Source organism: Doryrhamphus excisus, chromosome 2, assembly GCF_030265055.1.
Source record: "Doryrhamphus excisus isolate RoL2022-K1 chromosome 2, RoL_Dexc_1.0, whole genome shotgun sequence".
Lineage (NCBI taxonomy): Eukaryota > Metazoa > Chordata > Actinopteri > Syngnathiformes > Syngnathidae > Doryrhamphus > Doryrhamphus excisus.
This window is the reverse complement of record NC_080467.1, coordinates 21,020,410-21,142,305: the sequence shown is the minus strand read 5'-3', so window position 1 is coordinate 21,142,305 and position 121,896 is coordinate 21,020,410. Positions and strand designations below refer to the sequence as shown.

General features: G+C 49.9%; 17 non-coding genes across 17 annotated transcripts; 6 read left to right on the top strand and 11 right to left on the bottom strand.

Annotated features, from left to right (window-relative positions):
* Positions 1 to 345: 345 nt before the first annotated feature.
* trnad-guc (transfer RNA aspartic acid (anticodon GUC)) lies at positions 346 to 417 on the bottom strand. The gene has a single exon. It is a non-coding gene; the product is annotated as a tRNA-Asp (tRNA).
* A 6,485-nt stretch (positions 418 to 6,902) lies between these two features.
* Positions 6,903 to 6,974, bottom strand: trnad-guc (transfer RNA aspartic acid (anticodon GUC)). The gene has a single exon. It is a non-coding gene; the product is annotated as a tRNA-Asp (tRNA).
* A 6,484-nt stretch (positions 6,975 to 13,458) lies between these two features.
* Positions 13,459 to 13,530, bottom strand: trnad-guc (transfer RNA aspartic acid (anticodon GUC)). Its single transcript has one exon. It is a non-coding gene; the product is annotated as a tRNA-Asp (tRNA).
* A 6,486-nt stretch (positions 13,531 to 20,016) lies between these two features.
* On the bottom strand, positions 20,017 to 20,088 carry trnad-guc (transfer RNA aspartic acid (anticodon GUC)). The gene has a single exon. It is a non-coding gene; the product is annotated as a tRNA-Asp (tRNA).
* Positions 20,089 to 29,869: 9,781 nt separating this feature from the next.
* On the bottom strand, positions 29,870 to 29,941 carry trnad-guc (transfer RNA aspartic acid (anticodon GUC)). Its single transcript has one exon. It is a non-coding gene; the product is annotated as a tRNA-Asp (tRNA).
* Positions 29,942 to 33,162: 3,221 nt separating this feature from the next.
* trnad-guc (transfer RNA aspartic acid (anticodon GUC)) lies at positions 33,163 to 33,234 on the bottom strand. Its single transcript has one exon. It is a non-coding gene; the product is annotated as a tRNA-Asp (tRNA).
* A 3,212-nt stretch (positions 33,235 to 36,446) lies between these two features.
* Positions 36,447 to 36,518, bottom strand: trnad-guc (transfer RNA aspartic acid (anticodon GUC)). Its single transcript has one exon. It is a non-coding gene; the product is annotated as a tRNA-Asp (tRNA).
* Positions 36,519 to 42,994: 6,476 nt separating this feature from the next.
* trnad-guc (transfer RNA aspartic acid (anticodon GUC)) lies at positions 42,995 to 43,066 on the bottom strand. Its single transcript has one exon. It is a non-coding gene; the product is annotated as a tRNA-Asp (tRNA).
* Positions 43,067 to 52,812: 9,746 nt separating this feature from the next.
* On the bottom strand, positions 52,813 to 52,884 carry trnad-guc (transfer RNA aspartic acid (anticodon GUC)). The gene has a single exon. It is a non-coding gene; the product is annotated as a tRNA-Asp (tRNA).
* Positions 52,885 to 60,393: 7,509 nt separating this feature from the next.
* On the bottom strand, positions 60,394 to 60,465 carry trnac-gca (transfer RNA cysteine (anticodon GCA)). Its single transcript has one exon. It is a non-coding gene; the product is annotated as a tRNA-Cys (tRNA).
* Positions 60,466 to 63,312: 2,847 nt separating this feature from the next.
* Positions 63,313 to 63,384, top strand: trnaq-cug (transfer RNA glutamine (anticodon CUG)). The gene has a single exon. It is a non-coding gene; the product is annotated as a tRNA-Gln (tRNA).
* A 2,754-nt stretch (positions 63,385 to 66,138) lies between these two features.
* trnav-aac (transfer RNA valine (anticodon AAC)) lies at positions 66,139 to 66,211 on the top strand. The gene has a single exon. It is a non-coding gene; the product is annotated as a tRNA-Val (tRNA).
* A 25,512-nt stretch (positions 66,212 to 91,723) lies between these two features.
* Positions 91,724 to 91,797, top strand: trnat-agu (transfer RNA threonine (anticodon AGU)). Its single transcript has one exon. It is a non-coding gene; the product is annotated as a tRNA-Thr (tRNA).
* Positions 91,798 to 93,098: 1,301 nt separating this feature from the next.
* Positions 93,099 to 93,172, top strand: trnan-guu (transfer RNA asparagine (anticodon GUU)). Its single transcript has one exon. It is a non-coding gene; the product is annotated as a tRNA-Asn (tRNA).
* Positions 93,173 to 94,149: 977 nt separating this feature from the next.
* On the top strand, positions 94,150 to 94,231 carry trnas-cga (transfer RNA serine (anticodon CGA)). Its single transcript has one exon. It is a non-coding gene; the product is annotated as a tRNA-Ser (tRNA).
* A 1,362-nt stretch (positions 94,232 to 95,593) lies between these two features.
* Positions 95,594 to 95,664, top strand: trnag-gcc (transfer RNA glycine (anticodon GCC)). Its single transcript has one exon. It is a non-coding gene; the product is annotated as a tRNA-Gly (tRNA).
* A 1,648-nt stretch (positions 95,665 to 97,312) lies between these two features.
* Positions 97,313 to 97,394, bottom strand: trnas-gcu (transfer RNA serine (anticodon GCU)). Its single transcript has one exon. It is a non-coding gene; the product is annotated as a tRNA-Ser (tRNA).
* Positions 97,395 to 121,896: the final 24,502 nt, after the last annotated feature.

The following is a 121,896-nucleotide window of genomic DNA, read 5'->3' as shown; positions in this document are numbered from 1 at the left end:
ATCTGTACAAGTACCCAGCTTTGTGCGGCTCCTTTTGAGTGTCCTCTGTTGTCAGTGAACCTCACAAGGTCACAGTTTTTTTTCCTGATCAGGGCACCGTTTTAGGTTGGGTGGATGAGTGATCGAAAGCGCCAGATTAAGGTTCCTTACGCTCAGGAGGCACTGGTTGAAATCCCACAGCTGGCATTTTCCTGGTCAGCTCCATTATCCACGACTGGAATGATTTGGCAGCAAAAGACTGTCAGATTGTACAAGACACCTGAACACCTTGAGAAGAAGATTAAGAGAGGTTTTGTTCTAATGAGAAGGGTTTGTTTGTTGACATTGTGACATACAAAAGAGGTACTCCCCGTCGGGGAATCGAACCCCGGTCTTCCGCGTGACAGGCGGAGATACTGTCCACTATACTAACGAGGACTGCTGCGGCGATGATGTGGTGTCGATTGGCCAAAGGGGAATTCAGAACAGGCTCGTGGCCCATGACCGTTTTTATGGTAGCTGGAGACTTTAACCACTGAAATCCATCCCGCTTATCCTCATCAACGGACTGTATTCCCCACCCGTTACCAGCATGGGGACATTCCAACCCAAGATGAGAACACACTGGACCAGGGACACAGCAACATAGTAGGTGGCACAGACACAGCTTCACATTGCCCCCACTTTTAGACCCGACTGAAAAAAGACTCTCTTGCTTGGTGCTAACATGATGACCATTAGCATGTTAGCATTTAAGCTAATTTACTCATGTCTCAAGGCAAATAGACACATGGCATGATGTGGGGACACTATGGGACTGCCTTAACACTTTTGGATCTTGAGGCTGTCTTGCTAGTTTTTTTTTTTTTTTACCCCGGACACAGTCTCTTTGAGAGGAGGCTGCGGTCCATCAGGACCAAAACCTCACGCCACAAGAACAGTTTCTTCCCGTCTGCTGTCAGCCTCATCAACAAGTCCCGGAATCCCCCCCCCCCCCCCGACACTGTTCACACCCCACCTCTGCCTCATCCTGCCACTTTGACACTCTATATGCGTTAAATTAACGCTCAGTTTGGACTCTTAGGAAAAACAATCAGACTGCAGTTCCGGAACAACAAACAAAAAACAGACCGTGTACATATATTTATACTGTATACTGTATATTTTGTATTTTCATTTTTTAATAGATGTGTCTGCACCTACTTCACCAAAACAAATCCCCAGTCGAGGTCAGCAGGCCCCGTCTCCACTGTAAACAGTGTGGACTGGGCAATGCTTCCCTTTTCGGAGGGTCCGGACGGTTTGCCAGAACCCCTTCGAGGCCGACCAAAAGTCGCGCTCCATGGCCTCACCGAATTCCTCCCACACCCGAGTTTTTGCCTCCACAACCGCAGAAGCCGCAAACCGTTTGGCCTGACAGTACCTGTCAGCTGCTTCCGGAGTCCCACAAGCCATCAATGCTCGATAGGACTCCTTCTTCAGCTTGATGGCGGCCCTGACCTCTGGTGTCCACCATCGGGTTCGGGGCCTGCCGCCACGACTGGCACCGACCGCCTTGCGGCCGCAGCTCCGGTCAGCCGCCTCAGCAATGGAGGCACGGAATATGGCCCATTCGGACTCAATATCCCGGTCCTCCCCCGGGATGCAGGCGAAGCTCTGCCAGAGGTGAGAGTTGAAGACTCGACAAACGGGAGACTCTGTCAGACGTTCCCAGCACACCCTCACTACTCGTTTGGGTCTACCAGGTCTGTCCAGCATCCTCCCCCGCCATCTAATCCAACTCATCACCAGGTGGTGATCAGTTGACAGCTCAGCCCCTCTCTTCACCCGCCTGTCCAGAACATGCGGACGCAGGTCTGATGACACGACTGCAAAGTCGATCATAGACCTGCAGCCAAGGGTGTCCTGGTGCCAAGTGCACTTATGGACATCCCAGAATTTCTAGGCGCAGCCAAGGTGTTGAGGGAATCTGTTTCAGGGGCCTTAGAATCTCATCTCTGCTATTTGCAGATGATGTGGTTCTTATGGCCTCTACGGGCTGTGACCTTCAGCGCTTACTGGGACGGTTTGCATCTGAGTGCGAAGCCTCTGGGATGAGACTCGGTACCTCCAAATCAGAGGCCGTGGTTCTCAGTCGTAAAAGGGTGGAGTGCTCCCTCCGGGTTGGGAATGAGGTCCTACCCCAGGTGGAGGAGTTTAGGTATCTTAGGTATGGTCACGAGTGAGGGAAAGTGGGAGCGTGAGGTCGACAGACGGATCGGCGCAGCCTCGGCAGTAATGCGGTCGCTGTAACGGACCGTCGTGGTTAAAAAAGCTTTCAATTTATCGGTCGATCTCTGTTCCCATCCTCACCTATGGTCATGAGCTTTGGGTCATGACCGAAAGAATGACATCTCGGATACAGGCGGCTGAAATGAGTTTCCTCCGTAGGGTAGCTGGACTCACTCTAAGAGATAGGGTGAGGAGCTCAGTCATCCGGGAGGGCTCAGAGTAGAGCCGCTTCTCCTTCACATCGAGAGGAGTCAGTTGAGGTGGCTCGGGCATCTAGTCCGGATGCCTCCCGGACGCCTCCCTGGTGAGGTGTTCCGGGCATACCCAGCCGGGAAAAGGCCCCGGGGCAGACCTAGGACACGCTGGAGGGATTATGTCTCACAGCTGGCCTGGGAACACCTTGGTGTCCTCCCGGTGGAGATGGAGGAGGTGGCCGGGGACCGGGGACCGGGAAATCTGGGCTTCCCTACTAAGACTGCTGCCCCCCGCGACCTGGACCTGGATAAGCGGAGGAAAATGGATGGATGGATGGATGGACTTGTATACTAAAATGAGATGGAGATAATTGCAATATTTGTCGGAATAGTTCTGGAACAAATGGTGGAAGGAGTATCTGACCAACACTGCTCTGAGACAAAGATGGCATACGCCAAGAAGAAACATGCAAGTTGGAGATGTGGTGATCGTCAAAAAGGAGGAGGTTCCCCGAAACGAATGGAAACTGGCTGGGATTTTTCAAGTCCATAAGAGTGACAATGGACTAGTGAGGACAGTTACGGTGTTTCACGATGCTTCAATGTCCCGCAATGGCGTGTGAATGCACTCAAGAGCAATAAATGCATCGAGAACAGCAGTAAAGGAAGCGTGAACTCTTTACTGGACCAGGTCAGCTAAGTAACAAAGACCATCCATCTGCAAGCTCTTCAAAAGACACGTAAGGAGTACAGCCATAGCAGAGGATGGTTTCGATCCATCGACCTCTGGGTTATGGGCCCAGCACGCTACCGCTGCGCCACTCTGCTGCTGACATCTGTACAAGTACCCAGCTTTGTGCGGCTCCTTTTGAGTGTCCTCTGTTGTCAGTGAACCTCACAAGGTCACAGTTTTTTTTCCTGATCAGGGCACCGTTTTAGGTTGGGTGGATGAGTGATCGAAAGCGCCAGATTAAGGTTCCTTACGCTCAGGAGGCACTGGTTGAAATCCCACAGCTGGCATTTTCCTGGTCAGCTCCATTATCCACGACTGGAATGATTTGGCAGCAAAAGACTGTCAGATTGTACAAGACACCTGAACACCTTGAGAAGAAGATTAAGAGAGGTTTTGTTCTAATGAGAAGGGTTTGTTTGTTGACATTGTGACATACAAAAGAGGTACTCCCCGTCAGGGAATCGAACCCCAGTCTTCCGCGTGACAGGCGGAGATACTGTCCACTATACTAACGAGGACTGCTGCTGCGATGATGTGGTGTCGATTGGCCAAAGGGGAATTCAGAACAGGCTCGTGGCCCATGACCGTTTTTATGGTAGCTGGAGACTTTAACCACTGAAATCCATCCCGCTTATCCTCATCAACGGACTGTATTCCCCACCCGTTACCAGCATGGGGACATTCCAACCCAAGATGAGAACACACTGGACCAGGGACACAGCAACATAGTAGGTGGCACAGACACAGCTTCACATTGCCCCCACTTTTAGACCCGACTGAAAAAAGACTCTCTTGCTTGGTGCTAACATGATGACCATTAGCATGTTAGCATTTAAGCTAATTTACTCATGTCTCAAGGCAAATAGACACATGGCATGATGTGGGGACACTATGGGACTGCCTTAACACTTTTGGATCTTGAGGCTGTCTTGCTATTTTTTTTTTTTTTTTACCCCGGACACAGTCTCTTTGAGAGGAGGCTGCGGTCCATCAGGACCAAAACCCCACGCCACAAGAACAGTTTCTTCCCGTCTGCTGTCAGCCTCATCAACAAGTCCCGGAATCCCCCCCCCCCCCCCCGACACTGTTCACACCCCACCTCTGCCTCATCCTGCCACTTTGACACTCTATATGCGTTAAATTAACGCTCAGTTTGGACTCTTAGGAAAAACAATCAGACTGCAGTTCCGGAACAACAAACAAAAAACAGACCGTGTACATATATTTATACTGTATACTGTATATTTTGTATTTTCATTTTTTAATAGATGTGTCTGCACCTACTTCACCAAAACAAATCCCCAGTCGAGGTCAGCAGGCCCCGTCTCCACTGTAAACAGTGTGGACTGGGCAATGCTTCCCTTTTCGGAGGGTCCGGACGGTTTGCCAGAACCCCTTCGAGGCCGACCAAAAGTCGCGCTCCATGGCCTCACCGAATTCCTCCCACACCCGAGTTTTTGCCTCGACAACCGCAGAAGCCGCAAACCGTTTGGCCTGACAGTACCTGTCAGCTGCTTCCGGAGTCCCACAAGCCATCAATGCTCGATAGGACTCCTTCTTCAGCTTGATGGCGGCCCTGACCTCTGGTGTCCACCATCGGGTTCGGGGCCTGCCGCCACGACTGGCACCGACCGCCTTGCGGCCGCAGCTCCGGTCAGCCGCCTCACCAATGGAGGCACGGAATATGGCCCATTCGGACTCAATATCCCGGTCGTCCCCCGGGATGCAGGCGAAGCTCTGCCAGAGGTGAGAGTTGAAGACTCGACAAACGGGAGACTCTGCCAGACGTTCCCAGCACACCCTCACTACTCGTTTGGGTCTACCAGGTCTGTCCTGCATCCTCCCCCGCCATCTAATCCAACTCATCACCAGGTGGTGATCAGTTGACAGCTCAGCCCCTCTCTTCACCCGCCTGTCCAGAACATGCGGACGCAGGTCTGATGACACGACTGCAAAGTCTATCATAGACCTGCAGCCAAGAGTGTCCTGGTGCCAAGTGCACTTATGGACATCCCAGAATTTCTAGGCGCAGCCAAGGTGTTGAGGGAATCTGTTTCAGGGGCCTTAGAATCTCATCTCTGCTATTTGCAGATGATGTGGTTCTTATGGCCTCTACGGGCTGTGACCTTCAGCGCTTACTGGGACGGTTTGCATCTGAGTGCGAAGCCTCTGGGATGAGACTCAGTACCTCCAAATCAGAGGCCGTGGTTCTCAGTCGTAAAAGGGTGGAGTGCTCCCTCCGGGTTGGGAATGAGGTCCTACCCCAGGTGGAGGAGTTTAGGTATCTTAGGTATGGTCACGAGTGAGGGAAAGTGGGAGCGTGAGGTCGACAGACGGATCGGCGCAGCCTCGGCAGTAATGCGGTCGCTGTAACGGACCGTCGTGGTTAAAAAAGCTTTCAATTTACCGGTCGATCTCTGTTCCCATCCTCACCTATGGTCATGAGCTTTGGGTCATGACCGAAAGAATGACATCTCGGATACAGGCGGCTGAAATGAGTTTCCTCCGTAGGGTAGCTGGACTCACTCTAAGAGATAGGGTGAGGAGCTCAGTCATCCGGGAGGGCTCAGAGTAGAGCCGCTTCTCCTTCACATCGAGAGGAGTCAGTTGAGGTGGCTCGGGCATCTAGTCCGGATGCCTCCCGGACGCCTCCCTGGTGAGGTGTTCCGGGCATACCCAGCCGGGAAAAGGCCCCGGGGCAGACCTAGGACACGCTGGAGGGATTATGTCTCACAGCTGGCCTGGGAACACCTTGGTGTCCTCCCGGTGGAGATGGAGGAGGTGGCCGGGGACCGGGGACCGGGAAATCTGGGCTTCCCTACTAAGACTGCTGCCCCCCGCGACCTGGACCTGGATAAGCGGAGGAAAATGGATGGATGGATGGATGGACTTGTATACTAAAATGAGATGGAGATAATTGCAATATTTGTCGGAATAGTTCTGGAACAAATGGTGGAAGGAGTATCTGACCAACACTGCTCTGAGACAAAGATGGCATACGCCAAGAAGAAACATGCAAGTTGGAGATGTGGTGATCGTCAAAAAGGAGGAGGTTCCCCGAAACGAATGGAAACTGGCTGGGATTTTTCAAGTCCATAAGAGTGACAATGGACTAGTGAGGACAGTTACGGTGTTTCACGATGCTTCAATGTCCCGCAATGGCGTGTGAATGCACTCAAGAGCAATAAATGCATCGAGAACAGCAGTAAAGGAAGCGTGAACTCTTTACTGGACCAGGTCAGCTAAGTAACAAAGACCATCCATCTGCAAGCTCTTCAAAAGACACGTAAGGAGTACAGCCATAGCAGAGGATGGTTTCGATCCATCGACCTCTGGGTTATGGGCCCAGCACGCTACCGCTGCGCCACTCTGCTGCTGACATCTGTACAAGTACCCAGCTTTGTGCGGCTCCTTTTGAGTGTCCTCTGTTGTCAGTGAACCTCACAAGGTCACAGTTTTTTTTCCTGATCAGGGCACCGTTTTAGGTTGGGTGGATGAGTGATCGAAAGCGCCAGATTAAGGTTCCTTACGCTCAGGAGGCACTGGTTGAAATCCCACAGCTGGCATTTTCCTGGTCAGCTCCATTATCCACGACTGGAATGATTTGGCAGCAAAAGACTGTCAGATTGTACAAGACACCTGAACACCTTGAGATGAAGATTAAGAGAGGTTTTGTTCTAATGAGAAGGGTTTGTTTGTTGACATTGTGACATACAAAAGAGGTACTCCCCGTCGGGGAATCGAACCCCGGTCTTCCGCGTGACAGGCGGAGATACTGTCCACTATACTAACGAGGACTGCTGCTGCGATGATGTGGTGTCGATTGGCCAAAGGGGAATTCAGAACAGGCTCGTGGCCCATGACCGTTTTTATGGTAGCTGGAGACTTTAACCACTGAAATCCATCCCGCTTATCCTCATCAACGGACTGTATTCCCCACCCGTTACCAGCATGGGGACATTCCAACCCAAGATGAGAACACACTGGACCAGGGACACAGCAACATAGTAGGTGGCACAGACACAGCTTCACATTGCCCCCACTTTTAGACCCGACTGAAAAAAGACTCTCTTGCTTGGTGCTAACATGATGACCATTAGCATGTTAGCATTTAAGCTAATTTACTCATGTCTCAAGGCAAATAGACACATGGCATGATGTGGGGACACTATGGGACTGCCTTAACACTTTTGGATCTTGAGGCTGTCTTGCTAGTTTTTTTTTTTTTTTACCCCGGACACAGTCTCTTTGAGAGGAGGCTGCGGTCCATCAGGACCAAAACCTCACGCCACAAGAACAGTTTCTTCCCGTCTGCTGTCAGCCTCATCAACAAGTCCCGGAATCCCCCCCCCCCCCCGACACTGTTCACACCCCACCTCTGCCTCATCCTGCCACTTTGACACTCTATATGCGTTAAATTAACGCTCAGTTTGGACTCTTAGGAAAAACAATCAGACTGCAGTTCCGGAACAACAAACAAAAAACAGACCGTGTACATATATTTATACTGTATACTGTATATTTTGTATTTTCATTTTTTAATAGATGTGTCTGCACCTACTTCACCAAAACAAATCCCCAGTCGAGGTCAGCAGGCCCCGTCTCCACTGTAAACAGTGTGGACTGGGCAATGCTTCCCTTTTCGGAGGGTCCGGACGGTTTGCCAGAACCCCTTCGAGGCCGACCAAAAGTCGCGCTCCATGGCCTCACCGAATTCCTCCCACACCCGAGTTTTTGCCTCCACAACCGCAGAAGCCGCAAACCGTTTGGCCTGACAGTACCTGTCAGCTGCTTCCGGAGTCCCACAAGCCATCAATGCTCGATAGGACTCCTTCTTCAGCTTGATGGCGGCCCTGACCTCTGGTGTCCACCATCGGGTTCGGGGCCTGCCGCCACGACTGGCACCGACCGCCTTGCGGCCGCAGCTCCGGTCAGCCGCCTCAGCAATGGAGGCACGGAATATGGCCCATTCGGACTCAATATCCCGGTCCTCCCCCGGGATGCAGGCGAAGCTCTGCCAGAGGTGAGAGTTGAAGACTCGACAAACGGGAGACTCTGTCAGACGTTCCCAGCACACCCTCACTACTCGTTTGGGTCTACCAGGTCTGTCCAGCATCCTCCCCCGCCATCTAATCCAACTCATCACCAGGTGGTGATCAGTTGACAGCTCAGCCCCTCTCTTCACCCGCCTGTCCAGAACATGCGGACGCAGGTCTGATGACACGACTGCAAAGTCGATCATAGACCTGCAGCCAAGGGTGTCCTGGTGCCAAGTGCACTTATGGACATCCCAGAATTTCTAGGCGCAGCCAAGGTGTTGAGGGAATCTGTTTCAGGGGCCTTAGAATCTCATCTCTGCTATTTGCAGATGATGTGGTTCTTATGGCCTCTACGGGCTGTGACCTTCAGCGCTTACTGGGACGGTTTGCATCTGAGTGCGAAGCCTCTGGGATGAGACTCGGTACCTCCAAATCAGAGGCCGTGGTTCTCAGTCGTAAAAGGGTGGAGTGCTCCCTCCGGGTTGGGAATGAGGTCCTACCCCAGGTGGAGGAGTTTAGGTATCTTAGGTATGGTCACGAGTGAGGGAAAGTGGGAGCGTGAGGTCGACAGACGGATCGGCGCAGCCTCGGCAGTAATGCGGTCGCTGTAACGGACCGTCGTGGTTAAAAAAGCTTTCAATTTATCGGTCGATCTCTGTTCCCATCCTCACCTATGGTCATGAGCTTTGGGTCATGACCGAAAGAATGACATCTCGGATACAGGCGGCTGAAATGAGTTTCCTCCGTAGGGTAGCTGGACTCACTCTAAGAGATAGGGTGAGGAGCTCAGTCATCCGGGAGGGCTCAGAGTAGAGCCGCTTCTCCTTCACATCGAGAGGAGTCAGTTGAGGTGGCTCGGGCATCTAGTCCGGATGCCTCCCGGACGCCTCCCTGGTGAGGTGTTCCGGGCATACCCAGCCGGGAAAAGGCCCCGGGGCAGACCTAGGACACGCTGGAGGGATTATGTCTCACAGCTGGCCTGGGAACACCTTGGTGTCCTCCCGGTGGAGATGGAGGAGGTGGCCGGGGACCGGGGACCGGGAAATCTGGGCTTCCCTACTAAGACTGCTGCCCCCCGCGACCTGGACCTGGATAAGCGGAGGAAAATGGATGGATGGATGGATGGACTTGTATACTAAAATGAGATGGAGATAATTGCAATATTTGTCGGAATAGTTCTGGAACAAATGGTGGAAGGAGTATCTGACCAACACTGCTCTGAGACAAAGATGGCATACGCCAAGAAGAAACATGCAAGTTGGAGATGTGGTGATCGTCAAAAAGGAGGAGGTTCCCCGAAACGAATGGAAACTGGCTGGGATTTTTCAAGTCCATAAGAGTGACAATGGACTAGTGAGGACAGTTACGGTGTTTCACGATGCTTCAATGTCCCGCAATGGCGTGTGAATGCACTCAAGAGCAATAAATGCATCGAGAACAGCAGTAAAGGAAGCGTGAACTCTTTACTGGACCAGGTCAGCTAAGTAACAAAGACCATCCATCTGCAAGCTCTTCAAAAGACACGTAAGGAGTACAGCCATAGCAGAGGATGGTTTCGATCCATCGACCTCTGGGTTATGGGCCCAGCACGCTACCGCTGCGCCACTCTGCTGCTGACATCTGTACAAGTACCCAGCTTTGTGCGGCTCCTTTTGAGTGTCCTCTGTTGTCAGTGAACCTCACAAGGTCACAGTTTTTTTTCCTGATCAGGGCACCGTTTTAGGTTGGGTGGATGAGTGATCGAAAGCGCCAGATTAAGGTTCCTTACGCTCAGGAGGCACTGGTTGAAATCCCACAGCTGGCATTTTCCTGGTCAGCTCCATTATCCACGACTGGAATGATTTGGCAGCAAAAGACTGTCAGATTGTACAAGACACCTGAACACCTTGAGAAGAAGATTAAGAGAGGTTTTGTTCTAATGAGAAGGGTTTGTTTGTTGACATTGTGACATACAAAAGAGGTACTCCCCGTCAGGGAATCGAACCCCAGTCTTCCGCGTGACAGGCGGAGATACTGTCCACTATACTAACGAGGACTGCTGCTGCGATGATGTGGTGTCGATTGGCCAAAGGGGAATTCAGAACAGGCTCGTGGCCCATGACCGTTTTTATGGTAGCTGGAGACTTTAACCACTGAAATCCATCCCGCTTATCCTCATCAACGGACTGTATTCCCCACCCGTTACCAGCATGGGGACATTCCAACCCAAGATGAGAACACACTGGACCAGGGACACAGCAACATAGTAGGTGGCACAGACACAGCTTCACATTGCCCCCACTTTTAGACCCGACTGAAAAAAGACTCTCTTGCTTGGTGCTAACATGATGACCATTAGCATGTTAGCATTTAAGCTAATTTACTCATGTCTCAAGGCAAATAGACACATGGCATGATGTGGGGACACTATGGGACTGCCTTAACACTTTTGGATCTTGAGGCTGTCTTGCTATTTTTTTTTTTTTTTTACCCCGGACACAGTCTCTTTGAGAGGAGGCTGCGGTCCATCAGGACCAAAACCCCACGCCACAAGAACAGTTTCTTCCCGTCTGCTGTCAGCCTCATCAACAAGTCCCGGAATCCCCCCCCCCCCCCCCGACACTGTTCACACCCCACCTCTGCCTCATCCTGCCACTTTGACACTCTATATGCGTTAAATTAACGCTCAGTTTGGACTCTTAGGAAAAACAATCAGACTGCAGTTCCGGAACAACAAACAAAAAACAGACCGTGTACATATATTTATACTGTATACTGTATATTTTGTATTTTCATTTTTTAATAGATGTGTCTGCACCTACTTCACCAAAACAAATCCCCAGTCGAGGTCAGCAGGCCCCGTCTCCACTGTAAACAGTGTGGACTGGGCAATGCTTCCCTTTTCGGAGGGTCCGGACGGTTTGCCAGAACCCCTTCGAGGCCGACCAAAAGTCGCGCTCCATGGCCTCACCGAATTCCTCCCACACCCGAGTTTTTGCCTCGACAACCGCAGAAGCCGCAAACCGTTTGGCCTGACAGTACCTGTCAGCTGCTTCCGGAGTCCCACAAGCCATCAATGCTCGATAGGACTCCTTCTTCAGCTTGATGGCGGCCCTGACCTCTGGTGTCCACCATCGGGTTCGGGGCCTGCCGCCACGACTGGCACCGACCGCCTTGCGGCCGCAGCTCCGGTCAGCCGCCTCACCAATGGAGGCACGGAATATGGCCCATTCGGACTCAATATCCCGGTCGTCCCCCGGGATGCAGGCGAAGCTCTGCCAGAGGTGAGAGTTGAAGACTCGACAAACGGGAGACTCTGCCAGACGTTCCCAGCACACCCTCACTACTCGTTTGGGTCTACCAGGTCTGTCCTGCATCCTCCCCCGCCATCTAATCCAACTCATCACCAGGTGGTGATCAGTTGACAGCTCAGCCCCTCTCTTCACCCGCCTGTCCAGAACATGCGGACGCAGGTCTGATGACACGACTGCAAAGTCTATCATAGACCTGCAGCCAAGAGTGTCCTGGTGCCAAGTGCACTTATGGACATCCCAGAATTTCTAGGCGCAGCCAAGGTGTTGAGGGAATCTGTTTCAGGGGCCTTAGAATCTCATCTCTGCTATTTGCAGATGATGTGGTTCTTATGGCCTCTACGGGCTGTGACCTTCAGCGCTTACTGGGACGGTTTGCATCTGAGTGCGAAGCCTCTGGGATGAGACTCAGTACCTCCAAATCAGAGGCCGTGGTTCTCAGTCGTAAAAGGGTGGAGTGCTCCCTCCGGGTTGGGAATGAGGTCCTACCCCAGGTGGAGGAGTTTAGGTATCTTAGGTATGGTCACGAGTGAGGGAAAGTGGGAGCGTGAGGTCGACAGACGGATCGGCGCAGCCTCGGCAGTAATGCGGTCGCTGTAACGGACCGTCGTGGTTAAAAAAGCTTTCAATTTACCGGTCGATCTCTGTTCCCATCCTCACCTATGGTCATGAGCTTTGGGTCATGACCGAAAGAATGACATCTCGGATACAGGCGGCTGAAATGAGTTTCCTCCGTAGGGTAGCTGGACTCACTCTAAGAGATAGGGTGAGGAGCTCAGTCATCCGGGAGGGCTCAGAGTAGAGCCGCTTCTCCTTCACATCGAGAGGAGTCAGTTGAGGTGGCTCGGGCATCTAGTCCGGATGCCTCCCGGACGCCTCCCTGGTGAGGTGTTCCGGGCATACCCAGCCGGGAAAAGGCCCCGGGGCAGACCTAGGACACGCTGGAGGGATTATGTCTCACAGCTGGCCTGGGAACACCTTGGTGTCCTCCCGGTGGAGATGGAGGAGGTGGCCGGGGACCGGGGACCGGGAAATCTGGGCTTCCCTACTAAGACTGCTGCCCCCCGCGACCTGGACCTGGATAAGCGGAGGAAAATGGATGGATGGATGGATGGACTTGTATACTAAAATGAGATGGAGATAATTGCAATATTTGTCGGAATAGTTCTGGAACAAATGGTGGAAGGAGTATCTGACCAACACTGCTCTGAGACAAAGATGGCATACGCCAAGAAGAAACATGCAAGTTGGAGATGTGGTGATCGTCAAAAAGGAGGAGGTTCCCCGAAACGAATGGAAACTGGCTGGGATTTTTCAAGTCCATAAGAGTGACAATGGACTAGTGAGGACAGTTACGGTGTTTCACGATGCTTCAATGTCCCGCAATGGCGTGTGAATGCACTCAAGAGCAATAAATGCATCGAGAACAGCAGTAAAGGAAGCGTGAACTCTTTACTGGACCAGGTCAGCTAAGTAACAAAGACCATCCATCTGCAAGCTCTTCAAAAGACACGTAAGGAGTACAGCCATAGCAGAGGATGGTTTCGATCCATCGACCTCTGGGTTATGGGCCCAGCACGCTACCGCTGCGCCACTCTGCTGCTGACATCTGTACAAGTACCCAGCTTTGTGCGGCTCCTTTTGAGTGTCCTCTGTTGTCAGTGAACCTCACAAGGTCACAGTTTTTTTTCCTGATCAGGGCACCGTTTTAGGTTGGGTGGATGAGTGATCGAAAGCGCCAGATTAAGGTTCCTTACGCTCAGGAGGCACTGGTTGAAATCCCACAGCTGGCATTTTCCTGGTCAGCTCCATTATCCACGACTGGAATGATTTGGCAGCAAAAGACTGTCAGATTGTACAAGACACCTGAACACCTTGAGATGAAGATTAAGAGAGGTTTTGTTCTAATGAGAAGGGTTTGTTTGTTGACATTGTGACATACAAAAGAGGTACTCCCCGTCGGGGAATCGAACCCCGGTCTTCCGCGTGACAGGCGGAGATACTGTCCACTATACTAACGAGGACTGCTGCTGCGATGATGTGGTGTCGATTGGCCAAAGGGGAATTCAGAACAGGCTCGTGGCCCATGACCGTTTTTATGGTAGCTGGAGACTTTAACCACTGAAATCCATCCCGCTTATCCTCATCAACGGACTGTATTCCCCACCCGTTACCAGCATGGGGACATTCCAACCCAAGATGAGAACACACTGGACCAGGGACACAGCAACATAGTAGGTGGCACAGACACAGCTTCACATTGCCCCCACTTTTAGACCCGACTGAAAAAAGACTCTCTTGCTTGGTGCTAACATGATGACCATTAGCATGTTAGCATTTAAGCTAATTTACTCATGTCTCAAGGCAAATAGACACATGGCATGATGTGGGGACACTATGGGACTGCCTTAACACTTTTGGATCTTGAGGCTGTCTTGCTAGTTTTTTTTTTTTTTTACCCCGGACACAGTCTCTTTGAGAGGAGGCTGCGGTCCATCAGGACCAAAACCTCACGCCACAAGAACAGTTTCTTCCCGTCTGCTGTCAGCCTCATCAACAAGTCCCGGAATCCCCCCCCCCCCCCCCGACACTGTTCACACCCCACCTCTGCCTCATCCTGCCACTTTGACACTCTATATGCGTTAAATTAACGCTCAGTTTGGACTCTTAGGAAAAACAATCAGACTGCAGTTCCGGAACAACAAACAAAAAACAGACCGTGTACATATATTTATACTGTATACTGTATATTTTGTATTTTCATTTTTTAATAGATGTGTCTGCACCTACTTCACCAAAACAAATCCCCAGTCGAGGTCAGCAGGCCCCGTCTCCACTGTAAACAGTGTGGACTGGGCAATGCTTCCCTTTTCGGAGGGTCCGGACGGTTTGCCAGAACCCCTTCGAGGCCGACCAAAAGTCGCGCTCCATGGCCTCACCGAATTCCTCCCACACCCGAGTTTTTGCCTCCACAACCGCAGAAGCCGCAAACCGTTTGGCCTGACAGTACCTGTCAGCTGCTTCCGGAGTCCCACAAGCCATCAATGCTCGATAGGACTCCTTCTTCAGCTTGATGGCGGCCCTGACCTCTGGTGTCCACCATCGGGTTCGGGGCCTGCCGCCACGACTGGCACCGACCGCCTTGCGGCCGCAGCTCCGGTCAGCCGCCTCAGCAATGGAGGCACGGAATATGGCCCATTCGGACTCAATATCCCGGTCCTCCCCCGGGATGCAGGCGAAGCTCTGCCAGAGGTGAGAGTTGAAGACTCGACAAACGGGAGACTCTGTCAGACGTTCCCAGCACACCCTCACTACTCGTTTGGGTCTACCAGGTCTGTCCAGCATCCTCCCCCGCCATCTAATCCAACTCATCACCAGGTGGTGATCAGTTGACAGCTCAGCCCCTCTCTTCACCCGCCTGTCCAGAACATGCGGACGCAGGTCTGATGACACGACTGCAAAGTCGATCATAGACCTGCAGCCAAGGGTGTCCTGGTGCCAAGTGCACTTATGGACATCCCAGAATTTCTAGGCGCAGCCAAGGTGTTGAGGGAATCTGTTTCAGGGGCCTTAGAATCTCATCTCTGCTATTTGCAGATGATGTGGTTCTTATGGCCTCTACGGGCTGTGACCTTCAGCGCTTACTGGGACGGTTTGCATCTGAGTGCGAAGCCTCTGGGATGAGACTCGGTACCTCCAAATCAGAGGCCGTGGTTCTCAGTCGTAAAAGGGTGGAGTGCTCCCTCCGGGTTGGGAATGAGGTCCTACCCCAGGTGGAGGAGTTTAGGTATCTTAGGTATGGTCACGAGTGAGGGAAAGTGGGAGCGTGAGGTCGACAGACGGATCGGCGCAGCCTCGGCAGTAATGCGGTCGCTGTAACGGACCGTCGTGGTTAAAAAAGCTTTCAATTTATCGGTCGATCTCTGTTCCCATCCTCACCTATGGTCATGAGCTTTGGGTCATGACCGAAAGAATGACATCTCGGATACAGGCGGCTGAAATGAGTTTCCTCCGTAGGGTAGCTGGACTCACTCTAAGAGATAGGGTGAGGAGCTCAGTCATCCGGGAGGGCTCAGAGTAGAGCCGCTTCTCCTTCACATCGAGAGGAGTCAGTTGAGGTGGCTCGGGCATCTAGTCCGGATGCCTCCCGGACGCCTCCCTGGTGAGGTGTTCCGGGCATACCCAGCCGGGAAAAGGCCCCGGGGCAGACCTAGGACACGCTGGAGGGATTATGTCTCACAGCTGGCCTGGGAACACCTTGGTGTCCTCCCGGTGGAGATGGAGGAGGTGGCCGGGGACCGGGGACCGGGAAATCTGGGCTTCCCTACTAAGACTGCTGCCCCCCGCGACCTGGACCTGGATAAGCGGAGGAAAATGGATGGATGGATGGATGGACTTGTATACTAAAATGAGATGGAGATAATTGCAATATTTGTCGGAATAGTTCTGGAACAAATGGTGGAAGGAGTATCTGACCAACACTGCTCTGAGACAAAGATGGCATACGCCAAGAAGAAACATGCAAGTTGGAGATGTGGTGATCGTCAAAAAGGAGGAGGTTCCCCGAAACGAATGGAAACTGGCTGGGATTTTTCAAGTCCATAAGAGTGACAATGGACTAGTGAGGACAGTTACGGTGTTTCACGATGCTTCAATGTCCCGCAATGGCGTGTGAATGCACTCAAGAGCAATAAATGCATCGAGAACAGCAGTAAAGGAAGCGTGAACTCTTTACTGGACCAGGTCAGCTAAGTAACAAAGACCATCCATCTGCAAGCTCTTCAAAAGACACGTAAGGAGTACAGCCATAGCAGAGGATGGTTTCGATCCATCGACCTCTGGGTTATGGGCCCAGCACGCTACCGCTGCGCCACTCTGCTGCTGACATCTGTACAAGTACCCAGCTTTGTGCGGCTCCTTTTGAGTGTCCTCTGTTGTCAGTGAACCTCACAAGGTCACAGTTTTTTTTCCTGATCAGGGCACCGTTTTAGGTTGGGTGGATGAGTGATCGAAAGCGCCAGATTAAGGTTCCTTACGCTCAGGAGGCACTGGTTGAAATCCCACAGCTGGCATTTTCCTGGTCAGCTCCATTATCCACGACTGGAATGATTTGGCAGCAAAAGACTGTCAGATTGTACAAGACACCTGAACACCTTGAGAAGAAGATTAAGAGAGGTTTTGTTCTAATGAGAAGGGTTTGTTTGTTGACATTGTGACATACAAAAGAGGTACTCCCCGTCAGGGAATCGAACCCCAGTCTTCCGCGTGACAGGCGGAGATACTGTCCACTATACTAACGAGGACTGCTGCTGCGATGATGTGGTGTCGATTGGCCAAAGGGGAATTCAGAACAGGCTCGTGGCCCATGACCGTTTTTATGGTAGCTGGAGACTTTAACCACTGAAATCCATCCCGCTTATCCTCATCAACGGACTGTATTCCCCACCCGTTACCAGCATGGGGACATTCCAACCCAAGATGAGAACACACTGGACCAGGGACACAGCAACATAGTAGGTGGCACAGACACAGCTTCACATTGCCCCCACTTTTAGACCCGACTGAAAAAAGACTCTCTTGCTTGGTGCTAACATGATGACCATTAGCATGTTAGCATTTAAGCTAATTTACTCATGTCTCAAGGCAAATAGACACATGGCATGATGTGGGGACACTATGGGACTGCCTTAACACTTTTGGATCTTGAGGCTGTCTTGCTATTTTTTTTTTTTTTTTACCCCGGACACAGTCTCTTTGAGAGGAGGCTGCGGTCCATCAGGACCAAAACCCCACGCCACAAGAACAGTTTCTTCCCGTCTGCTGTCAGCCTCATCAACAAGTCCCGGAATCCCCCCCCCCCCCCCCGACACTGTTCACACCCCACCTCTGCCTCATCCTGCCACTTTGACACTCTATATGCGTTAAATTAACGCTCAGTTTGGACTCTTAGGAAAAACAATCAGACTGCAGTTCCGGAACAACAAACAAAAAACAGACCGTGTACATATATTTATACTGTATACTGTATATTTTGTATTTTCATTTTTTAATAGATGTGTCTGCACCTACTTCACCAAAACAAATCCCCAGTCGAGGTCAGCAGGCCCCGTCTCCACTGAAAACAGTGTGGACTGGGCAATGCTTCCCTTTTCGGAGGGTCCGGACGGTTTGCCAGAACCCCTTCGAGGCCGACCAAAAGTCGCGCTCCATGGCCTCACCGAATTCCTCCCACACCCGAGTTTTTGCCTCGACAACCGCAGAAGCCGCAAACCGTTTGGCCTGACAGTACCTGTCAGCTGCTTCCGGAGTCCCACAAGCCATCAATGCTCGATAGGACTCCTTCTTCAGCTTGATGGCGGCCCTGACCTCTGGTGTCCACCATCGGGTTCGGGGCCTGCCGCCACGACTGGCACCGACCGCCTTGCGGCCGCAGCTCCGGTCAGCCGCCTCACCAATGGAGGCACGGAATATGGCCCATTCGGACTCAATATCCCGGTCGTCCCCCGGGATGCAGGCGAAGCTCTGCCAGAGGTGAGAGTTGAAGACTCGACAAACGGGAGACTCTGCCAGACGTTCCCAGCACACCCTCACTACTCGTTTGGGTCTACCAGGTCTGTCCTGCATCCTCCCCCGCCATCTAATCCAACTCATCACCAGGTGGTGATCAGTTGACAGCTCAGCCCCTCTCTTCACCCGCCTGTCCAGAACATGCGGACGCAGGTCTGATGACACGACTGCAAAGTCTATCATAGACCTGCAGCCAAGAGTGTCCTGGTGCCAAGTGCACTTATGGACATCCCAGAATTTCTAGGCGCAGCCAAGGTGTTGAGGGAATCTGTTTCAGGGGCCTTAGAATCTCATCTCTGCTATTTGCAGATGATGTGGTTCTTATGGCCTCTACGGGCTGTGACCTTCAGCGCTTACTGGGACGGTTTGCATCTGAGTGCGAAGCCTCTGGGATGAGACTCAGTACCTCCAAATCAGAGGCCGTGGTTCTCAGTCGTAAAAGGGTGGAGTGCTCCCTCCGGGTTGGGAATGAGGTCCTACCCCAGGTGGAGGAGTTTAGGTATCTTAGGTATGGTCACGAGTGAGGGAAAGTGGGAGCGTGAGGTCGACAGACGGATCGGCGCAGCCTCGGCAGTAATGCGGTCGCTGTAACGGACCGTCGTGGTTAAAAAAGCTTTCAATTTACCGGTCGATCTCTGTTCCCATCCTCACCTATGGTCATGAGCTTTGGGTCATGACCGAAAGAATGACATCTCGGATACAGGCGGCTGAAATGAGTTTCCTCCGTAGGGTAGCTGGACTCACTCTAAGAGATAGGGTGAGGAGCTCAGTCATCCGGGAGGGCTCAGAGTAGAGCCGCTTCTCCTTCACATCGAGAGGAGTCAGTTGAGGTGGCTCGGGCATCTAGTCCGGATGCCTCCCGGACGCCTCCCTGGTGAGGTGTTCCGGGCATACCCAGCCGGGAAAAGGCCCCGGGGCAGACCTAGGACACGCTGGAGGGATTATGTCTCACAGCTGGCCTGGGAACACCTTGGTGTCCTCCCGGTGGAGATGGAGGAGGTGGCCGGGGACCGGGGACCGGGAAATCTGGGCTTCCCTACTAAGACTGCTGCCCCCCGCGACCTGGACCTGGATAAGCGGAGGAAAATGGATGGATGGATGGATGGACTTGTATACTAAAATGAGATGGAGATAATTGCAATATTTGTCGGAATAGTTCTGGAACAAATGGTGGAAGGAGTATCTGACCAACACTGCTCTGAGACAAAGATGGCATACGCCAAGAAGAAACATGCAAGTTGGAGATGTGGTGATCGTCAAAAAGGAGGAGGTTCCCCGAAACGAATGGAAACTGGCTGGGATTTTTCAAGTCCATAAGAGTGACAATGGACTAGTGAGGACAGTTACGGTGTTTCACGATGCTTCAATGTCCCGCAATGGCGTGTGAATGCACTCAAGAGCAATAAATGCATCGAGAACAGCAGTAAAGGAAGCGTGAACTCTTTACTGGACCAGGTCAGCTAAGTAACAAAGACCATCCATCTGCAAGCTCTTCAAAAGACACGTAAGGAGTACAGCCATAGCAGAGGATGGTTTCGATCCATCGACCTCTGGGTTATGGGCCCAGCACGCTACCGCTGCGCCACTCTGCTGCTGACATCTGTACAAGTACCCAGCTTTGTGCGGCTCCTTTTGAGTGTCCTCTGTTGTCAGTGAACCTCACAAGGTCACAGTTTTTTTTCCTGATCAGGGCACCGTTTTAGGTTGGGTGGATGAGTGATCGAAAGCGCCAGATTAAGGTTCCTTACGCTCAGGAGGCACTGGTTGAAATCCCACAGCTGGCATTTTCCTGGTCAGCTCCATTATCCACGACTGGAATGATTTGGCAGCAAAAGACTGTCAGATTGTACAAGACACCTGAACACCTTGAGAAGAAGATTAAGAGAGGTTTTGTTCTAATGAGAAGGGTTTGTTTGTTGACATTGTGACATACAAAAGAGGTACTCCCCGTCAGGGAATCGAACCCCGGTCTTCCGCGTGACAGGCGGAGATACTGTCCACTATACTAACGAGGACTGCTGCTGCGATGATGTGGTGTCGATTGGCCAAAGGGGAATTCAGAACAGGCTCGTGGCCCATGACCGTTTTTATGGTAGCTGGAGACTTTAACCACTGAAATCCATCCCGCTTATCCTCATCAACGGACTGTATTCCCCACCCGTTACCAGCATGGGGACATTCCAACCCAAGATGAGAACACACTGGACCAGGGACACAGCAACATAGTAGGTGGCACAGACACAGCTTCACATTGCCCCCACTTTTAGACCCGACTGAAAAAAGACTCTCTTGCTTGGTGCTAACATGATGACCATTAGCATGTTAGCATTTAAGCTAATTTACTCATGTCTCAAGGCAAATAGACACATGGCATGATGTGGGGACACTATGGGACTGCCTTAACACTTTTGGATCTTGAGGCTGTCTTGCTATTTTTTTTTTTTTTTTACCCCGGACACAGTCTCTTTGAGAGGAGGCTGCGGTCCATCAGGACCAAAACCCCACGCCACAAGAACAGTTTCTTCCCGTCTGCTGTCAGCCTCATCAACAAGTCCCGGAATCCCCCCCCCCCCCCCGACACTGTTCACACCCCACCTCTGCCTCATCCTGCCACTTTGACACTCTATATGCGTTAAATTAACGCTCAGTTTGGACTCTTAGGAAAAACAATCAGACTGCAGTTCCGGAACAACAAACAAAAAACAGACCGTGTACATATATTTATACTGTATACTGTATATTTTGTATTTTCATTTTTTAATAGATGTGTCTGCACCTACTTCACCAAAACAAATCCCCAGTCGAGGTCAGCAGGCCCCGTCTCCACTGTAAACAGTGTGGACTGGGCAATGCTTCCCTTTTCGGAGGGTCCGGACGGTTTGCCAGAACCCCTTCGAGGCCGACCAAAAGTCGCGCTCCATGGCCTCACCGAATTCCTCCCACACCCGAGTTTTTGCCTCGACAACCGCAGAAGCCGCAAACCGTTTGGCCTGACAGTACCTGTCAGCTGCTTCCGGAGTCCCACAAGCCATCAATGCTCGATAGGACTCCTTCTTCAGCTTGATGGCGGCCCTGACCTCTGGTGTCCACCATCGGGTTCGGGGCCTGCCGCCACGACTGGCACCGACCGCCTTGCGGCCGCAGCTCCGGTCAGCCACCTCACCAATGGAGGCACGGAATATGGCCCATTCGGACTCAATATCCCGGTCGTCCCCCGGGATGCAGGCGAAGCTCTGCCAGAGGTGAGAGTTGAAGACTCGACAAACGGGAGACTCTGCCAGACGTTCCCAGCACACCCTCACTACTCGTTTGGGTCTACCAGGTCTGTCCTGCATCCTCCCCCGCCATCTAATCCAACTCATCACCAGGTGGTGATCAGTTGACAGCTCAGCCCCTCTCTTCACCCGCCTGTCCAGAACATGCGGACGCAGGTCTGATGACACGACTGCAAAGTCTATCATAGACCTGCAGCCAAGAGTGTCCTGGTGCCAAGTGCACTTATGGACATCCCAGAATTTCTAGGCGCAGCCAAGGTGTTGAGGGAATCTGTTTCAGGGGCCTTAGAATCTCATCTCTGCTATTTGCAGATGATGTGGTTCTTATGGCCTCTACGGGCTGTGACCTTCAGCGCTTACTGGGACGGTTTGCATCTGAGTGCGAAGCCTCTGGGATGAGACTCAGTACCTCCAAATCAGAGGCCGTGGTTCTCAGTCGTAAAAGGGTGGAGTGCTCCCTCCGGGTTGGGAATGAGGTCCTACCCCAGGTGGAGGAGTTTAGGTATCTTAGGTATGGTCACGAGTGAGGGAAAGTGGGAGCGTGAGGTCGACAGACGGATCGGCGCAGCCTCGGCAGTAATGCGGTCGCTGTAACGGACCGTCGTGGTTAAAAAAGCTTTCAATTTACCGGTCGATCTCTGTTCCCATCCTCACCTATGGTCATGAGCTTTGGGTCATGACCGAAAGAATGACATCTCGGATACAGGCGGCTGAAATGAGTTTCCTCCGTAGGGTAGCTGGACTCACTCTAAGAGATAGGGTGAGGAGCTCAGTCATCCGGGAGGGCTCAGAGTAGAGCCGCTTCTCCTTCACATCGAGAGGAGTCAGTTGAGGTGGCTCGGGCATCTAGTCCGGATGCCTCCCGGACGCCTCCCTGGTGAGGTGTTCCGGGCATACCCAGCCGGGAAAAGGCCCCGGGGCAGACCTAGGACACGCTGGAGGGATTATGTCTCACAGCTGGCCTGGGAACACCTTGGTGTCCTCCCGGTGGAGATGGAGGAGGTGGCCGGGGACCGGGGACCGGGAAATCTGGGCTTCCCTACTAAGACTGCTGCCCCCCGCGACCTGGACCTGGATAAGCGGAGGAAAATGGATGGATGGATGGATGGACTTGTATACTAAAATGAGATGGAGATAATTGCAATATTTGTCGGAATAGTTCTGGAACAAATGGTGGAAGGAGTATCTGACCAACACTGCTCTGAGACAAAGATGGCATACGCCAAGAAGAAACATGCAAGTTGGAGATGTGGTGATCGTCAAAAAGGAGGAGGTTCCCCGAAACGAATGGAAACTGGCTGGGATTTTTCAAGTCCATAAGAGTGACAATGGACTAGTGAGGACAGTTACGGTGTTTCACGATGCTTCAATGTCCCGCAATGGCGTGTGAATGCACTCAAGAGCAATAAATGCATCGAGAACAGCAGTAAAGGAAGCGTGAACTCTTTACTGGACCAGGTCAGCTAAGTAACAAAGACCATCCATCTGCAAGCTCTTCAAAAGACACGTAAGGAGTACAGCCATAGCAGAGGATGGTTTCGATCCATCGACCTCTGGGTTATGGGCCCAGCACGCTACCGCTGCGCCACTCTGCTGCTGACATCTGTACAAGTACCCAGCTTTGTGCGGCTCCTTTTGAGTGTCCTCTGTTGTCAGTGAACCTCACAAGGTCACAGTTTTTTTTCCTGATCAGGGCACCGTTTTAGGTTGGGTGGATGAGTGATCGAAAGCGCCAGATTAAGGTTCCTTACGCTCAGGAGGCACTGGTTGAAATCCCACAGCTGGCATTTTCCTGGTCAGCTCCATTATCCACGACTGGAATGATTTGGCAGCAAAAGACTGTCAGATTGTACAAGACACCTGAACACCTTGAGAAGAAGATTAAGAGAGGTTTTGTTCTAATGAGAAGGGTTTGTTTGTTGACATTGTGACATACAAAAGAGGTACTCCCCGTCAGGGAATCGAACCCCAGTCTTCCGCGTGACAGGCGGAGATACTGTCCACTATACTAACGAGGACTGCTGCTGCGATGATGTGGTGTCGATTGGCCAAAGGGGAATTCAGAACAGGCTCGTGGCCCATGACCGTTTTTATGGTAGCTGGAGACTTTAACCACTGAAATCCATCCCGCTTATCCTCATCAACGGACTGTATTCCCCACCCGTTACCAGCATGGGGACATTCCAACCCAAGATGAGAACACACTGGACCAGGGACACAGCAACATAGTAGGTGGCACAGACACAGCTTCACATTGCCCCCACTTTTAGACCCGACTGAAAAAAGACTCTCTTGCTTGGTGCTAACATGATGACCATTAGCATGTTAGCATTTAAGCTAATTTACTCATGTCTCAAGGCAAATAGACACATGGCATGATGTGGGGACACTATGGGACTGCCTTAACACTTTTGGATCTTGAGGCTGTCTTGCTATTTTTTTTTTTTTTTTACCCCGGACACAGTCTCTTTGAGAGGAGGCTGCGGTCCATCAGGACCAAAACCCCACGCCACAAGAACAGTTTCTTCCCGTCTGCTGTCAGCCTCATCAACAAGTCCCGGAATCCCCCCCCCCCCCCCCCCGACACTGTTCACACCCCACCTCTGCCTCATCCTGCCACTTTGACACTCTATATGCGTTAAATTAACGCTCAGTTTGGACTCTTAGGAAAAACAATCAGACTGCAGTTCCGGAACAACAAACAAAAAACAGACCGTGTACATATATTTATACTGTATACTGTATATTTTGTATTTTCATTTTTTAATAGATGTGTCTGCACCTACTTCACCAAAACAAATCCCCAGTCGAGGTCAGCAGGCCCCGTCTCCACTGTAAACAGTGTGGACTGGGCAATGCTTCCCTTTTCGGAGGGTCCGGACGGTTTGCCAGAACCCCTTCGAGGCCGACCAAAAGTCGCGCTCCATGGCCTCACCGAATTCCTCCCACACCCGAGTTTTTGCCTCGACAACCGCAGAAGCCGCAAACCGTTTGGCCTGACAGTACCTGTCAGCTGCTTCCGGAGTCCCACAAGCCATCAATGCTCGATAGGACTCCTTCTTCAGCTTGATGGCGGCCCTGACCTCTGGTGTCCACCATCGGGTTCGGGGCCTGCCGCCACGACTGGCACCGACCGCCTTGCGGCCGCAGCTCCGGTCAGCCACCTCACCAATGGAGGCACGGAATATGGCCCATTCGGACTCAATATCCCGGTCGTCCCCCGGGATGCAGGCGAAGCTCTGCCAGAGGTGAGAGTTGAAGACTCGACAAACGGGAGACTCTGCCAGACGTTCCCAGCACACCCTCACTACTCGTTTGGGTCTACCAGGTCTGTCCTGCATCCTCCCCCGCCATCTAATCCAACTCATCACCAGGTGGTGATCAGTTGACAGCTCAGCCCCTCTCTTCACCCGCCTGTCCAGAACATGCGGACGCAGGTCTGATGACACGACTGCAAAGTCTATCATAGACCTGCAGCCAAGAGTGTCCTGGTGCCAAGTGCACTTATGGACATCCCAGAATTTCTAGGCGCAGCCAAGGTGTTGAGGGAATCTGTTTCAGGGGCCTTAGAATCTCATCTCTGCTATTTGCAGATGATGTGGTTCTTATGGCCTCTACGGGCTGTGACCTTCAGCGCTTACTGGGACGGTTTGCATCTGAGTGCGAAGCCTCTGGGATGAGACTCAGTACCTCCAAATCAGAGGCCGTGGTTCTCAGTCGTAAAAGGGTGGAGTGCTCCCTCCGGGTTGGGAATGAGGTCCTACCCCAGGTGGAGGAGTTTAGGTATCTTAGGTATGGTCACGAGTGAGGGAAAGTGGGAGCGTGAGGTCGACAGACGGATCGGCGCAGCCTCGGCAGTAATGCGGTCGCTGTAACGGACCGTCGTGGTTAAAAAAGCTTTCAATTTACCGGTCGATCTCTGTTCCCATCCTCACCTATGGTCATGAGCTTTGGGTCATGACCGAAAGAATGACATCTCGGATACAGGCGGCTGAAATGAGTTTCCTCCGTAGGGTAGCTGGACTCACTCTAAGAGATAGGGTGAGGAGCTCAGTCATCCGGGAGGGCTCAGAGTAGAGCCGCTTCTCCTTCACATCGAGAGGAGTCAGTTGAGGTGGCTCGGGCATCTAGTCCGGATGCCTCCCGGACGCCTCCCTGGTGAGGTGTTCCGGGCATACCCAGCCGGGAAAAGGCCCCGGGGCAGACCTAGGACACGCTGGAGGGATTATGTCTCACAGCTGGCCTGGGAACACCTTGGTGTCCTCCCGGTGGAGATGGAGGAGGTGGCCGGGGACCGGGGACCGGGAAATCTGGGCTTCCCTACTAAGACTGCTGCCCCCCGCGACCTGGACCTGGATAAGCGGAGGAAAATGGATGGATGGATGGATGGACTTGTATACTAAAATGAGATGGAGATAATTGCAATATTTGTCGGAATAGTTCTGGAACAAATGGTGGAAGGAGTATCTGACCAACACTGCTCTGAGACAAAGATGGCATACGCCAAGAAGAAACATGCAAGTTGGAGATGTGGTGATCGTCAAAAAGGAGGAGGTTCCCCGAAACGAATGGAAACTGGCTGGGATTTTTCAAGTCCATAAGAGTGACAATGGACTAGTGAGGACAGTTACGGTGTTTCACGATGCTTCAATGTCCCGCAATGGCGTGTGAATGCACTCAAGAGCAATAAATGCATCGAGAACAGCAGTAAAGGAAGCGTGAACTCTTTACTGGACCAGGTCAGCTAAGTAACAAAGACCATCCATCTGCAAGCTCTTCAAAAGACACGTAAGGAGTACAGCCATAGCAGAGGATGGTTTCGATCCATCGACCTCTGGGTTATGGGCCCAGCACGCTACCGCTGCGCCACTCTGCTGCTGACATCTGTACAAGTACCCAGCTTTGTGCGGCTCCTTTTGAGTGTCCTCTGTTGTCAGTGAACCTCACAAGGTCACAGTTTTTTTTCCTGATCAGGGCACCGTTTTAGGTTGGGTGGATGAGTGATCGAAAGCGCCAGATTAAGGTTCCTTACGCTCAGGAGGCACTGGTTGAAATCCCACAGCTGGCATTTTCCTGGTCAGCTCCATTATCCACGACTGGAATGATTTGGCAGCAAAAGACTGTCAGATTGTACAAGACACCTGAACACCTTGAGAAGAAGATTAAGAGAGGTTTTGTTCTAATGAGAAGGGTTTGTTTGTTGACATTGTGACATACAAAAGAGGTACTCCCCGTCAGGGAATCGAACCCCAGTCTTCCGCGTGACAGGCGGAGATACTGTCCACTATACTAACGAGGACTGCTGCTGCGATGATGTGGTGTCGATTGGCCAAAGGGGAATTCAGAACAGGCTCGTGGCCCATGACCGTTTTTATGGTAGCTGGAGACTTTAACCACTGAAATCCATCCCGCTTATCCTCATCAACGGACTGTATTCCCCACCCGTTACCAGCATGGGGACATTCCAACCCAAGATGAGAACACACTGGACCAGGGACACAGCAACATAGTAGGTGGCACAGACACAGCTTCACATTGCCCCCACTTTTAGACCCGACTGAAAAAAGACTCTCTTGCTTGGTGCTAACATGATGACCATTAGCATGTTAGCATTTAAGCTAATTTACTCATGTCTCAAGGCAAATAGACACATGGCATGATGTGGGGACACTATGGGACTGCCTTAACACTTTTGGATCTTGAGGCTGTCTTGCTATTTTTTTTTTTTTTTTACCCCGGACACAGTCTCTTTGAGAGGAGGCTGCGGTCCATCAGGACCAAAACCCCACGCCACAAGAACAGTTTCTTCCCGTCTGCTGTCAGCCTCATCAACAAGTCCCGGAATCCCCCCCCCCCCCCCCCGACACTGTTCACACCCCACCTCTGCCTCATCCTGCCACTTTGACACTCTATATGCGTTAAATTAACGCTCAGTTTGGACTCTTAGGAAAAACAATCAGACTGCAGTTCCGGAACAACAAACAAAAAACAGACCGTGTACATATATTTATACTGTATACTGTATATTTTGTATTTTCATTTTTTAATAGATGTGTCTGCACCTACTTCACCAAAACAAATCCCCAGTCGAGGTCAGCAGGCCCCGTCTCCACTGTAAACAGTGTGGACTGGGCAATGCTTCCCTTTTCGGAGGGTCCGGACGGTTTGCCAGAACCCCTTCGAGGCCGACCAAAAGTCGCGCTCCATGGCCTCACCGAATTCCTCCCACACCCGAGTTTTTGCCTCGACAACCGCAGAAGCCGCAAACCGTTTGGCCTGACAGTACCTGTCAGCTGCTTCCGGAGTCCCACAAGCCATCAATGCTCGATAGGACTCCTTCTTCAGCTTGATGGCGGCCCTGACCTCTGGTGTCCACCATCGGGTTCGGGGCCTGCCGCCACGACTGGCACCGACCGCCTTGCGGCCGCAGCTCCGGTCAGCCGCCTCAGCAATGGAGGCACGGAATATGGCCCATTCGGACTCAATATCCCGGTCCTCCCCCGGGATGCAGGCGAAGCTCTGCCAGAGGTGAGAGTTGAAGACTCGACAAACGGGAGACTCTGCCAGACGTTCCCAGCACACCCTCACTACTCGTTTGGGTCTACCAGGTCTGTCCTGCATCCTCCCCGGCCATCTAATCCAACTCATCACCAGGTGGTGATCAGTTGACAGCTCAGCCCCTCTCTTCACCCGCCTGTCCAGAACATGCGGACGCAGGTCTGATGACACGACTGCAAAGTCGATCATAGACCTGCAGCCAAGGGTGTCCTGGTGCCACGTGCACTTATGGACATCCCAGAATTTCTAGGCGCAGCCAAGGTGTTGAGGGAATCTGTTTCAGGGGCCTTAGAATCTCATCTCTGCTATTTGCAGATGATGTGGTTCTTATGGCCTCTACGGGCTGTGACCTTCAGCGCTTACTGGGACGGTTTGCATCTGAGTGCGAAGCCTCTGGGATGAGACTCGGTACCTCCAAATCAGAGGCCGTGGTTCTCAGTCGTAAAAGGGTGGAGTGCTCCCTCCGGGTTGGGAATGAGGTCCTACCCCAGGTGGAGGAGTTTAGGTATCTTAGGTATGGTCACGAGTGAGGGAAAGTGGGAGCGTGAGGTCGCCAGACGGATCGGCGCAGCCTCGGCAGTAATGCGGTCGCTGTAACGGACCGTCGTGGTTAAAAAAGCTTTCAATTTACCGGTCGATCTCTGTTCCCATCCTCACCTATGGTCATGAGCTTTGGGTCATGACCGAAAGAATGACATCTCGGATACAGGCGGCTGAAATGAGTTTCCTCCGTAGGGTAGCTGGACTCACTCTAAGAGATAGGGTGAGGAGCTCAGTCATCCGGGAGGGCTCAGAGTAGAGCCGCTTCTCCTTCACATCGAGAGGAGTCAATTGAGGTGGCTCGGGCATCTAGTCCGGATGCCTCCCGGACGCCTCCCTGGTGAGGTGTTCCGGGCATACCCAGCCGGGAAAAGGCCCCGGGGCAGACCTAGGACACGCTGGAGGGATTATGTCTCACAGCTGGCCTGGGAACACCTTGGTGTCCTCCCGGTGGAGATGGAGGAAATGGCCGGGGACCGGGGACCGGGAAATCTGGGCTTCCCTACTAAGACTGCTGCCCCCCGCGACCTGGACCTGGATAAGCGGAGGAAAATGGATGGATGGATGGATGGATGGATGGATGGATGGACTTGTATACTAAAATGAGATGGAGATAATTGCAATATTTGTCGGAATAGTTCTGGAACAAATGGTGGAAGGAGTATCTGACCAACACTGCTCTGAGACAAAGATGGCATACGCCAAGAAGAAACATGCAAGTTGGAGATGTGGTGATCGTCAAAAAGGAGGAGGTTCCCCGAAACGAATGGAAACTGGCTGGGATTTTTCAAGTCCATAAGAGTGACAATGGACTAGTGAGGACAGTTACGGTGTTTCACGATGCTTCAATGTCCCGCAATGGCGTGTGAATGCACTCAAGAGCAATAAATGCATCGAGAACAGCAGTAAAGGAAGCGTGAACTCTTTACTGGACCAGGTCAGCTAAGTAACAAAGACCATACATCTGCAAGCTCTTCAAAAGACACGTAAGGAGTACAGCCATAGCAGAGGATGGTTTCGATCCATCGACCTCTGGGTTATGGGCCCAGCACGCTACCGCTGCGCCACTCTGCTGCTGACATCTGTACAAGTACCCAGCTTTGTGCGGCTCCTTTTGAGTGTCCTCTGTTGTCAGTGAACCTCACAAGGTCAGTTTTTTTTCCTGATCAGGGCACCGTTTTAGGTTGGGTGGATGAGTGATCGAAAGCGCCAGATTAAGGTTCCTTACGCTCAGGAGGCACTGGTTGAAATCCCACAGCTGGCATTTTCCTGGTCAGCTCCATTATCCACGACTGGAATGATTTGGCAGCAAAAGACTGTCAGATTGTACAAGACACCTGAACACCTTGAGAAGAAGATTAAGAGAGGTTTTGTTGTAATGAGAAGGGTTTGTTTGTTGACATTGTGACATACAAAAGAGGTACTCCCCGTCGGGGAATCGAACCCCGGTCTTCCGCGTGACAGGCGGAGATACTGTCCACTATACTAACGAGGACTGCTGCTGCGATGATGTGGTGTTGATTGGCCAAAGGGGAATTCAGAACAGGCTCGTGGCCCATGACCGTTTTTATGGTAGCTGGAGACTTTAACCACTGAAATCCATCCCGCTTATCCTCATCAACGGACTGTATTCCCCACCCGTTACCAGCATGGGGACATTCCAACCCAAGATGAGAACACACTGGACCAGGGACACAGCAACATAGTAGGTGGCACAGACACAGCTTCACATTGCCCCCACTTTTAGACCCGACTGAAAAAAGACTCTCTTGCTTGGTGGTAACATGATGACCATTAGCATGTTAGCATTTAAGCTAATTTACTCATGTCTCAAGGCAAATAGACACATGGCATGATGTGGGGACACTATGGGACTGCCTTAACACTTTTGGATCTTGAGGCTGTCTTGCTAGTTTTTTTTTTTTTTTTTTACCCCGGACACAGTCTCTTTGAGAGGAGGCTGCGGTCCATCAGGACCAAAACCCCACGCCACAAGAACAGTTTCTTCCCGTCTGCTGTCAGCCTCATCAACAAGTCCCGGAATCCCCCCCCCCCCCCCGACACTGTTCACACCCCACCTCTGCCTCATCCTGCCACTTTGACACTCTATATGCGTTAAATTAACGCTCAGTTTGGACTCTTAGGAAAAACAATCAGACTGCAGTTCCGGAACAACAAACAAAAAACAGACCGTGTACATACGTATATTTATACTGTATACTGTATATTTTGTATTTTCATTTTTTAATAGATGTGTCTGCACCTACTTCACCAAAACAAATCCCCAGTCGAGGTCAGCAGGCCCCGTCTCCACTGTAAACAGTGTGGACTGGGCAATGCTTCCCTTTTCGGAGGGTCCGGACGGTTTGCCAGAACCCCTTCGAGGCCGACCAAAAGTCGCGCTCCATGGCCTCACCGAATTCCTCCCACACCCGAGTTTTTGCCTCGACAACCGCAGAAGCCGCAAACCGTTTGGCCTGACAGTACCTGTCAGCTGCTTCCGGAGTCCCACAAGCCATCAATGCTCGATAGGACTCCTTCTTCAGCTTGATGGCGGCCCTGACCTCTGGTGTCCACCATCGGGTTCGGGGCCTGCCGCCACGACTGGCACCGACCGCCTTGCGGCCGCAGCTCTGGTCAGCCGCCTCAGCAATGGAGGCACGGAATATGGCCCATTCGGACTCAATATCCCGGTCCTCCCCCGGGATGCAGGCGAAGCTCTGCCAGAGGTGAGAGTTGAAGACTCGACAAACGGGAGACTCTGCCAGACGTTCCCAGCACACCCTCACTACTTGTTTGGGTCTACCAGGTCTGTCCTGCATCCTCCCCCGCCATCTAATCCAACTCATCACCAGGTGGTGATCAGTTGACAGCTCAGCCCCTCTCTTCACCCGCCTGTCCAGAACATGCGGACGCAGGTCTGATGACACGACTGCAAAGTCGATCATAGACCTGCAGCCAAGGGTGTCCTGGTGCCACGTGCACTTATGGACATCCCAGAATTTCTAGGCGCAGCCAAGGTGTTGAGGCAATCTGTTTCAGGGGCCTTAGAATCTCATCTCTGCTATTTGCAGATGATGTGGTTCTTATGGCCTCTACGGGCTGTGACCTTCAGCGCTTACTGGGACGGTTTGCATCTGAGTGCGAAGCCTCTGGGATGAGACTCGGTACCTCCAAATCAGAGGCCGTGGTTCTCAGTCGTAAAAGGGTGGAGTGCTCCCTCCGGGTTGGGAATGAGGTCCTACCCCAGGTGGAGGAGTTTAGGTATCTTAGGTATGGTCACGAGTGAGGGAAAGTGGGAGCGTGAGGTCGACAGACGGATCGGCGCAGCCTCGGCAGTAATGCGGTCGCTGTAACGGACCGTCGTGGTTAAAAAAGCTTTCAATTTACCGGTCGATCTCTGTTCCCATCCTCACCTATGGTCATGAGCTTTGGGTCATGACCGAAAGAATGACATCTCGGATACAGGCGGCTGAAATGAGTTTCCTCCGTAGGGTAGCTGGACTCACTCTAAGAGATAGGGTGAGGAGCTCAGTCATCCGGGAGGGCTCAGAGTAGAGCCGCTTCTCCTTCACATCGAGAGGAGTCAGTTGAGGTGGCTCGGGCATCTAGTCCGGATGCCTCCCGGACGCCTCCCTGGTGAGGTGTTCCGGGCATACCCAGCCGGGAAAAGGCCCCGGGGCAGACCTAGGACACGCTGGAGGGATTATGTCTCACAGGTGGCCTGGGAACACCTTGGTGTCCTCCCGGTGGAGATGGAGGAGGTGGCCGGGGACCGGGGACCGGGAAATCTGGGCTTCCCTACTAAGACTGCTGCCCCCCGCGACCTGGACCTGGATAAGAGGAGGAAAATGGATGGATGGATGGATGGATGGATGGACTTGTATACTAAAATGAGATGGAGATAATTGCAATATTTGTCGGAATAGTTCTGGAACAAATGGTGGAAAAAGTATCTGACCAACACTGCTCTGAGACAAAGATGGCATACGCCAAGAAGAAACATGCAAGTTGGAGATGTGGTGATCGTCAAAAAGGAGGAGGTTCCCCGAAACGAATGGAAACTGGCTGGGATTTTTCAAGTCCATAAGAGTGACAATGGACTAGTGAGGACAGTTATGGTGTTTCACGATGCTTCAATGTCCCGCAATGGCGTGTGAATGCACTCAAGAGCAATAAATGCATCGAGAACAGCAGTAAAGGAAGCGTGAACTCTTTACTGGACCAGGTCAGCTAAGTAACAAAGACCATACATCTGCAAGCTCTTCAAAAGACACGTAAGGAGTACAGCCATAGCAGAGGATGGTTTCGATCCATCGACCTCTGGGTTATGGGCCCAGCACGCTACCGCTGCGCCACTCTGCTGCTGACATCTGTACAAGTACCCAGCTTTGTGCGGCTCCTTTTGAGTGTCCTCTGTTGTCAGTGAACCTCACAAGGTCACAGTTTTTTTTCCTGATCAGGGCACCGTTTTAGGTTGGGTGGATGAGTGATCGAAAGCGCCAGATTAAGGTTCCTTACGCTCAGGAGGCACTGGTTGAAATCCCACAGCTGGCATTTTCCTGGTCAGCTCCATTATCCACGACTGGAATGATTTGGCAGCAAAAGACTGTCAGATTGTACAAGACACCTGAACACCTTGAGAAGAATATTAAGAGAGGTTTTGTTCTAATGAGAAGGGTTTGTTTGTTGACATTGTGACATACAAAAGAGGTACTCCCCGTCGGGGAATCGAACCCCGGTCTTCCGCGTGACAGGCGGAGATACTGTCCACTATACTAACGAGGACTGCTGCTGCGATGATGTGGTGTTGATTGGCCAAAGGGGAATTCAGAACAGGCTCGTGGCCCATGACCGTTTTTATGGTAGCTGGAGACTTTAACCACTGAAATCCATCCCGCTTATCCTCATCAACGGACTGTATTCCCCACCTGTTACCAGCATGGGGACATTCCAACCCAAGATGAGAACACACTGGACCAGGGACACAGCAACATAGTAGGTGGCACAGACACAGCTTCACATTGCCCCCACTTTTAGACCCGACTGAAAAAAGACTCTCTTGCTTGGTGGTAACATGATGACCATTAGCATGTTAGCATTTAAGCTAATTTACTCATGTCTCAAGGCAAATAGACACATGGCATGATGTGGGGACACTATGGGACTGCCTTAACACTTTTGGATCTTGAGGCTGTCTTGCTATTTTTTTTTTTTTTTTACCCCGGACACAGTCTCTTTGAGAGGAGGCTGCGGTCCATCAGGACCAAAACCCCACGCCACAAGAACAGTTTCTTCCCGTCTGCTGTCAGCCTCATCAACAAGTCCCGGAATCCCCCCCCCCCCCGACACTGTTCACACCCCACCTCTGCCTCATCCTGCCACTTTGACACTCTATATGCGTTAAATTAACGCTCAGTTTGGACTCTTAGGAAAAACAATCAGACTGCAGTTCCGGAACAACAAACAAAAAACAGACCGTGTACATATATTTATACTGTATACTGTATATTTTGTATTTTCATTTTTTAATAGATGTGTCTGCACCTACTTCACCAAAACAAATCCCCAGTCGAGGTCAGCAGGCCCCGTCTCCACTGTAAACAGTGTGGACTGGGCAATGCTTCCCTTTTCGGAGGGTCCGGACGGTTTGCCAGAACCCCTTCGAGGCCGACCAAAAGTCGCGCTCCATGGCCTCACCGAATTCCTCCCACACCCGAGTTTTTGCCTCGACAACCGCAGAAGCCGCAAACCGTTTGGCCTGACAGTACCTGTCAGCTGCTTCCGGAGTCCCACAAGCCATCAATGCTCGATAGGACTCCTTCTTCAGCTTGATGGCGGCCCTGACCTCTGGTGTCCACCATCGGGTTCGGGGCCTGCCGCCACGACTGGCACCGACCGCCTTGCGGCCGCAGCTCCGGTCAGCCGCCTCAGCAATGGAGGCACGGAATATGGCCCATTCGGACTCAATATCCCGGTCCTCCCCCGGGATGCAGGCGAAGCTCTGCCAGAGGTGAGAGTTGAAGACTCGACAAACGGGAGACTCTGCCAGACGTTCCCAGCACACCCTCACTACTCGTTTGGGTCTACCAGGTCTGTCCTGCATCCTCCCCGGCCATCTAATCCAACTCATCACCAGGTGGTGATCAGTTGACAGCTCAGCCCCTCTCTTCACCCGCCTGTCCAGAACATGCGGACGCAGGTCTGATGACACGACTGCAAAGTCGATCATAGACCTGCAGCCAAGGGTGTCCTGGTGCCACGTGCACTTATGGACATCCCAGAATTTCTAGGCGCAGCCAAGGTGTTGAGGGAATCTGTTTCAGGGGCCTTAGAATCTCATCTCTGCTATTTGCAGATGATGTGGTTCTTATGGCCTCTACGGGCTGTGACCTTCAGCGCTTACTGGGACGGTTTGCATCTGAGTGCGAAGCCTCTGGGATGAGACTCGGTACCTCCAAATCAGAGGCCGTGGTTCTCAGTCGTAAAAGGGTGGAGTGCTCCCTCCGGGTTGGGAATGAGGTCCTACCCCAGGTGGAGGAGTTTAGGTATCTTAGGTATGGTCACGAGTGAGGGAAAGTGGGAGCGTGAGGTCGCCAGACGGATCGGCGCAGCCTCGGCAGTAATGCGGTCGCTGTAACGGACCGTCGTGGTTAAAAAAGCTTTCAATTTACCGGTCGATCTCTGTTCCCATCCTCACCTATGGTCATGAGCTTTGGGTCATGACCGAAAGAATGACATCTCGGATACAGGCGGCTGAAATGAGTTTCCTCCGTAGGGTAGCTGGACTCACTCTAAGAGATAGGGTGAGGAGCTCAGTCATCCGGGAGGGCTCAGAGTAGAGCCGCTTCTCCTTCACATCGAGAGGAGTCAGTTGAGGTGGCTCGGGCATCTAGTCCGGATGCCTCCCGGACGCCTCCCTGGTGAGGTGTTCCGGGCATACCCAGCCGGGAAAAGGCCCCGGGGCAGACCTAGGACACGCTGGAGGGATTATGTCTCACAGCTGGCCTGGGAACACCTTGGTGTCCTCCCGGTGGAGATGGAGGAAATGGCCGGGGACCGGGGACCGGGAAATCTGGGCTTCCCTACTAAGACTGCTGCCCCCCGCGACCTGGACCTGGATAAGCGGAGGAAAATGGATGGATGGATGGATGGATGGATGGACTTGTATACTAAAATGAGATGGAGATAATTGCAATATTTGTCGGAATAGTTCTGGAACAAATGGTGGAAGGAGTATCTGACCAACACTGCTCTGAGACAAAGATGGCATACGCCAAGAAGAAACATGCAAGTTGGAGATGTGGTGATCGTCAAAAAGGAGGAGGTTCCCCGAAACGAATGGAAACTGGCTGGGATTTTTCAAGTCCATAAGAGTGACAATGGACTAGTGAGGACAGTTACGGTGTTTCACGATGCTTCAATGTCCCGCAATGGCGTGTGAATGCACTCAAGAGCAATAAATGCATCGAGAACAGCAGTAAAGGAAGCGTGAACTCTTTACTGGACCAGGTCAGCTAAGTAACAAAGACCATACATCTGCAAGCTCTTCAAAAGACACGTAAGGAGTACAGCCATAGCAGAGGATGGTTTCGATCCATCGACCTCTGGGTTATGGGCCCAGCACGCTACCGCTGCGCCACTCTGCTGCTGACATCTGTACAAGTACCCAGCTTTGTGCGGCTCCTTTTGAGTGTCCTCTGTTGTCAGTGAACCTCACAAGGTCACAGTTTTTTTTCCTGATCAGGGCACCGTTTTAGGTTGGGTGGATGAGTGATCGAAAGCGCCAGATTAAGGTTCCTTACGCTCAGGAGGCACTGGTTGAAATCCCACAGCTGGCATTTTCCTGGTCAGCTCCATTATCCACGACTGGAATGATTTGGCAGCAAAAGACTGTCAGATTGTACAAGACACCTGAACACCTTGAGAAGAAGATTAAGAGAGGTTTTGTTCTAATGAGAAGGGTTTGTTTGTTGACATTGTGACATACAAAAGAGGGACTCCCCGTCGGGGAATCGAACCCCGGTCTTCCGCGTGACAGGCGGAGATACTGTCCACTATACTAACGAGGAATGCTGCTGCGATGATGTGGTGTCGATTGGCCAAAGGGGAATTCAGAACAGGCTCGTGGCCCATGACCGTTTTTATGGTAGCTGGAGACTTTAACCACTGAAATCCATCCCGCTTATCCTCATCAACGGACTGTATTCCCCACCCGTTACCAGCATGGGGACATTCCAACCCAAGATGAGAACACACTGGACCAGGGACACAGCAACATAGTAGGTGGCACAGACACAGCTTCACATTGCCCCCACTTTTAGACCCGACTGAAAAAAGACTCTCTTGCTTGGTGGTAACATGATGACCATTAGCATGTTAGCATTTAAGCTAATTTACTCATGTCTCAAGGCAAATAGACACATGGCATGATGTGGGGACACTATGGGACTGCCTTAACACTTTTGGATCTTGAGGCTGTCTTGCTATTTTTTTTTTTTTTTACCCCGGACACAGTCTCTTTGAGAGGAGGCTGCGGTCCATCAGGACCAAAACCCCACGCCACAAGAACAGTTTCTTCCCGTCTGCTGTCAGCCTCATCAACAAGTCCCGGAATCCCCCCCCCCCCCGACACTGTTCACACCCCACCTCTGCCTCATCCTGCCACTTTGACACTCTATATGCGTTAAATTAACGCTCAGTTTGGACTCTTAGGAAAAACAATCAGACTGCAGTTCCGGAACAACAAACAAAAAACAGACCGTGTACATATATTTATACTGTATACTGTATATTTTGTATTTTCATTTTTTAATAGATGTGTCTGCACCTACTTCACCAAAACAAATCCCCAGTCGAGGTCAGCAGGCCCCGTCTCCACTGTAAACAGTGTGGACTGGGCAATGCTTCCCTTTTCGGAGGGTCCGGACGGTTTGCCAGAACCCCTTCGAGGCCGACCAAAAGTCGCGCTCCATGGCCTCACCGAATTCCTCCCACACCCGAGTTTTTGCCTCGACAACCGCAGAAGCCGCAAACCGTTTGGCCTGACAGTACCTGTCAGCTGCTTCCGGAGTCCCACAAGCCATCAATGCTCGATAGGACTCCTTCTTCAGCTTGATGGCGGCCCTGACCTCTGGTGTCCACCATCGGGTTCGGGGCCTGCCGCCACGACTGGCACCGACCGCCTTGCGGCCGCAGCTCCGGTCAGCCGCCTCACCAATGGAGGCACGGAATATGGCCCATTCGGACTCAATATCCCGGTCGTCCCCCGGGATGCAGGCGAAGCTCTGCCAGAGGTGAGAGTTGAAGACTCGACAAACGGGAGACTCTGCCAGACGTTCCCAGCACACCCTCACTACTCGTTTGGGTCTACCAGGTCTGTCCTGCATCCTCCCCCGCCATCTAATCCAACTCATCACCAGGTGGTGATCAGTTGACAGCTCAGCCCCTCTCTTCACCCGCCTGTCCAGAACATGCGGACGCAGGTCTGATGACACGACTGCAAAGTCTATCATAGACCTGCAGCCAAGAGTGTCCTGGTGCCAAGTGCACTTATGGACATCCCAGAATTTCTAGGCGCAGCCAAGGTGTTGAGGGAATCTGTTTCAGGGGCCTTAGAATCTCATCTCTGCTATTTGCAGATGATGTGGTTCTTATGGCCTCTACGGGCTGTGACCTTCAGCGCTTACTGGGACGGTTTGCATCTGAGTGCGAAGCCTCTGGGATGAGACTCGGTACCTCCAAATCAGAGGCCGTGGTTCTCAGTCGTAAAAGGGTGGAGTGCTCCCTCCGGGTTGGGAATGAGGTCCTACCCCAGGTGGAGGAGTTTAGGTATCTTAGGTATGGTCACGAGTGAGGGAAAGTGGGAGCGTGAGGTCGACAGACGGATCGGCGCAGCCTCGGCAGTAATGCGGTCGCTGTAACGGACCGTCGTGGTTAAAAAAGCTTTCAATTTACCGGTCGATCTCTGTTCCCATCCTCACCTATGGTCATGAGCTTTGGGTCATGACCGAAAGAATGACATCTCGGATACAGGCGGCTGAAATGAGTTTCCTCCGTAGGGTAGCTGGACTCACTCTAAGAGATAGGGTGAGGAGCTCAGTCATCCGGGAGGGCTCAGAGTAGAGCCGCTTCTCCTTCACATCGAGAGGAGTCAGTTGAGGTGGCTCGGGCATCTAGTCCGGATGCCTCCCGGACGCCTCCCTGGTGAGGTGTTCCGGGCATACCCAGCCGGGAAAAGGCCCCGGGGCAGACCTAGGACACGCTGGAGGGATTATGTCTCACAGCTGGCCTGGGAACACCTTGGTGTCCTCCCGGTGGAGATGGAGGAGGTGGCCGGGGACCGGGGACCGGGAAATCTGGGCTTCCCTACTAAGACTGCTGCCCCCCGCGACCTGGACCTGGATAAGCGGAGGAAAATGGATGGATGGATGGACTTGTATACTAAAATGAGATGGAGATAATTGCAATATTTGTCGGAATAGTTCTGGAACAAATGGTGGAAGGAGTATCTGACCAACACTGCTCTGAGACAAAGATGGCATACGCCAAGAAGAAACATGCAAGTTGGAGATGTGGTGATCGTCAAAAAGGAGGAGGTTCCCCGAAACGAATGGAAACTGGCTGGGATTTTTCAAGTCCATAAGAGTGACAATGGACTAGTGAGGACAGTTACGGTGTTTCACGATGCTTCAATGTCCCGCAATGGCGTGTGAATGCACTCAAGAGCAATAAATGCATCGAGAACAGCAGTAAAGGAAGCGTGAACTCTTTACTGGACCAGGTCAGCTAAGTAACAAAGACCATCCATCTGCAAGCTCTTCAAAAGACACCTAAGGAGTACAGCCATAGCAGAGGATGGTTTCGATCCATCGACCTCTGGGTTATGGGCCTAGCACGCTACCGCTGCGCCACTGTGCTGCTGACATCTGTACAAGTACCCAGCTTTGTGCGGCTCCTTTTGAGTGTCCTCTGTTGTCAGTGAACCTCACAAGGTCACAGTTTTTTTTCCTGATCAGGGCACCGTTTTAGGTTGGGTGGATGAGTGATCGAAAGCGCCAGATTAAGGTTCCTTACGCTCAGGAGGCACTGGTTGAAATCCCACAGCTGGCATTTTCCTGGTCAGCTCCATTATCCACGACTGGAATGATTTGGCAGCAAAAGACTGTCAGATTGTACAAGACACCTGAACACCTTGAGAAGAAGATTAAGAGAGGTTTTGTTCTAATGAGAAGGGTTTGTTTGTTGACATTGTGACATACAAAAGAGGTACTCCCCGTCAGGGAATCGAACCCCAGTCTTCCGCGTGACAGGCGGAGATACTGTCCACTATACTAACGAGGACTGCTGCTGCGATGATGTGGTGTCGATTGGCCAAAGGGGAATTCAGAACAGGCTCGTGGCCCATGACCGTTTTTATGGTAGCTGGAGACTTTAACCACTGAAATCCATCCCGCTTATCCTCATCAACGGACTGTATTCCCCACCCGTTACCAGCATGGGGACATTCCAACCCAAGATGAGAACACACTGGACCAGGGACACAGCAACATAGTAGGTGGCACAGACACAGCTTCACATTGCCCCCACTTTTAGACCCGACTGAAAAAAGACTCTCTTGCTTGGTGCTAACATGATGACCATTAGCATGTTAGCATTTAAGCTAATTTACTCATGTCTCAAGGCAAATAGACACATGGCATGATGTGGGGACACTATGGGACTGCCTTAACACTTTTGGATCTTGAGGCTGTCTTGCTATTTTTTTTTTTTTTTTACCCCGGACACAGTCTCTTTGAGAGGAGGCTGCGGTCCATCAGGACCAAAACCCCACGCCACAAGAACAGTTTCTTCCCGTCTGCTGTCAGCCTCATCAACAAGTCCCGGAATCCCCCCCCCCCCCCGACACTGTTCACACCCCACCTCTGCCTCATCCTGCCACTTTGACACTCTATATGCGTTAAATTAACGCTCAGTTTGGACTCTTAGGAAAAACAATCAGACTGCAGTTCCGGAACAACAAACAAAAAACAGACCGTGTACATATATTTATACTGTATACTGTATATTTTGTATTTTCATTTTTTAATAGATGTGTCTGCACCTACTTCACCAAAACAAATCCCCAGTCGAGGTCAGCAGGCCCCGTCTCCACTGTAAACAGTGTGGACTGGGCAATGCTTCCCTTTTCGGAGGGTCCGGACGGTTTGCCAGAACCCCTTCGAGGCCGACCAAAAGTCGCGCTCCATGGCCTCACCGAATTCCTCCCACACCCGAGTTTTTGCCTCGACAACCGCAGAAGCCGCAAACCGTTTGGCCTGACAGTACCTGTCAGCTGCTTCCGGAGTCCCACAAGCCATCAATGCTCGATAGGACTCCTTCTTCAGCTTGATGGCGGCCCTGACCTCTGGTGTCCACCATCGGGTTCGGGGCCTGCCGCCACGACTGGCACCGACCGCCTTGCGGCCGCAGCTCCGGTCAGCCGCCTCACCAATGGAGGCACGGAATATGGCCCATTCGGACTCAATATCCCGGTCGTCCCCCGGGATGCAGGCGAAGCTCTGCCAGAGGTGAGAGTTGAAGACTCGACAAACGGGAGACTCTGCCAGACGTTCCCAGCACACCCTCACTACTCGTTTGGGTCTACCAGGTCTGTCCTGCATCCTCCCCCGCCATCTAATCCAACTCATCACCAGGTGGTGATCAGTTGACAGCTCAGCCCCTCTCTTCACCCGCCTGTCCAGAACATGCGGACGCAGGTCTGATGACACGACTGCAAAGTCTATCATAGACCTGCAGCCAAGAGTGTCCTGGTGCCAAGTGCACTTATGGACATCCCAGAATTTCTAGGCGCAGCCAAGGTGTTGAGGGAATCTGTTTCAGGGGCCTTAGAATCTCATCTCTGCTATTTGCAGATGATGTGGTTCTTATGGCCTCTACGGGCTGTGACCTTCAGCGCTTACTGGGACGGTTTGCATCTGAGTGCGAAGCCTCTGGGATGAGACTCAGTACCTCCAAATCAGAGGCCGTGGTTCTCAGTCGTAAAAGGGTGGAGTGCTCCCTCCGGGTTGGGAATGAGGTCCTACCCCAGGTGGAGGAGTTTAGGTATCTTAGGTATGGTCACGAGTGAGGGAAAGTGGGAGCGTGAGGTCGACAGACGGATCGGCGCAGCCTCGGCAGTAATGCGGTCGCTGTAACGGACCGTCGTGGTTAAAAAAGCTTTCAATTTACCGGTCGATCTCTGTTCCCATCCTCACCTATGGTCATGAGCTTTGGGTCATGACCGAAAGAATGACATCTCGGATACAGGCGGCTGAAATGAGTTTCCTCCGTAGGGTAGCTGGACTCACTCTAAGAGATAGGGTGAGGAGCTCAGTCATCCGGGAGGGCTCAGAGTAGAGCCGCTTCTCCTTCACATCGAGAGGAGTCAGTTGAGGTGGCTCGGGCATCTAGTCCGGATGCCTCCCGGACGCCTCCCTGGTGAGGTGTTCCGGGCATACCCAGCCGGGAAAAGGCCCCGGGGCAGACCTAGGACACGCTGGAGGGATTATGTCTCACAGCTGGCCTGGGAACACCTTGGTGTCCTCCCGGTGGAGATGGAGGAGGTGGCCGGGGACCGGGGACCGGGAAATCTGGGCTTCCCTACTAAGACTGCTGCCCCCCGCGACCTGGACCTGGATAAGCGGAGGAAAATGGATGGATGGATGGATGGACTTGTATACTAAAATGAGATGGAGATAATTGCAATATTTGTCGGAATAGTTCTGGAACAAATGGTGGAAGGAGTATCTGACCAACACTGCTCTGAGACAAAGATGGCATACGCCAAGAAGAAACATGCAAGTTGGAGATGTGGTGATCGTCAAAAAGGAGGAGGTTCCCCGAAACGAATGGAAACTGGCTGGGATTTTTCAAGTCCATAAGAGTGACAATGGACTAGTGAGGACAGTTACGGTGTTTCACGATGCTTCAATGTCCCGCAATGGCGTGTGAATGCACTCAAGAGCAATAAATGCATCGAGAACAGCAGTAAAGGAAGCGTGAACTCTTTACTGGACCAGGTCAGCTAAGTAACAAAGACCATCCATCTGCAAGCTCTTCAAAAGACACGTAAGGAGTACAGCCATAGCAGAGGATGGTTTCGATCCATCGACCTCTGGGTTATGGGCCCAGCACGCTACCGCTGCGCCACTCTGCTGCTGACATCTGTACAAGTACCCAGCTTTGTGCGGCTCCTTTTGAGTGTCCTCTGTTGTCAGTGAACCTCACAAGGTCACAGTTTTTTTTCCTGATCAGGGCACCGTTTTAGGTTGGGTGGATGAGTGATCGAAAGCGCCAGATTAAGGTTCCTTACGCTCAGGAGGCACTGGTTGAAATCCCACAGCTGGCATTTTCCTGGTCAGCTCCATTATCCACGACTGGAATGATTTGGCAGCAAAAGACTGTCAGATTGTACAAGACACCTGAACACCTTGAGAAGAAGATTAAGAGAGGTTTTGTTCTAATGAGAAGGGTTTGTTTGTTGACATTGTGACATACAAAAGACGTACTCCCCGTCGGGGAATCGAACCCCGGTCTTCCGCGTGACAGGCGGAGATACTGTCCACTATACTAACAAGGACTGCTGCTGCGATGATGTGGTGTCGATTGGCCAAAGGGGAATTCAGAACAGGCTCGTGGCCCATGACCGTTTTTATGGTAGCTGGAGACTTTAACCACTGAAATCCTTCTTATTATCCTCATCAACGGACTGTATTCCCCACCCGTTACCAGCATGGGGACATTCCAACCCAAGATGAGAACACACTGGACCAGGGACACAGCAACATAGCAGGTGGCACAGACACAGCTTCACATTGCCCCCACTTTTAGACCCGACTGAAAAAAGACTCTCTTGCTTGGTGCTAACATGATGACCATTAGCATGTTAGCATTTAAGCTAATTTACTCATGTCTCAAGGCAAATAGACACATGGCATGATGTGGGGACACTATGGGACTGCCTTAACACTTTTGGATCTTGAGGCTGTCTTGCTAGATTTTTTATTTTTTTTTACCCCGGACACAGTCTCTTTGAGAGGAGGCTGCGGTCCATCAGGACCAAAACCTCACGCCACAAGAACAGTTTCTTCCCGTCTGCTGTCAGCCTCATCAACAAGTCCCGGAATCCCCCCCCCCCCCGACACTGTTCACACCCCACCTCTGCCTCATCCTGCCACTTTGACACTCTATATGCGTTAAATTAACGCTCAGTTTGGACTCTTAGGAAAAACAATCAGACTGCAGTTCCGGAACAACAAACAAAAAACAGACCGTGTACATATATTTATACTGTATACTGTATATTTTGTATTTTCATTTTTTAATAGATGTGTCTGCACCTACTTCACCAAAACAAATCCCCAGTCGAGGTCAGCAGGCCCCGTCTCCACAGTAAAAAGTTTGGACTGGGCAATGCTTCCCATTTCGGAGGGTCCGGATGGTTTGCCAGAACCCCTTCGAGGCCGACCAAAAGTCGCGCTCCATGGCCTCACCGAATTCCTCCCACACCCGAGTTTTTGCCTCGACAACCGCAGAAGCCGCAAACCGTTTGGCCTGACAGTACCTGTCAGCTGCTTCCGGAGTCCCACAAGCCATCAATGCTCGATAGGACTCCTTCTTCAGCTTGATGGCGGCCCTGACCTCTGGTGTCCACCATCGGGTTCGGGGCCTGCCGCCACGACTGGCACCGACCGCCTTGCGGCCGCAGCTCCGGTCAGCCGCCTCAGCAATGGAGGCACGGAATATGGCCCATTCGGACTCAATATCCCGGTCCTCCCCCGGGATGCAGGCGAAGCTCCGCCAGAGGTTAGAGTTGAAGACTCGACAAACGGGAGACTCTGCCAGACATTCCCAGCACACCCTCACTACTCGTTTGGGTCTACCAGGTCTGTCCAGCATCCTCCCCCGCCATCTAATCCAACTCATCACCAGGTGGTGATCAGTTGACAGTTCAGCCCCTCTCTTCACCCGCCTGTCCAGAACATGCGGACGCAGGTCTGATGACACGACTGCAAAGTCGATCATAGACCTGCAGCCAAGGGTGTCCTGGTGCCAAGTGCACTTATGGACATCCCAGAATTTCTAGGCGCAGCCAAGGTGTTGAGGGAATCTGTTTCAGGGGCCTTAGAATCTCATCTCTGCTATTTGCAGATGATGTGGTTCTTATGGCCTCTACGGGCTGTGACCTTCAGCGCTAACTGGGACGGTTTGCATCTGAGTGCGAAGCCTCTGGGATGAGACTCAGTACCTCCAAATCAGAGGCCGTGGTTCTCAGTCGTAAAAGGGTGGAGTGCTCCCTCCGGGTTGGGAATGAGGTCCTACCCCAGGTGGAGGAGTTTAGGTATCTTAGGTATGGTCACGAGTGAGGGAAAGTGGGAGCGTGAGGTCGACAGACGGATCGGCGCAGCCTCGGCAGTAATGCGGTCGCTGTAACGGACCGTCGTGGTTAAAAAAGCTTTCAATTTACCGGTCGATCTCTGTTCCCATCCTCACCTATGGTCATGAGCTTTGGGTCATGACCGAAAGAATGACATCTCGGATACAGGCGGCTGAAATGAGTTTCCTCCGTAGGGTAGCTGGACTCACTCTAAGAGATAGGGTGAGGAGCTCAGTCATCCGGGAGGGCTCAGAGTAGAGCCGCTTCTCCTTCACATCGAGAGGAGTCAGTTGAGGTGGCTCGGGCATCTAGTCCGGATGCCTCCCGGACGCCTCCCTGGTGAGGTGTTCCGGGCATACCCAGCCGGGAAAAGGCCCCGGGGCAGACCTAGGACACGCTGGAGGGATTATGTCTCACAGCTGGCCTGGGAACACCTTGGTGTCCTCCCGGTGGAGATGGAGGAGGTGGCCGGGGACCGGGGACCGGGAAATCTGGGCTTCCCTACTAAGACTGCTGCCCCCCGCGACCTGGACCTGGATAAGCGGAGGAAAATGGATGGATGGATGGATGGACTTGTATACTAAAATGAGATGGAGATAATTGCAATATTTGTCGGAATAGTTCTGGAACAAATGGTGGAAGGAGTATCTGACCAACACTGCTCTGAGACAAAGATGGCATACGCCAAGAAGAAACATGCAAGTTGGAGATGTGGTGATCGTCAAAAAGGAGGAGGTTCCCCGAAACGAATGGAAACTGGCTGGGATTTTTCAAGTCCATAAGAGTGACAATGGACTAGTGAGGACAGTTACGGTGTTTCACGATGCTTCAATGTCCCGCAATGGCGTGTGAATGCACTCAAGAGCAATAAATGCATCGAGAACAGCAGTAAAGGAAGCGTGAACTCTTTACTGGACCAGGTCAGCTAAGTAACAAAGACCATCCATCTGCAAGCTCTTCAAAAGACACCTAAGGAGTACAGCCATAGCAGAGGATGGTTTCGATCCATCGACCTCTGGGTTATGGGCCTAGCACGCTACCGCTGCGCCACTCTGCTGCTGACATCTGTACAAGTACCCAGCTTTGTGCGGCTCCTTTTGAGTGTCCTCTGTTGTCAGTGAACCTCACAAGGTCACAGTTTTTTTTCCTGATCAGGGCACCGTTTTAGGTTGGGTGGATGAGTGATCGAAAGCGCCAGATTAAGGTTCCTTACGCTCAGGAGGCACTGGTTGAAATCCCACAGCTGGCATTTTCCTGGTCAGCTCCATTATCCACGACTGGAATGATTTGGCAGCAAAAGACTGTCAGATTGTACAAGACACCTGAACACCTTGAGAAGAAGATTAAGAGAGGTTTTGTTCTAATGAGAAGGGTTTGTTTGTTGACATTGTGACATACAAAAGAGGTACTCCCCGTCAGGGAATCGAACCCCAGTCTTCCGCGTGACAGGCGGAGATACTGTCCACTATACTAACGAGGACTGCTGCTGCGATGATGTGGTGTCGATTGGCCAAAGGGGAATTCAGAACAGGCTCGTGGCCCATGACCGTTTTTATGGTAGCTGGAGACTTTAACCACTGAAATCCATCCCGCTTATCCTCATCAACGGACTGTATTCCCCACCCGTTACCAGCATGGGGACATTCCAACCCAAGATGAGAACACACTGGACCAGGGACACAGCAACATAGTAGGTGGCACAGACACAGCTTCACATTGCCCCCACTTTTAGACCCGACTGAAAAAAGACTCTCTTGCTTGGTGCTAACATGATGACCATTAGCATGTTAGCATTTAAGCTAATTTACTCATGTCTCAAGGCAAATAGACACATGGCATGATGTGGGGACACTATGGGACTGCCTTAACACTTTTGGATCTTGAGGCTGTCTTGCTATTTTTTTTTTTTTTTTACCCCGGACACAGTCTCTTTGAGAGGAGGCTGCGGTCCATCAGGACCAAAACCCCACGCCACAAGAACAGTTTCTTCCCGTCTGCTGTCAGCCTCATCAACAAGTCCCGGAATCCCCCCCCCCCCCCGACACTGTTCACACCCCACCTCTGCCTCATCCTGCCACTTTGACACTCTATATGCGTTAAATTAACGCTCAGTTTGGACTCTTAGGAAAAACAATCAGACTGCAGTTCCGGAACAACAAACAAAAAACAGACCGTGTACATATATTTATACTGTATACTGTATATTTTGTATTTTCATTTTTTAATAGATGTGTCTGCACCTACTTCACCAAAACAAATCCCCAGTCGAGGTCAGCAGGCCCCGTCTCCACTGTAAACAGTGTGGACTGGGCAATGCTTCCCTTTTCGGAGGGTCCGGACGGTTTGCCAGAACCCCTTCGAGGCCGACCAAAAGTCGCGCTCCATGGCCTCACCGAATTCCTCCCACACCCGAGTTTTTGCCTCGACAACCGCAGAAGCCGCAAACCGTTTGGCCTGACAGTACCTGTCAGCTGCTTCCGGAGTCCCACAAGCCATCAATGCTCGATAGGACTCCTTCTTCAGCTTGATGGCGGCCCTGACCTCTGGTGTCCACCATCGGGTTCGGGGCCTGCCGCCACGACTGGCACCGACCGCCTTGCGGCCGCAGCTCCGGTCAGCCGCCTCACCAATGGAGGCACGGAATATGGCCCATTCGGACTCAATATCCCGGTCGTCCCCCGGGATGCAGGCGAAGCTCTGCCAGAGGTGAGAGTTGAAGACTCGACAAACGGGAGACTCTGCCAGACGTTCCCAGCACACCCTCACTACTCGTTTGGGTCTACCAGGTCTGTCCTGCATCCTCCCCCGCCATCTAATCCAACTCATCACCAGGTGGTGATCAGTTGACAGCTCAGCCCCTCTCTTCACCCGCCTGTCCAGAACATGCGGACGCAGGTCTGATGACACGACTGCAAAGTCTATCATAGACCTGCAGCCAAGAGTGTCCTGGTGCCAAGTGCACTTATGGACATCCCAGAATTTCTAGGCGCAGCCAAGGTGTTGAGGGAATCTGTTTCAGGGGCCTTAGAATCTCATCTCTGCTATTTGCAGATGATGTGGTTCTTATGGCCTCTACGGGCTGTGACCTTCAGCGCTTACTGGGACGGTTTGCATCTGAGTGCGAAGCCTCTGGGATGAGACTCAGTACCTCCAAATCAGAGGCCGTGGTTCTCAGTCGTAAAAGGGTGGAGTGCTCCCTCCGGGTTGGGAATGAGGTCCTACCCCAGGTGGAGGAGTTTAGGTATCTTAGGTATGGTCACGAGTGAGGGAAAGTGGGAGCGTGAGGTCGACAGACGGATCGGCGCAGCCTCGGCAGTAATGCGGTCGCTGTAACGGACCGTCGTGGTTAAAAAAGCTTTCAATTTACCGGTCGATCTCTGTTCCCATCCTCACCTATGGTCATGAGCTTTGGGTCATGACCGAAAGAATGACATCTCGGATACAGGCGGCTGAAATGAGTTTCCTCCGTAGGGTAGCTGGACTCACTCTAAGAGATAGGGTGAGGAGCTCAGTCATCCGGGAGGGCTCAGAGTAGAGCCGCTTCTCCTTCACATCGAGAGGAGTCAGTTGAGGTGGCTCGGGCATCTAGTCCGGATGCCTCCCGGACGCCTCCCTGGTGAGGTGTTCCGGGCATACCCAGCCGGGAAAAGGCCCCGGGGCAGACCTAGGACACGCTGGAGGGATTATGTCTCACAGCTGGCCTGGGAACACCTTGGTGTCCTCCCGGTGGAGATGGAGGAGGTGGCCGGGGACCGGGGACCGGGAAATCTGGGCTTCCCTACTAAGACTGCTGCCCCCCGCGACCTGGACCTGGATAAGCGGAGGAAAATGGATGGATGGATGGATGGACTTGTATACTAAAATGAGATGGAGATAATTGCAATATTTGTCGGAATAGTTCTGGAACAAATGGTGGAAGGAGTATCTGACCAACACTGCTCTGAGACAAAGATGGCATACGCCAAGAAGAAACATGCAAGTTGGAGATGTGGTGATCGTCAAAAAGGAGGAGGTTCCCCGAAACGAATGGAAACTGGCTGGGATTTTTCAAGTCCATAAGAGTGACAATGGACTAGTGAGGACAGTTACGGTGTTTCACGATGCTTCAATGTCCCGCAATGGCGTGTGAATGCACTCAAGAGCAATAAATGCATCGAGAACAGCAGTAAAGGAAGCGTGAACTCTTTACTGGACCAGGTCAGCTAAGTAACAAAGACCATCCATCTGCAAGCTCTTCAAAAGACACCTAAGGAGTACAGCCATAGCAGAGGATGGTTTCGATCCATCGACCTCTGGGTTATGGGCCCAGCACGCTACCGCTGCGCCACTCTGCTGCTGACATCTGTACAAGTACCCAGCTTTGTGCGGCTCCTTTTGAGTGTCCTCTGTTGTCAGTGAACCTCACAAGGTCACAGTTTTTTTTCCTGATCAGGGCACCGTTTTAGGTTGGGTGGATGAGTGATCGAAAGCGCCAGATTAAGGTTCCTTACGCTCAGGAGGCACTGGTTGAAATCCCACAGCTGGCATTTTCCTGGTCAGCTCCATTATCCACGACTGGAATGATTTGGCAGCAAAAGACTGTCAGATTGTACAAGACACCTGAACACCTTGAGAAGAAGATTAAGAGAGGTTTTGTTCTAATGAGAAGGGTTTGTTTGTTGACATTGTGACATACAAAAGAGGTACTCCCCGTCAGGGAATCGAACCCCAGTCTTCCGCGTGACAGGCGGAGATACTGTCCACTATACTAACGAGGACTGCTGCTGCGATGATGTGGTGTCGATTGGCCAAAGGGGAATTCAGAACAGGCTCGTGGCCCATGACCGTTTTTATGGTAGCTGGAGACTTTAACCACTGAAATCCATCCCGCTTATCCTCATCAACGGACTGTATTCCCCACCCGTTACCAGCATGGGGACATTCCAACCCAAGATGAGAACACACTGGACCAGGGACACAGCAACATAGTAGGTGGCACAGACACAGCTTCACATTGCCCCCACTTTTAGACCCGACTGAAAAAAGACTCTCTTGCTTGGTGCTAACATGATGACCATTAGCATGTTAGCATTTAAGCTAATTTACTCATGTCTCAAGGCAAATAGACACATGGCATGATGTGGGGACACTATGGGACTGCCTTAACACTTTTGGATCTTGAGGCTGTCTTGCTATTTTTTTTTTTTTTTTACCCCGGACACAGTCTCTTTGAGAGGAGGCTGCGGTCCATCAGGACCAAAACCCCACGCCACAAGAACAGTTTCTTCCCGTCTGCTGTCAGCCTCATCAACAAGTCCCGGAATCCCCCCCCCCCCCCGACACTGTTCACACCCCACCTCTGCCTCATCCTGCCACTTTGACACTCTATATGCGTTAAATTAACGCTCAGTTTGGACTCTTAGGAAAAACAATCAGACTGCAGTTCCGGAACAACAAACAAAAAACAGACCGTGTACATATATTTATACTGTATACTGTATATTTTGTATTTTCATTTTTTAATAGATGTGTCTGCACCTACTTCACCAAAACAAATCCCCAGTCGAGGTCAGCAGGCCCCGTCTCCACTGTAAACAGTGTGGACTGGGCAATGCTTCCCTTTTCGGAGGGTCCGGACGGTTTGCCAGAACCCCTTCGAGGCCGACCAAAAGTCGCGCTCCATGGCCTCACCGAATTCCTCCCACACCCGAGTTTTTGCCTCGACAACCGCAGAAGCCGCAAACCGTTTGGCCTGACAGTACCTGTCAGCTGCTTCCGGAGTCCCACAAGCCATCAATGCTCGATAGGACTCCTTCTTCAGCTGACCTCTGACCTCTGGTGTCCACCATCGGGTTCGGGGCCTGCCGCCACGACTGGCACCGACCGCCTTGCGGCCGCAGCTCCGGTCAGCCGCCTCAGCAATGGAGGCACGGAATATGGCCCATTCGGACTCAATATCCCGGTCCTCCCCCGGGATGCAGGCGAAGCTCCGCCAGAGGTGAGAGTTGAAGACTCGACAAACGGGAGACTCTGCCAGACGTTCCCAGCACACCCTCACTACTCGTTTGGGTCTACCAGGTCTGTCCAGCATCCTCCCCCGCCATCTAATCCAACTCATCACCAGGTGGTGATCAGTTGACAGCTCAGCCCCTCTCTTCACCCGCCTGTCCAGAACATGCGGACGCAGGTCTGATGACACGACTGCAAAGTCGATCATAGACCTGCAGCCAAGGGTGTCCTGGTGCCAAGTGCACTTATGGACATCCCAGAATTTCTAGGCGCAGCCAAGGTGTTGAGGGAATCTGTTTCAGGGGCCTTAGAATCTCATCTCTGCTATTTGCAGATGATGTGGTTCTTATGGCCTCTACGGGCTGTGACCTTCAGCGCTAACTGGGACGGTTTGCATCTGAGTGCGAAGCCTCTGGGATGAGACTCAGTACCTCCAAATCAGAGGCCGTGGTTCTCAGTCGTAAAAGGGTGGAGTGCTCCCTCCGGGTTTGGAATGAGGTCCTACCCCAGGTGGAGGAGTTTAGGTATCTTAGGTATGGTCACGAGTGAGGGAAAGTGGGAGCGTGAGGTCGACAGACGGATCGGCGCAGCCTCGGCAGTAATGCGGTCGCTGTAACGGACCGTCGTGGTTAAAAAAGCTTTCAATTTACCGGTCGATCTCTGTTCCCATCCTCACCTATGGTCATGAGCTTTGGGTCATGACCGAAAGAATGACATCTCGGATACAGGCGGCTGAAATGAGTTTCCTCCGTAGGGTAGCTGGACTCACTCTAAGAGATAGGGTGAGGAGCTCAGTCATCCGGGAGGGCTCAGAGTAGAGCCGCTTCTCCTTCACATCGAGAGGAGTCAGTTGAGGTGGCTCGGGCATCTAGTCCGGATGCCTCCCGGACGCCTCCCTGGTGAGGTGTTCCGGGCATACCCAGCCGGGAAAAGGCCCCGGGGCAGACCTAGGACACGCTGGAGGGATTATGTCTCACAGCTGGCCTGGGAACACCTTGGTGTCCTCCCGGTGGAGATGGAGGAGGTGGCCGGGGACCGGGAAATCTGGGCTTCCCTACTAAGACTGCTGCCCCCCGCGACCTGGACCTGGATAAGCGGAGGAAAATGGATGGATGGATGGATGGACTTGTATACTAAAATGAGATGGAGATAATTGCAATATTTGTCGGAATAGTTCTGGAACAAATGGTGGAAGGAGTATCTGACCAACACTGCTCTGAGACAAAGATGGCATACGCCAAGAAGAAACATGCAAGTTGGAGATGTGGTGATCGTCAAAAAGGAGGAGGTTCCCCGAAACGAATGGAAACTGGCTGGGATTTTTCAAGTCCATAAGAGTGACAATGGACTAGTGAGGACAGTTACGGTGTTTCACGATGCTTCAATGTCCCGCAATGGCGTGTGAATGCACTCAAGAGCAATAAATGCATCGAGAACAGCAGTAAAGGAAGCGTGAACTCTTTACTGGACCAGGTCAGCTGAGTAACAAAGACCATACATCTGCAAGCTCTTCAAAAGACACGTAAGGAGTACAGCCATAGCAGAGGATGGTTTCGATCCATCGACCTCTGGGTTATGGGCCCAGCACGCTACCGCTGCGCCACTCTGCTGCTGACATCTGTACAAGTACTCAGCTTTGTGCGGCTTCTTTTGAGTGTCCTCTGTTGTCAGTGAACCTCACAAGGTCACAGTTTTTTTTCCTGATCAGGGCACCGTTTTAGGTTGGGTGGATGAGTGATCGAAAGCGCCAGATGAAGGTTCCTTACGCTCAGGAGGCACTGGTTGAAATCCCACAGCTGGCATTTTCCTGGTCAGCTCCATTATCCACGACTGGAATGATTTGGCAGCAAAAGACTGTCAGATTGTACAAGACACCTGAACACCTTGAGAAGAAGATTAAGAGAGGTTTTGTTCTAATGAGAAGGGTTTGTTTGTTGACATTGTGACATACAAAAGACGTACTCCCCGTCGGGGAATCGAACCCCGGTCTTCCGCGTGACAGGCGGAGATACTGTCCACTATACTAACAAGGACTGCTGCTGCGATGATGTGGTGTCGATTGGCCAAAGGGGAATTCAGAACAGGCTCGTGGCCCATGACCGTTTTTATGGTAGCTGGAGACTTTAACCACTGAAATCCTTCTTATTATCCTCATCAACGGACTGTATTCCCCACCCGTTACCAGCATGGGGACATTCCAACCCAAGATGAGAACACACTGGACCAGGGACACAGCAACATAGCAGGTGGCACAGACACAGCTTCACATTGCCCCCACTTTTAGACCCGACTGAAAAAAGACTCTCTTGCTTGGTGCTAACATGATGACCATTAGCATGTTAGCATTTAAGCTAATTTACTCATGTCTCAAGGCAAATAGACACATGGCATGATGTGGGGACACTATGGGACTGCCTTAACACTTTTGGATCTTGAGGCTGTCTTGCTAGATTTTTTATTTTTTTTTACCCCGGACACAGTCTCTTTGAGAGGAGGCTGCGGTCCATCAGGACCAAAACCTCACGCCACAAGAACAGTTTCTTCCCGTCTGCTGTCAGCCTCATCAACAAGTCCCGGAATCCCCCCCCCCCCCCGACACTGTTCACACCCCACCTCTGCCTCATCCTGCCACTTTGACACTCTATATGCGTTAAATTAACGCTCAGTTTGGACTCTTAGGAAAAACAATCAGACTGCAGTTCCGGAACAACAAACAAAAAACAGACCGTGTACATATATTTATACTGTATACTGTATATTTTGTATTTTCATTTTTTAATAGATGTGTCTGCACCTACTTCACCAAAACAAATCCCCAGTCGAGGTCAGCAGGCCCCGTCTCCACAGTAAAAAGTTTGGACTGGGCAATGCTTCCCATTTCGGAGGGTCCGGATGGTTTGCCAGAACCCCTTCGAGGCCGACCAAAAGTCGCGCTCCATGGCCTCACCGAATTCCTCCCACACCCGAGTTTTTGCCTCGACAACCGCAGAAGCCGCAAACCGTTTGGCCTGACAGTACCTGTCAGCTGCTTCCGGAGTCCCACAAGCCATCAATGCTCGATAGGACTCCTTCTTCAGCTTGATGGCGGCCCTGACCTCTGGTGTCCACCATCGGGTTCGGGGCCTGCCGCCACGACTGGCACCGACCGCCTTGCGGCCGCAGCTCCGGTCAGCCGCCTCAGCAATGGAGGCACGGAATATGGCCCATTCGGACTCAATATCCCGGTCCTCCCCCGGGATGCAGGCGAAGCTCCGCCAGAGGTTAGAGTTGAAGACTCGACAAACGGGAGACTCTGCCAGACATTCCCAGCACACCCTCACTACTCGTTTGGGTCTACCAGGTCTGTCCAGCATCCTCCCCCGCCATCTAATCCAACTCATCACCAGGTGGTGATCAGTTGACAGTTCAGCCCCTCTCTTCACCCGCCTGTCCAGAACATGCGGACGCAGGTCTGATGACACGACTGCAAAGTCGATCATAGACCTGCAGCCAAGGGTGTCCTGGTGCCAAGTGCACTTATGGACATCCCAGAATTTCTAGGCGCAGCCAAGGTGTTGAGGGAATCTGTTTCAGGGGCCTTAGAATCTCATCTCTGCTATTTGCAGATGATGTGGTTCTTATGGCCTCTACGGGCTGTGACCTTCAGCGCTAACTGGGACGGTTTGCATCTGAGTGCGAAGCCTCTGGGATGAGACTCAGTACCTCCAAATCAGAGGCCGTGGTTCTCAGTCGTAAAAGGGTGGAGTGCTCCCTCCGGGTTTGGAATGAGGTCCTACCCCAGGTGGAGGAGTTTAGGTATCTTAGGTATGGTCACGAGTGAGGGAAAGTGGGAGCGTGAGGTCGACAGACGGATCGGCGCAGCCTCGGCAGTAATGCGGTCGCTGTAACGGACCGTCGTGGTTAAAAAAGCTTTCAATTTACCGGTCGATCTCTGTTCCCATCCTCACCTATGGTCATGAGCTTTGGGTCATGACCGAAAGAATGACATCTCGGATACAGGCGGCTGAAATTAGTTTCCTCCGTAGGGTAGCTGGACTCACTCTAAGAGATAGGGTGAGGAGCTCAGTCATCCGGGAGGGCTCAGAGTAGAGCCGCTTCTCCTTCACATCGAGAGGAGTCAGTTGAGGTGGCTCGGGCATCTAGTCCGGATGCCTCCCGGACGCCTCCCTGATGAGGTGTTCCGGGCATACCCAGCCGGGAAAAGGCCCCGGGCAGACCTAGGACACGCTGGAGGGATTATGTCTCACAGCTGGCCTGGGAACACCTTGGTGTCCTCCCGGTGGAGATGGAGGAGGTGGCCGGGGACCGGGGACCGGGAAATCTGGGCTTCCCTACTAAGACTGCTGCCCCCCGCGACCTGGACCTGGATAAGCGGAGGAAAATGGATGGATGGATGGATGGACTTGTATACTAAAATGAGATGGAGATAATTGCAATATTTGTCGGAATAGTTCTGGAACAAATGGTGGAAGGAGTATCCGACCAACACTGCTCTGAGACAAAGATGGCATACGCCAAGAAGAAACATGCAAGTTGGAGATGTGGTGATCGTCAAAAAGGAGGAGGTTCCCCGAAACGAATGGAAACTGGCTGGGATTTTTCAAGTCCATAAGAGTGACAATGGACTAGTGAGGACAGTTACGGTGTTTCACGATGCTTCAATGTCCCGCAATGGCGTGTGAATGCACTCAAGAGCAATAAATGCATCGAGAACAGCAGTAAAGGAAGCGTGAACTCTTTACTGGACCAGGTCAGCTAAGTAACAAAGACCATACATCTGCAAGCTCTTCAAAAGACACGTAAGGAGTACAGCCATAGCAGAGGATGGTTTCGATCCATCGACCTCTGGGTTATGGGCCCAGCACGCTACCGCTGCGCCACTCTGCTGCTGACATCTGTACAAGTACCCAGCTTTGTGCGGCTCCTTTTGAGGGTCCTCTGTTGTCAGTGAACCTCACAAGGTCACAGTTTTTTTTCCTGATCAGGGCACCTGATCTTTTAGGTTTTAGGTTGGGTGGATGAGTGATCGAAAGCGCCAGATTAAGGTTCCTTACGCTCAGGAGGCACTGGTTGAAATCCCACAGCTGGCATTTTCCTGGTCAGCTCCATTATCCACGACTGGAATGATTTGGCAGCAAAAGACTGTCAGATTGTACAAGACACCTGAACACCTTGAGAAGAAGATTAAGAGAGGTTTTGTTCTAGTGAGAAGGGTTTGTTTGTTGACATTGTGACATACAAAAGAGGTACTCCCCGTCGGGGAATCGACCCCGGTCTTCCGCGTGACAGGCGGAGATACTGTCCACTATACTAACGAGGACTGCTGCTACGATGATGTGGTGTCGATTGGCCAAAGGGGAATTCAGAACAGGCTCGTGGCCCATGACCGTTTTATGGTAGCTGGAGACTTTAACCACTGAAATCCATCCCGCTTATCCTCATCAACGGACTGTATTCCCCCCCTGTTACCAGCATGGGGACATTCCAACCCAAGATGAGAACACACTGGACCAGGGACACAGCAACATAGTAGGTGGCGTTTTAGGTGCGTTTTAGGTTGGGTGGGTGAGTGATCGAAAGCGCCAGATTAAGGTTCCTTACGGGTTTGTTTGTTGACATTGTGACATACAAAAGAGGAACTCCCCGTCGGGGAATCGAACCAAGGTCTCCCGCGAGCAGGCCTTTTTCTGCTTACCCTGGCCTTTTTGATCAAATCCACAGCTGACCGAGTTTCTCGGGGAACACAAGAAGCGAGAGGTTCAGTCATCACTGGGAACTTTGGAAGTGTAGTCACCTTAAGTCAGGTCTGCTTTGGTGAACTTCAGAGGCATCATGACCAGTCTGCATCAAAACATTATCTGAAATCCTGTTGCAGGTTTCTGGCATTGATTCTTAATTCAGTTGCCATCCCTGATCGATGGTAATGGTAATCATGCCCGCGTGGCAGGCGAGTCTCTTTACTTGTCTGACGTCTGTGTCGCATCCTGATTGGCTGGCAGCAAATGTCAACAAACTGCAAAGTGGCGCTCAATGACAAAACATCACAATCACAACACACACACGGGATGCCATGCCTAACAGAGCTGAGCGAGAGGGCATAAGAAAAAAAATTGTGACCTTGTGGTGGTTACCCGACAGCACCAAGGATATGTTGCGCGTCTGATGCGTAATGCATGCCAGGTGATGTTCATCGAGCGAGCGGACATTCTTGTGGGGGACAAGCTCAACAGTAGGAATGTTGAGAGAACTGACGAGTCCGCTATCAATGAAGTTCTCGTCCGCCCCAGAGTCAATTAATGCTGTGGTAGGAGAAGCTTCCCCCGCCCAGGATATCGTACCTTCCACCTGAAGTCGGCCCACCAAAGCGGATGACGCAGCCGGTGTGGTTGGAGCGGGCAGTGCCAGCAGCTGGGGAATATCCCTGGTGGAGGAAGAGCGTTGGCGTGCTGGGCGAACTGGACAGCGGGAAATTGTGTGTAGGACTCCCACAGTACAGGCACAGCCACAGGCGTGGACGGTGACTCCTCTCCGCTGACGAAAGGCGACTGGCTTCCAGTTGCATGGGGACAACACTCCCGACGTCATCAGACGGCGCTCCACTGTTGGAGCAGGGAGGGAGGAGTGGTGCCGGAAGAGCCCCAGGAGGTGGGATTTGGAGCCGACGTGTGGGTCGGAGAGGCTCCGCCCTCTGCTGTGTGCTGCGCTCCCGCAGCCGGTTGTCGAGTCGATTGGATAGCGACAGAGAGCGGCTGGAATGACAAGGCGCTGCGGAGCGCATATCGGGCGAGTGTTAGAATAAAATGTAGATACAGGTATTATTTTGTTAGTTATCACCCTTATATCCATTTGCTTAGACAATAGAAAGTGTTTGAATGTGCTGAAGAAGGAATGTTCCCGTGACCCTAATCAGAGACCCTCAGCGACCCCCAGGTCCTGGAGGTGCTTGGATGCACCAACAGCGACCCTGCAGATGCTCATGTTAATCCTGCAAGAATGTGTTAAGATAAGAACGCATAAAACATTAAAAGTAATTGCTCTCACATACACACACACATAGACAAATTTCCCCCCTGAGGGACGAATAAAGGCATATCTTAATATCTTAATAGACAAACAAATACAGCTCGTGCAACTGCCTTCTCCACCCCCCCCCCCCTTAGAGTTGCAAGACCATGTAGTAGGGACCCCCGAAAGAGAATAAAAAGAGGGGAGTGTGAACTGCATATTCAGAGTGGAGCGGCATGTCACTGGGTATGTGGTTTCACTCTCCTCGCTGCGAGCAACTTTGAATATTGTTGTCTGTCTCTTCTGTATTTCTGTATTTCAGTGTTTTTACAAGTGTCACGGGAGTTTGAACCTGACACTTACTCTACAAATCAGTGGTAACCGTGGATCAGGATGAGGTCCCCAAACGACGCCAATGTCTGTGACAGCTGATGTCAAGGATCAGCTGATCAGAAGATACTTGGTTTGTGTGCGGGGCCACAAGTCTTTCCAGTTCCAGTTAAAAGCCAGGCTCCTCATATAGTAGTTTCCATAGAGTACCAAGGGATTGTCCTGTTGCCCTCGTATATTGAGGGCAAAAAGGAGGCGTTTGCAAGTGGACCTCAGACCTGGTCACCTGAACAGGGACTTGAATCCCGGACACTCAGATCAAAAGTTTCATGTTCGGGTGACCGGCTCAACCTTTGTCGTGTCTGGCCATGAACTCTTTTTGTCCAGAAGATATTTGGCTTGTCCATGTGGGTAGTTTAAGACCTCAGTCCATCTTGGAGGTGGACATTTTGGGACCAGGGCCACTTCATCTCTGCAAGGACAAGTATAGTATGCCAGAAGATTTCTCTGCCAATGCTGCAACAGCAGGGGAATTAGCGCAAATGGTAGAGTGCTGGCTTTGCATGTGAGAGGTAGTCGGTTCAATGCCCGCATTCTCCAAAACCTCTTTTGTTTTTTGTGATTAAATGTTCCCAAGTACCAAACACTAATCCGGGCCCCAATCCCAATATCTAGGCCAAGTACAGCCATAGGTATCACCCTAAACCCAGTCCTAACTGCATTCTCCTGTCTAGCACCTTGTCTTGTCTTGTTTGGGATCAATGCCCACAGTCTCCAAGGAGTTCTTCACCTTTTGTAGAAGAGATGTTGGGATTGGATCTACCCCTTAGCATCCGACAAATACCCCAAACCAGGGGAATTACCTCAAATGGTAAAGTGCTTGCTTAGCATGCGAGATGCAGCAGAATCGATACCCGCATTCTCCAAGGAATCCTTTGCATTTTGTAAAAGAGATGTGGGATCGGAAATGAGTCCAGGATCTATCCATCAGCGTCAGACAAATACCCCAAACCTCATCCTGGCCGCATTCTCTAGACCAGTCTCTTAAAGAAACCGAGGTGAAGAAACCGAGTCTGTGAGTTATTGTTCCCAAATAGCGCTTCAAGATGACCCCAACCATTCCACCGAGGCCGAAGACAAATCCTCTCTCGAGTAAAAACCTATCCAAATGTCAATTCCCTGACCGGGAATCGAAAACCGGGCAGTGGCGGTGAGAGCACCGAACCCTAGCCACTAGACCACCAGTTATTTTGTAAAACAGGGAATAGAAAGCCCATGTTTCCACCCAGTTTTAAACAGGGGGCCTTATGCGTGTGAGGCAAACGGGATAACCACTAATTTATGGAAACCCGGAGTGGAGGAGGGGGGGGGGGTCTAAGAGTACTGGCGAAACTCAGAAAGCAGTGGCCAAACAATGAAACATGATGATGTGTCCAAAGTGGGGGCAGATTGACAATTGTCCAAATGGACCAAGATCTCTCCTTTGTAGGGATAATTGTAGTTCACATAAGATGTTCCAGAAATAATGGACTTTTCTTCAACAAAATGTTTTTGAATCAGAAATCTTGTTGTGTTGAAGAAATTCCCATCCTTTCTAATGTCATGTGTAGTACACATGTGACATGTACTACAATGCGCCCTACAAAGGCAAAACCCTTGTGATTTTGGACATTTGGGCTAACAAAACAGACCACATTAGCAGGACAAAAGAGGTTGTCTTGACATTTCAATGAAATCGTCTATGTGTTGGGGAAGAGATCTGACCCCCACTGGAGGAGTTCAAGGTACCTTGGCATCTTGTTCTTGGCATCTAACATGACAGTTTACCATTTGATCTACGTTGGATGCTCCACTGGTCCGCCACAGTGATGTGGGAGCTGAACCCAAAGGCAGAGCTCTGGTCCGATGGTCCTGAGCTTTGAGTCAGCAAGGAAAAGATAAGATCGTGGGTAAAAGCAGCTGAAATGACTTTGTTTTGTGGTGCGGCTGGACTTTCTCTTAGACGTGGGGGGTGGGGGGGGGGGCTTTGTCATCCGCGAGGAAATTGGACAAAAGCCACTGCAGAAATTTCATGTCAGTGTGAAGAATGTAGAAAGGAGCCATGCAAAAAGGGAAACAATCGCGAGTTATATTACACCGAAGCTGTTGCTATTAGGAGCCATGCATTCATGTACTCTTTGACTATTCTTAAACCGAAGAAGTGCATGAGGGGGCATCCGGATTTGAACCGGAGACCTCTTGATCTGCAGTCAAATGCTCTACCACTGAGCTATACCCCCTCAAACACACCAAACATGGTTACACGATGGGAACTAAGTTCTGCATATGCACTAAACCAGCACACATCCTCATCGTGACTGGGGGAATTGAACCAACAAAGGTTGACTTCTTGATGGGTCATCGAGGTTTAAAAGGTTTACTTAAACAAGTTATTCCTTGTGCACTAGTTTCAGCCACACATTGGGCGGTTCAGCACTTTTGGTGATACATCGTCAAGATTTCTTTCCTGTGGAAAATTGTGCAACATGCGGAAAACATTTCATTGATGAAGTGGAATCGATGCCTGCATTCTCCAAATGGTATATTGTGTCTTTTTCCTGCTAAAAAAGCCTTCTCCATCTCCAACATCGTACCTGATACTTTGATTAAATGCATTCTAATGATGTTTCCGAAAAACACAGGTGGTGTCAAAACTACTGCATTGGTATAGTCCCATGAGGATGGGATTCAAACCCATGCACGCAGAACACAATGGATTAGCAGTCCAGCACCTTAACCTCTCGGTCACCTCATCTCCTGCAGGACCTTTGTTGACATGGTCTTGTTGACTGAAAATGAGTCCCAACATCTGAATTAGTGTTTGGTAATGCAGAAACTGTGGTAGCCTAGTTAGAACCCAACCTTAAACTCCAGGTTATTTTGTTGAATGGCTAGTGGCGCAGTGGATGACGTGTTGTCTACGGGTTAGACAGCTGTAATCATATCGTGGTTCGTACTCATTGTTGTGTCCGCACCAACCCTGGGTCATGGCAGGTGTGTGTTGCTTTTGTTATTGTCTTGTCTAAAAAGTACTTTTCTCTCAACCCAATTGTAGTCTTGGCAAAACAGTGACAATCCAGAAGCTAACCTTAAATGACAGGTCCTTTTGTTGTACGAATAGTGGGGCAAAGGATAACTCATCTCAGAAGATTCAAGTTTCAACTCCTGGCTAGCTAGCAAATCTTTTCAATTAACCAGACTCTAAAATTCAATTTTTGCTCGCAGACGAATTAGAAGCAACTGGGAGCAGCAATCAGCACCTTCGAGTCAGAGTTTTTGGTTCTTTCCCGGAAAAGGATAACTCTGCTCATGAGGTGCTCGGGTGTGTTGTACAATCTGACAGTCCTTTGCTGCCAAATCATTCCAGTCGTGGATAATGGACCTGACCAGGAAAATGCCAGCTGTGGGATTTCAACCAGTGCCCGCTGAGCAAAAGGAGCCTTCATCTGGTGCTTTAGACCACTCATCCACACAACCTAAAACGGTACCCTGATCAGGAAAAAACTGTGACCTTGTGAGGTTCGCTGACAATGGAGGACACTGAAAAGGAGCCGCACAAAGCAGGGTACCTGCACTGTTTACGTGTCCGTTGACCAGGTTGCAGATGGATTGTCTTTGTTCCTTTTGACAATCCACATTTTAACACCCCATTATTGAAAGACGTAACGACCATCAGGAGGAGTGAGGTTTATTGTGAGGACCTTTAGAACTCCAGTCCAACGCTCTCCCAAGTGGGCTATTTTAGCTGCGATGGGGGGTTCTGCTTTTTCAGTCGGGGCCTAAAGTGGGGGAACAGTGAAGCTGTGTCTGTGCCATGTACTGCCGTCTTCGCCGACATGGCCTCGGTACTGTGGGCGACGAGTTCGCCTCCAGGTGGGAGGTTGACGATCTGGCGACTCTATCTCCAGTCGAAACCTAGCCAAATGTCAATTCCCTGACCGGGAATCGAACCCGGGTCGCAGCGGTAAAAGCGCTGAATCCTAGCCACTAGACCACCAGGGACTGCGTTAGGTTTGCACTCAGAAAGGCAGAGTCTGTGTCGCTTTGACGTAGTCCAGCAAAGGAACCAAAATAGTTATAAGACTGGACCTTCTCTGCCAATGCTGCAACAGCAGGGGAATTAGCTCAAATGGTAGAGCGCTCGCTTCGCATGTGAGAGGGAGCGGGATCAATGCCCGCATTCTCCAAAATCTCTTTTGTTTTTTGTGATTAAATGTTCCCAAGTACCAAACACTAATCCGGGCCCCAATCCCGATATCTAGGCCAAATACAGCCATAGGTATCACCTTGTCTTGTCTTGCTGTGGGATCAATGCCCGCAGTCTTCTAGGAGTTCTTTGCCTTTTGTAAAAGCGATGTTACGATCGGAAATGAGTCCAGGATCGATCCACGTGGTAGACCCGCGTCCGATTCCCGGCCAATGCAACAGGGCTGTTTTCATACCTTTCATCGTGAAAAAAAGTGCCAAGACCATTTTCAGGACCAACTGATGACCTCTGAATTCGATCAGAAACGTCACACCTCTCGACCTGAGACTCTCCACGTGAGACTCTCCACCACAAGACTTGATTATCTAATCCAAATTCTGTCAATAGTGGCATTCTCAGCCACAACCTCAATGAGACGCCGTCGAACGCTCGGCCGTACTCACTAGCCTCAGAACAGCAAGACCTTCGATAGCTCAGTTGGAAGAGCGGCGTACTGAAGTGGTTCAAGCTGGCATCCTTATGTAGCTGGTTCAAGTCCGGCTCGAAGGACAATCCCTTTGCTCATGTTATGTCTGCCAGGAAAAAATGGCAATACCGTCTTGTCTGAAGGACCTCCGCTTCCCTGTCGATGGAGTTGGACTTGAGTCTTTGTCACGCAGTCTGAAATTGGCAAACTGAGAAATTCTGATTCTGCAGTTTGTCTATTTGAATACATTTCATCTCAACTCCTGTTGGAAAAGGACAGCCATTTCCGTGAGAGCACAAGACCCCTGGATTGTACCCAAAAATACTTTGTGCTCATCAAAGAGGAAAGTTGGTGTCCTGGTTTGCAAAGCCTCCATTGTTACGCCAGAAGGTGCCAGTCACATCCAAAACAAAGGGTTCCATGGTGTAATGGTTAGCACTCTGGACTCTGAATCCTGTGATCCAAGTTCAAGTCTTGGTGGAACCTACTTGCCTTGCAGCAATCGAGTGTTTGGACTGTGTCTTCCTTTAACAGTAAGAGTATGATGACTTATTGACTTACTCTACAAATCAGTGGTAACCGTGGATCAGGATGAGGTCCCCAAACGACGCCAATGTCTGTGACAGCTGATGTCAAGGATCAGCTGATCAGAAGATACTTGGTTTGTGTGCGGGGCCACAAGTCTTTCCAGTTCCAGTTAAAAGCCAGGCTCCTCATATAGTAGTTTCCATAGAGTACCAAGGGATTGTCCTGTTGCCCTCGTATATTGAGGGCAAAAAGGAGGCGTTTGCAAGTGGACCTCAGACCTGGTCACCTGAACAGGGACTTGAATCCCGGACACTCAGATCAAAAGTTTCATGTTCGGGTGACCGGCTCAACCTTTGTCGTGTCTGGCCATGAACTCTTTTTGTCCAGAAGATATTTGGCTTGTCCATGTGGGTAGTTTAAGACCTCAGTCCATCTTGGAGGTGGACATTTCGGGACCGGGGCCTCTTCATCTCTGCAAGGCCTTGGTGGAATGGTTGGGGTCACCTTGATGCGCTACTTGAGAACAATAAATCACGTACTGGGTTTCTTCACTATTCCATGATAAGAAACCAATCTAGAGAACGCGGCCAAGATTAGGTTTGGGGTATTTGTCTGACGCTGAGGGATAGATCCTGGACTCATTTCCGATCCCACATCTCTTTTACAAAATTCAAAGGAGTCCTTGGAGAATGCGGGTATCGACTCTGCTACTTCTCGCATGCTCAGCAAGCACTTTATTATTTGAGGTAATTCCCCTGGTTTGGGGTATTTGTCGGATGCTAAGGGGTAGATCCAATCCCAACATCTCTTCTACAGAGGGCAAAGAACTCCTTGGAGACTGTGGGCATTGATCCCCCAACAAGATAAGACAAGGTGCTAGAGGGGAGAATGCAGTTAGGACTGGGTTTAGGGTGATACCTATGGCTGTGTTTGGCCTAGATATCGGGATTGGGGCCCGGATTAGTATTCGCTACTTGGGAACATTTCATCCAAAAAACAAAGGAGTTTATGGAGAATGCAGGCATTGATCCCGCTACCTCTCACATGCTAAGCGAGCGCTCTACCATTTGAGCTAATTCCCCTGCTGTTGCAGCGTTGGCAGAGAAGGTCCAGTCTCAGAACTATTTTGGTTCCTTTGCTGGAGTATGTCAAAGCGACAAAGTCTCTACCTTTCAGAGTGCAGCCATGATGCAGTCCCTGGTTGTCTAGTGGCTGGGACTTGGTGCTCTCACCACCGCGGCCGTTGTTCGATTCCCGGTCAGGGAACTGACATTTGGTTAGGTTTTGAGTGGAGATAGGATTTGTCTTGGTCCTCGGTCGAACGGTTCGGGTCATCTTTCAGCGCTATCTGTGAACTGCTGTCACTGCACATAAAAACAATTCCAAGTCTGCCAATCGAATCCCAGTCTACCTCCTGATGGTCTTTACGTCTTTCATAAATGGGGTGTTAAAATGTGGATTTTCAAAAGGAACAAAGGCAATCCATCTGCAACCTGGTCAACGGACACATAAACAGTGCAGGTACCCTCCTTTGTGTGGCTCCATTTCAGTGTCCTGCGTTGTCAGCGAACCTCACAAGGTCACAGTTTTTTCCTGATCAGGGCACCGTTTTGGGTTGTGTGGATGAGTGGTCTAGAGCACCAGATTAAGGCTCCTTTCGCTCAGGAGCCACTGGTTGAAATCCCACAGCTGTCATTTTCCTGGTCAGGTCCATTATCCACGACTGGAATGATTTGGTAGCAAAGGACTGTCAGATTGTACAACACAGCTGAGCACTTGTAGAAGAAGTTGAATAGAGGTCTTGTTCTCCCGGACTGGTTGTTGCAACCGCAACCCTGCTCAAGGTTCAACGTGACATACAAAATAGGAACTCCCCTTCTGGGAATCGAACCGCGCAATCTTCCATGTGACAGGCGGAGATACTGGCCACTATAGTAACAAGGAATGCAGCTGAGTCGATGTAGTGTTGATTGGCCAAAGCGGGATTCAGAACAGGCTTGTGGCCCATGACTGTTTTTATGGTAGCTGGAGACTTCAACCAGTGAAATCCTTCCCATTTTCTGTAGCTCTTATCCTCATCAACGGACTGTATTCCCCACTCGTTACCAGCATGGGGACATTCCAACTCAAGATGAGAACACACTGGACCAGGTACACAGCAACATACGTGGCACAGACACAGCTTCACCCTGCCCCCACATTTACCCACGACTGAAAAAGCAGAACACCACCTCAGAAGCTGAAATACTCACTTAGGAGAACGTTAGACTGAAGTTCTAAAGGTCCATGGTTCAAGCCCGGTTTTCAGAACAATCCCTATTTATTTTGTGACTTGGCAAATAGTTTGAAAATGCTTATTGGCTGGCTGAAAGGACCTTAACTTCATTCTTCAAAAGGCCAGACATCCAGCCATCCAGACAAGGTTAGAGGAGGTTACAAGCCTATTTACAAACCATTGACTCCAAGGGCACAAGTTGAGATATCAAAGTGACCCCAAGGGTGGCTAAGGTGTTTCTTTCAAGCCGCGATTGTGATGTCTTGTTTTGTTGAAGAAAAGCCCATTATTTCTGGAACAATTTTCCTTACAAAGGAGACATCTTTGTCCATTTGGACATTTGTCAATCTGCCCCCACTTTGGACACATCGTCGTGTTTCATTGGTTGGCAACTGCTTTGTGACTTCACCAGTCCCCTTAAAAGCCCCTTCCTTCAGGTTTCCATAGTGTAATGGTTATCACATTTGCCTAACACGCAAACGGTCCCCAGTTCGAAACTGGGTGGAAAGATGGCCTTTCAAGTCCTTCTTTTACAAAAAAAGTCAAGGTGACAAATAGGAACAAGGACATGTGCTTGATCTCTGCAGGGACTTGAACTCTTGATACTCAGAGTCTGATGCCCTACGAAGTGAGCCCTCAGGCCTTTGGTCAGAAGATTTGTTTTTGTGTATTTGGAATGAAATGTTTTCTGCATGTTGAACAATTTTCAACAGGAAAGATATCTTTCAGATGTATCAATAAAACTGCTGAATCGCCCAATATGAGCTTAAGCGTCTCATGCTCTACGGACTGAGCTAATCGGACCTTTTTCTGTTTTAATTGATGTGGCCATCCTGATGTTTGATTAATTCCACAGTTGACCTCGTTTCTAAGGGAACAGAAGGAGCGAGACCTGCACGGTCAGGATGGCCGAGCAGTCGAAGGCGCTGCATTCAGGTTGCAGTCTCTAATGAGGCGTGGGTTCGAAGGCCACAAGTCTTTCCAGTTCCAGTTAAAAGCCAGGCTCCAAATGTAGTTTCCATAAAGTACCAAGGCCTTTTGTCCTTTTGCCCTTGAATTTTGAGGGCAAAAAGTTTGCGTTTGCAAGTGGACCTCGGACCTGGTCACCTGAACAGGGACTTGAATCGTGGACACTCAGATCAAAAGTTTCCATTTCGGGTGACCGGCTCAACCTTTGTCTTGTCTGACCATGAACTCTTTTTTTTCCGGAAGATATTTGGCTTGTCCATGTGGGTAGTTTAAGACCTCAGTCCATCTTGGAGGTGGACATTTCGGGACCGGGGCTTCTTCATCTCTGCAAGGAGAAGTACAGTAGGCCAGAAGATTTTGTTTTCATTTTGTCTTCATTGAGTTGTCCTCATCTATCAAGGAGGAAACCAACCTCTTTTATCCTCCTACTGTGGTCAAGTCCAGAATGCCAGAAGATACTTGGGAACAATAAATCACAGACTGGTTTTCTTCACTACAGGACAAGAGACTGGTCTAGAGAACGCAACCAGGAAGAGGTTTGGGGTATTTGTCTGATGCTGAAGGGAAAGATCTTGGACTCATTTCCGATCCCACACCTCTTTTACAAATTACAAAGGACTCCTTGGAGAATGTGGGAATTGATCCTGCTACCTCTCACATGCTAAGCAAGCGCTCTACTATCTGAGGTAATTCCCCTGCTGCTGCAATGTTGGCAGAGAAGGTCCAGTCTCAGAACTATTTTGGTTCTTTTGCTGGAGTACGTCAAAGCGACACAGTCTCTGCCTTTCAGAGTGCAGCCATGATGCAGTCCCTGGTTGTCTAGTGGCTAAGACTTGGTGCTCTCACCGAATCGATACCCGCATTCTCCAAGGAATCCTTTGTATTTTGTAAAAGAGATGTGGTATCGGAAATGAGTCCAGGATCTATCCATCAGTGTCAGACAAATCCCCCAAACCTAATCCAGTCTCTTGTCATGTAATAGTGAAGAAACCCAGTTCGTGATTTATTGTTCCCAAGTAGCGCTTCAAGGTGACCCCAACCATTCCACCGAGGCCCAAGACAAATCCTATGTCCAGTAAAAACCTATCCAAATGTCAATTACCTGACCGGGAATCGAAACCGGGCTGCGGCGGTGAGAGCACTGAATGCTTTTTTTTAATTATTATTATTATTATTTTCATACATTCAACATACTTTACACATCAATTCTGAATTTCAGTCCCATTTCTTCATTTATATACACCATTGTATTCCCTTTGACAAAAGCATGATAGAATTCCCCCTCCTCCAAGTAATAATACAAAATGGAAATGTCTTTTTTCATTATACTTTTAAAAATTTGCCATACATCCGCATTTCTCTTGTCATAGTGAATCATATTTCTTCGTACTTTAACAGCATATCCTGCATGGCTCAATGTATAGTTCAACAGATTTGCATTACATTCTCCCACCCTTTTATTTACACCAAATAACCACAGTTCTTTCCAGTCCATGTCCCTTACAAATCTACCCCCCCAACAACTCATTATGAGCTTTCTCATTTTGTCAAAATATGTTATTAATCCTTCACATTCTATGAACTCATGCATAAATGTTTCTACCTTCTTTTCACATACTTCACATTCATTGCTTACATTCTCATCAAATTTGCTTATAATTATTCATTCATTCATTCATTTTCTACCGCTTTTTCTCACGAGGGTCGCGGGGGTGCTGGAGCCTATCCCAGCTGTCTTCGGGCGAGAGGCGGGGTTGCTTATAATTAGATTATTGAATATTCTATTGTGTCTTAGCATGAAGTCCATGTGCTCACATTCACTGGTGTTCCATTTCACTCTCATATTTGCCCATATTTTCTTTACATCCATTCCTTCTATTGCTTTTTCCCACACTTTGTCCGATGCCGGCCTTCTAACATTCTCTCCTTTAAAATATGCATACAATATCTTGGTTTTTACATTCTCCAGTCTTTTCTTACTTTTCCCTTCTCCCACATAGAGTTCCAGCTCACAGTCTTCCCCCACCTTATGCCCTCTTTCAATCATCATTCTCCACTCCATCGGCATCCTATCTTTAATTTTGCCCATCACTTTTTCCACCTCTCCCACCCCAATATCATCCCCCCTCAATTTCACTTCATCCACCATCACCTGTGCTGACATGAAACCAGGTACATATTCATACACTATATCTCTAACTTTCCTTATACCTGCCCTCCTGATCAGCATATTGTCCATCATTCCTCTGTCGCTTGTGATTTTTGGATTTAAGAAGAGAGGTTGTTCCCATATTTGTTTTAGATTTTGACATTCATAGCTTATGTTCTTTACAAACTCCCCCCATGCACTCAACACCTCTTTGTGAAACTCACTCCATTCAACATTCCTTTTCTCATTTTCATGTATACACCACTCTCTCCGCACCCCCCACATTGACTGATTGCTTCCTTCAGAAAAGCCTTCCACACGTGATCATTCTTAGCAGCTAAATAGTTCACCATTGTCTTCACCCTCATTGCCTTCTTTTTGCATTCTAGACTTACTAGTTTTAATCCACCATCCTTGTATTCGTTCTCTAAAACCTCCCGTGCTATTCTGGCCCCTTTCCCGTCCCACAAAAAGTCATTCACAAACCCCTCCACTTCTTTCACCACTCTGTCAGGCACATCCAACGCTCTCATTGCGTAGATCATTTTACTCATTAGCAGTGCATTCACCACCACCACTTTCCCTTTTAATTTTAGTCCTCTCTTTTTCCAAAATTTCAATGTATTCTTCATACTGTTTATTATTCCTTCGTACTTTCTATCCCTTCCTTCTACTCCCTCTATCCCCACATTTATCCCTAAGATCTTCATATAGTCCTTCTTCACCTTTAACCCCATCTCATTCTTCCCTGATTCACTTACTCCTATATACATCATCTCCGACTTCCCAATGTTGACCTTTGCCCCCGATGCCCTACCATAGGCTTTTATACTTTCCAGTACTTCTCCTACACTCTCCTCATCTTTTACTGTGATAGTTGTGTCATCTGCATATTGGTATACTAAGCTCCTCTGTCCTCCTGGTATATTTATCCCTCTAATATTATTGTTCCCTTGCAATAGCCATGCCAGCGGTTCTGCTGATAGAGAGTATAATAAGGCCGACATCGGGCAGCCATGTCTGACAGACCTTTCTTATTAACCCTGTTAGAACGCCGTTAACTTTTATAACGCTTACGACATTTTTATACATTCTTTTTATCCAGCCTACCAGCCTATCTCCAAACCCTATTCTTTTAAGTAATGTAATGTAAATATTCGTGATTCACCCTGTCAAAAGCCTTATTTAAATCTATGCTCATGATAATCCCTCCACCGCCTTTTTTCATATAATCAATTACATCCTTAATACTACATATTGTGTCTGTGATGTCCCTCCCAGGTATGCCGTAAGATTGTGTTTTTCCTATAATTTTCCCTATGAATCTCTTCAACCTGTTTGTGATTACTTTTGCCAGTATTTTATAATCATTATTCAACATACTAATTGGTCTATAGTTTTCTAATTTTTCCCTCCCACCCTTTTTATATACTAAACTTATAACCCCCATTCTTATACTATTTGGTATCTCCCCTGTCTCCTCCATCCACTTAAATAATCTATATAGTACTGGAGTTAGTATGGTTTTAAACTCAATATAAAATTCTCCTATCAGTCCATCCGAACCTGGACTTTTATTCCTTTTTAATTCGCTAATTGCTTTATCTATCTCTCTTCTATCTATTTCTTTTTCACTTATTAATTTATCTCCCTCTCTGACCTTGACCCTCACCTTTTCTAGAAGCTGTTCCATGACTCTTTTGTCGACCTTTTCCTCTTTAAATAGGTCCCTATAAAACTGCTCTACCCTCTCCACTATTCCAAATCCATCTGTGATGATCCCCCCGTCTCCATCCTCTATCTCCCCTATGAAGCTCCTTTTCTGGTTTGTTTTTTCCAAGCCCAGAAAATATCCACTACATTTTTCTCCCTCAATCACATATCTTGCTCTACTTCTCACCATCGCCCCTCTACACTTCCTCTCCTCTATATCCTCTAATTCATATTTTAGGGCTATGTATTTCATTAGATCACTTCCCCCATTGTCTATTTTTTCATTCTCCTTGTCCAGCTCATCCCTCAGCCTCCTTTCTCTTTCTTTCTCTCTCCTGCTCTTATCTCTCCCATATTTTATGCTCAATATTTTAATTGCTCTTTTGACCCTTTCCCACCATTCCCCAACATTATCCTCATACATACTATCATTCATCCATATTGCAATGCATGTCAACACTTGATTTTTATATTTAGTGTCGTGCAGTAAGCTTCCATTCAAACACCACACCCCGCCTCCCCTCCCCTCCCTCCCTTGTGATCTAGTCAAACACACAATTGCATGATCGCTGATTGCAGTCATCTTATATTTGATTGATCCTATCTTGTTTAAGATGTTTTCTTTTGCCCAAACCAAATCTATTCTGCTTTGTTTGAGCACCCCCCCCTACCACTTGTTTCCTTGTGAACACCTTCCCTGCTGGGTTTCGTTCCCGCCATACATCCACCATTCCATTTGCTCTCATATTTTGCAGTAGAACCCCCCTTAAGCTGTCATCCCTGAACCTCATCCCTGTGCACACATCCAACCTCCCACACCACACATTGAAATCCCCGACCATCACACAGTTCTCTTCCATGAACTCCTTCAAACTCCCAAAAAACCTTCCTTTCCCTCTCATAGATGTTCCATAGCTGATATGTTTTGCCACCATAATGAAACTCAATCCCTAAAACCCTCCCCTTCCCATCCTTCCCACACTCCTTTACATCTTCCACCACTCCCTTCCTAACTAATATTGCCACACCCCTCGCATTCTTCTCTCCATTATTAACAAATATTTCCCCAATCCACTCTTTCTCTATATAATCTATAACCCCCTCATCCCAGTTAGTCTCTTGCAGACAAACAATGTCCTCTTTACATATTTGCATTGCATAAAGCAGTCTCTCTTTATTTCTTAGTCCGTTCCCATTGAATGAGGAAAGCGTCAGCATTGACTTCATGTGAGAAGGAGAAAAGTCTGACACCCCCCACTTTTAATTCTACATTAATCTGATCAGTTTCTTTGTCTCCTTCCGATCAGCTGTTCTCCCCTTGATCTCCTCTTGCACTGTCAAACCCTCCTGCCCCTTATCCGACTCCTCACTTGGGAATGATGTAATGTTCCCTTCGTCTCTTCCCCGTTACCCTTTTCTCCCTCACTCGATACATCTTTTAGACCAGGGGTCGGGAACCTTTTTGGCTAAAAGAGCCATGAAGGCCAGATATTTTAAAATGTGTATCTGTGAGAGCCATATACATTTTTTTAAACATTGAATGCAATAAAATGTGTGCATTTTTATGTAAGACCAACAGATATTTTAGATATAACGGGCTCTAATTATGTAGACCAGGCACACTACCCCACGCTAATGGGGTGTGGCCAGCACACTTTCGTGAGCAGCGCAGTGTCTAATAATAAATCAAATACTTGCTGCCATTAATACAACTTCTGCTGCTGCATGGTTTTGCACCATACTCTGTACATGATATGGTCGGCCGTATTGCAGTAGAAAATAGATGGACGGATTAAAATGCATAAGAAAGTTGTTGAATTTGAATATTATTTTAAACAGTCATTTCTGTCATGGTTTACTTTAAAATGCTAGCAAAAATACATTTTGATTGTGGTAAGAAATGCTTGAGAGCCAGATACAGTCATCAAAAGAGCCCTACCTGGCTCCCGAGCCATAGGTTCCCTACCTCTGTTTTAGACTCTCTCTAGTTTTACTCGTTGTTGCCCCACACACTTCCAGCTCCCTTTCCTCTCCCCAGATTCCCTCAATCACCTTGAACCCATCAATCACTCTCCTCCATATATCCTCCCCATGATTATGCCTCTTGTCAGCAATGTCATTCTTACTTTCGTTGACCGTGTCCTCTCCTGTTGTCTCGTCTTCTCGTCCTGCTGTTAGCTCTTCCACACTCTCTTCATTCCCGTCGCTCCTTTTGCGCTTCAGCTCTGCTGTCTCATTTGCGCCGTCCTCACGAACCCTCACGGACTCTGTTCCTCGTCTTCCATCCTTGCTGCTGCAGTGATCTTGACGTTCTGAGGCCTTTGCCCCTCTTCCTCCTCCATGCTGACCGCCTCTGCTTGGATTCTGGCTTCCGGCATCTCCTCATCTCCCGCTGGGTCGCTTGATTGACGGCACTCCCTGGCGTAGTGGCCCTGTGCACAGCAGCTGAAGCACTTGAATTCCGGGCACTCTCTTAGGCTGTGCCCAGGTTGAATACAGAGCCTGCACACCTTGACCTGCCTATCGTGCATCACCTTGAAATATTCTTCCCCTTCAAGTGTTGAGAATTCGGTTGCGAAGGGGAGTGAGCGGACCCTTTCATTGAATTTGACGCGGCAGAAGCGTGTGCCATCCAAAATGTCAGTTCCTGGCCACTTTCTCCTCTTTATTGGTGACACAACTGTCACTCCCCAGTCCTCCAGTTTCTTAATTATTTCACTGTCTTCAGTATTGAAGGATTTCATGTGTGTTTGTCTCCTATTTTTTGTGTCTCATGTATGTTTGTCTCCCATTTCTTGTGTCTCACTCATATAACTATGCACTACATTTAATCAAGTAGAACCAAGCAACCTTGGGCAAATCACAGGACACATAATCGCTTTCAGGCACATACAGTTCCGGAGCTCTCCTACACATCCACAATTTTGACTAACAACAGATAACGGGGGAGCATGACGTCGGCAGCCACGGCCTGTCGATAACGGCTGGCTCCACCGCTCCACCCCGCCCACCCTGCTTGGAGGTGGACATTTCCCTTTGGTGAGAAGATGTCGGCCGAGGAGAGGAGGGGGCCACCTGTGATGCGCCAGAGATCTACCAACATTTCTTAGCATAATAAAAGCCGGGCAGGGACAGTTAGCTGTACTCATTTGTTCTGTCCTGTAAGTAAAGCCTACGTCTCTGCAGGTGTTAGGGAAAGACTTATGAGCCCGGAGTAAACCATATAACTGACAAGTTTGTTGTCATCTCTTGCCTCCAACACGACACCCACAGGAATCACTGACCTAAGAACAGGTGGTCAAATTCCAACAGTATATACCGGGTGACTTAAAAAAGAAACAGTCAGTTCATCTCTGCATGGTTCAGAGGCAATTAACCTGCAATTCTGGATTCTTAGACCATCCAAGAGCTTCTTTTTACCCTCCATATCCTTCATTGTGACTTCGTATCTATTTATTCCTTTAAATCTGCATCCTGTCATGGTTCCACAGTTTAGAACAATTCCCTTGTCCAGTGGTGCAATGGCCCCCTCACCCACAACTTCCACTGCCACAGCTAATTGCCTAGGATAGGCAGCAGCCTTGTCTGATGGCTCCCTGGCTACCAGCTTGACTTGTGCTCCTTGTTTAAAAAAAAAAAAGTGCCCCTCCCCCCACCAGCCACAAATTTGGGGGGTGGGGGAGGACAGGGAGGGGGGAGCGGACCCACTCCCTGAACATTCACAAAAGAGATTTTTTAAGAAAAAAAAACACTTTCAATAGAAAAGAAAAAACTGAATATATCTAAAAAAATATCTCTCTCTGATCTACTCTGCAACTGCTCTCACCGGTTTTTTTCAGGGTAGTATGGCCGTAAGGTGCCAGGTCAACTGAAAAGATCCTATTTGAAGGCGATGCAGGCTAGACTCCACAAAAAAGTGTCAAACAGCACCCTCTGCTGTCAGGCAAGAGCAGAAACCATAAAAAGCTTACAGCACCTGGTATTCCCAGGCGGTCTCCCATCCAAGTACTAACCAGGTCCGCCCCTGTTTAGTTTCTGAGATTGGGGGGTTTCGGGGTAGTATGGCCGTAAGCTGCCAGGTCAATGTCAGGTTCAAACTCCTGTGACACTTTTAAAAAACACTTAAATACAGAAATACAGAAGAGACAGACAACAATATTCAAAGTTGCTCGCAGCGAGGCGAGTGAAACCACATACCCAGTGACATGCCGCTCCACTCTGAATATGCAGTTCACACTCCCCTCTTTTTATTCTCTTTCGGGGGTCCCTACTACATGGTCGTGCAACTCTAAGGTGGGGGGGGGGGGGGGTTGTGGAGAAGGCAGTTGCACGAGCTGTATTTGTTTGTCTATGTGAGTGTGTGTATGTGAGAGCAATTACTTTTAATGTTTTATGAGTTCTTATCGGCGGCACGGCGGTCGAGTGGTTAGCGCGCAGACCTCACAGCTAGGAGACCAGGTTTCAATTCCCACCCTCGGCCATCTCTGTGTGGAGTTTGCATGTTCTCCCCGTGCATGCGTGGATTTTCTCCGGGTACTCCGGTTTCCTCCCACATTCCAAAGACATGCTAGGTTAATTGGCCACTCCAAATTGTCCATAGGTATGAATGTGAGTGTGAATGGTTGTTTGTCTATATGTGCCCTGGGATTGGCTGGCGACCAGTCCAGGGTGTACCCCGCCTCATGCCCGAAGACAGCTGGGATAGGCTCCAGCACCCCAGCGACCCTCGTGAGGAAAAAGCGGTAGAAAATGAAATGAAATCAGTTCTTATCTTGACACATTCTTGCAGGATTAACATGAGCATCTGCAGAGCATCTGATTAGGGTCACGGGAACATTCCTTGTCACTTTCTATTGTCTTAGCAAATTGATATAAGGGTGATAACTAACAAAATAATACCTGTATCTACATTTTATTCTAACATTTCCCTCCTGTTTATCACGCTTTTATCTGTTTGCAGTCGCTCCTAGGCTGTCCTCTCGGTTTTTACCTCGCAGGTCATCTTTGTCAAAAAATGTGCTTACATCTAAATGGAAGTGTTCTCGTCATCTGAGTCAAAGTACAAGTCAGAAACAAGTCAGACATATCCATAATGGTTGTCCGAGTCATCATCACTGTCATCGCTGCCACCTGCCACCAGTAGGGGGTACATTTCATTTACCTTGTTGTCATTGGTGCCATGGCTACATCCACAGTCCATGTGATTCTAACCTTCAAGATAGGGTTAGGGTATTCCCAGGTGGTCTCCCATACAAGTACTAACCACGCCCCTGCTTAGCTTCCGAGATCTGACGAGATCGGGCGTTTTCAGGGTAGTATGGCCATAAGCTACCAGGTCAACTGAAAAGATCCTATTTGAAGGCGACACAGGCCAAACTAGACTCCAGCAAAAAGTGTCAAACAGCGCCCTCTGCTGTCAGGCAAGAGCAGAAACCATAAAAAGCTTACAGCACCTGGTATTCCCAGGCGGTCTCCCATCCAAGTACTAACCAGGCCAGCCCCTGCTTAGCTTCTGAGATCGGACGTTTTTTTTATTTTTTATTATAGAACTTACAACAGTACATCACAGATCTGCGTTTTTTTTAAATTATTATTTTTAAAAAATCATATATATATATATATATATATATATATATATATATATATATATATATATATATATATATATATATATATATATATATATATGTATATATATGTATATATATGTATATATATGTATATTTTTAATTGTTGTCATTATTATTATCACTATTATAATGTTTTTTTCCCTGTCCTCTCTTTAGCCTATAAGTTGAACATTATTTTGCCATTGTCTGCTACTGAGATTAGGCTGCTCCCTTCTGTAAAAGAGTTCTCGAAGCTTTCTTGGTCGGCGGCCCGGCATATCGACATGGCCTTCTTTACATTAGCCTCAAAGTATGTCCATACGGGTATCTTCTTTTTTTCAAACTTTGTGAGGTTCCGTCTCAGCCATATGGCGTACCTCGCATGGCTCAGCATAAAGTTCCATAAGAATGGAATGTCCTTTATTGTCATTATACAAGATGTACAACGAAATTGGAGAGCTTCTCCTTCCAGTGAGGTAGTCAAGTTTAAAGAAACAAAAAAGTATATAAAGTAGAGAAAAAAAAAACAATTTAACAAGATATATACAAGATATCCAAAATATACACATAGTATTGCACAGGAGTATATGCAGGAGCAGATATATTAATTTTAGTGCAATGATCAATGGGTCATAGTGCAAATAATGTCTGGTGTATACAGATGAGTAAAGTCATATATGAGTGTATTGTAATGGTTGTTAAATAAATAAATATGATTGAGATAGTAACAGAGGCAGTGATGGAAAATATTGCACATTTGTACGTTGTATGTCTGAGTTCAGGGTGGTGATGGCTCTTGGGAAGAAGCTGTTTCTCAGTCTGCTTGTTTTTGCCTTGATGCACCTGTAGCGTCTGCCGGAGGGCAGCAGGTCAAACAGCTGAGCACCGGGATGTAAATTGTCCTTGATGATGTTGCGAGCTCTGCTGAGGCACCGGGTGGAGTAGATGTCCGTCAGGGAGGGGAGAGGGCAGCCGATGATGCGCTGCGCTGCCGCGACTGTCCTCTGAAGCCTCCCTCTGTCCGACTCAGTCAGCTTCCGTACCAGGTGGAAACGCAGTAGGTCAGCAGGCTCTGGATGGACGAGTGGTAGAAGGCCAGTAGCAGCTCCCTGTTCGGGTTGTTCCTCCTGAGGACTCTCAGGAAGTGTAGACACTGCTGGGCCTTCTTTATGACAGCTGTGATGTTGTCTGTCCAGGAGAGGTCGCCGGAGATCTGGACTCCCAGAAACCTGAATGTGTGGACCCTTTCCACACACTCGCCATTGATGTAGAGGGGGGGGGCGGGTCACTTCTGTTCCTTCTGAAGTCCACGATGATCTCCATTTGTTTTGTGCGTGTTCAGGGCTAGGTTGTTGTCGGAGCACCAGGTCGTCAGCCTCTGGACCTCCTCCCTGTAAGCTGCCTCGTCTTCCTGTGAGATCAGTCCGACCACTGTGGTGTCGTCAGCAAACTTGACGATGATGTTGCTCTCATGGGCCGGACTGCAGTCGTGTGTGTAGAGGCAGTACAGGAGGGGGTTCAGCACGCAGCCCTGTGGTGATCCGGTGCTCAGACTGCGGGTGAAGGAAAGGTGGGGGCCGAGTCTCAGTCTGGGGTCTGTTTGTTAGGAAGTCCTTGATCCATCAGCATGTGAGGGGAGGGAGGCCTAGGGTGTCCAGTTTTGTAGTTAGGATGTCCGGGATGATGGTGTTGAAGGCCGAGCTGTAATCCACAAAGAGCATCCTGGCATAGCTGTGCTGTTGTTCCAGGTGGTTCAGCACCGCGTGCAGGGCTATGGCGTCCTCTGTGGATCTGTTCGCCCGGTGTGCAAACTGGTGGGGGTCGAGTGGGGGGGAGGAGACAGCCTTTTATGTGCTGGAGGACCAGTCTCTCAAAGCACTTCATGATTATGGATGTGAGGGCAACAGGGCGATAGTCACTGAGGCTGGATGCGGGTGACTTTTTCGGGATGGGGATGATTGAGGCGGATTTCAGGCAGGTGGGGATGACTGCTTGGGCCAGGGAGAGGTTGAAAATCCTGCAGAAGACTCCGGACAGCTGGTGTGCACATGCTCGGAGAACCTTTCCAGGTACGCTGTCAGGGCCCGGGGCCTTCCTGGGGTCCACTGCTTGGAGCACACGCCTCACGTCATGCTCTCCTACAGTTAATGGGGGAGGGGTCGTCGTGGGGCCGGGAGGGGCTGGGGGCAGGGCTGGAGAAGATGAGTGTGGCTGTGGTGTTTCAAAGCGGGCAAAGAAACTGTTGAGTTCCTCTGCCAGAGACACGCTCAGGTCTCCTGACATCACATCACATCCTCTGAAGTTAGTGATGCTCTGCAGTCCCTGCCACACCTCTCGTGGTCTATTGCTGGAGAGGTGGGACTCTATCCTCCTGTTGTAGTCCGCTTTGGCTGTTTTTATTCCTCTTCTCAGGTCAGCTCGAGCCGTACTGTACAGAGCTGTCGCCTGACCTGAAGGCAGAGTCGCGGGCCTTGGGGAGGGAGCGGACCTGGCTGGTCATCCAGGGTTTCTGGTTTGGAAAAATCCGGATGACTTTGTCCACAGACACAGTTCCCATACAAAACTTGATATAGTCTAGTACTGTCACTGTGTATGTTTCCAGGTCCTGATGTTGAAATAGGTCCCAGTCTGTGTGTTGGAGGCAGTCCTGAAGTTCACTGAGTGCATTTTCCGGCAATGTGGTGATGATCTTTTTGGTGGGTCTGGATCTGCGTCTGAGGGGGGTGTATGCAGGAGTGAGCAGCAGGGAGAGATGGTCTGACTGTCCGAGGTGGGGGAGTGGTGTTGCTCTGTAGCCGTGCTTTATGTTTGAGCAAACATGATCAAGAGTTTTTGGTCCTCGCGTTGGACACTTGACATGCTGATGAAACTTCGGGAGTACAGTCTTTAAATTGGCCTTATTAAAGTCCCCGGCTATAATATGAACACCATCAGGGTGGGCCCGCTGATGTTCATTGATGACGTTCAACAGGAGAGAGAGTGCTGTGCTAGCGTTAGCATCCGGTGGGATGTAAACAGCGGTGACGATCACAACAGTTAGCTCCCTCGGGAGAAAATACAGCCATGTACTCAATGTCAGGGGAGCAGTGAGTCTCTATGATCTTGCTGTTGTTGCACCAATCCTCATGCACGTAAAGAGAGCGTGTAGAGAGCGGCCGGCCAGCTGCACGCTAGCATCGGGGATCGTCGGTTTGAGCCAGGTCTCCGTGATGATTAGAACACAACAGTCACGAATGTAGCGGTTTCCCTCAAGCTGTAACTCCAGGTCGTCCTTTTTGTGGGTAATGGATCTGGCGTTGGTGAGGTACAGGCTGGGCAGGGGTGGCTTATGTAGGTTGTTTCGTAGCCGTAGCAGTAGGCCGGACCTGCGACCCCGCTTCTGCTTGCGCTCCCGACGCCGCCTGCGCCTCTTTCCAGACCCGACAACAATCCACGGAGCGCCCGGTGGTCTCGCTAGCTCGTCTGGGATGTTGTGTCGACGATGAAAGTCTCTGCAAACTGCCAGTTTGTGTCGGTAGTCGATGTCCACAAGGTCCTGTCGGGTGTAGTGGTGTAATGCCGATGTATACGTGGATAGAGTCCATAGACAAACACACATAAAATAAGCAAAAAAGCACTGAAAGGGAGAGCCGTGAGCTGCTGCATCTGTGCGCGCCGCCATCTTTGATGTGGTGTCAATTGGCCAAAGGGGAATTCAAAACAGAGGCTCGTGGACCATGAACAATTTTATGGTAGCTGGAGACTTCAACCAATGAAATCCATCCATTTTCTGCACCGCTTATTCTCATCAACGGACTGTATTCCCCACCTGTTACCAGCATGGGGACATTCCAACCCAAGATGACAACATACTGGACCAGGGACACAGCAACTTATGTGGCACAGACCCAATGTCACACTGCCCTACTTTTAGCCCAGACTGAGAGCCACTTTAGCAGCTGAAATATCTCAGGTGGGAGGGCGTTATACTGAAGATCTAAAGGTCCCTGGTTCAAGCACGGTTTTCAGCATAATCCTGATTTGCATTGTGACTTGGCAAATAGTTTGGAAAAGGGACCTTAACTTCAAAATCCCACCCATCCAGCCAACCTTGAGTTCACTGAGACATTAAGGTGAGCCTGAGGTTGGCTCAGGTGCTTTCTTCACAGCTGGCTTTTAAACCTTTCAAGGCTCATTTCCATATGTGATTTCTTGTTTTGTTGAAAAAAAAGCCCATTATTTCTGGAACATGTTATATGAACTACAATTTTCCCTACAAAGGAGAAGTCAATTTGGACAATTGTCATTCTGCCCCCACTTTGGACACATCGTCGTGATTCATTGTTTGGCAACTGCTTTGTGACCTCGCCAGTCCTCTTCACAGCCCATTCCCCATTGATCCCCATTCACATGTAAAAGATCCCCGGTTCGAAACTGGGTGGAAACATAGCCGTTCAATTCCTACTTTTACAAAAACATGGGAACAAGGACATGTGCTTGATCTCTGAAGGTGTATACACAAGCATCTGTCCCCAGTTTGGACACACAATCCATATTTCCCAGATGACTGATTGGGTGCATCACTGGCCTGCATGGAGGAGCTGTGGTGTCATTGCGTGTGTGGCAAAGCGAGCGGGGTAGGTAGTTTGCTGACAACGCCACCTGGGGACTTTCACCCCAGGATGTAACAGGTTTGATCAATCACAAACTCTACATTAATCCCCCAAATCCCACAGAACAAGATCGTGATTTACAATGATAGAAATAGTTATTTTATTAAACAATTATCTTAAAATGAGTGACAAACCATGAATAATACAAATAAAGTGGTGATGGGAGGAGTCAAAAAGAAAAGAGGCCTGGGCTGGGGCTTACCACGACAGCGGTAACATAATGGGAGGGATCCAAACCACACTGCATCCGTGACTCAGTAAACCAAAAGTGGGAAAAAAGGGGACCAACAGGCTGCCGCTCTGGGCCCTCAGCACCTGCCAACGAAAAAGAACATCCTTAAAAGCATAAAAGCAAGGCAACCCTCACACACACTTCAGTAATTAAAAGTCAATTTCAAACCAGCTGACGCCGGGGCTTGCCCCTAGGGTCATGGTTGGCGCTACCTCCCTGGGTCTGTCCTGGGTCGCGGGCACCAACGTGCCCTTGGGGGGGCGTTCACCGGCCTCCAGGCAGTGGGGTCCGCGCTGCTGGTGGCCTGAAGTCTACGGTGGTGGCTTGGGGTTGCTGTGCTGTGGTGGCCTGATCCTGCTCATGGGGACGGGGGCCTGGGTGGCGTGTGGGGATGGGGGACATGCTCCTTGGAGTGGGGCCTGCTGGGGGGACGGTGCTCTTCTGGGCGTTTGGGTGTCTGCTGCCACTGGTCCTATGCTCTGCTGCATCGCTGTCCCTGTCTTTGCCCATCCCCAGTCTTGCCTTAGGGCTCGTCAGGGATGGTTCTCCGGTACGTGGGTGGAGCGCTGCTGGTTCTGGGGGCGGGGGGGAGGTCGGCCCTCCCAGTGGATGGTGGGGTCCGTCTGTGGCCTTGCGCTGGTCTTAACTCCTCGGCTCTGGTGCTTGGCCTCCCCATGACTTGGAGCTATGGCTCTCCCTCACGGGGGTGAGCTGCCCGGCGGGTGTCGGCCGGCACGGTGGAGCGCCTTACCACTCGCCTTACCACTCGCCTGCACGCCCCCTCCGCTTGCTCATGTGCGGGCCTCCTCCCCTCGCCCGCTCCTTTGTCTGCCACACTGCCGTAGCCCCGATGCCGTGGTCGAGGGGAGTCTGGGGGTGCTATCCCTTGGCGGTCCGTACCTCCCTGGGCTTGGGGCCTGGTTGTGGGTCTGGGACCCCTGGGTCCCCCGCCCTGTGATGCCCCGGACGCCCAACCCGGGGACGTCCACAGTGTGTGCTTGCGTGTGTCTGAGATTATTTTATGTATTTATTGTTTTAAATACTTAGATAAATAATGATTAGTTTTATTATAATTATATATATATATGTGTGGGTGTGCGTGTGTGAATATGGCTATATAGATATACGGGGGGCCTTGCGGGGGTCTGGCGCAAAGGCGTTCCATCTCTATCGCCCGGTCCTCCATGGGGCAGTGTGCCCGGGCCTCTTCTGTCCTGGCCGGGGCGGTCCTGTGTTGGTAGTCAGGCCTGGGGTTACCTGGGGCGGGCCGGGTTCTGCTTCCTGGGGGTGTGTGGGGGGCGGGGGGGGGGGGGGGCGGCGCCTCCGGCCGTGGACGGGCTCCCTTCCGGTTGGCGGGGGCGCCCCTGTGCCCACAGGTGTGTGGCCTTTGATGCCCTTCTGCCCTAGTGGGGTATGGTCTCCCGCTGGTCTCGGGGGTGCGGCTCTCCTCCGGCCTGCTGGCGCCCTCTTGCCGGTTGGGATTGCTCCTCCATGGCCTATTGCTGGTCTCTTCGGGGAGTTGCTTGGGGAGTCGGCCCTGGCTTTGCCCACACCCACGGGGCCGGAGGATCTCTGGCGGTGGGGGCTTGACCTGGCTGTGCGGGGCGGGGTTTGCTGGGTGGTAGAAGGCAGTCTCTCTCCTTTTGTCATTCTCAGTGACAATTACACATTCACACACTCGCATTCACATACACAAGCACGCTTACGCACACACATATGAATATATACACAGAAGTACACACCTCCATATGGACACTCACAGCACATGGGTGCTTCTCTACACAATCTACCATCTTATCCCTGATGTCTATATGCTATTGGTATGCTATTATTACAGTAAAAATGATGTCAAGCAGTGAGATTTTAATTACTGCAACTGTATGGCTGTAATTGTGTTCACTATCATGGTTCATGTCTTCATTGTTACTATTGCTACTGGTAAGTTGGACTGTTTCATTTCACTGATATCATCTCTATTGTGACCCTTAGCCATCATTGACATTTAACTGTTCTGTTTGTCACTGTTGTTGTTATGGGAATTCTTGTTGCTGCTGTTTTTGTCTCTCCCTCTACTGCCCCCCCTTTCTCTTCTTCTTTTCTGTTCTTCTTCTTGCTCCGGTCCGGTCGCTCCAAATGGCATAACAAAAACATCAAATAACGGCAAATAAAATTTCATGGTACAGGGAAGTTGTAGCCAACACCTTTCCTGACACAGAGCAAATCTGTTTAGCATGTAAGGGCATTTAGATCAACAATACTATCTGCCCCAATGGCTGGACGGGACAAAAAAAAAACGAAAAAAAAAAAAAAAAAAAGACCGAGTTAGCAGTTCTTTGTACAAAGACGGAGTTGACGGTCATGCTAGGCTAGGAAAGGAGAGCCTCCGCGGTTAAAGGCCTTTTCGGGGTTTGAATGTGAAAACGTTTTCAAAGTACAAATGAGTGTGTGAATGGGAGATTTTGTCACTAGACAGGTCTTCATATTAAAGGGTGAGAAAAAGAGTAAGTCTTTGAGGAAGCAGAGGCAAGAATTCTCCACCCTCACCGGGGTAGAAGCTTGAAAATTACCTCAAAGAAAAGTTCATTACTCTCTCACTGACAAACAACCCTGTTGTTAGTTTTCCCTAGGAAGATCATCACAACAGGGACTAAATTATTCCCAAGATGGGAAATAAAAGTGGAAAACCACAAGTCAAAAAGGAACCAAAAGCTATATTCAGCATGACTAGGCTTGTCTTAACAAATACAACCAGAACCAAATGATGAACCAGTAGTATAATTACAAGTACACCTAATAAAACTAAATGCATATGAAGGAATAAAACCAGCAAAAGAAGATTTGTTAAAAGCTAAAGTCTTAGTAGAATGTGATAACCCACCATGTAACATCCCTATTTTCCCAGTGAGAAAAAGTGTCACTCTCTGTGGGATGGAGAATGATACAGGACAAGTTGTAAATCAAGCTGTGGTGGCAAGAGCACCTTGTGTGCCTGACCCACACACATTGTTAAATTCTTTACCAACAGATGTCACATGGTTCACCATAGTAGACATCAGTAATGCATTCTTCTCCATTCCAATAGAGAAAGAAAGTTCAGGTTCGCATTTACGTTTGCAAAAAAAAAAAAAATATATATATATATATATATATATATATATATATATATATATATATATATATATATATATATATATATATATATATATATATATATATATATATATATATATATATATATATATATATATAGAAGGCCATAAAGGCCTAACATGTTTGGCGCCGCTCTGGTGGCAGCCTGCTACAGCAGCTCTCGCTCTTCGTTGAGTTCTTTTCTTCTTTATTCTGTCTTTTTCATTCTTTTTCTAGGTTATTCTTAAAGGAACGGCTTCGTAAATGCTCAGTTCAACTGTCCACCATAGTGATAGTGTTGAGCTGGCATTTCTCATAATTTTTCGACGATGTTTTCGACCGCACGCCGAAACTCTATTGTTTACAGTAGGGACCAGCTGTTGGCGCTCCGCAACACAGCGGCGCTGCCCCCCGGGGAACCCCTCGAGGTTCCCCGGGAGGTAAAGAGGAGAAGACGGGGAAGCCGTGCCGGAGCCCAATGCCGCGACAAGAGGAGGAGATACAGACCAGTTCTCCCGTCCATCATCATGGGGAACGTAAGATCTCTCCCCAATAAGATGGACGAACTAGCGGCGCTGACCCGGCATCAGAGGCAGTTCCGGGAGTGTAGCGTCATGTTGTTTACGGAAACGTGGCTGGATACACGGACCCCAGACACGATCGCTACACTACACGGATTCACACTACTGCGGGCGGACAGGACAAAGGAGAGCGGTAAGAGGAAAGGAGGCGGGCTGGCAGTGTTTGTGAATGATAGATGGTGTAACTCTGGGCACATCACTATTAAAGAGCAACTCTGCTGCAAAGACATTGAACTGTTAGCCGTTAGCATGAGACCGTACTATCTGCCGCGGGAATTCTCGCACGTTATCGCGATAGCGGCGTACATTCCCCCCTCTGCTAACGCCGACGCGGCCTGTGACGTCATCCACTCTGCCGTGGGCCGGCTACAGACACAACATCCGCAGGCTCTCCTTCTTCTCTCAGGTGATTTCAACCACGCTTCTCCATCCTCCACCCTGCCCACCTTCACCCAGTATGTCACCTGCTGCACCAGAGACAATAAAACACTGGACTTGTGTTATGCCAACACCAAGGAGGCATACAATTCAACAGCACTTCCTCCCCTGGGAAGATCAGACCACAACCTGGTACATCTCCAGCCTGTGTACAAACCTCTGGTACGCAGGCTGCCAGCTGTGTCCCGCACAGTGAAGAGATGGTCTGATGAAGCCGACGAGGCTCTGAAGGACTGTTTCAACACAACAGTGTGGGAGGAACTCTGCCATCCTCATGGGGACGATATAGACAGTCTCACTGACTGCATCACAGACTACATAAACTTCTGTGTGGAAAACACTGTACCCACCAGGACTGTACGGTGTTTCTCCAACAACAAACCGTGGATTAATCCGGACATAAAGGCTCTCCTAAAGGAGAAGAAGAGGGTCTTTAAGTCAGGAAATAGGGAAGAGCTGAAGGCTGTGCAGAAGGAGCTGAGGAGGAAAATCAGGGAGGGGAAGGACTGCTACAGGAAAAAGATGGAGGAACAGCTGCAGCAGAACAACGTCAGAGGAGTCTGGAGAGGCCTGAAAACCATCTCTGGCCACAAGGGGCCCGACTCCCAGGCTGCTGGGGACCAGGTAAAGGCTAACGATCTGAATCTATTTTTCAACAGGTTTGATCAACCATCTGCCCATCCCCCGGCCCAGCACCTCCTGCCGAAACTTCTGCCGAAACTCCCCCCATCGACACCTCGAGTGGACAGCCCTACCCCCACCTCCCCCTCCTGCACACAGCCATCCCCCACCACTTCTCACCTAATCAGCTCAACCTCCTCACTAACCTCCCCCCGCACACAGCCCCCCTGCTCCAACCTGACCCTCACAACATCCCAGGTGAGAAACCAGCTCCGGAAAACCAAGGCGAGGAAGGCGGCGGGACCAGACGGCATCAGCTCCAGGCTCCTGAAGTCCTGCGCGGACGAGCTGTGCGGGATTGTTGAGCACATCTTCAACCTGAGCCTGAAGCTGGGGAGGGTGCCACAGCTGTGGAAGACATCCTGCGTGGTTCCTGTCCCCAAGACGCCGCACCCCAAGGACCTCAGCAGCTACAGGCCGGTGGCACTTACATCACACCTGATGAAGACCTTGGAGCGGCTGATCCTTGACCATCTCCGCCCCCTGGTGGGTCCTTCGATGGACCCGCTCCAGTTCGCCTATCAACCTGGCACTGGGGTGGACGACGCTGTCATCTTCCTCCAGCACAGAGCGCTCTCTCACCTGGAGAAACCTGGGAGCACGGTGAGAATCATGTTCTTTGATTTTTCCAGTGCGTTCAACACCATCCAGCCAGCACTTCTGAGGGACAAGCTGGAGAACACAGGGGTGGACCTGCACCTCACATCGTGGATACTGGATTACCTCACCAACCGTCCACAGTATGTGAGGACACGGGACTGTGTGTCCGACACAGTTGTCTGCAGTACGGGGGCTCCGCAGGGAACGGTCCTGGCTCCGTTCCTTTTCACCCTCTACACAGCAGACTTCTCCTACAACACACCAACCTGCCACCTGCAGAAGTTCTCTGACGACTCTGCAATTGTTGGCCTCATCACAGATGGGGACGACTTGGAGTACAGAGGACTGACACAGGACTTTGTGGACTGGTGCCAGCGGAACTGCCTCCAGATCAACACGGGGAAAACCAGAGAGCTGGTGGTGGATTTCCGCAGGCGCATCCACTCTCCTCCAACACCAGTGAACATTCAGGGAATGGACATTGAGATGGTGACATCTTACAAGTACCTGGGTGTTCATCTCAACAATAGACTGGACTGGACTCATCACACAGAAGCACTTTACAGGAAGGGCATGAGCAGACTCTATCTGCTCAGGAGACTGAGGTCTTTTGGAGTGCAAGGGGCACTCCTCAAGACGTTCTATGACTCTGTTGTGGCTTCAGCCATTTTCCAGGGAGTGGTCTGCTGGGGCAGCAGCATTTCGGCTGCGGATAGGAAGAGACTGGATAAGATCGTCAGGAAGGCCAGCTCTGCACTGGGTTGCCCCCTTGACCCAGTGGAGGTGGTGGGGGAGAGGAGGATGTTGGCTAAGCTATCATCCATGTTGGAGAACAACTCCCACCCCCTGCAGGACACCTTGACAGCACTTGAAAGCTCCTTCAGCGATAGACTGCTTCACCCCAAGTGTGTGAAGGAGCGATATCGCAGGTCTTTTCTTCCTGCAGCTGTCAGGCTGTACAACCAGCACTGCTCCCAATAGACTTCTACACTGCTATGTACATCTGTGTAATACTTTGCTTTTTACATTCAGTATAGTTACTCCAGACCCCATTCACTGTGCAATATCTGATCAACCTCCATGTGCAATATTAAGGCTCTAAATGCAATATATTAAGTTCTATGTGAAGTACTTCTATAATGCCTCATATTAACTCACTAGCAAGATCTCAGTGTATAGACTGGTCATATATATCATCTCGTCTCATATTATCTACATACTGTATTGTATATAACTCTGGGAAAAACTGTTGATTTTTGTTAATACTTGAGTCGTTTATATTGTTTATTTTTCTATATTGTGTATTTTGTACTGCTTAACTGATTCTGTACTCTTGCTGCTGTGCAATACAAATTTCCCCACTGAGGGACGAATAAAGGCATATCTTAATCTTAATCTTAATCTTAAAGTGAGTAAAGACAATTTTGTAAGCAATCAGTGAAGTATTTAGGGCATCAGTTGACTGGACAAGGGCGAACCATTCTAACAGACAGAAAACAAGCAATCTTAAATGCAGCTAAACTACAAACGAAAAAACAAATGATGTCCTTTTTAGGACTCACTAATTATTGTAGATGTTGGATTCCAAACTATGCACAAATAGTGTCACCATTAACAAACATAACATATAAAACAGACTTAAAAAGGACAGCACCCTTATAGTGGAATGAGGCAGAAAAAGCATTCTGTGTTAAAAAAAAAAAAAATAATATATATATATATATATATATATATATATATATATATACTGGTAGGAAGTACGATTCTAGCACTACCTGATTACAGCAAAACATTTATACAAACAGTAGATTGTAAAGGTCTTTACATAACCTTGTGTGCGGGCTGTAATAGCAGCATCTATAGCCGTGGAAACAAGTGCAACCATTGTATTATTCCATCTACTCGTACTGAAAGTACCTCATGCGGTTTCCACCCTGCTATTACAGACTAACGTGACATTTTTGTCTCCTGCTGGACATCTGTCTTGCATGGCAACACTTTTGTCCCAACCACATTTAACACTTGAGCTATGCACCACGCTCAACCCAGCTACCCTTCTACCACTCCCTGAGGAAGGCCAACCACATGATTGTTATGAACTAACAACACAAACTGCAAAGTGTAGACCAGACATATTAGATCAGGCACTAACAAAAAGAGGAGATTTTGTCGATGGTTCCTTGAAGAAAAATAATTTTGGACAAACAATAACAGGCTATGCAGTTGTTACACAAGATATGTGTTGAAAGCAGAACATTTACCATCCTCTTATTCTGTGCAAGCAGCAGAATTAGTAGCGCTTACAGAAGCATGCAAATTAATGAAAGGTCAAAAGGTGACAATTTATACTGATAGCCAATATGTATATTGAACAGTACATACCTTTGCACAATATTGGCAAAACAGAGGTATGATAACATCAACGGGAAAACCAGTAACTCATGACGGATTACTAACAGCATTACTAGAAGCAGTGCAATTGCCAAAACAAATTGCTGTATGTAAATGCATGACACATATTACAAATAATACTGATCCAATATCCTTAGGAAATGCGTTCGCTGATAAAATGATAAAACAAGCAGCACTAAAGGAACTGAACCATCTTAACACTAAAAAATTACAAGTAGACTTTGAGATTCTGGCAGACATGCAACAACAGAGTCCAAAGCAAGAAATTGACCACTGTCTTAGGAATAAAGCAACCCTGGACAAAAAGGTTAATATGTCGACAGATAATAAAACAATCTTGCCAAAAATTTGCATAAGTGGGACGCTATTTTGAGCCATGGTTTTGCACATGTCTCAACAGGAGGGATGTGCCACACTATTAACACCCACTTTACTATGTATGAATTTAATTCTTATTCCAAAAAATTTGTAGAGCGTGTTTAATGTGTGCAAAACACAATGCCCAGGGAAGCTTGCGACCTCGGTGTGGCCAATTTCAAAAACCACAATATTTATTTCAAGTAATACACATGGACTTTATTGTTTTATAAGTGTAAAAAGAAAACACTGACACTCTTCCAAGTGGGAAGGACCTTATCAAGTATTGTTAACGACATTGACGACATTGAAATTGCAAAAAGAGGTACATCAATCGCATTGTAAACTAGTCATTGTTCGGGAGTCTGACGAGGAAGGTAAAGACCCGTCTGTGACGCAGGGGACTTCAGAGTCCTAGACTCTGGGGCATCGTGCTGAGCAGTGAAGATTATAGCACATACCCTTGGCCAGAAAACCCAACAATGCATCCTGGTTTTGAGGGCACTGTAGCAGAATGGCACAAAAATGAAACAGTAACCAAAATGTCCCCCGGCTTACCAATAACTATTGTAGTCGGGTTAAGCTATAAATAATATAATAATTAATAAATGTTTATGTCTATATGATTATTGTAATGAATCCAATAGTAAAAATGGAAGGCATCACCATGGAACCATTTCAGGAACTTTTAACAACTGGGTTTTAAACATTGAACAAGCAGCAAAAAGTGCAGCAAACTATGTTAAAAATATTAGTTGTGTTGCATGTATGACCATGACCCCACTTCTCCAGATTGTACCAGCACTGATCAATGCTACTTGAGTCCCTGAAGTAATGACAAAAATGTCCACACTGTCACCATCATGTTCAGAATATTAGAATGTTTTTGTCGAGAATGTTTATATGATATAAACACTATATTCCCAGTAGTCAATGAGACAAAAAGGCCCCCACCATTCTCTACTAAAGTAGCCCGAGCAAATTTCACCAGTGTACAGCTAAAAGGAACCGCAAAAAAATGTAGGTCACGTTGAGTTCAAATATTGTAGACATGTAAAAAAAATCAAGATACCTACAACACAGAAGGAGGAAACACACCCCCATCAACTTAGTACTTTAGAGCAGACGTGTGGTAATGGTGCGAGGACGAATACCTCGATGACATCGTTTATAACATGACCGGAACATGTGCAGTAGTGACATTACTGATTCCAGTATCTATTTACCCTATGAATGTTGACATGTTACTAAATGCTATCATTGAAGCAGATAAACACCACATCCCAAACTACTTCCAAAGGAAGAGAGAAGTTCCAGCCCCCGACTGGATGATGCAAGACAATCCCACCGACATCGATGCCATCAGCGTACCACGAGGGGTACCAGACGAATACAAACTAGTAAATCAGGTTGCATCAGGTTTGGAAAGTATTATCCCATTGCGTGCGATTTGTGGTTTAAAGGCGCTAAACACCAAGATGAAGGAACACTGGTGTTGACACTGAGATGTTCAGTGACTGGAGAAAACCTGGGGGACAATGGTCTCCTTATGTGATGTCCGTGCTTATTGCACTCGCTGTTGCCCTTCTTTTGTGTGCCTTATGTGGATGTTGTTGTATCCCTATCCTGAAGGTTACAATCACATGGACTGTGGATTTAGCCATGGCACCAATTACAACAAGGTAAATGAAATGTACCCCCTACTGGTGGCAGGTGGCAGCGATGACAGTGACGACTCAGATAGCCATCATGGACATGCCCCTGACTTGTTTCCTGACCAAGACAAGTACTTTGACTCAGACGACGAGAACACTTCCGTTCAGGTGTAAGCACAATTTCTGACATAGATGACCTGCTAGGTGAAAACCGAGAGGAGAGCCTAGGAGGGACTGCAAACAGAAAATGTGTGATAAACAGGAGGGAAATGTTAGAATAAAATGTAAATACAATGATTATAGTGTTAAGTTAAGGGCAGTTTCAGCTTGTTGCTCCTCCCGTATAAGGCGATGGTGCTGAGGCTTCGCGGTAAGCCCAACCACCTCTGCAGGAAACAGCTGACCTTCCTCTCGAAGCCCTTGACGGTGGTCAGTGGCACATTGTAGACCAGCAGCGGCCAGAGTAGGCGTGGCAGGATGCCGTGTTGGTAGATCCAGGCTTTAAACTTGGTAAACTTGGTAATCCTGACTTATCCACTGCGGTCAGCCAGGTTCCCAACTCCTCTGATGTTGCTTGGAGCGCTTCGGTGTCCTTCAAGGTACAGTCATAGATCTTGCCCAGGCTCTTAACTGGCTTCTCCCCCACCGATGGAATCTGGGTGCCTCTGACTGAGAAGCGAAACTGGTCTGTGACTTTCCCCTTCTTCATCACCAGAGACCTGGAGGAGTTTGAATCTGACAGGGACTCTCAATTCACACATGTGTTGGACTTTGGACTCCGTCCCTTGTATGACCATTTTTCCCCATTGACGAACTGTTTTTGTGTTGGTGCCAGATGCACAGCTGGCACTGTGGCTAAGCTGGTCAAAGTGCCTGTCTAGTAAACAGGTGATCCTGGGTTCAAATCCCAGCAGTGCCTGGGTGCTTGGTCAGTGAAACTTTGGCAGCTGATTTCTGAACCATGTACTTCTTTTTGTCACTTGCCCTTCAAGAACGAATTGACGTTGCATCCACAGCTGACATGATTGTTGTGGATCCCATTACGCCAGAAGGTGCTTGAATCCAAAGAGTATGACATTGTGATGTTTTGTCATTCAGCGCCACTTTGCAGAGGCTCATCCACTTGACAGTTGAATTTTTTTCTCTTACAGTGTGTCCCCACGTGGCATTGGTGGTTCAGTGGTAGAATTCTCAGACATTTGCTGCCAGCCAATCAGGATGCGACACAGACGTCAGACAAGCAAAGAGACTCGCCTGCCATGCGGGCATGATTACCATTACCATCCCGGAAGATCGCAAAGGTGCTAGGTCGAAAAGGTTTACTTAAACAAGTTATTCCTTGTGTGCTGTTGTAGTCTCTGTCACGCAATTGGTCAGCGAGTTTGGCTGTTAACTGAGAGGTTGGTGGTTTGAGCCCACCCAGGGACTGTCAATTCTTTGGACTCCCTCCCTTGTATGAACATTCTTCCCCATTGGCGAACTGTTTTTGTGTTGGTGCCAGATGCACAGCTGGCGCTGTGGCTAAGCTGGTCAAAGTGCCTGTCTCGCACTGTATCTTCAATTTAATTATTGAGAATGGCGTTCACCCACAGTCCTGGAAGATCGCAAAGGTTTACTTAAACAAGTTATTCAGGGAAGGGGCCTACCTTCACCGCCTGAACAGGGACTTGATGTCTGGACCCTCAGATTAAAAGTCTGATGCTCTACCAACTGAGCTATCCAGGCCGTTGTTGAATGAGGACAACTCACAAGGTAAAATCTTCTGGCATACTGTACTTGACCTTGCAGAGATGAGAGCTTCTTCTCTGGCTCTTAACAAAGGCGGTCTCATCTTTCCCCTCTCCTCCCTATCCCTTATCTTCCCTGCTTTGTTGTCCCCTGTCCATCCTGTCGATGGAGTTTGACTTGATTCTTTGTCACGCAGTCTGAAATTAGCAAACGGAGAAATTCTGATTGAGTGACCAATGCAGTCTGTCTATTTTAATACATTTCGTCTCAACTCATGTTGAAAAAGGACAGAGCCATTTCCGTGAGAGCACAAGACCCCTGGATTGTACCCAAAAATACTTTGCGTTCATCAAAGAGTAAAGCTGGTGTCCTGGTTTGCAATGCCTCGATTGTTACACCAGAAGGTGCGAGTCACATCCAAAACAAAGGGCATGCTGGACGCATAGCATGCGTTAGTATGGCTTCAACTGAACAGAAGTTGGCAGGGTGTGAGTCTCTGTGGCGCAATCGGTCAGCGCGCTTGGCTGTTAACCGGGAGGCTGGTGGTTTGAGCCCACCCAGGGACGTTCTCTGGATGCATCAGTGTCACTGTTCATTCATGTTTGCGCTCCACTCTTGCACAGCACTTGTGTGGTTCCAAATTGGCAAACTGCGTGTCAATGACTTTTCAAAAGCACATTCCAGCTTCCATGGTCTAACACATTTGATCAGAAGTTAGGTTGATCAAGTCACAGATTTCAGTTTGTTTCTGCACAGGTCTGGTGAAACACAGAAGCTCTGCTTGAAAATATTAGCTTTTGCAAAAGCGCCAGCCAGGATTATAGATTAAGAGACAACGGAATGCTTTTATGTTAAAAGGAATCAAGTCAAACCCCATCAACTGGTAAGCAGAGGCCCTTAAGAGAAGACACTGTATACTGTTGTGATTTTTTGACAGACATGTCTAGTAAACAGGAGATCCTGGGTTCAAATCCCAGCAGTGCCTTCTTGTGTTTCAGCAGCTCCTATGCTGTTATTTAAAAGAAATGTTGTTCTTGTTCTGTTGAATAAAGACCCATCATTTCTGATGTCATATGTAGTATACATGTCACATGTACTACAATGCTCCCTACAAAGACAATACCCTTGTGTATTTGGACATTTGCAGGTTTAAGAAAACAGACCACATTAGCCAAATATCTTCTGGACAAAAGAGTGGTCAGACAAGACAAAGTTTGAGCCAGTCACCTGAACATTAGACTTTTGATCTGAGTGTCCGGGATTCAAGTCCCTGTTCAGGTGACCAGTGATAGGGTCTGAGGTCCGCTTGCAAACGCCTCCTTTTTGCCCACAAAATACAAGGGCAACAGGACAATCCCTTGGTACATTATGGAAACAATGTGAGGTGCCTGGCTTTTAACTAGAAGTGGAAAGACTTGTGTAGCCCCTCACACAAACCATGTGTCTTCCTCCCATGCACATGTTGCCAGCTGATCCTTGACATCAGCAAAATTTTGGTTCTAGGACAATGGGGTCACCTGCCCCCATTGGTCTTTTCCAAGGAGTCACGGTGGCCGAGAGGGTAAGGCGTTGGACTCGAAATCCAATGGGGTTTCCCCGCACAGGTTGGAATCCTGTCTGTGACGCTTTGGCTGGGCATTTGTTGCCGCCATGCTGTTTACCTTGTGGTGGAGTACTGTCGGTTATGAGGGCCGGGGTGTTGTCCTTTCACGGTCCGCATTCTCTACACTGGAGGTCTAAATTTTGGGTAGAGGATAATGGGGTCCACTGTCCCCATTGATCTGCTTCTTGCAGTCTCGGAGTCCGAGAGGTTTGTTGCCACTCTGCTTTGACATGCTGTTTTCTTTACCTCTCCCCGGTCTTTCAGCGGCCTTGTCGAGGGTGTTTCACAGGTGGGTGGGTGGTGTGATGCTGGATATGGGGGCCAGTGGGTTGTCGCCCTTTTGTTGTTCCTGGAACACATAAAGAAGAGTGGCCAGTACGGGGGGTCGAACCCATGACCTTGGCGTTATGAGCACCACACGCTGACCAACTGAGCTAACCGGGATAGCGGCAGAGAGCTGCTGGAATGACAAGGCGCTACGAAACGCGTATCGGGCGAGCCTCAGCGTCTGGGTCTCATCCCGAGCAGCCAGCTCATCTTGCACTTGTTGGCTGAGGCTCGCCCGATATGCGCTCCGCAGCGCCTTGTCATTCCAGCCGCTCTCTGTCGCTATCCATTCGACTCGACAACCGGCTGCGGGAGCGCAGCGCACAGCGGAGGGCGGAGCCTCTCCGACCCACACGTCGGCTCCAAATCCCACCTCCTGGGGCTCTTCCGGCACCACTCCTCCCTCCCTGCTCCAGCATCGGAGCGCCGTCTGATGACGTCGGGAGTGTCGTCCCCATGCAACTGGGAGCCAGTCGCCTTTCGTCAGCGGAGAGGAGTCACCGTCCATGCCTGTGGCTGTGCCTGTACTGTGGGAGTCCTACACACAATTTCCCGCTGTCCAGTTCGCCCAGCACGCCAACGCTCTTCCTCCACCAGGGATATTCCCCAGCTGCTGGCACTGCCCGCTCCAACCACACCGGCTGCATCATCCGCTTTGGTGGGCCGACTTCAGATATCCTGAGCGGGGGAAGCTTCTCCTACCACAGCATTAATTGACTCTGGGGAGGACGAGAACTTCATTGATAGCGGACTGGTCAGTTCTCTCAACATTCCTACTGTTGAGCTTGTCCCCCACAAGAATGTCCGCTTGCTAGATGAACATCACCTGGCATGCATTACGCATCAGACGTGCGCCATATCCTTGGTGCTGTCGGGTAACCACCACAAGGTCACAATTTTTTTTCTTATGCCCTCTCGCTCAGCTCTGTTAGTACTCGGCCTCCCCTGGCATCCCGTGCGTGTGTTGTGATTGTGATGTTTTGTCATTCAGCGCCACTTTGCAGCGGCACATCCACTCGACAATTTAATTTGTTCTCCGACAGTGTTTCCCAATGTGGCATTGGTGGTTCAGTGGTAGAATTCTCGCTTGCCAAGTGGGAGGCCCGGGTCCGATTCCCGGCCAATGCAGTATATCTCAGCTTGTACCTTTCTTTAGAGCTCATGTTGAAAAAGTACAAAGGCTCTTTTCCTGCGAAAGGGCAGCATTCAGAATGACACCTGAAACATAACAGACCGGACCACCGGAGAGTTAAGGTGGACAGCACTTAGTGAAACCTGACTGCAGTCATGCTGTTGTAGTCTCTGTCGCGCAATTGGTCAGCACGTTTGGCTGTTAACTGAGAGGTTGGTGGTTCGAGCCCTCCCAGGGACTCTCAATTCACACATGTGTTGTACTTAGGACTCCCTCCTTTGTATGAAAATTTTTCCCCATTGGCGAACTGTTTTTGTGTTGGTGCCAGATGCACTGCTGGCACTGTGGCTAAGCTGGTCAAAGTGCCTGTCTAGTAAACAGGAGATCCTGGGTGCTTGGTCAGTGAAACGTTGGCAGCTGATTTGTGAACCATGTACTTCTTTTTGTCACTTGCCCTTCAAGAACGAATTGACGTTGCATCCACAGCTGACGTGATTGTTGTGGATCCCATTACGCCAAGGTGCTTGAATCCAAAGAGTATGACATTGTGATGTGTTGTCATTCAGCGCCACTTTGCAGAGGCTCATCCACTTGACAGTTGAATTTTTTTTCTCTTACAGTGTGTCCCCATGTGGCATTGGTGGTTCAGTGGTAGAATTCTCACTTGCCAAGCGGGGGCCGCGCGCGTGTTGTTGACATTTGCTGCCAGCCAATCAGGATGCGACACAGACGTCAGACAAGCAAAGAGACTCGCCTGCCACATGGGCATGATTACCATTACCATTACCATCTATCAGGGATGGCAACTGAATTAAGAATCAATGCCAGAAACCTGCCACAGGATTTCAGTTAATGTTTTGATGCAGACTGGTCATGATGCCTCTGATTCATTCAATTAATTAATTAATTAAAATTAATTAAACCACTACCTGTGAGAGGTAAGGTACACCATTGCTCTAAACATTGATAGAATAGTTAGTAATGGAGTTAGTAGTGAATAACTAACAATGCTTGTGGGGATTTTTTTGGTTTTGGACATCTTTTAGATAAATAAACATGCAAACTGACCCGGGAACATCATGGCTGTTCCTGACAAATGAACATAACAGGAGGGTTAACATGACTACACTTCCAAAGTTCTCAGCTATGACTGAACCTCTTGCTCCTTTGTTCCCTGAGAAACTAGGTTGGGTGTGGAATTGATCAAACATCAAGAAGACCACATCAATTTAAAAAAAATTAAAAAGTGATATCTTGGCAGAAAAAGGCCCGGTTAGCTCAGTCGGGAGAGCATGAGACTCTTAATCTCTGGGTCGTGGGTTCGAGCCCCACATTGGGTGGTTCAGCTCTTTTGGTGATACGTCTTAAAGATTTTTTTCCTGTGGAAAATTCTGCAACATGCGGAAAACATTTCATTCGAAGTACACAAAAACAAATCCCATTCTTGTAGGACCACAAATGGTAGAGGGCTCACTTCGCATGTGAGATGAAGTGGAATCGATGCCTGCATTCTCCATTTGGTATAGTATGCCTTTTTCTTGCCAAAAAAGCATTCTCAATCGTACCGGATGCTTGGATTAACTGCATTCTAATGATGTTTCCTAAAAACACAGGTGGTGTCAAAACTGGTGCATTAGTATAGTCCGATGAGGATGGGATTCGAACCCATGCGTGCAGAACACAATGGACTAGCAGTCCATCACCTTAACCTCTCGGTCACCTCATCTCCTTTGTGGACATGGTCTTGTTGACTCAAAATGACACATCTTAGTTAGTGTTTTGGTGTTGCAGAAATTGTGGCAGCCTTCCTGTGCAGCGAGGGGATTTAACTCAAAGGCCAGAGTTTCTTGCTTTACATGCAAGAAATAGCGGGTTTGATATCCGTATTGTCAAAATGATATGTTATGGCTTTTTTGCCAACAAAAGCGTTCTTGATCTCCGAAATCGTACCTTATACTTTGATTCATTGCATGTCATAGACCAGAGGGTACCCCGAACCACCGGAAAAAAATTCGGGCAGATCCGACCATGTGGGAGGAAGTTACGGCAGATATACATTTCCACCAGTTGGTGGCGCTATAGAGTCTATGGACACGCAGATTCAAAGAGTGGAGGGTGACCCGACCGACCAAAAATTTTTTAGAGACGATCTGACCATGTGGAAGGAAGTTACGGCTATATACATTTCCACCAGTTGGTGGCGCTATAGTGTATGTACACACACTGTCATAGACCAGAGGGTACCCCAAACCACCAGAAAAAAATTTGGGCAGATCGGACCAAGTGGGAGGAAGTTACGGCAGATATACATTTTCACCAGTTGGTGGCGCTATAGAGTCTATGTACACACCCAGTCATAGACCAGAGGGTATCCCAAACCACCAGAAAAAATTTGGGGCAGATCCGACCATGTGGAAGGAAGTTACAGCTGATATACATTTCCACCAGTTGTGGCGCTATAGAGTCTATATACACACACAGTCACAGACTGGAGGGTGACCGAACCCACCCAAAATAATTTGAAGACGATCCGACCATGTGGAAGGAAGTTACAGCTGATATACATTTCCACCAGTTGGAGGCGCTATAGTGTATGTACACACACTGTCATAGACCAGAGGGTACCCCGAACCACCAGAAAAAAATTCGGGCAGATCCGACCATGTGGGAGAAAGTTACGGCAGATATACATTTCCACCAGTTGGTGGCGCTATACAGTCTATGTACACACACAGTCATAGACCAGAGGGTACCCCAAACCACCAGAAAAAAATTTGGGGCCGATGCGACCATGTGGAAGGAAGTTACGGCAGATATACATTTCCACCAGTTGGTGGCGCTATAGAGTCCATATACACACACAGTCACAGACTGGAGGTTGACCGAACCCACCCAAAAAAATTAGGAGACGATCCGAACATGCGTGAGGAAGTTACAGCAGATATACATTTCCACCAGTTGGTGGCGCTGTGTTTTGAACATGGGTTCTGGAGCGTTAGGTGCGTCCTGTCATGATACACTTCTCCACCGAAAATCATAGTGATACGTGCAACGGGTGGCGAGGGATAATGAATTGAAATTTCTAGGTGGCGCTAGTGTGTCAATTTAGATTGGTGTCACATGGGAGCACCACCAGCGCGCTCAGGCCTGGATTCTGACCTTACGTGTAAGATTTCAGCAGCCTGTGACCTTCTGCGGGCAAAATATGAGCCTTCGATGGTCAATGGCGAAGGCTGACCATTCGCCGTGGCCACGCCCACCACATGTGCTTTACACACATCACAGTCCATCAACTGACATCATCAGTCTGTCAGTCAAACTGTGTATTGACTTTGATGTACATTGCTTCAAGGCAAGGCCAGACACCAGGCAGGGCCAGATAAGGTAAAAGTTAAGGTTAAAGTAAAAGTTTGGTGGCGTGCCACGCCCACATCCTAAGTAGCAGCCCAAAATCCTTCGCAATTTAACGTGGGCCATCCGTCTAGTGTCCGTTGATGCTACAACGGACTCATTCGGTCAAACCGCCTAGGAGGAGTTCGTCGAGATACGACCCCTACATCCTCCCCCAAATGGCCGCCGCCACCTAAAATGGCCGACTTCCTGTTGGTTTTTGAACATGGGTTCTTGAGACTTTTTTGTGCGTCCTGTCACGAGTGATGTCTCCTCCGAAAATCATGCTCATACGTGCAACGGGAGGCGAGGGATAATTATTTTAAAACTTGTAGGTGGCGCTAGTGAGTCAATTTGGCTTGGTTTCAAATGGGGGCCCCACCAGGGCCCTCAGGCCTGGAATCTGCCCCCCCTTATGAGTTTTCAAGCACATGCGACCTTCTGCGGGCGAATGATGACCCTTTCTTTGTAAACGGCGAGGCCTGAGCATTCGCCGCCAGGCCACGCCCACCACGTGCGCTTTTCCTGCATCATGGTCCATCAACAGGCTTCACCAGGCTGTCAGGCAGTGACCTTGTGACCTCGGTGTTCATCTGATGAATCTCCTGCCAGAAAAGGCCTCATGTAGATGACACGCCTTTAGCCTGTCGCCAATAGGTGGCGCTGCGACGAAATCAGGAAGTGACCTAAGGGGACGTTCGGGACGGGGCCATGATCACATGTACCAAGTATGATGAAGATCTGACCACGTGGAGCCAAGTTATTCACGTCTACAGTTACGCTCAGCGTGCAAGGCCCGGGCAGATGAAAAAGGGCAAAATTTGGGGGCGTGCCACGCCCACATCGTATGGAATATCCCAAAATCCTTCGCAATTTAACGTCGGCCATCCGTCTAGTGTCCGTTGATGCTACAACTGACTCATTCGGTCAAACCCCCTAGGAGGAGTTCGTCAAGATACGACCCCAACTTCTGGGCCGAAAAAGGCCGCCGCCATCCAAAATGGCCGACTTCCTGTTCGTTTTCCAATATGGGTTCTTGAGCCTTTTTGGTCCGTCCTGTCATGATAGACGTCTCCACCAAGTTTCGTGACGATCGGTGAAACTGGTGGCGGGGGCTAATTTTTTTTAAAATTCAAGGTGGCGCTAGAGAGCCAATTTTGGAACATTATATTTGAAACCCATAAAATATAAAATTTTTCGCCAGACCTGATGCACTCAGCAAATTTGGTGAGTTTTCGGGCATGTTGAGGCCCCCAAAAAGGCCGACGGTTGGCAGAATAATAATAATAATAATTAAAACTGCAAGCAGTGATGAGCGGGCTCGAGCACCCCGACGCGGTCGGGGGTACGCGTGGGTCGGGGGTACGCGTGGGTCAGGGGCGCGCGCGTGTCCGGACGGGCGCGCGGACGCGCCGTACGAAAAACCGCGGCGATGGGATAAGCGGTAAGGGAGTTACGGCACTTGCAATTTTCTGCCAGGAGGGGGCGACGCCGGCGGCGAGGCGGGTGCACGGTCACGTCCCGTCCGGCGCCCCGAACCGCCATAAAAAAATTTGCGACGATCGGACCGTGCGGTAGGTACTTGCGGCGGATATACGTTTCCGCCTGTGGGTGGCGCTATCCAGTCTATGCGCCCACACGGTAATGGACCGGAGGGTACCCCGAACCACCAGAAAAAATTAGGTGCCGATCCGACCGTGCGGAAGAAAGTTACGGCTGATATACATTTCCACCAGTTGGTGGCGCTATAGGGTATGTACACACACTGTCATAGACCAGAGGGTACCCCGAACCGCCAGAAAAATATTCGGGCAGATCCGACCATGTGGGAGGAAGTTACGGCAGATATACATTTTCACCAGTTGGTGGCGCTATAGAGTCTATGAACACGCAGATTCAAAGAGTGGAGGGTGACCCGACCGACCAAAAAAAAATTTTGAGACGATCCGACCATGTGGAAGGAAGTTACGGCTATATACATTTCCACCAGTTGGTGGCGCTAGAGAGTCTATGTATACACACAGTTATAGACCAGAGGGTACCCTGAACCACCAAAAAAAATTTAGAGACGATGCGACCATGTGGAAGGAAGTTATGGCTATATACATTTTCACCAGTTGGTGGCGCTATAGAGTATATGTATACACAAAGTCATAGACCAGAGGGTACCCCGAAACACCAGAAAAAATTTGGGGCTGATGCGACCATGTGGAAGGAAGTTACAGCTGATATACATTTCCACCAGTTGGTGGCGCTATAGTGTATGTACACACACAGTCATAGACCAGAGGGTACCCCAAACCACCAGAAAAAAATTTGGGCAGATCGGACCAAGTGGGAGGAAGTTACGGCAGATATACATTTTCACCAGTTGGTGGCGCTATAGAGTCTATGTACACACCCAGTCATAGACCGGAGGGTATCCCAAACCACCAGAAAAAATTTGGGGCAGATCCGACCATGTGGAAGGAAGTTACAGCTGATATACATTTCCACCAGTTGTGGCGCTATAGAGTCTATGTACACACACAGTCACAGACTGGAGGGTGACCGAACCCACCCAAAGAAATTTGGAGACGATCCGACCATGTGGAAGGAAGTTACAGGTGATATACATTTCCACCAGTTGGTGGCGCTGTGTTTTGAACATGGGTTCTGTAGCGTTAGGTGCTTCCTGTCATGATAGACGGCTCCACCGAAAATCATAGTGATACGTGCCACGGGTGGCGAGGGATAATGAATTGAAACTTCTAGGTGGCGCTAGTGTGTCAATTTAGATTGGTGTCACATGGGAGCACCACCAGGGCGCTCAGGCCTGGATTCTGACCTTACGTGTAAGATTTTAGCAGCCTGTGACCTTCTGCGGGCAAAATATGAGCCTTCGATGGTCAATGGCGAAGGCTGACCATTCGCCGTGGCCACGCCCACCACATGTGCTTTACACACATCACAGTCCATCGACTGACAGTCAAACTGTGTATTGACTTTGATGTACATTGCTTCAAGGCAAGGCCAGACACCAGGCAGGGCCAGATAAGGTAAAAGTTAAGGTTAAAGTAAAAGTTTGGTGGCGTGCCACGCCCACATCCTAAGTAGCAGCCCAAAATCCTTCGCAATTTAACGTGGGCCATCCGTCTAGTGTCCGTTGATGCTACAACGGACTCATTCGGTCAAACCCTCTAGGAGGAGTTCGTCGAGATACGACCCCTACATCCTCCCCAAATGGCCGCCGCCACCTAAAATGGCCGACTTCCTGTTGGTTTTTGAACATGGGTTCTTGAGACTTTTTTTGTGCGTCCTGTCACGAGTGATGTCTCCTCCGAAAATCATGCCCATACGTGCAACGGGAGGCGAGGGATAATTATTTTAAAACTTGTAGGTGGCGCTAGTGAGTCAATTTGGCTTGGTTTCAAATGGGGGCCCCACCAGGGCCCTCAGGCCTGGAATCTGCCCCCCCTTATGAGTTTTCAAGCACATGCGACCTTCTGCGGGCGAATGATGACCCTTTCTGTGTAAACGGCGAGGCCTGAGCATTCGCCGCCAGGCCACGCCCACCACGTGCGCTTTTCCTGCATCATGGTCCATCAACAGGCTTCACCAGGCTGTCAGGCAGTGACCTTGTGACCTCGGTGTTCATCTGATGAATCTCCTGCCAGAAAAGGCCTCATGTAGATGACACGCCTTTAGCCTGTCGCCAATAGGTGGCGCTGCGACGAAATCAGGAAGTGACCTACGGGGACCTTCGGGGCGGGGCCATGATCACATGTACCAAGTATGATGAAGATCTGACCACGTGGAGGCAAGTTATTCACGTCTACAGTTACGCTCAGCGTGCAAGGCCCGGGCAGATGAAAAAGGGCAAAATTTGGGGGCGTGCCACGCCCACATCGTATGGAATATCCCAAAATCCTTCGCAATTTAACGTCGGCCAGCCGTCTAGTGTCCGTTGATGGAACAACAGACTCATTCGGTCAAACCCCCTAGGAGGAGTTCGTCGAGATACGACCCCAACTTCTGGCCCGAAAAAGGCCGGCGCCATCCAAAATGGCCGACTTCCTGTTCGTTTTCCAATATGGGTTCTTGAGACTTTTTGGTCCGTCCTGTCACGATAGACGTCTCCACCAAGTTTCGTGACGATCGGTGAAAGTGGTGGCGGGGGCTAATTTTTTTAAAAATTCAAGGTGGCGCTAGAGAGGCAATTTTGGAACATTATATTTGAAACCCATAAAATATCAAATTTTTCGCCAGACCTGATGCGCTCGCCAAATTTGGTGAGTTTTCGGGCATGTTGAGGCCCTCAAAAAGGCCGACGGTTGGCAGAATAATAATAATAATAATAATTAAAACTGCAAGCAGTGATGAGCGGGCTCGAGCACCCCGACGCGGTCGGGGGTACGCGCGGGTCGGGGGCGCGCGCGTGTTCGGACGGGCGCGCGGACGCGCCGTACGAAAAACCGCGGCGATGGGATAAGCGGTAAGGGAGTTACGGCACTTGCAATTTTCTGCCAGGAGGGGGCGACGCCGGCGGCGAGGCTGGTGCGTGGTCACGTCCCGTCCGGCGCCCCGAACCGCCATAAAAAAATTTGCGACGATCGGACCGTGCGGTAGGTACTTGCGGCGGATATACGTTTCCGCCTGTGGGTGGCGCTATATAGTCTATGCGCCCACACGGTAACGGACCGGAGGGTACCCCGAACCACCAGAAAAAATTAGGTGCCGATCCGACCGTGCGGAAGGAAGTTACGGCTGATATACATTTCCACCAGTTGGTGGCGCGATAGCGTATGTACACACACTGTCATAGACCAGAGGGTACCCCGAACCACCAGAAAAAAATTCGGGCAGATCCGACCATTTGGGAGGAAGTTACGGCAGATATACATTTCCACCAGTTGGTGGCGCTATAGAGTCTATGGACACACAGATTCAAAGAGTGGAGGGTGACCCGACCGATCAAAAAAAATTTAGAGACGATCCGACCATGTGGAAGGAAGTTACAGCTGATATACATATCCACCAGTTGGTGGCGCTATAGAGTCTATGTATACACACAGTCATACACCAGAGGGTACCCCGAACCACCAGAAAAAATTTGGGACCGATCCGACCACGTGGGAGGAAGTTAGGGCAGATATACATTTTCACCAGTTGGTGGCGCTATAGAGTCTATATACACACCCGGTCACAGAGTGGAGGGTGACCCAACCCAGCAAAAAAAATGTGGAGACGATCCGACCATGCATAAGGAAGTTACGGCAGATATACATTTTCACCAGTTGGTGGCGCTATACAGTCTATGTACACACACAGTCATAGACCAGAGGGTACCCCAAACCACCAAAAAAAATTTGGGACTGATCCGACCATGTGGAAGGAAGTTGCGGCAGATATACATTTCCACCAGTTGGTGGTGCTATAGTGTATGTACACACACTGTCATAGACCAGAGGGTACCCCAGACCACCAGAAAAAATTTGGGGCCGATCCGACCATGTGGAAGGAAGTTACAGGTGATACACATTTCCACCAGTTGGTGGCGCTATACAGTCTATGTACACACAGTATAACAGACCAGAGATTGACCCAAAACACCAAAACAAAATTCAAGACAATCTGACCATGAATCAGGAAGTTACAGCAGATATACATTTCCACCAGTTGGTGGCGCTATAGAATCTATATACACACACAGTCACAGACTGGAGGGTGACCGAACCCACCCAAAAAAATTTGGAGACGATCCGACCATGTGGAAGGAAGTTACAGGTGATATACATTTCCACCAGTTGGTGGCGCTATACAGTCTATGTACACACAGTATAACAGACCAGAGATTGACCCAACACACCCAAAAAAATTTCAAGACAATCTGACCATGAATCAGGAAGTTACGGCAGATATACATTTCCACCAGTTGGTGGCGCTATGTAGTCTATATACACACACAGTCACAGACCGGAGGGTGACCGAACCCACCCAAAAAAAATTGGAGACGATCCGACCATGTATAAGGAAGTTACGGCAGACATACATTTCCACCAGTTGGTGGCGCTGTGTTTTGAACATGGGTTCTGGAGCGTTAGGTGCGTCCTGTCATGATAGACGTCTCTACCGAAAATCATAGTGATACGTGCAATGGGTGGCGAGGGATAATGAATTGAAACTTCTAGGTGGCGCTAGTGTGTCAATTTAGATTGGTGTCACATGGGAGCACCACCAGGGCGCTCAGGCCTGGATTCTGACCTTACGTGTAAGATTTCAGCAGCCTGTGACCTTCTGCGGGCAAAATATCAGCCTTCGATGGTCAATGGCGAAGGCTGACCATTCGCCGTGGCCACGCCCACCACATGTGCTTTACACACATCACAGTCCATCAACTGACATCATCAGTCTGTCAGTCAAACTGTGTATTGACTTTGATGTACATTGCTTCAAGGCAAGGCCAGACACCAGGCAGGGCCAGATAAGGTAAAAGTTAAGGTTAAAGTAAAAGTTTGGTGGCGTGCCGCGCCCACATCCTAAGTAGCAGCCCAAAATCCTTCGCAATTTAACGTGGGCCATCCGTCTAGTGTCTGTTGATGCTACAACGGACTCATTCGGTCAAACCCCCTAGGAGGAGTTCGTCGAGATACGACCCCTACATCCTCCCCCAAATGGCCGCCGCCACCTAAAATGGCCGACTTCCTGTTGGTTTTTGAACATGGGTTCTTGAGACTTTTTTGTGCGTCCTGTCACGAGTGATGTCTCCTCCGAAAATCATGCCCATACGTGCAACGGGAGGCGAGGGATAATTATTTTAAAACTTGTAGGTGGCGCTAGTGAGTCAATTTGGCTTGGTTTCAAATGGGGGCCCCACCAGGGCCCTCGGGCCTGGAATCTGCCCCCCCTTATGAGTTTTCAAGCACATGCGACCTTCTGCGGGCGAATGATGACCCTTTCTTTGTAAACGGCGAGGCCTGAGCATTCGCCGCCAGGCCACGCCCACCACGTGCGCTTTTCCTGCATCATGGTCCATCAACAGGCTTCACCAGGCTGTCAGGCAGTGACCTTGTGACCTCGGTGTTCATCTGATGAATCTCCTGCCAGAAAAGGCCTCATGTAGATGACACGCCTTTAGCCTGTCGCCAATAGGTGGCGCTGCGTCAAAATCAGGAAGTGACCTACGGGGACCTTCGGGGCGGGGCCATGATCACATGTACCAAGTATGATGAAGATCTGACCACGTGGAGCCAAGTTATTCACGTCTACAGTTACGCTCAGCGTGCAAGGCCCGGACAGATGAAAAAGGGCAAAATTTGGGGGCGTGCCACGCCCACATCGTACGGAATATCCCAAAATCCTTCGCAATTTAACGTCGGCCATCCGTCTAGTGTCCGTTGATGCAACAACGGACTCATTCGGTCAAACCCCCTAGGAGGAGTTCGTCGAGATACGACCCCAACTTCTGGCCCGAAAAAGGCCGCCGCCATCCAAAATGGCCAACTTCCTGTTCGTTTTACAATATGGCTTCTTGAGACTTTTTGGTCCGTCCTGTCACAATAGACGTCTCCGCCAAGTTTCGTGACGATAGGTTAAACTGGTGGCGGGGGCCAATTTTTTCCAAATTAAAAGGTGGCGCTAGAGAGCCAAATTTGGAACATGATATTTGGGACCCCTAAAATATCAAATTTTTCGCCAGACCTGACGCGCCTGCAAAAATTGGTGAGTTTTGGGGCATGTTAAGGCCCCCAAAAAGGCGATCATTTCGGGAGAATAATAATAATAATAATAATAAACATTACGATTACAATAGGGCTTTCGCACTGGTCAGTGCTCGAGCCCTAATAATAATAATAATAATAAACATTACGATTACAATAGGGCTTTCGCACTGGTCAGTTCTCGAGCCCTAATTAAAACTGCAAGCAGTGATGAGCGGGCTCGAGCACCCCGACACGGTCGGGGGTACGCGCGGGTCGGGGGCGCGCGCGTGTCCGGACGGGCGCGCGGAAGCGCCGTACGAAAAACCGCGGCGATGGGATAAGCGGTAAGGGAGTTACGGCACTTGCAATTTTCCGCCAGGAGGGGGCGACGCCGGCGGCGAGGCGGGTGCGTGGTCACGTCCCGTCCGGCGCCCCGAACCGCCATAAAAAAATTCGCGACGATCGGACCGTGCGGTAGGTACTTGCGGCGGATATATGTTTCCGCCTGTGGGTGGCGCTATACAGTCTATGCGCCCACATGGTAACGGACCGGAGGGTACCCCGAACCACCAGAAAAAATTAGGTGCCGATCCAACCGTGCAGAAGGAAGTTACGGCTGATATACATTTCCACCAGTTGGTGGCGCTATAGCGTATGTACACACACTGTCATAGACCAGAGGGTACCCCGAACCACCAGAAAAAAATTCGGGCAGATCCGACCATGTGGGAGGAAGTTACGGCAGATATACATTTTCACCAGTTGGTGGCGCTATAGAGTCTATGTACACACACAGTCATAGACCAGAGGGTACCCCGAACCACCAGAAAAAATTTGGGACTGATCCGACCATGTGGAAGGAAGTTACAGCTGTTATACATTTCCACCAGTTGGAGGCGCTATAGCGTATGTACACACACTGTCATAGACCAGAGGGTACCCCGAACCACCAGAAAAAAATTCGGGCAGATCCGACCATGTGGGAGGAAGTTAAGGCAGATATACATTTCCCCCAGTTGGTGGCGCTATACAGTCTATGTACACACACAGTCATAGACCAGAGGGTACCCCAAACCACCAGAAAAAATTTGGGGCCGATGCGACCATGTGGAAGGAAGTTACAGCTGATATACCAATCCACCAGTTGGTGGCGCTATAGTGTATGCACACACACTGTCATAGAGCAGAGGGTACCCCAAACCACCAGAAAAAAATTAGGGCAGATCGGACCAAGTGGGATGAAGTTACGGCAGATATACATTTTCACCAGTTGGTGGCGCTATCGAGTCTATGTACACACACAGTCATAGACCGCAGGGTACCCTTAACCACCAGAAAAAAATTGGGGCAGATCCGACCATGTGGAAGGAAGTTACGGCAGATATACATTTCCACCAGTTGGTGGCGCTGTGTGTTGAACATGGGTTCTGGAGCGTTAGGTGCGTCCTGTCATGATAGACGTCTCCACCGAAAATCATAGTGATACGTGCCACGGGTGGCGAGGGACAATGAATTGAAACTTCTAGGTGGCGCTAGTGTGTCAATTTAGATTGGTGTCACATGGGAGCGCCACCAGGGCGCTCAGGCCTGGATTCTGACCTTACGTGTAAGATTTCAGCAGCCTGTGACCTTCTGCAGGCAAAATATGAGCCTTCGATGGTCAATGGCAAAGGCTGACCATTCGCCGTGGCCACGCCCACCAAATGTGCTTTACACACATCACAGTCCATCAACTGACATCATCAGTCTGTCAGTCAAACTGTGTATTGACTTTGATGTACATTGCTTCAAGGCAAGGCCAGACACCAGGCAGGGCCAGATAAGGTAAAAGTTAAGGTTAAAGTAAAAGTTTGGTAGCGTGCCACGCCCACATCCTAAGTAGCAGCCCAAAATCCTTCGCAATTTAACGTGGGCCATCCGTCTAGTGTTCGTTGATGCTACAACGGACTCATTCGGTCAAACCCCCTAGGAGGAGTTCGTCGAGATACGACCCCTACATCCTCCCCCAAATGGCCGCCGCCACCTAAAATGGCGGACTTCCTGTTGGTTTTAGAACATGGGTTCTTGAGACTTTTTTGTGCGTCCTGTCACGAGTGATGTCTCCTCCGAAAATCATGCCCATATGTGCAACGGGAGGCGAGGGATAATTATTTTAAAACTTGTAGGTGGCGCTAGTGAGTCAATTTGGCTTGGTTGCAAATGGGGGCCCCACCAGGGCCCTCAGGCCTGGAATCTGCCCCCCCTTATGAGTTTTCAAGCACATGTGACCTTCTGCGGGCAAATGATGACCCTTTCTTTGTAAACGGCGAGGCCTGAGCATTCGCCGCCAGGCCACGCCCACCACGTGCGCTTTTCCTGCATCATGGTCCATCAACAGGCTTCACCAGGCTGTCAGGCAGTGACCTTGTGACCTCGGTGTTCATCTGATGAATCTCCTGCCAGAAAAGGCCTCATGTAGATGACACGCCTTTAGCCTGTCGCCAATAGGTGGCGCTGCGACGAAATCAGGAAGTGACCTACGGGGACCTTCGGGGCGGGACCATGATCACATGTACCAAGTATGATGAAGATCTGACCACGTGTAGCCAAGTTATTCACGTCTACAGTTACGCTCAGCATGCAAGGCCCGGACAGATGAAAAAGGGCAAAATTTGGGGGCGTGCCACGCCCACATCGTACCGAATATCCCAAAATCCTTCGCAATTTAACGTCGGCCATCCGTCGAGTGTCCGTTGATGCAACAACGGACTCATTCGGTCAAACCCCCTAGGAGGAGTTCGTCGAGATACGACCCCAACTTATGGCCCGAAAAAGGCCGGCGCCATCCAAAATGGCCGACTTCCTGTTCGTTTTCCAATATGGGTTCTTGAGACTTTTTGGTCCGTCCTGTGACGATAGACGTCTCCACCAAGTTTCGTGACGATCGGTGAAAGTGGTGGCGGGGGCTAATTTTTTTTAAAATTCAAGGTGGCGCTAGAGAGGCAATTTTGGAACATTATATTTGAAACCCATAAAATATCAAATTTTTCGCCAGACCTGATGCGCTCGCCAAATTTGGTGAGTTTTCGGGCATGTTCAGGCCCTCAAAAAGGCCGTCATTTTGTCAGAATAATAATAATAATAATTAAAACTGCAAGCAGTGATGAGCGGGCTCGAGCACCCCGACGCGGTCGGGGGTACGCGCGGGTCGGGGGTACGGGCGGGTCGGGGGCGCGCGCGTGTCCGGACGGGCGCGCGGACGCGCCGTACGAAAAACCGCGGCGATGGGATAAGCGGTAAGGGAGTTACGGCACTTGCAATTTTCCGCCAGGAGGGGGCGACGCCGGCGGCGAGGCGGGTGCGCGGTCACGTCCCGTCCGACGCCCCGAACAGCCATAAAAAAATTCCCGACGATCGGACCGTGCGGTAGGTACTTGCGGCGGATATACATTTCCGCCTGTGGGTGGCGCTATACAGTCCATGCGCCCACACGGTAACGGACCGGAGGGTACCCCGAACCACCAGAAAAAATTAGGTGCCGATCCGACCGTGCGGAAGGAAGTTACGGCATATATACATTTCCACCAGTTGGTGGCGCTATAGCGTATGTACACACACTGTCATAGACCAGAGGGTACCTCGAACCACCGGAAAAAAATTCGGGCAGATCCGACCATGTGGGAGGAAGTTAGGGCAGATATACATTTTCACCAGTTGGTGGCGCTATAGAGTCTATATACACACCCGGTCACAGAGTGGAGGGTGACCCAACCCAGCAAAAAAACTGTGGAGACGATCCGACCATGCATAAGGAAGTTACGGCAGATATACATTTTCACCAGTTGGTGGCGCTATACAGTCTATGTACACACACAGTCATAGACCAGAGGGTACCCCAAACCACCAGAAAATATTTGGGACTGATCCGACCATGTGGAAGGAAGTTGCGGCAGATATACATTTCCACCAGTTGGTGGCGCTATAGTGTATGTACACACACAGTCATAGACCAGAGGGTACCCCAGACCACCAGAAAAAATTTGGGGCCGATCCGACCATGTGGAAGGAAGTGACGGCTATATACATTTTCACCAGTTGGTGGCGCTATAGAGTCTATGTACACACAGTATAACAGACCAGAGATTGACCCAACACACCAAAAAAAATTTCAAGACAATCTGACCATGAATCAGGAAGTTACAGCAGATATACATTTCCACCAGTTGGTGGCGCTATAGAATCTATATACACACACAGTCACAGACTGGAGGGTGACCGAACACACCCAAAAAAATTTGGAGAAAATCCGACCATGTGGAAGGAAGTTACAGGTGATATACATTTCCATCAGTTGGTGGCGCTATAAAGTCTATGTACACACAGTATAACAGACCAGAGATTGACCCAACACACCAAAAAAAATTTCAAGACAATCTGACCATGAATCAGGAAGTTACGGCAGATATACATTTCCACCAGTTGGTGGCGCTATAGAGTCTATATACACACACAGTCACAGACTGGAGGGTGACCGAACCCACCCAAAAAAAATTGGAGACGATCCGACCATGTATAAGGAAGTTACGGCAGATATACATTTCCACCAGTTGGTGGCGCTGTGTTTTGAACATGGGTTCTGGAGCGTTAGGTGCGTCCTGTCATGATAGACGTCTCCACTGAAAATCATAGTGATACGTGCCACGGGTGGCGAGGGATAATGAATTGAAACTTCTAGGTGGCGCTAGTGTGTCAATTTAGATTGGTGTCACATGGGAGCACCACCAGGGCGCTCAGGCCTGGATTCTGACCTTACGTGTAAGATTTCAGCAGCCTGTGACCTTCTGCGGGCAAAATATGAGCCTTCGATGGTCAATGGCGAAGGCTGACCATTCGCCGTGGCCACGCCCACCACATGTGCTTTACACACATCACAGTCCATCAACTGACATCATCAGTCTGTCAGTCAAACTGTGTATTGACTTTGATGTACATTGCTTCAAGGCAAGGCCAGACACCAGGCAGGGCCAGATAAGGTAAAAGTTAAGGTTAAGGTAAAAGTTTGGTGGCGTGCCACGCCCACATCCTAAGTAGCAGCCCAAAATCCTTCGCAATTTAATGTGGGCCATCCGTCTAGTGTCCGTTGATGCTACAACGGACTCATTCGGTCAAACCCCCTAGGAGGAGTTCGTCGAGATACGACCCCTACATCCTCCCCCAAACGGCCGCCGCCACCTAAAATGGCCGACTTCCTGTTGGTTTTTGAACATGGGTTCTTGAGACTTTTTTGTGCGTCCTGTCACGAGTGATGTCTCCTCCGAAAATCATGCCCATACGTGCAACGGGAGGCGAGGGATAATTATTTAAAAACTTGTAGGTGGCGCTAGTGAGTCAATTTGGCTTGGTTTCAAATGGGGGCCCCACCAGGGCCCTCAGGCCTGGAATCTGCCCCCCCTTATGAGTTTTCAAGCACATGCGACCTTCTGCGGGCGAATGATGACCCTTTCTTTGTAAACGGCGAGGCCTGAGCATTCGCCGCCAGGCCACGCCCACCACGTGCGCTTTTCCTGCATCATGGTCCATCAACAGGCTTCACCAGGCTGTCAGGCAGTGACCTTGTGACCTTGATGTTCATCTGATGAATCTCCTGCCAGAAAAGGCCTCATGTAGATGACACGCCTTTAGCCTGTCGCCAATAGGTGGCGCTGCGACGAAATCAGGAAGTGACCTACGGGGACCTTCGGGGCGGGGCCATGATCACATGTACCAAGTATGATGAAGATCTGACCACGTGGAGCCAATTTATTCACGTCTACAGTTACGCTCAGCGTGCAAGGCCCGGACAGATGAAAAAGGGCAAAATTTGGGGGCGTGCCACGCCCACATCGTATGGAATATCCCAAAATCCTTCGCAATTTAACGTCGGCCATCCGTCTAGTGTCCATTGATGCAACAACGGACTCATTCGGTCAAACCCCCTAGGAGGAGTTCGTCGAGATACGACCCCAACTTCTGGCCCGAAAAAGGCCGCCGCCATCCAAAATGGCCGACTTCCTGTTCATTTTCCAATATGGGTTCTTGAGACTTTTTGGTCCGTCCTGTCACAATAGACGTCTCCACCGAGTTTCGTGACGATCGGTGAAACTGGTGGCGGGGGCTAATTTTTTTTAAAATTCAAGGTGGCGCTAGAGAGCCAATTTTGGAACATGATATTTGAAACCCATAAAATATAAAATTTTTCGCCAGACCTGATGCGCTCGCCAAATTTGGTGAGTTTTCGTGCATGTTGAGGCCCTCAAAAAGGCCGACGGTTGGCAGAATAATAATAATAATTAAAACTGCAAGCAGTGATGAGCGGGCTCGAGCACCCCGACGCGGTCGGGGGTACGCGCGGGTCGGGGGTACGCGCGGGTCGGGGGCGCGCGCGTGACCGGACGGGCGTGCGGACGCGCCGTACGAAAAACCGCGGCGATCGGATAAGCGGTAAGGGAGTTACACACACTGTCATAGACCAGAGGGTACCCCGAACCACCAGAAAAAAATTCGGGCAGATCCGACCATGTGGGAGGAAGTTACGGCAGATATACATTTCCACCAGTTGGTGGCGCTATAGAGTCTATGGACACGCAGATTCAAAGAGTGGTGGGTGACCCGACCGACCAAAAAAAATTTAGAGACGATCCGACCATGTGGAAGGAAGCTATGGCTATATACATTTCCGCCAGTTGGTGGCGCTATACAGTGTATGTACACACACAGTAATAGACCAGAGGGTACCCCAAACCACCAGAAAAAATTTGGGACCGATCCGACCATGTGGAAGGAAGTTACGGCAGATATACATTTTCACCAGTTGGGTGCGCTATAGAGTCTACGTACACACACAGTCACAGAGTGGAGGGTGACCCAACCCAGCAAAAAAAATTTGGTACCGATCCGACCATGTGGAAGGAAGATACGGCTGATATACATTTCCACCAGTTGGTGGCGCTATAGAGTCTATGTACACACAGTATAACAGACCAGAGATTGACCCAACCCAGCCAAAAAAATGTGGAGACGATCCGACCATGCATAAGGAAGTTACGGCAGATATACATTTTCGCCAGTTGGTGGCGCTATACAGTCTATGTACACACACAGTCATAGACCAGAGGGTACCCCAAACCACCAGAAAAAATTTGGGGCCGATCCGACCATGTGGAAGGAAGTTACAGCTGATGTACATTTCCACCAGTTGGTGGCGCTATAGAGTCTATATACACACACAGTCACAGACTGGAGGATGACCGAACCCACCCAAAAAAAATTGGAGACGATCCGACCATGTATAAGGAAGTTACGGCAGATATACATTTCCACCAGTTGGTGGCGCTATAGAGTCTATATACACACCCGGTCACAGAGTGGAGGGTGACCCAACCCAGCAAAAAAAATGTGGAGACGATCCGACCATGCATAAGGAAGTTACGGCAGATATACATTTTCACCAGTTGGTGGCGCTATACAGTCTATGTACACACACAGTCATAGACCAGAGGGTACCCCAAACCACCAAAAAAACATTTGGGACTGATCCGACCATGTGGAAGGAAGTTGCGGCAGATATACATTTCCACCAGTTGGTGGTGCTATAGTGTATGTACACACACTGTCATAGACCAGAGGGTACCCCAGACCCCCAGAAAAAATTTGGGGCCGATCCGACCATGTGGAAGGAAGTTACAGGTGATACACATTTCCACCAGTTGGTGGCGCTATACAGTCTATGTACACACAGTATAACAGACCAGAGATTGACCCAACACACCAAAAAAAAATTCAAGACAATCTGACCATGAATCAGGAAGTTACGGCAGATATACATTTCCACCAGTTGGTGGCGCTATAGAGTCTATACACACACACAGTCACAGACTGGAGGATGACCGAACCCACCCAAAAAAAATTGGAGACGATCCGACCATGTATAAGGAAGTTACGGCAGATATACATTTCCACCAGTTGGTGGCGCTGTGTTTTGAACATTGGTTCTGTAGCGTTACGTGCGTCTTGTCATGATAGACGTCTCCACCGAAAATCATAGTGATACGTGCCACCGGTGGCGAGGGATAATGAATTGAAACTTCTAGGTGGCGCTAGTGTGTCAATTTAGATTGGTGTCACATGGGAGCACCACCAGGGCGCTCAGGCCTGGAATCTGACCTTACGTGTAAGATTTCAGCAGCCTGTGACCTTCTGCGGGCAAAATATGAGCCTTCGATGGTCAATGGCGAAGGCTGACCATTCGCCGTGGCCACGCCCACCACATGTGCTTTACACACATCACAGTCCATCAACTGACATCATCAGTCTGTCAGTCAAACTGTGTATTGACTTTGATGTACATTGCTTCAAGGCAAGGCCAGACACCAGACAGGGCCAGATAAGGTAAAAGTTAAGGTTAAAGTAAAAGTTTGCTGGCGTGCCACGCCCACATCCTACGGAGCAGCCCAAAATCCTTCGCAATTTAACGTGGGCCATCCGTCTAGTGTCCGTTGATGCTACAACGGACTCATTCGGTCAAACCCCCTAGGAGGAGTTCGTCGAGATACGACCCCTACATCCTCCCCCAAATGGCCGCCGCCACCTAAAATGGCGGACTTCCTGTTGGTTTTTGAACATGGGTTCTTGAGACTTTTTTGTGCGTCCTGTCACGAGTGATGTCTCCTCCGAAAATCATGCCCATACGTGCAACGGGAGGCGAGGGATAATTATTTTAAAACTTGTAGGTGGCGCTAGTGAGTCAATTTGGCTTGGTTTCAAATGGGGGCCCCACCAGGGCCCTCAGGCCTGGAATCTGCCCCCCCTTATGAGTTTTCAAGCACATGCGACCTTCTGCGGGCGAATGATGACCCTTTCTTTGTAAACGGCGAGGCCTGAGCATTCGCCGCCAGGCCACGCCCACCACGTGCGCTTTTCCTGCATCATGCTCCATCAACAGGCTTCACCAGGCTGTCAGGCAGTGACCTTGTGACCTCGGTGTTCATCTGATGAATCTCCTGCCAGAAAAGGCCTCATGTAGATGACACGCCTTTAGCCTGTCGCCAATAGGTGGCGCTGCGACGAAATCAGGAAGTGACCTACGGGGACGTTTGGGGCGGGGCCATGATCACATGTACCAAGTATGATGAAGATCTGACCACGTGGAGCCAAGTTATTCACGTCTACAGTTACGCTCAGCGTGCAAGGCCTGGGCAGATGAAAAAGGGCAAAAATTGGGGGCGTGCCACGCCCACATCGTATGGAATATCCCAAAATCCTTCGCAATTTAACGTCGGCCAGCCGTCTAGTGTCCGTTGATGCAACAACGGACTCATTCGGTCAAACCCCCTAGGAGGAGTTCGTCGAGATACGACCCCAACTTCTGGCCCGAAAAAGGCCGGCGCCATCCAAAATGGCCGACTTCCTGTTCGTTTTCCAATATGGGTTCTTGAGACTTTTTGGTCCGTCCTGTCACGATAGACGTCTCCACCAAGTTTCGTGACGATCGGTGAAACTGGTGGCGGGGGCTAATTTTTTTTCAAATTCAAGGTGGCGCTAGAGAGCCAATTTTGGAACATTATATTTGAAACCCATAAAATATAAAATTTTTCGCCAGACCTGATGCGCTCAGCAAATTTGGTGAGTTTTCGGGCATGTTGAGGCCCCCAAAAAGGCCGACGGTTGGCAGAATAATAATAATAATAATAATAAACATTAAAACTGCAAGCAGTGATGAGCGGGCTCGAGCACCCCGACGCGGTCAGGGGTACGCGCGGGTCGGGGGTACGCGCGGGTCGGGGGTACGCGCGGGTCGGGGGTACGCGCGTGTCCGGACCGGCGCGCGGACGCGCCGTACTAAAAACCACGGCGATGGGATAAGCGGTAAGGGAGTTACGGCACTTGCAATTTTCCACCAGGAGGGGGCGACGCCGGCGGCGAGGCGGGTGCGCGGTCACGTCCCGTCCGACGCTCCGAACAGCCATAAAAAAATTAGCGACGATCGGACCGTGCGGTAGGTACTTGTGGCGGATATACGTTTCCGCCTGTGGGTGGCGCTATACAGTCTATGCGCCCACATGGTAACGGACCGGAGGGTACCCTGTACCACCAGAAAAAATTAGGTGCCGATCCGACCGTGCGGAAGGAAGTTACGGCTGATATACATTTCCACCAGTTGGTGGCGCTATAGCGTATGTCCACACACTGTCATAGACCAGAGGGTACCCCGAACCACCAGAAAAAAATTCGGGCAGATCCGACCATGTGGGAGGAAGTTACGGCAAATATACATTTCCACCAGTTGGTGGCGCTATAGAGTCTATGGACACCCAGATTCAAAGAGTGGAGGGTTACCCGACCGACCAAAAAAAATTTAGAGACGATCCGACCATGTGGAAGGAAGATATGGTTGTATACATTTCCGCCAGTTGGTGGCGCTATAAAGTCTATGTACACACACAGTCATAGACCAGAGGGTACCCCAAACCACCAGAAAAAATTTGGTACCGATCCGACCATGTGGAAGGAAGTTACGGCAGATATACATTTTCACCAGTTGGTGGCGCTATAGAGTGTATGTACACACCCAGTCACCGAGTGGAGGGTGACCCAACCCAGCAAAAAAAATTTGGGACCGATCCGACCATGTGGAAGGAAGTTACAGCTGATATACATTTCCACCAGTTGGTGGCGCTATAGCATATGTACACACACTGTCATAGACCAGAGGATACCTTGAACCACCAGAAAAAAATTCGGGCAGATCCGACCATGTGGGAGAAAGTTACGGCAGATATACATTTCCACCAGTTGGTGGCGTTATACAGTCTATGTACACACACAGTCATAGACCAGAGGGTACCCCAGACCACCAGAAAAAAATTGGGGCCGATGCGACCATGTGGAAGGAAGTTACGGCAGATGTACATTTCCACCAGTTGGTGGCGCTATAGTGTATGTACACACACTGTCATAGACCAGAGGGTACCCCAAACCACCAGAAAAAAATTTGGGCAGATCGGACCAAGTGGGAGGAAGTGACGGCAGATATACATTTTCACCAGTTGGTGGCGCAATAGAGTCTATGTACACACCCAGTCATAGACTGGAGGGTATCCCAAACCACCAGAAAAAATTTGGGGCAGATCCGACCATGTGGAAGGAAGTTACAGCTGATGTACATTTCCACCAGTTGTGGCGCTATAGAGTCTATGTACACACAGTATAACAGACCAGAGATTGACCCAACACACCAAAAAAAATTTCAAGACAATCTGACCATGAATCAGGAAGTTACAGCAGATATACATTTCCACCAGTTGGTGGCGCTATAGAATCTATATACACACACAGTCACAGACTGTAGGGTGACCGAACCCACCCAAAAAAATTTGGAGACGATCCGACCATGTGGAAGGAAGTTACAGGTGATATACATTTCCACCAGTTGGTGGCGCTATACAGTCTATGTACACACAGTATAACAGACCAGAGATTGACCCGACACACCAAAAAAAATTTCAAGACAATCTGACCATGAATCAGGAAGTTGCGGCAGATATACATTTCCACCAGTTGGTGGCGCTATAGAGTCCATATACACACAGAGTCACAGACTGGAGGGTGACCGAACCCACCCAAAAAAAATTTGGAGACGATCCGACCATGTGGAAGGAAGTTTAGGCAGATATACATTTCCACCAGTTGGTGGCGCTGTGTTTTCAACATGGGTTCTGGAGCGTTAGGTGCGTCCTGTCATGATAGACGTCTCCACCGAAAATCATAGTGATACGTGCAACGGGTGGCGAGGGATAATGAATTGAAACTTCTAGGTGGCGCTAGTGTGTCAATTTAGATTGGTGTCACATGGGAGCACCACCAGGGCGCTCAGGCCTGGATTCTGACCTTACGTGTAAGATTTCAGCAGCCTGTGACCTTCTGCGGGCAAAATATGAGCCTTCGATGGTCAATGGCGAAGGCTGACCATTCGCCGTGGCCACGCCCACCAAATGTGCTTTACACACATCATAGTCCATCGAATGACATCATCAGTCTGTCAGTCAAACTGTGTATTGACTTTGATGTACATTGCTTCAAGGCAAGGCCAGACACCAGGCAGGGCCAGATAAGGTAAAAGTTAAGGTTAAAGTAAAAGTTTGGTGGCGTGCCACGCCCACATCCTAAGTAGCAGCCCAAAATCCTTTGCAATTTAACGTGGGCCGTCCGTCTAGTGTCCGTTGATGCTACAACAGACTCATTCGGTCAAACCCCCTAGGAGGAGTTCGTCGAGATACGACCCCTACATCCTCCCCCAAATGGCCGCCGCCACCTAAAATGGCGGACTTCCTGTTGGTTTTAGAACATGGGTTCTTGAGACTTTTTTGTGCGTCCTGTCACGAGTGATGTCTCCTCCGAAAATCATGACCATACGTGCAACGGGAGGCGAGGGATAATTATTTTAAAAGTTGTAGGTGGCGCTAGTGAGTCAGTTTGGCTTGGTTTCAAATGGGGGCCCCACCAGGGCCCTCAGGCTTGGAATCTGCCCCCCCTTATGAGTTTTCAAGCACATGCGACCTTCTGCGGGCGAATGATGACCCTTTCTTTGTAAACGGCGAGGCCTGAGCATTCGCCGCCAGGCCACGCCCACCACGTGCGCTTTTCCTGCATCATGGTCCATCAACAGGCTTCACCAGGCTGTCAGGCAGTGACCTTGTGACCTCGGTGTTCATCTGATGAATCTCCTGCCAGAAAAGGCCTCATGTAGATGACACGGCTTTAGCCTGTCGCCAATAGGTGGCGCTGCGACGAAATCAGGAAGTGACCTACGGGGACTTTTGGGGCGAGGCCATGATCACATGTACCAAGTATGATGAAGATCTGACCACGTGGAGCCAAGTTATTCACGTCTACAGTTACGCTCAGCGTGCAAGGCCCGGACAGATGAAAAATGGCAAAATTTGGGGGCGTGCCACGCCCACATCGTATGGAATATCCCAAAATCCTTCGCAATTTAACGTCGGCCATCCGTCTAGTGTCCGTTGATGCAACAACGGACTCATTCGGTCAAACCCCGTAGGAGGAGTTCGTCGAGATACGACCCCAACTTCTGGCCCGAAAAAGGCCGGCGCCATCCAAAATGGCCGACTTCCTGTTCGTTTTCCAATATGGGTTCTTGAGACTTTTTAGTCCGTCCTGTCACGATAGACGTCTCCACCAAGTTTCGTGACGATAGGTGAAACTGGTGTCGGGGGCCAATTTTTTTTAAATTTCAAGGTGGCGCTAGAGAGCCAATTTTGGAACATTATATTTGAAACCCATAAAATATCAAATTTTTCGCCAGACCTGATGCGCTCAGCAAATTTGGTGAGTTTTCGGGCATGTTCAGGCCCTCAAAATGGCCGTCCTTTTGTCAGAATAATAATAATAATAATAATTAAAACTGCAAGCAGTGATGAGCGGGCTCGAGCACCCCACGCGGTCGGGGGTACGCGCGGGTGGGGGGTACGCGCGGGTCGGGGGCGCGCGCGTGTTCGGACGGGCGCGCGGACGCACCGTACGAAAAACGGCGGCGATGGGATAAGCGGTAAGGGAGTTACGGCACTTGCAATTTTCCGCCAGGAGGGGGCGACGCCGGCGGCGAGGCTGGTGCGCGGTCACGTCCCGTCTGGCGCCCCGAACCGCCATAAAAAAATTCGCGACGATCGGACCGTGCGGTAGGTACTTGCGGCGGATATACGTTTCCGCCTGTGGGTGGCGCTATAAAGTCTATGCGCCCACACGGTAACGGACCGGAGGGTACCCCGAACCACCAGAAAAAATTAGGTGCCGATCCGACCGTGCGGAAGGAAGTTACGGCTGATATACATTTCCACCAGTTGGTGGCGCTATAGCGTATGTACACACACTGTCATAGACCAGAGGGTACCCCGAACCACCATAAAAAAATTCGGGCAGATCCGACCATGTGGGAGGAAGTTACGGCAGATATACATTTCCACCAGTTGGTGGCGCTATAGAGTCTATGGACACGCAGATTCAAAGAGTGGAGGGTGACCCGACCGACCAAAAAAATTTAGAGACGATCCGACCATGTGGAAGGAAGTTACGGCTATATACATTTCCACCAGTTGGTGGCGCTATAGTGTCTATGTACACACACAGTCATAGACCAGAGGGTACCCCAAACCACCAGAAAAAATTTGGGGCCGATCCGACCATGTGGAAGGAAGTTACAGCTGATATACATTTCCACCAGTTGGTGGCGCTATAGTGTATGTACACACACTGTCATAGACCAGAATGTACCCCGAACCACCAGAAAAAAATTTGGGCAGATCGGACCAAGTGGGAGGAAGTTACGGCAGATATACATTTCCACCAGTTGGTGGCGCTGTGTTTTGAACATGGGTTCTGGAGCGTTAGGTGCGTCCTGTCATGATAGACATCTCCACCGAAAATCATAGTGATACGTGCCACGGGTGGCGAGGGATAATGAATTGAAACTTCTAGGTGGCGCTAGTGTGTCAATTTAGATTGGTGTCACATGGGAGCACCACCAGGGCGCTCAGGTCTGGATTATGACCTTACGTGTAAGATTTCAGCAGCTTGTGACCTTCTGCGGGCAAAATATGAGCCTTCGATGGTCAATGGCGAAGGCTGACCATTCGCCGTGGCCACGCCCACCACATGTGCTTTACACACATCACAGTCCATCGACTGACATCATCAGTCTGTCAGTCAAACTGTGTATTGACTTTGATGTACATTGCTTCAAGGCAAGGCCAGACACCAGGCAGGGCCAGATAAGGTAAAAGTTAAGGTTAAAGTAAAAGTTTGGTGGCGTGCCACGCCCACATCCTAAGTAGCAGCCCAAAATCCTTCGCAATTTAACGTGGGCCATCCGTCTAGTGTCCGTTGATGCTACAACGGACTCATTCGGTCAAACCCCCTAGGAGGAGTTCGTCGAGATACGACCCCTACATCCTCCCCCAAATGGCCGCCGCCACCTAAAATGGCCGACTTCCTGTTGGTTTTTGAACATGGGTTCTTGAGACTTTTTTCTGCGTCCTCTCACGAGTGATGTCTCCTCCGAAAATCATGCCCATACGTGCAACGGGAGGCGAGGGATAATTATTTTAAAACTTGTAGGTGGCGCTA